The 144,179-nt window shown below is 39.6% G+C and overlaps 6 protein-coding genes and 1 long non-coding RNA gene across 10 annotated transcripts in view; 4 read left to right on the top strand and 3 right to left on the bottom strand.

The window, feature by feature from the left end:
• The window catches only part of LOC138371301 (probable flavin-containing monoamine oxidase A), a 26,489-nt gene extending 15,950 nt beyond the window's left edge, over positions 1–10,539 (top strand). Inside the window, exon 7 of the mRNA XM_069336087.1 lies at positions 10,423–10,539. Within this exon, the coding sequence (XP_069192188.1) occupies positions 10,423–10,539 (117 nt within the window). The remainder of the gene's footprint in view (positions 1–10,422) is intronic.
• A 1,087-nt stretch (positions 10,540–11,626) lies between these two features.
• On the bottom strand, positions 11,627–39,712 carry LOC138371282 (uncharacterized). The gene is made up of 3 exons (XR_011230388.1): positions 39,496–39,712; positions 23,112–23,187; positions 11,627–11,759 (listed from the first exon to the last, which is right to left on the bottom strand). It is a non-coding gene; the product is annotated as an uncharacterized lncRNA (long non-coding RNA).
• Positions 39,713–50,253: 10,541 nt separating this feature from the next.
• On the top strand, positions 50,254–59,647 carry LOC123768381 (UDP-N-acetylglucosamine transporter TMEM241). 3 transcript variants are annotated; one of them, XM_045758848.2, is made up of 7 exons: positions 50,254–50,390; positions 52,471–52,588; positions 53,417–53,629; positions 55,660–55,824; positions 55,981–56,108; positions 56,492–56,636; positions 57,739–59,647. In XM_045758848.2, the coding sequence occupies exons 2-7, from the start codon at positions 52,514–52,516 to the stop codon at positions 57,949–57,951; spliced, it is 939 nt and encodes a 312-aa protein (XP_045614804.1). In that variant the 5' UTR covers positions 50,254–50,390; positions 52,471–52,513; the 3' UTR covers positions 57,952–59,647. The 3 variants fall into 3 exon arrangements, with proteins under 3 accessions (XP_045614804.1, XP_045614802.1, XP_045614803.1); XM_045758846.2 differs by having other exon boundaries at positions 55,660–55,839; XM_045758847.2 differs by lacking the exon at positions 50,254–50,390 and adding an exon at positions 50,474–50,595 and having other exon boundaries at positions 55,660–55,839.
• Positions 59,648–60,286: 639 nt separating this feature from the next.
• Positions 60,287–72,637, bottom strand: LOC138349686 (splicing factor ESS-2 homolog). 2 transcript variants are annotated; one of them, XM_069336284.1, is made up of 7 exons: positions 72,512–72,637; positions 70,338–70,479; positions 69,310–69,732; positions 68,092–68,287; positions 65,327–65,503; positions 64,134–64,338; positions 60,287–61,901 (listed from the first exon to the last, which is right to left on the bottom strand). In XM_069336284.1, exons 1-7 carry the CDS (start codon positions 72,556–72,558, stop codon positions 61,409–61,411), a joined length of 1,683 nt encoding a protein of 560 aa, XP_069192385.1. In that variant the 5' UTR covers positions 72,559–72,637; the 3' UTR covers positions 60,287–61,408. The 2 variants fall into 2 exon arrangements, with proteins under 2 accessions (XP_069192385.1, XP_069192386.1); XM_069336285.1 differs by lacking the exon at positions 72,512–72,637 and adding an exon at positions 72,282–72,363.
• Positions 72,638–75,318: 2,681 nt separating this feature from the next.
• On the top strand, positions 75,319–80,092 carry LOC138371281 (putative leucine-rich repeat-containing protein DDB_G0290503). The gene is made up of 3 exons (XM_069336072.1): positions 75,319–77,809; positions 79,053–79,220; positions 79,673–80,092. Exons 1-3 carry the CDS (start codon positions 76,147–76,149, stop codon positions 79,897–79,899), a joined length of 2,058 nt encoding a protein of 685 aa, XP_069192173.1. The 5' UTR covers positions 75,319–76,146; the 3' UTR covers positions 79,900–80,092.
• Positions 80,093–85,267: 5,175 nt separating this feature from the next.
• On the bottom strand, positions 85,268–118,691 carry LOC123768382 (cell division cycle and apoptosis regulator protein 1). Its single transcript, XM_069336288.1, is given in 21 exon segments — positions 85,268–86,043; positions 87,080–87,195; positions 88,669–88,788; positions 90,558–90,677; positions 91,782–91,914; positions 92,279–92,548; positions 94,604–94,894; positions 96,030–96,161; positions 97,045–97,200; positions 97,587–97,745; positions 100,829–100,912; positions 101,376–101,438; positions 102,582–102,822; positions 107,652–107,713; positions 107,715–107,933; positions 109,520–109,745; positions 112,772–113,024; positions 113,278–113,501; positions 113,905–114,143; positions 116,890–117,298; positions 118,563–118,691. Coding segments are annotated over 20 exon segments (3,669 nt in total). The 5' UTR covers positions 117,289–117,298; positions 118,563–118,691; the 3' UTR covers positions 85,268–85,881.
• Positions 118,692–124,198: 5,507 nt separating this feature from the next.
• Positions 124,199–141,408, top strand: LOC123768383 (probable flavin-containing monoamine oxidase A). The gene is given in 12 exon segments (XM_069336287.1): positions 124,199–124,333; positions 126,662–126,787; positions 129,593–129,740; positions 130,471–130,588; positions 131,796–131,952; positions 132,498–132,613; positions 134,345–134,539; positions 134,541–134,624; positions 136,587–136,766; positions 136,977–137,161; positions 137,749–137,907; positions 139,844–141,408. Coding segments are annotated over 11 exon segments (1,566 nt in total). The 5' UTR covers positions 124,199–124,333; positions 126,662–126,681; the 3' UTR covers positions 139,962–141,408.
• Positions 141,409–144,179: the final 2,771 nt, after the last annotated feature.

The raw sequence follows: 144,179 nt of genomic DNA, 5'->3' as shown, positions 1-144,179 counted from the left end.
AATTCCCGTAGTCTCTCCTCGTAGCTCATACCCCACAGTTCGGGTACTAGTCTGGTGGCAAACCTTTGAACCTTCTCCAGTTTAGTCTTATCCTTGACGAGATATGGACTCCATGCTGGAGCCGCATACTCCAGGATTAGTCTGACATACGTGGTATACAAAGTTTTGAATGATTCCTTACACAAGTTTCTAAATGCCGTTCTTATGTTGGCCAACCTGGCATATGCCGCTGATATGAGCTTCAGGGGACAGGTCTGGCGTGATATCAACCCCAGGTCTTTCTCTCTCTCTCTCTGATTCTTCAAGAATTACATCTCCCAAACGATACCTTGTATCTGGCCTCTTGCTTCCTACACCTATCTTCATTACATTACATTTGCTTGGGTTAAACTCTAACAACCATTTGTTCGACCATCCCTTCAGTTTGTCCAGGTCTTCTTGAAGCCTCTGGCTATCCTCCTCAGGTGTTTGCCTGTGCCACAGGTTCCATTAGTGGAGAGGCGTGCGTACAGGCATGCGTGAGGTACCTCGATTCCGCAATGCACACGCACACCAGCCAGCTGAACAATACACCGTCACACAATGCTTGCCCCATTGTCTCCTGACCTCCAGTACCTCCGTTTTTTCACCCCTCTTGAGAAAATTCACAGCTGCAATGCTCCTGTACCCCATCAAGTTACATCAGTTCCAAACTTGTCAAGGCGCCGTCAGCTCCAAACTTGTCAAGGCGTCGTCAGTTCCAAACTTGTCAAGGCGTCGTCAGCTCCAAACTTGTCAAGGCGTCGTCAGTTCCAAACTTGTCAAGGCGCCGTCAGTTCGAAAATTGTCAAGGCGCCGTCAGTTCCAAACTTGTCAAGGCGCCGTCAGTTCGAAAATTGTCAAGGCGCCGTCAGTTCCAAACTTGTCAAGGCGTCGTCAGTTCCAAACTTGTCAAGGCGCCGTCAGTTCCAAACTTGCCAAGGCGCCGTCAACCCGCAGCTGGAGCCGAGCACTTGGCAGGCGGTATAAATGGGTCATCAACAGCTTACTGTTACAACGGTTCTAGTTGCCAACGCCAGGAATCACCGCCCGCGACTCTCTCCCTCCTTCACAAGGGGGCGAGTTAAGCCCGTTAATTCATCTTGGCACCTCCCGCAGCTTCCTCGAGAGCACCCAGGTGTATAAAACAGGAGAATATGCAATGCAGCTGGTGTTCTTAGGCAGCAGGTGAATCCAGGAGGCCAGGTACCCACCACGGTACCGTAAGACCGGACCGCCTCCCAGGTTCATAGCCTCGGGCGCGTTCCAAGCAGCAATCAGAATCTGATTTCGGCCCAAGTAAGCACGCCTGATATACGATATATATACTTGTTTGTCTTGTATTATTGGTCAATTCATGATATTTTATCTTCAACCCGCGCAATTACTTTATACTTATACTCTTAAAAGTACTCTTGAAAAGTCTAAAAAGTACAGCAAAATAAAACAAAAGAATCAAGGCGCATCGCACTGGAAGTCTCTCACATTTGCCGCACAAAGTTGGTGACTGAGTGTTCTCTCTCTCTCTCTGACAGTGTACTTGTGTACTGCATGTACTCAGTGTACTGTACTCAGGCCGCTAACGAGGCCTCTGGCAGCACTAAACATCACGGGGGCGCTCGACGCCATTCCGACACGTCCGCCGGTATATACTTGTCGGAGGCCACGTCCATCACCTCAGCGCTCCACCCTACCTATCCTGCCTCTTTCTCACCTCCTTACGCCTCCATATTGTGGCAATAAGCTACATACACGCCCGAGGAATTGTTGTAGTTTCAGATTTAGCTACTCAGAACGAAGTGTCCATGTAGCACGGGCTATGGTGAGCCCGTAACGCCCGAGGAGGTGGGAGGAGCCGGATAGGTACGTCAAGTCATGAGTGGGAAATGTTTACAGTTATCCGGCTCTCTGGAGACTGGTGGGAGGGTTGCCACACGCTCCCACGCTCCTCAACTCTTGCCTCTCCACCAATTCCATATTTGTCCATATAGATAATTTTATTTTATTCAAACATTTATATTTGTGGATATAAATTGATTGATGGTGTGAAGAAAGCTGTAGAAATGCCACTCATTTCATTGCAAGTTGGGCGAGTTACCAGCATATATAAGCCTGATCTAACTGAATCAATTTAATGCAGTTCCAGGAATATTGCATTTATTAATGCTATATATTAATGCTATCGAACGATAATTTAATATTTACAAACGAAGCAGTCACACACACACACACTGACAGACAGACACAACAGACACAGACAGAGAGTGCGAGCAAGAATAATCTTACCTTACAGTCGAATTTAATTCTATTACACAATTATTTTTTGTTACGAATTGTTTCAATGGCATATCCAGAGAGCTTAACAGTGATGACTATTTCACCAACCCGCCTGCGTTATCTTGAGGTTATCTTGAGATGATTTCGGGGCTTTAGTGTCCCCGCGGCCCGGTCCTCGACCAGGCCTACACCCCCAGGAAGCAGCCCGTGACAGCTGACTAACACCCAGGTACCTATTTTACTGCTAGGTAACAGGGGCATAGGGTGAAAGAAACTCTGCCCATTGTTTCTCGCCGGCGCCTAGGATCGAACCCAGGACCACAGGATCACAAGTCCAACGGGCTGTCCGCTCGGTTAGGAAGGTTAAACAGACACATAATGAGTTCAGCAACGGAATCCCCAGTGTTCTTTTAGCTAAGTAGTTACGATGATAAACTACTTACTGCTAATTAACTAATTACGAAACCACCTTGTTACATTAGTAATAATTAGTGTTGTACTAATTATATTCCTGACAAACTAGTTACAGTATCTTCTTGAGGTTATCTTGAGATGATTTCGGGCCTTAGCGTCCCCGCGGCCCGGTCCTCGACCAGGCCAAATTTTTGTTACCCCCCCCACCCCAGGAAGCAGCCCGTAGCAGCTGTCTAACTCCCAGGTACCTGTTTACTGCTAGATGAACAGGGCCATCAAGGTGAAAGAAACATTTTGCCCATTTGTCTCCGCCTCCATCGGGGATCGAACCCGGAACCTCAGGACTACGAATCCGAAGCGCTGTCCACCCAGCTGTCAGGCGCCTATGGTGGTTTAGTGTCTCACCTTGAGGCCACAGAGGCAGAGTTTCTTTCACCCTATGCCCCTGTTACCTAGCAGTAAAATAGGTACCTGGGTGTTAGTCAGCTGTCACGGGCTGCTTCCTGGGGGTAGAGGCCTGGTCGAGGACCGGGCCGCGGGGACACTAAAAAGCCCCGAAATCATCTCAAGATAACCTCAAGATAACACACCCTAACCCCCCTCCTCCCTCGCCTTGGACTCGCCCTCGTGTCTCAATGTTTCTCACCCTGACCCCACACACACACACACACACAAGTTCCTCACACTCGTCCCATTCACACTAAAGTTGCGTGTATAGTAACGCGTGTTGAGGGCGCCAAACTGCCAGAGACTTGGGGTTAAATTTCCAAAGCGCCTTGACAATTATGTACGTCCGTGGCCCCTGCATGACTGTACAGCGACACTCTGGCGGCAAAAGTTCACAATTCAAGTTTTTATTCGGGTAAGAGTGCATACATAGATGAAGAATTACAACCATAATGTTGGATTTATAGATAGAGCTAGTACATACAATACCTAAAGCCACTAGTACGCATAGCGTTTCGGGCAGGCGGAAGCCTAATTACAAGAAGCCTAAGTTTCGGTTAGGAGGCTTAAGTACACACACACACACACACACAAGCTTCAAAAGCAAAATGCACATATAATGTGAGCTGGGTTGGGCTTAAGGTCGTCGCAATAGCTTACTGACAAGCCAGTAAATATGCTTTAGTCCGTTGACCAGACCACACACTAGAAGGTGAAGGGACGACGACGTTTCGGTCCGTCCTGGACCATTCTCAAGTCGATTGAGAATGGTCCTATTGTTTAGTCCCTTCCTCCACTTTCAAAACCCTTCCTCTCATCTCCTCACCCTGTTCCTACCCTATCTACGATCATCTTCCCCCTTCCCTTCTACCCCTCTTCCCCACCCCACCCCCCTCCCTGTGTCCCAGAAGTCCAAGGGTTCAACAACCTGTAAGACTACATTCACCCCTCTACTAGCCTCCCTTCCCCCCCCCTCCCACTACCTTACTCAAGGCACCATCCTCTCTGCTCAAGTGGAAAATACTTTCAGGTAAGATACACGCATTGGTACAGTACGCCTTTTTGGGGCTAATGAGAATCTGCGTCAATATGGCGGTGATTTGATTGTTGCCGCCGGAGGAGGCTAGTTTATTGTGCACTCCATACTCATCCAGGGGGCGGTAGCGTAAATGGGTTGATGTTGGTCCGTATGCTTTGGTCCGGGTGTACCTGTGTATAGGTTCAGTTGGTCAGCGATGCCTCTACTTGCTGCTGCCACATATACAACAACTGCCCATTTTCTATCTCATCAACAACTACCCATTTTGTATCTCAACAACAACTACCCATTTTCTATCTCAACAACAACTAACCATTTTCTATCTCAACAACAACTAACCATTTTCTATCTCAACAACAACTACCCATTTTCTATCTCAACAACAACTAACCATTTTCTATCTCGAACAACAACTATCCATTTTCGATCTCATCAACAACTACCCATTTTCTATCTCAAAAACAGATACCCGTTTTCTGTCCCAACAACAACAACTGCCCTTCTTCTGTCTTTCAAACCCTCGCTCTTCAAATAATGTCTACCTCTACTGTCTCCTCCACCACCATGTCTCAGGAGGCAGATCTACCGAGCTACAAAAAAAAAATAAAGATTGGAGGGACTGTAACAATGCAATCCGCTATAATGAACAGTTTTGAAAAAATTGGAATATAGCCTACAGTTAAGGAACACATGTACGTAGACATTTAAGTATGATAACGCCACAATGTTACTTTTTTCTAATACAGCCATGTATAAATATATACGTTTATGTATATTTCAGTCTGGAGGTTGAGGCGGGGTGGGGGTTATTTACAAGACCATATCTTGAGAGGCCATAGAAAGGAATTCGGTCCTTTCTCTTCACGACTAGAGCTCTCTCTCTTTCCCTATCTCCCTTCTTTCCATTCAAGACCCATTCCCTTGAATTCGTAGGTATAGTTCTACCTACCTTTTAATACAAGTTCTCCCCCCCCCACCCTTCCCCCTTGCATTTCACAACCAGCTCATCATCCCCCCCGCCTCAACATCAATGCTCCTCCCTACCCATCTTCACAAGCAGAGGACAGGTTGTGGATGAGAGCCCTTCACAACATTCCATCCACACCCTTTGAGGCTCGATTGGCAGGTGGGTCTGGGATGGAGTAAGCAAAAGGAGAGGTGGTGGGGAGATATTATGGTGGTTGATACCTGGTTGATGAGGTTCTGGGAGTTTTTCTACTCCCCAAGCCCGGCCCGAGGCCAGGCTTGACTTGTGAGAGTTTGGTCCACTAGGCTGGGTGCTATTGAACTGACCAAGAGTATAGGGATGGTTCACATAGGCTTGGCCTTGCCTATGAACACTCCCTCGCCTTGTCACTTCTCCCTCCATCTACCTTACCTCTCCCCGACACGCCTTAAGCCCTTCCTTACAGCTTGCCCAAATTATAGCCATCCTTGCCCATTATCTCCCTTGCCCACCACCTCCTCCCTTGCCCACCACCAGCTCCCTCGCCCATCTCCCCTACCACCGCCTTACCTGCCTAAGGCACCGGTTCAGTAGCACCAGCCAGCGCTCCTGGGCGTCGCCCTCTAGTGATAAATCATCTTGGAATGCGAGGCTTGTTGCGACCATTATCTCAGGTCTTTCAGTAGGGGTCTAGTGCGAGGTAATTAAATCCTTAATAAGGAGACACACACACCTTGCGAGTACACAAGACGTGGAAGAATAGACGAGGATAAGTAGGAAAAATAAGAGGAGAAGAGGAGGAGGAAGAAGACAAACGGATGTTAACGACGCCGAAAGAGAAAAGGAAAAAAAAGATAGAAGAATTAAACAAAAGAACAGAGCAAGACGCACAGTGAGTACACGTGACACAAGTGTCTCCAGCACACACAAGAGACAAACTCCGGCACTCCAAGACACCGTGGCCAAGGTCGAGCTCTTCAGTAGGGGAGATCACGCCCTTGTTTCACTTCTTGCAGGAAATGCAGAGTGATAAACAACCAGCATCTGGGGCGCCCCAGCGGCTTCTTTTGTGCGCGACCTTCACGCTTCTATTTGTCTCCTTGACTGCCGGTACTGTATTGAACTCTCTCGTGTGTGTGTGTGTGTGTGTGTGTGTGTGTGTGTGTGTGTGTGTGTGTGTGTGTGTGTGTGTGTGTGTGTGTGTGTGTGTGTGTGTGTGTGTATGTGTGTGTGTGTGTGTGTGTGTGTGTGTGTGTGTGTGTGTGTGTGTGTGTGTGTGTGTATGTGTGTGTGTGTGTGTGTGTGTACTTACCTAATTGTACTTACCTAATTGTGCTTGCGGGGGTTGAGCTCTGGCTCTTTGGTCCCGCCTCTCAACCGTCAATCAACTGGTGTACAGATTCCTGAGCCTATTGGGCTCTATCATATCTACATTTGAAACTGTGAATGGAGTCAGCCTCCACCACATCACTTCCTAATGCATTCCATTTGCTAACTACTCTGACACTGAAAAAGTTCTTTCTAACGTCTCTGTGGCTCATTTGGGTACTCAGCTTCCACCTGTGTCCCCTTGTTCGCGTCCCACCAGTGTTGAAAAGTTCGTCCTTGTTTACCCGGTCGATTCCCCTGAGGATTTTGTAGGTTGTGATCATGTCCCCCCTTACTCTTCTGTCTTCCAGTGTCGTGAGGTGCATTTCCCGCAGCCTTTCCTCATAACTCATGCCTCTTAGTTCTGGGACTAGTCTAGTAGCATACCTTTGGACTTTTTCCAGCTTCGTCTTGTGCTTGACAAGGTACGGGCTCCATGCTGGGGCCGCATACTCCAGGATTGGTCTTACATATGTGGTGTACAAGATTCTGAATGATTCCTTACACAGGTTCCTGAACGCCGTTCTGATGTTAGCCAGCCTCGCATATGCCGCAGACGTTATTCTCTTTATGTGGGCTTCAGGAGACAGGTTTGGTGTGATATCAACTCCTAGATCTTTCTCTCTGTCTGTTTCATTAAGTACTTCATCTCCTATTCTGTATCCTGTGCCTGGCCTCCTGTTTCCACTGCCTAGTTTCATTACTTTGCATTTACTCGGGTTGAACTTCAACAGCCATTTGTTGGACCATTCACTCAGTCTATCCAGGTCATCTTGTAGCCTCCTACTATCATCCTCTGTTTCAATCCTCCTCATAATTTTTGCATCGTCGGCAAACATTGAGAGGAACGAATCTATACCCTCTGGGAGATCATTTACATATACCAGAAACAGTATAGGTCCAAGGACTGACCCCTGCGGGACTCCACTTGTGACGTCTCGCCAATCTGAGACCTCACCCCTCACACAGACTCGTTGTCTCCTGTTGCTTAGGTATTCCTCTATCCACCGGAGTACCTTCCCTCTCACTCCAGCCTGCATCTCCAACTTTCGCACTAGCCTCTTGTGGGGCACTGTATCAAAGGCTTTCTGACAATCAAGGCTTACCCTTCCATTTATCTTTCTTTCTTTCTTTCTTTTTCTTTCCCTTGTTTTCTCTTACGACCCCTTTCTTATTCCTATTCATTCAATCATTGCTCATTCATTCAATCATTTCTCTTACGACCCCTTTCTTATTCCTATTCATTCAATTCATTCAATCATTCAATCAAGGCTTTCTGTGTGTGTGTGTGTGTGTGTGTGTGTGTGTGTGTGTGTGTGTGTGTGTGTGTGTGTGTGTGTGTGTGTGTGTGTGTGTGTGTGTGTACTCACCTAGTTGTGTTTGCGGGGGTTGAGCTCTGGCTCTTTGGTCCCGCCTCTCAACCGTCAATCAACAGGTGTACAGGGTCCTGAGCCTATTGGGCTCTATCATATCTACATTTGAAACTGTGTATGGAGTCAGCCTCCGCCACCTCACTTCCTAATGCATTCCATTTGTCAACCACTCCAAGGTTGACACTCCAACTTGTCAACCACTCCAAGGTTGACACTCCAACTTGTCAACCACTCCAAGGTTGACACAAGACACTAAAAAAGTTCTTTCTAATATCTCTGTGGCTCATTTGGGCGCTCAGTTTCCACCTGTGTCCCTATATATGTATGTTGACCAAACCACATACTAGAAAGCGAAGGGACGACAACGTTTCGGTCCATCTTGGATCATTTGTCAAGTCGATTGTGATATGAGGGATGTTGTTGTTGTTTAAGATTCAGCTTCTGGGAACAAAAAGTTCCAAGTAGCACGGGCTATGGTGAGCCCGTAGTGAACTTACCTGGCACAATAGAGAGGGGCTGTAACTGCGTACCTTGAGGGAAGGAGCCGAAGGCAATAAATAGGCAAAAGTGAGTTGAAGAGAAGGAAATCTTAAGAGGAAGAAAAAGCAAGGCAAAAGGTACGAAAGGTGTACTAAAGGAATCCCCCTTTATTACACCTTAGCCCTTCACAACATTCTATTCACACCCTTTGAGGCTCTAATAGGAATAAGAAAGGGGTCGTAAGAGAAAACAAGGGAAAGAAAAAGAAAGAAAGAAAGAAAGATAAATGGAAGGGTAAGCTCATGTTAGAAAGTTTAGAACACCTGAGCATATACTGTGAAAGGGAAGAGTTAATAGCAACAGAGCCAGGACTCTGGCTGTCAAATCCAAACCCGAATGAAATACTCGAGAACTAAAACATTAATATGATTAAACAAAAAATATTACGAAACAACACAGAGCGTTGTTGAACAGCGATAAGGAACGAGAGCAAGAAAGACTTGATAAATCCGAAGTGAAAAATATGTCCATAACGTTAAGGAGGAAAGCAAGTGCAGAAGATCAAACTAGCGTTAAATGACACGATAGAAAAGACAATGAAAGAAAAGAGAGAAAGCGATGCCCATTGAAAGCAGAAGGAAGAAGCAGGGAGGAATGTTGGAGAACGTGACCAGGGTACAGCAGCAGTAGAGAGTATAACATACACATTTATAAAAGGGAAAGTAAAGGAAATGACGGCTAGTAAAGATCAGGGAGGCAATAGCTCGGAGGAAATGAGAGAACCTCAGCCACAAGTTCAATTCAAGTTCAACATAAAACAGACTTAGAGGAGACCCTGCTGGAGTGACACTATTTAAGCAACGGGTAGAAAGCAGTGACTGAGAGTGGGACGGGTTTGTCTACACCGTCCAAGGTCCTTCTACAACAAAACATTTTCACTTGGTGGTCACAGCCTCGCCCTAGACGACGCCCAGACTTTGAAAACTGAAGGGTGAGGCTCCTCATATGATCGTCTCAGATCAGCGTCAAACTCTTGGGAAATGTTACCAAATCGATATTTATCATACTGTATGTGCTCACATGTGTGTCCTTGTGGGAGTCGAAATTCACTTCAAGGAACCCACCTCTCAGTCACCAGTCGATTCGTATACAAGTATCCAATTCTTTGGGTTATATCATGTCAATATTTCCTCTATTTTTTTAGTCTTCTCATAATGAGTAAGAGGAAAACTCCATGCTGGCGCCGAATACGTCAGCGCCTGTCTGATGCTTGCTGTATTAATGAGTCCACTGACGATAAATAGTTAAGCGGGGTCCAAGAACTGGAGCTTGACTCACCACAAACACGTTTGGACACACACACACACACACACAAGGATAACAGCATCATGTACGGCATTTCGATTTAATTTAAACAGTTTCCGCCTTACCGGCTCGTCCAGCGCTCAGTCCTGCGCACCTCTACCCACTCTTGAGTCTCCTTACTCAACACTATACACCTACACTCACCTACAACACAATCATACATCCATAAAGAAACCCACCCGCCCACCTACCCACCCAGAAACATCACCCACGTACCTGCATGAAACGTGCCTAACCCACTAATCAAAGACTCCCACTTTCCCACCATAGAATACACACAAACACACCAACCCATCCACCCAGGAACCTACCCACCCACGTACCTTTCAACCCACCCACCTACCCACACAGGAACCCACACCCAGGTACCCGAGAAACTTTCACATAGCCTTGACCACTCCCCAGAGGTGGTGGGGGGTGGGGGGGGGGGTCGCCGAGACTGTAACCCAACTTAACATTACAGTCACGACAATCACACAAGAAATGTTAACTGTCTTCATGTTCTCTCTCAAGACACTGTTGCACACATTTTACCCTTATCACATATTTTGGCCTAATAATATGAGCATTGTAATACTAGCGGCAGTTTTAATACCACTCATAGAACCTGGATCATATATGGAGTGGGTTGTAGAGTTTTGCGTTCGAAGCCTCACCTGAGGTGAGGTATGACTTGTAATAACTTGGCCCAACAGGCTGTTGTTTTGGCCCGCTTGCCCTTTAGTTCCCACTACAATCCTCGTCAAAGTAGTGCCACAGCAGACTCCCAGGCTGTTGTGGCTCTCCCGATGACGGCTCGCAAGAGGTGGTAAGTAAGGTGGCGTGTGGGCGGAGGATGTGGCCAGAGGCGTTAGGCAGACGAATATCTCGTGTGTGATTTTCTCCTTTCACCGAGGCTTGCGTGGGTGGGTGCGTGGATGTGTGTCTTGGTGCGTGCGTGGGTGCGTGTGGCTGGGTGCGTGTGCTTGAGTGCGTGCACGCTGGTAATAGAGCCACTACATCGTCTCCCACTACCCAGTATGGCGCCGCAAGCACAATACCCTCCAGCACATAACCTTGCTCAACATTCCCCATCACACTACTCCGTCATTTAAAAATATTTACAAAATACACGTAAATATTGACTACAATTACACCGCGTAATAACTTTTGTTCCAGGGCAGTGTTATTTACTAAACGGCAATGCTTCCAAAATACAGAGAACTATTAATATAGGAATATTAATATAGGATAGGAATCGACTTGAGAATGGTCCAGGACGGACCGAAACGTCGTCGTCCCTTCACCTTCTAGTGTGTGGTCTGGTCAACATACTTTAGCCACGTTATTGTGACTCATCGCCTGCACAGAGAAATATTATTCCCCCACAAACGTTGCTTCTGTAACCACTGGAACTTGTTGGATGAAAGTGTAAGTCGTAGATCAAAGGAAGCCTCACCAAGCTATTTTTCCAGCTTCTTTACACCTCAAAATGGCCTCTGCTTCTGCTACAGTGTGACCCAGTCTGTTCCAGGCGATTGGAATCACCTGTGATTATACTTAGGGCATAAGAAAATATAAACAACACTTATCCAGAAACAAACATTGTGTTACATTGTGTTATTTACAACGTGTATTTAAAGTGCACTACTTCTGTCGATTAACAATACACTGTAAAGCTTCCTTCTCCTTGACACGACTGTGCCAGGCAAGGTAACAGCGCACAAACGCCTCTTGTATAGCTTGTTTTCTCTTTGCTAAAAGTGCACAGAGTTGGGATAGGATTGATTAGGTTATGCTAGGCTAGATTAGGTTATGCTAGGATATATTAGGTTATGCTAGGATATATTAGGTTATGCTAGGCTAGATTGGGTTATGCTAGGCTAGTTTAGGTTAAGGTTAGGTTTAGGTTAAGATTAGGTTTAGGTTATGGTTAGGTTAAGGTTAGGTAGGTTTCAGTACAAGATCAAAACACGTTGGTGAACTATTTTATGTTAGAAATGACCTGTATCCGCCTGTACTTACCGTCTGGGCAGTGGAAGAGGTCATCGTTCTGTCAAAGACAAAATCAAACAATTAATATCTTGATAATACTAGATATAAATTACTTAAAACACCACCAACGAGATATGATTACATAATAATACCAATACCAAATTATGCTTTACGATATGTAATTATTAAAATGTTTTACCCAGAATACTAATAAGTTTATTCTTCTAAATAATGACTAGTAAAAACACACTAGTCACCGGAGTAATATTTACACACACTTAAGATCTACAAGCGCCATTATCATTTTGAAAAACGGCTATAATGAATTAATCGATGTCCTCAATCATCCGAAATGAACGGACGTGTACATCCGGCACTGCTAGATAATTTACTGTTACGAAAGAGAGGTGAAAGTTTCGTGTTGTGATCTTCAACGCATTTCAATTTAAGCTCAAGCAGGAATGCACTTAATACCGTTTTATGATCAATGCCAAACTTTCTTGCTGTGATAAACGGCATGCATTTACTACAAACGCCTTATGCAGTTTTTATTTATAGGTACTCACCTATTTGTGCTTGCGGGGGTTGAGCTTTGGTTCTTTGGTTCCGCCTCTCAACTGTCAATCAACTGGTGTACAGATTCCTGAGTCTACTGGGCTCTATCATATCTACATTTGAAACTGTGTATGGAGTCAGCCTCCACCACATCACTGCCTAATGCATTCCGTCTGTTAGTGTGTGTGTGCGTATGTGTGTGTGTGTGTGTGTGTGTGTGTGTGTGTGTGTGTGTGTGTGTGTGTGTGTGTGTGTGTGTGTGTGTGTGTGTGTGTGTGTGTGTGTGTGTGTGTATTCACCTAGTAGTGCTTGAGGGGGTTGAGCTCTGCTCTTTCGGCCCGCCTCTCAACTGTCAATCAACTGTTTCTAACTACTACTACTATTTTTTCCACATCACACACACACACCAGGAAGCAGCCCGTGACAGCTGACTAACTCCCAGGTACCTATTTACTGCTAGATAACAGATAACAGGGGCATAGGGTGAAAGAAACTCTGCCCAATGTTTCTCGCCGGCGTCCGGGATCGAACCCGGGACCACAGGATCACATGTCCAGCGTGCTGTCCGCTCGGTCGGCCCCTTGTGTGTGTGTGTGTGTGTAATTACCTAAGTGTAGTTACAGGATGAGAGCTACGCTCGTGGTGTCCCGTCTTCCCAGAACTCTTTGTCATATAACGCTTTGAAACTACTGACGGTCTTGGCCTCCACCACCTTCTCACCTAACTTGTTCCAACCGTCTACCACTGTTTGCGAAAGTGAATTTCTTTCCCTTTGTGTGTGTGTGTGTGTACTCACCTAATTGTACTCATCTAATTGTGCTTGCGGGGGTTGAGCTCTGGCTCTTTGGTCCCGCCTCTCAACCGTCAATCAACTGGTGTACAGGTTCCTGAGCCTATTGGGCTCTATCATATCTACATTTGAAACTGTGTATGGAGTCAGCCTCCACCACATCACTTCCTAATGCATTCCATTTACTAACTACTCTGACACTGCTAGACACACACACTGTGTGTGTGTGTGTGTGTGTGTGTGTGTGTGTGTGTGTGTGTGTGTGTGTGTGTGTGTGTGTGTGTGTGTGTGTGTGTGTGTGTGTGTGTGACAGAGAGAGAGCGCTCATTCGTAAAATCTTGACCTTCATTAAGAAAAAAATAACCACCTGTGTATCAATCACACGAAAAATCAAAAATAAAATAAACCAGTAAATAAACTAGTGAGCCATAAACTAGTAAAGAGAAGAGGGGGAGTGGTGGGAGGGGAGGGGGGGAATAGATGACATACACGATACAGGTTATATTGTAGTGAGCCTTGAAGGGTTGGAGGGGAGTCACGTTCCGCCAGCAGCCCTGGCCTTTTATTGAACCTAGCCTCTAATGATTCTATAACATCTAGGTCACTTTACGTTCAAAGTGTTTATGAAAAGGATCAGTTTTCTCATAAAGTATAACTGCAGGTTAAAGTAACGTGGTCAAATATTTGTCTTCGCAATTAATTAAGGCTACGGCAGTAATTTACTGACCAGCCCGCCAGTATGCCTCAGTCCTGAACGTAGTTCATACCTAAACTGAACTCTTAAAAAAGAATGTACTGTATATACAAGAATACGCGGAATAATTCTCCAGATGTATATATACCAGAGATCAGTACCGCCAACCATACTTAACCAGACTACAGATAAGAGCAAGACCACCCACTCACGGCCTTTGGTGGGTAACACCTCGCTGATCTTTACAGCATTTAATATCATAAATAACCTCACGCTTAACGAGGTTCCTTTGTATATGTGGCTGTATCGACGTCACGAGGTCACGTGACTTTGTTTACATCGCCATTTATGGACTAATTTATTCATTGATTTATTAGAAAGTACAATAGTTTTTGCATAACTTTGCTGCGCAAATGCAATAAACTTATTTAGTACAGGAGTTGATTACAAATTTATTAACATGAATTAAGTGACAAATTAGGGACTAACTTCGGTGCTAATTTTTACTATTTAATAAAATAAATAGTCAAATTCTTTACTTCATTAAGAAGTGCCACATTTACACACAGAAATCACAATAACGTGATGCATCAAATGAACAAATCCACAAGGGCCGTGACGAGGATTCGAACCTGATTCGATTAAGGCAGCGTAGGGGACGCAGGTTCGAATCCTCATCACGGCCCTTGTGGATTTGTTCAAGTGTCATATTTGTTTTCATCTAAATGGCGTGTGTGCGCATCGTGTTAAACGGACTCTGGGGAATGTCAGAGATACAGCCAGTTCTTATTATTATTAACATCTTTATTGACAAAATTAATTAAAATTTTGCCTAATCTGAGGATTTTGATAGTCTTATTAAATTGAGGATAATGCTAGTATTCACTGTCACGCAGGACAGAGGGTCATACATAAGACAATAGGTCTAAGCAGCCAGTTCTTGTAGTAAGTTCATGGGGGTCTATTACATAACCGAGAAAGAAATTTAAGCAAGCGCAGACTAATGTATAGTGTGAATGTTTATCATGCTCAGGAATTTGAACAAAGGGGCTGCATGTTGCCTGAAAACATAAGTTTGTTCTGAGAATTTATTTAGTCTGGGTGATGATGGGTGTTATAGGAATACATTAGTGAGCAATATAGTGTGTAAACAGTAGAGGGGAAGCATAGTATATGAATTTTGATAGTGTATGTATATGACTGTCGATGTTAGATCTGTTGCCAATACAAAGGCATAGAAATTTTATATTTTTTATATACTCTTAACCATCATATTATGTATTTAAACTTTTATTTAATTAAATGACTTGTCTCAAACTCAAATGTAATTAGTCTTTATATGTAAAGTGTGAGCTTGACATCCTTTAGTAGAATTTTGTTAAATCATTGTTTACTATATCATGTATGGCGTGGGTTGGGTTAAAGATGAAGGCAGTGTCATCAGCAGATATTTCAAAAGATTTCAAAAGGTTAGAAGCATTGGCAGATAGATCATGGCATCAATGAGGAGATAGATGGCAGAGCTGTTCGTATGCTGCCTTGAGTTACTGTGTAGGTAGTGAAGTTTTTTGGAGGGTTTCAATAGCATACAATGTCAGTTGTGAAAGATAGGCTATCTCGGTGATTCTGGCGTTGACATTGATCTTATCTTGAGATGATTTCGTTTTTTTTTAGTGTCCCTGCGGCCCGGTCCTCGACCAGGCCTCCACCCCCAGGAAGCAGCCCGTGACAGCTGACTAACACCCAGGTACCTATTTTACTGCTAGGTAACAGGAGCATAGGGTGAAAGAAACTCTGCCCATTGCTTCTCGCCGGCGCCTGGGATCGAACCCAGGACCACAGGATCACAAGTCCCGCGTGCTGTCCACTCGGCCGATTGGCTCCCGATAAAAGGAGAAAATCGACTCCGACTCCTGATAAAAGGAGAACATTCTGGTGTTGACAACGATACAAGGAAAAGATTTTGGCGTTGACAACAATAAAAGGAGAAGAATGGCCGAATTTGCTACCCATCCCCGCTAAAAGGTGTTGACTCAAACAAGCTCCAATATTGTGATATAAGAGGCTACACCCACACCCAGGAATATATTATTTTGTTTTTACTGTGTTAAATCGTCGATTGTCGGTGTAGGCAATATCTGTCTGATTGTACACAAAACAAAACAGGTTTCCATTGGAGCAATCAACGAAAATTAGAAACTCATGAGACTGATTTAAAGTACATACTTTATATAGCAAACATTTCAAATACAAAACTAAACAAGTGCGAAATAAAGACACGCCAAGAAATTGTCGACAATTGTCAACACTTTAGCTACCATATCGTATCATCAACAGATGATCGTATCATCAACAGATGATCGTATCAACAACAGATGATCGTATCATCAACAGATGATCGTATCATCAACAGATGATCGTATCAACAACAGATGATCGTATCATCAACAGATGATCGTATCATCAACAGATGATCGTATCAACAACAGATGATCGTATCAACAACAGATGATCGTATCAACAACAGATGATCGTATCATCAACAGATGATCGTATCAACAACAGATGATCGTATCATCAACAGATGATCGTATCATCAACAGATGATCGTATCAACAACAGATGATCGTATCAACAACAGATGATCGTATCATCAACAGATGATCCTAACTTAAAAGGCCATCTTCATAAAATAGGAACGAAAATGAAAAGACCTTCAAGGTTCCATCATTTTGTAATTATGTAAATTAGGGATAAATAATTAAAATTAGCTGGCCATTGTTTACAGAAATTACTTGTTAAAGAGAGAGAGAGAGAGAGAGAGAGAGAGAGAGAGAGAGAGAGAGAGAGAGAGAGAGAGAGAGAGAGAGAGAGAGAGAGAGACCAAAGAAGTTCCATAGTTAGAAAGTTTCCACATTCTTACGAGGGACTTCCCTAGCCTAGTGATTACGAGCAAATCAAACAAGATGTCATACCATAGATTACTGAAAGATAATACAACGCTGAAAATGTACTGTTTATAAATTATTACAAGAGATAAACCATTAATGAAGGAATATCCTACCGTCGACATATGGAGTTTGTCAGATACATTTAAGGAGAGAAACTATGTCAGCAGAATTCCACAGTATGTATCAATGTTAAATGTTGAGAGAGAGAGATCTGGGCATAAGTCAGGTGGCTTCAGACACAGGAAGTATTGGCCAGGACGTGTGTGTGCTCGGGGCGGGTGTCGAGTGCCCTTCACTAGGCTGCCAGAACAAAGGTCTCCCACCCACGGCCCTCATGCATGTCCCACCTCCACACTCACAATCACCTGCCCTCTCCTTCACTCCAGTCACAGTCACCTGCCCTCTCCTTCACTCCAGTCACAGTCACCTGCCCTCTGGTTGAAGATATCACATTACCCAGCTGCCATAACCACACTGAGGACAATCGTCATACACTTGTATTTGCCAATAAAAGTGTAGCTGTCTGGTCGTGAGTTGAGGCCCAGTTCAACTCTGGGAAAAGAATACAATATCAAGTTTACTTCATGTTCGGTAGAAGGGACCGAGGCTCTGAAATGACACTTGTCGGAAGACGACCTCTTGAAGTGATGGGTGAGTCAGGGTGACCGAGTAGGGAGATGGACAGGTGGGTGACTCAGGGTGACCGAACAAGGAGAATGGACAGGTGGGTGACTCAGGGTGACCGAACAGGGGGAATGGACAGGTGGGTGAGTCAGGGTGATCGAACAGGGGGAGATGCACTCGCTCCCACTCACAAGTCGCCCACCACTCTAGAGACGAACACTGAACCTGGCCACTGTCGGTTTCACAATATACAATGTGTCCACTAAACTGGTGGTGCTAATAGTGATAAAGTAAGCTAAAAGGTGTTCACCTCGCCAGAGCAGACACCGCTAGTGGAGCCGCAGGTGGGAAGCACAGTCAGTAGTGTAGGGAACGACGGTGAGGGAGAAGCCGTGGAAGGACGGTGAGGAATGATGGAGAAGAGACGGTGGGGATTGAGGTGGTGGAGAAGGTTGCTGGGGGATGAGGGGTCTCATGTTATTGTCACAGTACTGTTATTCTTTTGTGGCTAACGGTTGATAATTGATATAATTGAACTAATGTGGGCTAATTGCTTGGGATTTTATTGTTGTGATGGGTACCACGAATGATTCAACCGTATTCTCTCTCTCTCTCTCTCTCTCTCTCTCTCTCTCTCTCTCTCTCTCTCTCTCTCTCTCTCTCTCTCTCTCTCTCTCTCTCTCTCTCTCTCTCTCTCAAGAGCTTAGCCAGACTAACACGCACGCTTGCTACCAACTAGGTAATATTTCACGATACCTTAAGTTCTTTCAAGACATATATATCATCGGGGAATGAACGCCGACCTGCAGGGAGTGACGAGGTCTCGGTCTGCCACCATACAAGTCCGAGTTCAATTCCCTGACTGGAGTATCATAAGTACTGTGTCCTCTCCCATGGCACTGGTTTTGGGAGAGAACCACAGTGACTGTTCTTAATGGCACCTCTTCACATTCTACCTTCTGTAGCTTCCCGGGGATCAACGGTCCCGCGGCCCGGTCTCTGACCAGGGTTGGTCGACTGGTCAACCAGGACAACGTAATTCAAATATAAAATGCTATTCTATACATTTATAAATGTTATGTATCCAAATACAATGTGGAAACACCTGTCATTCCTTCACCTTTCCACACTTGTCACTCCTCCACTTCCCACTCCCGCACCACCCCCACACCTGTCACTCCTCCACCTTCCCACACCTGTCACTCTCACACCTTCCCACACACCTGTCACTCCTCCACCACTCCCACACCCGTCTCTTCCCACACCCGTCAATCCTCCCAGACCCCACACTGGAGGAAATGTTGTCACAGCGCGTGTTGACTTGGCAGTGAGACTCGTTTATTGTCGGGTCGGCCGGTTGTTGATCCCTCACACTCCACAAACTGAGCCTCCAGCGGCCATGTTTGTTATGTATCAGAGAATTTAGTGCAGCGATCTTGAGTCAATACGACTTAATCCTTCCCATTTATTTATCTTTTTTTATATAATTAATTTATATGCATGTTTATTTGTATAATATATATATAATGAAACAAAATAGAATGCCTTAATAACGTATTTTTTTCCAGCAAGACGAACTCTCTTAAAAAAAATTGAGTCCAGAATAACGGAACGTTAATTAGAAATTCTTGGACTGATAATTGTTGACAGGAAAGGAATTCTACATATTTTCCCGGGCTGTGACAATGATCATTTCTTGATTATGTCAGTTACCTTTATTTGTGAGGATTTTCTTGTCAGTTAGGGGGGAGTTTTGAGAGTTGAACCGTGTCAGGTACTGTGGATTCTCTAATATGTTTTATATAAATCCACCATTGAATGACTACGGTACGTGGATACCTTCGCTTGCACACCTTGAAACATATATGATTGTATACAGACGGGGAGAGAGAGAGAGAGAGAGAGAGAGAGAGAGAGAGAGAGAGAGAGAGAGAGAGAGAGAGAGAGAGAGAGAGAGAGAGAGAGAGAGAGAGGGGAAAAAAGATGATATAATTCCAACACTAACACCAGAGACAAACATAGGAAGGGTGCCATCAGCAGCATATGCGACGCTGACAAACATTTGAACGTCGTTTAGAAACATAAATCAAGACTGGTTCAAGGCAATCCACCCAGCCTTTGTCAGACCACCACCGGTATGTACAGTATACGTATATTGTGACGCATGAAACTAAATGTGAACAAATTCAGAGCTTTGCAACAAAATTATCCCAGAGCTAATTAGGTTTAATTAGACCTTAAGAGGGTTAAATCATGAGGATAAGTTAAAACCCGCCAAACACACACCGAAACTACGAGGTTGGCACAACGTTCGAACAAGTTTTAACACCTCCTAACCAGTTATAACAACCAATATAGCAAGTTGTAACAACGTTCTAATACGTCATAAACACGTTAAGCCAAGTTGTAACAACTTTATTACAAATTGTAACAAGCGGAAAATAGAGACAGTTACGGATTGTGTTTCCAGGGGAAGGGACTTCACAACCCTGTAAGAGAGAGAAAAACAAGAGATATGATCACAACATACAAGATACTGAGGGGAACAGAAAGGGTGGACAAGGACAGCTTCATGAAACTGAGATAAAGTAGGACAAGAGGACCCAAGTTGAAGCAGGAAACACAAGTGAGTGGAAGGAATGTAGGGAAATACTCGTGTCTTGTACCGGCGGTCAACAAGAGGAATACCCTGAAAGAAGTCACCTCCCAGGGGAGCTGGTCGGCCGAGCGGACAGCACACTGGACTTGTAATCCTGTGGTCCCGGGTTCGATCCCGGGCGCCAGCGAGAAACGATGGGCATAGTTTCTTTCACCCTATGCCCCTGTTACCTAGCAGTAAATAGGTACCTGGGAGTTAGTCAGCTATCACGGGCTGCTTCCTGGGGGTGGAGGCCTGGTCGAGGACCGGGCCGCGGGGACACTAAAGCCCCGAAATCATCTCAAGATAACCTCAAGATAACCTCAAGATACTTACACAGTAACTACCCGAGACAAAACCCTAATAGCACAATCCAATTTAAAAAAAATCAATCTATTATTCTTGGGGCGAGAAAGACGCGGGCGACAGCAACCAGTTAAAGAGTCCGGTCAGTAAACCAGCCCCACTCCTGTGCCAAGTCCCTACGGGATCACCATAGCCCGTGCTACTTGGAACGTTTGGTGGTTTTGGTGGTGTTGTTGGATGGAGAGGTTGTGGTGGTGATGGAGGGTGTTGTGGTGGTGGTGATGACATCAAATGTCTCGACATCAATGAGAGGTGCAAGAAGCGGGGTGGAGATGCTAATAAAATAAAGAAAGAAGGAAAAAAAAGGCCAGAGACTGTGGAGAAGGAAGCAAGGAGAAGTGGCAGCACCTGCTTAAGGGGGGTGAAGAGAGGGGGGCGACCGCCCCCTCACCCCCCCTCCCCCCTCGTGTCAAATATCAGTGAAAACTTTCTAACAATTATCTCACGACAAGCTTGTCCAGCCCACGTCACGAAGGGAGAGGAAGAGCGAGATAGAGGAGCAATTACCTCTCAACAAAAAATATTGTCTCCATTAAAGGTGGCCATTAAAAGCCGTCCCCCCATTACTGCGTCCCTATTATCAGCCAGAGCGTGAGACACTGCACATACTAGGGGGGAGGGGAACCTGCACTGTTGCATGGGAGAAGCACCAGGCCTCACCATTATGAACTGGGAACAATACAGAGTCAATCATTACCATGGGTGACTGGCACTGTGGCATGGGAGAAGGGACAGTCTTGGCGACGATGAAGAAACATCTTGACAAAGAGAGACGGGGCAGCCCTCGTCACTGACGGCTGACACCTGGAGCCAGATTCACGAAGCAGTTACGCAAGCACTAACGAAAGTGTACATCTTTTCTCAATCTTTGACGGCTTTGTTTACAATTATTAAACAGTTAATGAGCCCCGAAGCACCAGGAGGTTATTTATAACAATAACAACAGTTGATTGGCAAGTTTTCATGCTTGTAAACTGTTTAATAAATGTAAACAAAGCCGTCAATGATTGAGGAAAGATGTACACGTTCGTAAGTACTTGCATAACTGCTTCGTGAATCTGGCTCCTGGCCTCTCTAACCATCCCTATGAATGGATTCAGGCACATAAATCATACTTAACACATCTTTTGAAATTCTGTAACAAGGTAAGATAAGATGCTCCCGGACGCAGGTTCGAATCCTCGCCACGGCCCTTGTGGATTTGTTCATTAAGGTAAAATAAGATAATTATCAGGAGAAAGCACTTAGCCATTACGACATTATAACACTTGGGAGGGATACGAGGATAAGGATTTGGGATAGGACTTAGGAAAGGAATGGTGCTTATAACCACTTGAACGATGAACCACAGGGATATGAGGAAACTTTTCGTGTGTACATTCATGTACATACATATGCCTCTATAGATACACACACACACACATATATACTATATACAGTTAATAAATGGAATGCATTAGGCAGTAATGTGGTGGAGCCTGACTCCATACACAGTTTCAAATGTAGATATGATAGAGCCCAGTAGGCTCAGGAATCTGTACACCAGTTGATTGACAGTTGAGAGGCGGGACCAAAGAGCCAAAGCTCAACCCCCGCAAGCACAATTAGGTGAGTACTTAGACATATGTTACGAATTATTGGTGTGATATGTGGGGTCAAGTATTATGGAGAAGGGTCAGCAGTTAGCATTAGGAGGTATCACCATTATGGCAGATCATAAAGGCCCGGCCCCCTATAAAACATATAAGAACATAAGAACAAAGGTAACTGCAAAAGGCATATTGGCCCATACGAGGCAGCTCCTATCTATAACCACCCAACCCCACTCATATACTTGTCCAACCCGCGCTTGAAATAATCGAGGGACCCCACCTCCACCACGTTACGCGGCAATTGGTTCCACAAATCAACAACCCTGTTACTGAACCAGTATTTACCCAAGTCTTTCCTAAATCTAACAGTGTATATAACAGTGTTAACTAATTGGCTACAAGACAATGTCAGCCTAGAGGTAGATCATTGATTACCCTAATCTATCCCCTCCCCCCCCCCCCCACCCCCCTCGTCAAGCTACTAGCAAAATCAAGAGAAAGCAATACACGTAAGATAATTATCAAGGTTATCAAAACATAACCTTGGACTGTTGACCAAACCACACACTAGAAAGTGAAGGGACGACGACGTTTCGGTCACAATCGACTTGAGAATGGACCAGGACGGACCGAAACGTCGTCGTCCCTTCACTTTCTAGTGTGTGGTTTGGCCAACATACTTCAGGCACGTTATTGTGACTCCTCGTGTGCATAACCTTGGCCTCCAGATTACATTAATCTTGAGTGTTGTCTTCCATCAAGACACGACACAAGACTAGATGTCACTCTCACGCCTGGGTCTGCAGACGTCACTGCTTGAAACTAACTAACGCGAGGTGAAGGCCAAGTGTCGGTAAGAGGCTGCGAGAGTAATGCACGTCTTGACAGATAGCGAAAGTAGCACAGGTGTTAATAAACAGCGATGTTAATGCAGTCCTTGAAAGGTTTCCTCCTAGTGAGTAGGGAGTATTGCTAGAGAACATCCAGGGAGCAGTAAATAGGTACCTGGGAGTTAGTCAGCTGCTACGGGCTGCTTCATGGGGGGGGGGGGGTGTAACGAAAAGAAGGCCTGGTCGAGGACCGGGCCGCGGGGACGCTAATCTCCGAAAGCTTAGGAGCTTAGCGTCCCCGCGGTTCTTAGTTACCTTAGAACCTCAAGGTAACCTCAAGGTAATGACTCCAAGATGGGAGGACACTTACCTTCTTGAGCTGGGCGGTGGTGAGGGCAGTCAGGAGGAGCACCAGGGCCCCAAGTCTCGTCCCTCGCATCGTTCAACTGCAAAAGTAAAACAATTATCATTAGTCCCTGGGTGATGCAGCGGGGAACAGAGGGAGGGAGTTTTAGTGGGAAAAGCATCAAGCCATTACGACTATATAGCACTGGGAAGGGGTCAGAATAAGGATTTGGGATGGGACGGGGGAAGGAATGATGCCCAACCACTTGTGGACGGTCGGGGATTGAACGCCGACCTGCATGAAGCGAGACCATCACTCTCCCGTCCAACCCAAGTGGTTGGAGCGGGGAACAAAGGCGTTGGTGATTCCTGGCTCCAGCTCCCCCTCTCCTACAGCCCCATCTTGCTACATTTTCCCTGTAACACGACCCAGTAATTTGAATTTAAATCCAGGTACTCAATTACTGCTGGGTGAACAGGGCAGACCTTATACAGGTGGGTGCCCAATCGTCTTTTCCTGCCCAGGGGGAGGCGTGCGGGTGTTCTCCCCTACACGAGAGCAACCCCCTCTAACTAACTCTTTCCCTCATTATAATTAAAAATACACAAAATTAATTTAATATGAACTAAGAAACTGAAAACTAAGCAAATTAAAGTATTTATCTGCACAAATATATTATAAACGTGTGTGTGTATATATGTGTGTGTGTGTGTGTGTGTGTGTGTGTGTGTGTGTGTGTGTGTGTGTGTGTGTGTGTGTGTGTGTGTGTTTTAACTGTATAATACACATGCATATAGACATACATATGTATGCGAACAAGCCTGAACGGTCTCCAGGCATATATGCAACTGAAAACTCACACCCCAGAAGTGACTCGAACCCACACTGCCAGAAGCAATGCCTCTGATGTACAGGATCCCTTAACCACTCGACCAACATGACCGGACAAAAAAGGATGGTAGCCGAGGCTAATTCCATATATACATACATACATATGTATATATGTAAATACACAGACGTAACGAATGTAAGAGTTCGTATGAGATCGTAACGTATCTGTTTATAAGAACAACAACAACACTTGACTGTCAAGGGTTGATGCTCGTCAACTCGTGTGACGCTCGTCACACAGTCTCCGTGGTGTAGTGGTAAGACACTCGCCTGGCGTTCCGCGAGCGCCATGTCATGGGTTCGTATCCTGGCCGGGGAGGATTTACTGGGCGCAATTCCTTAACTGTAGCCTCTGTTTAACGCAACAGTAAAATGTGTACTTGGATGAAAAAACGATTCTTCGCGGCAGGGGATCGTATTCCAGGGACCTGCCCGAAACGCTACGCGTACTAGTGGCTGTACAACTCTTGTATATATCTCAAAAAAAAAAAAAAAAAAAACTATTGAATCAATATAAACAAAGACGCCAAAGATTGCGACAAGATGTACAGGTTAGTAATGAGATACGTAAGATGCTTGCTGATTAATCCTGGGGGCCCTGGTGGCTACAGTGACCTCTTGTAACCCAACTAGTGACTTACCCGCAGTAAGGTAGGCCTTTACGCCTGCTACAGGCTGGCTCTCATGTACGCACGCACGCTCCCTTACTCTCACTCAAGTTCAAGTTCAAGTATGTTTATTGAGATAAGCAAGAAATACATCTCAAAGGGATAGAGTAGCTTAGGCTATTTCTACCCCCCCTTACTCTCACTCACCCTCTCCCTGGAACCTAAACCCCCAACAGAAACACCTCTCCTCCCTCCCACACACACACACACACACACACACACACACACACACACACACACACACACACACACACACACACACACACACACACACACACACACACACACACACACACACACACACACACACACACACACACACACACACACACACACACACACACACACACACACACACACACACACAGGACGGGCAATAAGCTAGACTGACGAAGAATATACCTAATAAAGAAACATTCTTCTAAATAATTAATCGACATCATTTATCTAAGTATTGAACCACCGTCCAAGCAGGTCGCAAGCAAGTGACGTGGAACAAGTGTACGAAACTGAGGCAGAGCATTTTTTTTTTTTTTTTTTTTTTTGAGATATATACAAGAGTTGTTACATTCTTGTACAGCCACTAGTATGCGTAGCGTTTCGAGCAGGTCCCTGGAATACGATCCCCGCCGCGAAGAATCGTTGTTACAACCCAGTACACATTTTACTGTTGCGTTAAACAGAGGCTACAGTTAAGGATTTGCGCCCAGTAAATCCTCCCCGGCCAGGATACGAACCCATGACAAAGCGCTCGCGGAACGCCAGGCGAGTGTCTTACCACTACACCACGGAGACTGAGTACTCGAGAGTGAGAATCTTTCCTACCTGCCAAGATAACTGTAGTCCATGAAGATGTGCATTTCAGTTCTCACGCGAGACCATTACCGGATAACTGTGGTCTTAAAATCAACCCAATCTAGCGACATATACCGCCTTTTAAATTATTAAACGAGTCGTGTGTGGACGGTTTAACCGGAGCAGAGCAGCGCTCTCTAGAGATTGTGTAACTAGAAGCCACTGCCAAATACCATTACAACATCACGATTTGGAATGTTCATCTTAATTTTAAAAAATAAATCATTAAAGTTATAATTAAAGGTAAGTTTGAGCATGATTTAAAAACAGTATTATTCCTGGTATATGTTTTAATTAGGGTCGCCAGTAAATAAGGCAGTGATAAAGTTGTTGAACCTCTCTAATCCATAGTCTAAATTATATTCCCATTACCTTTGATCTCAGAGTACGCAAAAATCGTCTTTGGAACTTGAGGTTTAACTCGGATACTTCTTCCTGTTCCAAGTTTATGTATTGTCGCGTGGAGAATTCTGCTTTTTCAATTATCTGGTCTGAATAGAAGAAAGCTTTAAACGGAGACTTCCATTATGCTTCTAATTTAATAGCTGCAAGTTAAATGACAGATCATCTGAAGAATTCTCCCTCCAAGCCACACCTGAAGAATTCTCCCTCCAAGCCACACCTGAAGAATTCTCCCTCCAAGCCACACCTGAAGAATTATCCCTCCAAGCCACACCTGAAGAATTCTCCCTCCAAGCCACACCTGAAGAGTTCTCCCTCCAAGCCACACCTGAAGAATTCTCCCTCCAAGCCACACCTGAAGAATTCTCCCTCCAAGCCACACCTGAAGAATTCTCCCTCCAAGCCACACCTGAAGAATTCGCCCCCCCCTACCTTCCCTTTGGAGAGGCCTGGCCTAAGAAATTCCCCTTTCCTGAGAATTCAGCTATGGAATCTCCCCCCTCCCCCACCCCAGCCCACACCACCTGAAGTAGCTCCTCCTCCAGCTCTTCCTGGTGGAGGTTGACGAATATCAGGTTATCTCAAGCAATAATGAACTATGCCTTAACAGCAGGTGGAATGTCATTTAAATTCATCTAACGCCATTAAAACATCAAGTCCGACTTCTTGAAGGAGAACAGCGAGGTTCTGCTGCGATAAAGTCCATCACATTAAAATCTCTCTCTCACAGCCAAACACCCAAAGGTAAGCTAAAGTATTCAGCAACACAAGTTATCGCTCCAAAATGCTGATCTCCGCCTCTGACAGGACACAAAGTCCTTGGTACTCGTCAAGCACTCTTTACTATTCCTTGAGAAGTCTTATTGACATCAACAGGCGATACGGATCCATTAAGGACCCTCGAGAGATGATTAATAAACAATTTAACCGATCACATTCCTTAAACGCTAAACAAAACATTAACTTAAAACATACGACGGCCAGGCTAACATTAGACTGTTGACCCGTTACATGGCGGGGAGGGGGTGAGGGAGGGGAAGATGGGGGTGAGGGAGGGGTGATGGGGAGGGATGGGATCTGTGTAGCACGTCAGAAGAGGTCATAGCACTAGCCTGCTGGACCAGTGTTAATATTCTGGCCTCGTCTCTCCCACTACCTGAACCTCTCTGCCTTGCCTGACGAGAACTGCGACGTGTCGAGAGTTTAGCGGGCATATTGGCAGACAACACATTTATAATAATTTACAAATATGGCTAAGTTTTTGAGCATTGTTTGTAACATTGTTTATATTGGTCAGGCGAGGAGGTGTGGCAGGAATACCATGTATAGTTCCTTCTGAGAGAGAGAGAGAGAGAGAGAGAGAGAGAGAGAGAGAGAGAGAGAGAGAGAGAGAGAGAGAGAGAGAGAGAGAGAGAGAGAGAGAGAGAGAGACAGAGACAGAGAGAGAGAGAGAGAGAGAAGAGGAAGAGCCTTTCATCGGAGAGCCTTGTAAAAGGAACGCTCAGAGGATAAGAACATAAGAACAAAGGTAACTGCAGAAGGCATATTGGCCCATACGAGGCAGCTCCTATCTATAACCACCCAATCCCACTCAAATACTTGTCCAACCCGCGCTTGAAACAATCGAGGGACCCCACCTCCACCACGTTACGCGGTAATTGGTTCCACAAATCAACAACCCTGTTACTGAACCAGTATTTACCCAAGTCTTTCCTAAATCTGCAAAGGGTATGCTTTGACAGAGCAATTCTGCAGGACCATGTGCAGTTTATTCTGAATGGCGACTGAATACTCCTTAAGAGAGTTAGCCCCGAAGGTGAGGTATGAAACCTCTGGTCCAGGTCCTGCCTTAATACCCGTTGAGTAAAGCGCTCCTAAAGACACCTTCCAGAGGGCTGAGACTGGAACACCCAACAGCTATGGAGCCCGGCTGTACTTTTGGTCCAGCCCGAAAAAACTGGATATCGATATAACGGTTCTAATATTTTTTTTTTAGTTTTTTTCCTGCAGGCAAATATTTCAAAGGGAGACGGCGCTGGCAGCGCCAGAGAGCACTATAATAATTACAATTCGCCGCAAATGGGCTATTTTGTATTTCTTAGGGCCATGTTCGATTCTTGAGAGTTATATGATGTCCAGAGATGATATCGTGATGATTTTGTGGACAGGAGATTAAATTGAGAGAATTTCATTTATTGCTGGACTGCTGCAAGACATAAGAATGAAGGACTCAGCAGAGGGCGTGTTGACTTAAGCGAAGCAGCTCCTCTTTATATGGAACGACTTCTACTCATATGTGTACTTAACCGACCTTCAAGCTCTCAGATGACATGGCTTATTGTGAAGTTACTTGGTAACCTGTTTAGCAGATCTGCAACTCTATTTAAGAACCAGTGTTTCGACTATTTTTCTTGTTTAAATCAAAATGTTGTCAATTTGAATGCATTGTTTCTCATTGAAACTTTAGTTTATATTTTTCAACACTTTTATTATTATTATTATTATTATTATTATTATCATTATTATTATTATTATTATTATTATTAGTAGTAGTAGTAGTAGTATTATTATTATTCCCATGTTGCACCCTTTCACAATTGGCATTAAGTGATATGCAATTATTATGACTTTCTTATAAGTGAATAACTTTTTTTTACTAAATTATAAACGTACGTTTATGAATATTTTTAAATTGTAATTAAAACTTAATATCTTCAAGACAATTGTTCATCATTGCCGGTATTAAATTCATCCTTCTCTGGATACTTTACAGATGATTTACAACCATTCTATAGTACGGTACCCGAGTTTGTACCGTATAGTCCAAGAGCTCTCACAGGCCAAGACAGGGTTGAAGGACAACATTAAGAGGCTGTAGCACCTACTGCTGGACCATCCTCCCATCTTCACCCAGGAAACAGAACCGCGAAGCTGTATCGACTGATGAACTGATTGTTCTTTCTTGCTTAAGAGACAGCAAAGGAATCAGAGATCAATGGGAATAACAGGTCAAGTAGGGCGATGGATATTTAATATAATGTCAATTAGAATGCAATAACAGTCGAACGAAATCGAGTCCAATCACAATGAAAAACTCTGTACCTCAAGGCACAGTCCTTGCACCACTGTTTTTTGTTATTCTTATGTCAGATATAGACAAAAATACAAATCCCAGCTTCGTGTCATCTTTTGCAGATGACAAAAATCAGCATGATAATTACTTCTCAGACGACATTGAAAAACTGCAGACTGATATTAATCAAAGTTTCCGAATTAACAGCGGGAAAATAACATGATGTTCAACAGTGATAAATTCCCCGGAGAGGCCCACTCCAGACCGATACCCAGAGCGCATCTCCATAGTCTCCCGAGACTAAAGAATTCCTACTATATAAAACACCTTCCGAGGTTATAACTCACCAAAGGAAAACAAATGTATTTAATGCAAATTGAGACTGGGACCGCTGGTCGACAATACTTGAGGGAGTGTAGTCAAGTGAGCGGGTAAAGCAGTGTGCGGCTCACTACCTGCGCTCTCCAGCGAGTCACTCCGTTCTCTCGGAGTCGTCTCGAAGCAGACGACTTCAATACAAAAACGAGTAATAAATAGAGGGAGTGGGACAAAACAGATGTAACATGGGACAAAATTGTCGTAAAAAGAGAGGGAGTGGGACAAAACCGTTATAACAGAAGTAATACTAAACAGACTTTCTGTTTAATATCACATAAATAGACAATTTTGTTTAAGTGATACTAACTTAAAGTATACTAACTGTAGTGTACTAAACTGGGGGTTACGGTTGAGTACATCTGAGTAACACAAACCGGTCATAAACCTATGAAATAATAAATATTATAAATCTAAAATTCGCGAGCCTCGTGAAACTATGCATTTACACCACTATTCAATTATACAAGTTTATAGTTGGTCGCTATTATAAATGATGTTGGTGAGTTTGCAGCTTGTGTCGAGCATCAATCGATTGGTTTTGACCTGGTGTAATAGTGTGCTGTTGGGTCGTCTTGGAACAACAGTGAAGAAGCAGTTAGTGAATCAGACGAAGATACTGACTGAGCGGCCGGCCAGGAGGCAGCTGTGTTCTACTACTGCACCACCACCCTCCTACCACACCAACTTTCTCAAAGCCTCTTGCCATCAATACCAGTTATTTCATTCTTTTTCTTTTTTTTTCTACGTTATAAGAACGATATATTCCCTTAACATGGTAAAAGGCCTGAGACCAGAGTAATTCGCATGATCGTCGTTGTTAATAAAAGTATAACAACAACTCCAGATGTTGTGTAATTTATCGGAGAGAAGAGTTAGGTGGTGGCGTGGTAGATGGGGGTCACGGCTCGACGTCTTGAAGCCTCCGAGGAGGTAACTGTGCGGCTCCAGCCGGACCTGCCATCTTGCCTGTCGCCTCCTTCTCCTCCTCATATTTACCTACAGTACACCTCCACCCTTCAAACTTTTACTGTGGTTAAATTGCATTTCTTAACTTTGTTTAAATCGAGAGCTTAGCGGTTCATTTACTAGATACAGGTCTTGAAGGTGTCTGTGAGGTGTCTGACACCGACTATTATCAGATGTGGAGGTGGGGGTGGGGTCCCTCGATTGTTTCAAGCGTGGGTTGGACATGTATATGAGTGGGGTTGGGTGGTTATAGATAGGAGCTGCCTCGTATGGGCCAATAGGCCTTCTGCAGTTACCTTGTTCTTATGTTCTATGTTCTTATGTACTGATGTCTGGATTTGCCTTAACATTTATATATAGCTACAGGTATATATTTATACACGTTTGAGCACACAATTGCTGAGATGCAAGTGGAGGCAGCACCACACATCACGGCACTGAAGTTACGCGACGCTTTACAAAACACTAACTTATATTAGCCTTTTGGTGCTACATGGCCTTCCCGGCTTGGTGCCGGGGAAGCATGCAGGGGAAGCAGTAGTAGTCCTACTGTAGTCCAGGACGTAGGTCACCATGGGCCTACTGTAGTCCAGGACGTAGGTCACCATGGGCCTACTGTAGTCCAGGACGTAGGTCACCATGGGCCTACTGTAGTCCAGGACGTAGGTCACCATGGGCCTACTGTAGTCCAGGACGTAGGTCACCATGGGCCTACTGTAGTCCAGGACATAGGTCACCATGGGCCTACTGTAGTCCAGAATGAACGTAATCGATCTTGAAATTATACAGAACGATTAAATGAAACAAGAGCATTACGAAATGTTCTTATGGAAATTAAGAAAACTCAGTTTACACAATAACGGGACACTTGGGTGAGGTGGATGATACACGTGGATGATAAGCATCATCCACATGGAAGGAAGGTCTACTTATCCGGGGCATTTGCAGCCGGATATCCTGCAGGTGGGAGTACAGGACACCCTTGTGGGTCCACCACAGCCCAAGGGTGTGTGTGGGTGTGGGTCCACCACAGCCCAAGGGTGTGTGTGGGTGTGGGTCCACCACAGCCCAAGGGTGTGTGGGTGTGGGTCCACCACAGCCCAAGGGTGTGTGGGTGTGGGTCCACTACAGCCCCAGGGTGTATGGGCGTGGGTCCACCACAGCCCAAGGGTGTGTGTGGGTGTGGGTCCACCACAGCCCAAGGGTGTGTGGGTGTGGGTCCACCACAGCCCAAGGGTGTGTGGGTGTGGGTCCACCACAGCCCAAGGGTGTGTGGGTGTGGGTCCACTACAGCCCCAGGGTGTATGGGCGTGGGTCCACCACAGCCCAAGGGTGTGTGGGTGTGGGTCCACCACAGCCCAAGGGTGTGTGGGTGTGGGTCCACCACAGCCCCAGGGTGTATGGATGTGGGTCCACCACAGCCCAAGGGTGTATGGACGTGGGTCCACCACAGCCCAAGGGTGTGTAGGCGTGGGTCCACCACAGCCCAAGGGTGTGTGGGTGTGGGTCCACCACAGCCCAAGGGTGTGTGGGTGTGGGTCCACTACAGCCCCAGGGTGTATGGATGTGGGTCCACCACAGCCCAAGGGTGTATGGGCGTGGGTCCACCACAGCCCAAGAGTGTGTGTGGGCGTGGGTCCACCACACCCCAAGAGTGTGTGTGGGCGTGGGCGTGGGTCGCACAAGTGCAGGTGATGAAACCTGGCCTCCCCTTGGGACGGAAGGTTACCGTGCAGGTGTGCCCATGTGGCTACGACTCTCCCTCAAGCAACACAACTTCAAACATTGCTGAACAATGTGCTGACGTCATTCTTAACACAGTCGTGACGTCATCCTTAGCACAGTCGTGACGTCATCTCTAAAACAACCAATGAGAGCCCAGCGACTACAGGCGGGAGAAACCGCCTGCTAAATGAAAAAGGAGACGCAAGCAAAATAAAACAAATTACAGTATGAAAGAAGAAAATTAGAAACCAACGTAAAAGAACAGCAAATGAATAAGTGATAAAACAACACTTAAACACACACAGGAAAATTATATCAACAACGACTATTTTACTTTTAAGATAACATTAGGCCTGTCCTACAGAGCCAATAAAATAATATCAATAATGAAGCAGGAAAAACAACACTAATGTAAGGTAATTATAGGTCAAAGGTCAAGAGGGCAGGTATGAGTGACCTGACACGACAGGAAAGGCTGTGGAAGGGCAGGTCCTGAGTGTGGCTAGGAGGGAGGGGTAGGCGATTGGTCCCAGGAGGGTGGGGTGAAGGGGGGGTGAGAAGGGGAGGTCTTAAGATGGGGGGGAGGAGGAGGAGAGGTTAGCTGCCAGGGGCAGGAAGTGGAGGGGTCGGGCCGGGGTAAGGGTAAGGAAGGAGACGAGGGCGAACGAATGAGAGGAGTGTAATAGGGAAATAATAAATGCATAGCCAGGGGAAGAAATGGTATTGGCAGCCGGGATAAGAGAGAGTGTAGGCCTGGTAGGCCTGGTGAGAGGTCAGCGATGTTGGGGTCACGGAGAGGTAGAGGAGGAGAGGGGGCAAATTTTCATGCCGGGCACGGCAGGTGTGGCAAGAGAGGTGGAGGAGAACAGCTAAAGTTAAGGACAGCAGCAGGACACAGCGGGTTGGATGGGGAGAAAGGACTCACCACACATCTCCTGTGCCAGGTGAGGACGACGGGCTCACCACAGTCAGTGCACCTTGCAACTTTTTGTTCCCAGTAGCTGAATCTAAAACAACAAACAGCGAGAAAGGACAAAGTTGAGGTAGGACAGAAGGAAAAGGAGAACAGGACAGCAGGTGCGGATGCTAAACTAGACCTAAACTTCAGGAGAACTACTAATTCCAAAGCGTATTTTGAAACGCCTTGACCGTAAACTCTATACCGCCGCCCCTCAAATATTCTCTCACACTTATATATATATATATATATATATATATATATATATATATATATATATATATATATATATATATATATATATATATATATGAATGAAAACTCACACCCCAGAAGTGACTCGAACCCATACTCCCAGAAGCAACGCAACTGGTAACTACAGGGCGCCTTAATCCGCTTGACCATCACGGCCGTCAAAAGGAAGTGATAGCCGAGGCTATTTGAGCCTATTCCCCGACGGCAACTCGGATGGTAATCTTGGGCATAGCATTTCACCAAATCACCTCATTCTTTGGGGCACACGTGAGGAACACAAATGCGAACAAGCCTGAATGTTCGCATATAGTCCTGGGGACCATTCATTCGCATATAGTCCTGGGGACCATTCAGGCTTGTTCGCATTTGTGTTCCTCACGTGTGCCCCAAAGAATGAGGTGATTTGGTGAAATGCTATGCCCAAGATTACCATCCGAGTTGCCGTCGGGGAAGTGGCTCAAATAGCCTCGGCTATCACTTCCTTTTGACGGCCGTGATGGTCAAGCGGATTAAGGCGCCCTGTAGTTACCAGTTGCGTTGCTTCTGGGAGTATGGGTTCGAGTCACTTCTGGGGTGTGAGTTTTCATTCGCATATAGTCCTGGGGACCATTCAGGCTTGTTCGCATTTGTGTTCCTCACGTGTGCCCCAAAGAATGAGGTGATTTGGTGAAATGCTATGCCCAAGATTACCATCCGAGTTGCCGTCGGGGAAGTGGCTCAAATAGCCTCGGCTATCACTTCCTTTTGACGGCCGTGATGGTCAAGCGGATTAAGGCGCCCTGTAGTTACCAGTTGCGTTGCTTCTGGGAGTATGGGTTCGAGTCACTTCTGGGGTGTGAGTTTTCATTCGCATATAGTCCTGGGGACCATTCAGGCTTGTTCGCATTTGTGTTCCTCACGTGTGCCCCAAAGAATGAGGTGATTTGGTGAAATGCTATGCCCAAGATTACCATCCGAGTTGCCGTCGGGGAAGTGGCTCAAATAGCCTCGGCTATCACTTCCTTTTGACGGCCGTGATGGTCAAGCGGATTAAGGCGCCCTGTAGTTACCAGTTGCGTTGCTTCTGGGAGTATGGGTTCGAGTCACTTCTGGGGTGTGAGTTTTCATTCGCATATAGTCCTGGGGACCATTCAGGCTTGTTCGCATATATATATATATATATATATATATATATATATATATATATATATATATATATATATATATATATATATATATATATATATATATATATATATATATATATATATATATATATATATATATATATATATATATATATATATATATATATATATATATATATATATTATATTCAGGCAACAGAGTAATAATACAGCCACAAGCCTCTCCCTTGGTCGCCAGGATGGTTCACAACGAGCTAGAAAAATACGTGACCTTGGGGAGTGAGCCGGCGACTCCTGCCGGGGGCCCAGCCGGCGGCCACACCGCACCAGTGAGGGTCTGCCACACCGCCTAGCACACTCTACTCTCTCAAATACACTCACAATTACATGCCAACCTGTTAAGTTTCCCCCTTACAGTAGTTGGATCGCGCGCGCTCTCTCCTGTCTTTAGAGGTGCGTCGTTATATCGTTTTTCTCAAAACAATGACGTAGGTAAATACACATTACGAAAAGCTAACAGACTCATATGGATATTAAATCTGCAAACAAAACAGGACAGTACCAACATCACAGAGCCCCACTCCAGTACCCACACGCAACAATGAGAATCTAAAACAAAAACAGCCTAATTGGATTTCAATAAGGCATACTGCACTCAGGGAGCAAAAAAGCTCCCATCACACATCTGCTCCCACCATACCAACACGGAACAAGATATCACACAGGCCATTCAGTACCCAAGTGAAGCCACCGAGCCTACATTTTAGTGTCATGCGAGAGAGGGCTAAAAAAATAAGTGGAAACTTAATGTTACACAGATCCTTAAAATAAAATGCTTTCTTGTAATTCATTTTGTCGGGGACAGGCAGCCTGTATTATATATGTATGTATATATATAAATTGTCATTCAAATAATGTATACGTAAAAAAATGTATAATTATCTTAGCAAATGACAGCTTTACATTATACCATCATAAGCATCCCATAAACAAACAGCTGTTTGGATTCAGTGGTTCGTTACAGTTTGACTTCCTATGTAATCTTTACACATTAACACCCCTCACAACTGAAGGTTACCCGCAAGGAACAGAATGAGAGCACAACCATCCCCAGCACCCATAAAGAACAAAAAAAAATAACACCCCCCAACACCAATATCCACATTAAACAATCCACTTCAATATCCCGGCTGAACAATCCTCACACACATCCCATAGCCGAGCCTAGCAACAGTACACAAGTTTTTTTTTTTTTTTTCTTTTTTTTTTTTTTTTTTGAGATATATACAAGAGTTGTTACATTCTTGTAGAGCCACTAGTACGCGTAGCGTTTCGGGCAAGTCCTTAATCCTATGGTCCCTGGAATACGATCCCCTGCCGCGAAGAATCGTTCTTTCATCCAAGTACACATTTTACTGTTGCGTTAAACAGAGGCTACAGTTAAGGAATTGCGCCCAGTAAATCCTCCCCGGCCAGGATACGAACCCATGACATAGCGCTCGCGGAACGCCAGGCGAGTGTCTTACCACTACACCACGGAGACTGCAAGTTCACCATTCTAGCCATGACAGACACACGGGGCAAGTGGGGCTGGATAACCAGTAACAAACTAATATCCACTTCACAATCCGGAGTTAACATGCCTTGCCCAGTGACACGAATTACAAAACAAAGAAGGGTGGGGGGAGGGAGGTGGGGAATGGCCGCATCTCTCGCCATATTAATAATATACCTGAAGAGACTCTTTAAAAGCAAACATAACCACCATTTAATAAGCTAACTACATCACCACGAGCGTTTTAAATATTCTTGTTGTTATCATTAGTATCTCATGATACCTAGTCTAACCCCGTGTTCCAAATACTTATATTCACCACACTTCAAGCGTATATATACATATGTTATAAATATATATATATTATTATAAGCTTGAAATATATATCTACTTAATATATACACGCGACTGAAATATCGTTATGTCCTACAGATAGTTTCCTGCGATCTCATTACAGGATATAACTAATAATCGTCATACAAGGGGAATAAGTACACGAATGGGCGTGGTTGAACAGGCACATGAGTGGGCGTGGTTGAACATGAACATTAGTGGATGTGGTTGAACAAGAACATGGGTGAATGTGGTTGACCACAGACCCCTCGTTAAGAACACAAGGCACTTGCTAAACAACTTCCCAGAAAACTCTTCACATCTGCTAAAATATGCCATAAATCTCCATGATTGTGCCAGAGACAACATCACGAAATTTATTTGAAAGAAAAACAAGGTAACCTTGAGTTCAGGGAAAAAAATATATATATTACTAGCTCGTGACGCGAAGTTTGTCATTATCTTAGCCTCGCCTGCCTGAGGAATATAATACCAAGCGTCTTGTGTTGTGATAAGGTGATTTACTGAAAGGCGGAAGATGTTTAGCCGTTTTCCTCAGACTCCATTTACAACTATCATTTAATATTTGGTAATTTGACTAATGGCTAAACTGTAATAATTCTGATATTGGTCAAGGAAATTATAAGCCTTTCTTAATGGCGGGCAGCAACCGCAATTCTTCCCAACTTAACATACATTCAAGAATGTCGGACTGACATTATGGGTTGGTTAATGCTTACTCCTCAACTATCCTATAAAACCAGTCGAGGAAAATATACAATTTAAAGATACATATATTACAGCGAATTCCTTCACTGGCCGGTTTAAATTCAGAAAGATTGAACAAAGTGAGAGCAAATGCCACTTGCTGTCGATTCTGTCTTACTCAACGACACTGAAGGCTGGATTCAGTTTTATCCAGAGAGAACTGGTGATCATTGTAATTTGTTGCATTCTTGCAAGACATGCTTATACTATCCCGCTGAAAAGGGTTAAAAAATATAGTGACCGGTGCTTTATGTAAATAACCTAAATAGAGAACTGACCAAAAAAAAAGTAAAACAAGTGGATAGATAAACAACCAAAGTAGCAAATAGATAAGTCTATCATGGGGTGAGTCACGGAGGGGTGCAGCGCACATCCTGAAATGCCCAGCCTACCCTCCATCCCTCCCCAACCAACGAGTTTCTCAGCTGACGTCACACCACGAGCTCGGCCTGCATGCCTCCCCCTCCCATCCTATCCCATCCCATCCCTCCCCCACTCTCTCCACACCTCCATCACCCACCTATCCCCCATCTTCCCCAAACTCTAACCATCATCTGGTACATTTTACACCAGGTGAACTCCACATTCAAGATGCGTTTCTTATGCTTTGCCAATGCAATCTATTGCCATACAATGTGCTCGCAACATTATCAACATCTGCAACACAAATAGCGCCCTAACACACACACACACACACACACACACACACACACACACACACACACACACACGCACACACACACTAACACTAATCCCACACAAACACGCCTTACAAAATTACAACACACCACAAACACTGAAGATACTGAAGCACCTACTAACGCAAAATTTACTACTCTACTACTCTGCAAAATTTTTATGCACCATACCACGCTACTAACGCACCCCACCACTCTACTAACGCACCCCACCACCCTACTAACGCACTCCACCACTCTTCTAACGCACCCCACTACTCTACTAACGCACTCCACCACTCTACTAACGCACCCCACCACTACTAACGCATCCCACCACTCTACTAACGCACCTCACCACTACTAACGCACCCCCACCACGCTACTAACGCACTCCACCACGCCACTAACGCACTCCACCACGCTACTAACGCACCCCACCACTCTACTAACGCACCCCACCACTCTACTAACGCACCCCACCACCCTACTAACGCATCCCACCACTCTACTAACGCACCCCACCACTCTACTAACGCACCCCACCACTCTACTAACGCACTTCACCACTCTTCTAACGCACCCCACCACTCTACTAACGCACCTCACCACTACTAACGCACCTCACCACTCTACTAACGCACCCCACCACTACTAACGCACCTCACCACTACTAACGCACCCCACCAATTTACTAACGCACCCCACCACTCTACTAACGCACTCCACCACTCTTCTAACGCACCCCACCACTCTACTAACGCACTCCACCACTCTTCTAACGCACCACCACTCTACTAACGCACCCCCACCACTCTACTAACGCACCCCACCACTTTACTAACGCACCCCAACACTTTACTAACGCACCCCACCACTCTACTAACGCACTCCACCACTCTTCTAACACCTCACCACTACTAACGCACCTCACCACTCTACTAACGCACCCCACCACTACTAACGCACCCCACCACTCTTCTAACGCACCTCACCACTCTACTAACGCACCCCACCACTACTAACGCACCCCACCACTAGTAACGCACCCCACCACTCTTCTAACGCACCTCACCACTCTACTAACGCACCCCACCACTACTAACGCACCCCACCACTCTTCTAACGCACCTCACCACTACTAACGCACCCCACCACTACTAACGCACCCCACCACTAATAACGCATCCCACCACTCTTCTAACGCACCTCACCACTCTACTAACGCACCCCACCACTAGTAACGCACCCCACCACTCTTCTAACGCACCTCACCACTCTACTAACGCACCCCACCACTACTAACGCACCTCACCACTACTAACGCACCTCACCACTACTAACGCACCCCACCACCCTACTAACGCACCCCTGAACACTTTCATATATCAATCAGATTTCTAACACGATTCTAATCCTGTACATTTCAATATGTTTACGTGTAAGTATTGAAAAGTCTATAAATTATGATTTTATTTGAATTTATAAGTATAAAGAGTATATATATAAGTATAAAGAGTGTATACATAAGTATAAAGAGTGTATATATAAGTATAAAGAGTGTATTTATGAGTATAAAGTGTATATATAAGTATAAAGAGTGTATAATAAGTATAGTGTATATATAAGTATAAAGTGTATATATATAAGTATAAAGTGTATATATATAACTATAATGAGTGTATTTATGAGTATAAAGTGTATATATAAGTATAAAGAGTGTATATATATTAATTAATAATGTGTGCAGATAATATACTTAGCGTAAAGTGATCACTTGAGGAATAGCGCCTCTTGGCTCCCTCCTTCCTGGTGCGTTCAGGTCACCAGCTCCTTCAAGACGCACCACACAAAAGTCGTAAGTTTCCTGGCACTGTTTCTCTCACTCTCTGGCAGGTTCTTACCTTATATATATAACTAATCTACAAAAATCACAGATAAAACAGGTTGCATGAAGAGGTTAAGGGCGCTTAACACACACCCGTCCTCCACCAGTCCTTCACCCAGACTGAGGCCGCTCCTTCTCGACAGACCCCACGACGCCGGCAAGTGGAGGCCAACTTGTACCCTCCGGTGTGTTCTTCACTGATTATTTATACAGCTACAACTCTCCTATGTTGATTACAAGTCCTTGAGCCAAACTCCAGCTGGAAATCTCTTTCCTAGTACTCCCAGAGCTATGAGATAAGAGTCGTGAATATTGAGAGCACAGGTAATATCGTACGCCAGGCACAAGACGATGAAGGCCTGTGGACCCCGCCCACCGTCGCCCCAAGAATGTGCCGCTCCTCGGGAAGACGCTAGGCTGCACGGAACACCAACGAAAAACACATTAATATGTGTTTTCTATTCGATTTCAAAGCTCGCTAATGATGAAATATTATTATTTAATCTTACCAGCAGCTATAGAATCAATATCTGCGTTAATGCAGACACAATAAGCTGGTACTCAGCACTAAACGGGATGCTTAACCATTTTTAGGCCAGGCGGAACCGAGTGACCGCTCTTAGGGGGCTGAAAAGGCAGGTACCGTCGCTGTTAGCGCCTATTTTACCGGGCTGTAGCACACACCGGTGAGCCTTACCTCTCCCAGCCTCGCTCTTACCCAACCCACTACACTTGTACACTAACACCGCCGACTCAAATGCAATCTCTATCGGCTTGGCCTCAATTCTCCATAGCTTCAACCCCATACTCATTTGACCGATGCGGTCAACCACGCGTGGTCTTACCCATAGGCTCAGGAACCTGTACATCAGTTGAGAGGCGGGACCAAAGAGCCAGAGCTCAACCCCCGCAAGCACAACTAGATAAGTACATATTTGTCCATATGAACTGCAGTGATCCTGCCGAAGGGGGCGAAGACCTCGCGGTAGCAGGAATCGCGCTCGCCTGCTAGAGGGATGACGGTAAGTCAGTGACCACGGACTAAGGAGTTACGCTCCATTTGCCAAGGCCCCAAAGTCTGGGTAGATCAATATGGAGGAGAAGCTGTTACCCATGCAGCAGGTCCTCCCCACCTTCCCTCTCTCCATGTCTCTCCCCAACACTACTACCTAACATATGCTACCTCTTCCAACAGTTTTCCAGATGTATACTTGTCGGCATTTACGAACGAGATACTAATGTTATAATGCTAGTTCCCAGACGTAAAATAGAACATTTTTTACATAGTAGATTTTCCCCTGCACAAAAAGCCTACTATGGATTTGTTTTAATAAATAGCCACTAATTTTTAGGGGATTTGTAGAAGTCACTTCCTTAGATGCTAAAAGATTACTTTAAAAACTATAGATTTCTGGAAAATAGAAATTAAAAACAGATGGTATACAGCGTAGCCTCATGCAGCCAGTGATTCAGAAAGTCTAGTGTATGTTGTATTACAAAACTCAAAATAATTTATACAATTTCTGGCAGTCAACACATTCGTGCATACTAAATTTCGAACTTTGATTTCTTTACAAACGTTTCATATTTGTTGCTTATGAACACTGCGAAGACTTACAAATTGAACTTAGGTTGTAATGGATTCATTTACTCCCACTTCTGATTGGTGTGATACGTCTATCATGCACCCAATAACATGACTGACTGCTGTGATACGTTTATCATGCACCCAATAACATGACTGGTCATTGTGATACGTTTATCATGCACCCTATAACATGACGGACTGGTGTGATACGTTTATCATGCACCCAATAACATGACGGACTGGTGTGATACGTTTATCATGCACCCAATAACATGACTGGTCGGTGTGATACGTTTATCATGCACCCAATAACATGACTGGTCGGTGTGATACGTTTATCATGCACCCAATAACATGACTGGTCGGTGTGATACGTTTATCATGCACCCTATAACATGACGGACTGGTGTGATACGTTTATCATGCACCCAATAACATGACTGGTCGGTGTGATACGTTTATCATGCACCCAATAACATGACTGGTCGGTGTGATACGTTTATCATGCACCCAATAACATGACTGGTCGGTGTGATACGTTTATCATGCACCCTATAACATGACGGACTGGTGTGATACGTTTATCATGCACCCAATAACATGACTGGTCGGTGTGATACGTTTATCATGCACCCAATAACATGACTGACTGATGGGATACGTTTATCATCCAGCCCCTAATATGCTGCGGACAGTGGGGGCTGCGAACACATAATGTGGACCAGAAACTGAGCCCCAGTACACAATGGGGACCAAAAACTGAGCCCCAATACACAATGTGGACCAGAAACTGAGCCCCAATACACAATGTGGACCAGAAACTTGAGCCCCAATACACAATGTGGACCAGAAACTGAGCCCCAATACACAATGTAGACCAGAAACTGAGCCCCAATACACAATGTAGACCAGAAACTGAGCCCCAATACACAATGGGGACCAGAAACTGATCCCCAATACACAATGTGGACCAGAAACTGAGCCCCAATACACAATGTGGACCAGAAACTAAGCCCCAATACATAATGTGGACCAGAAACTGAGCCCCAATACACAATGTGGACCAGAAACTGAGCCCCAGTACACAATGTGGACCAGAAACTGAGCCCCAGTACACAATGTGGACCAGAAACTTGAGCCCCAATACACAATAGCACGGGCCATGGTGAGCCCGTATTGGACTTAACGCAAATGTATACAACAAAGTTAGCTAGTACATACAGAGAGACATCATTAGAAGCCCATTTGCAGGCAGAAACAAACTGACTCAGCATGGTAATATTTGTAATTGACTATTCAGCCGTACATCAAAGATACAAAGGCGTGTGGGCAGGTAATTGGCCTCAAGGGGGTGAAGGAGGGTCTCTAGTGTGAATATATATTTATGTTTTATTATTATTATTATTATTATTATTATTATTATTTTCTACCACAGACGTGGCCACACATTTCCAATGCTAACCAGCATATATACATTTTCTTCTGTCCTCCATGGACAGGGTGAGAGATTTTATTGTTGATGGGAATGTTCTAGCTCCTCGTCCCCCCCCCCCTCCTTCTCATCTCCAATTCCCCCTCATCTCTCATCATCTCTCCCCTCCCCCTGCTCCATCCCCCTACTCTCCGCCTCACCCTCACTAACACTGCCAACTTGGCAAACATTATAATTTGATTCTTAAGGGTTACGACCACTCCCATATTAGCATCAATTGATTATTACATTATCAATGCATTCTTATCATTAACAATAAATTATTGTTAATTTATTCTCAAGTGTTCAACTATGTTGCTGACTCACGTATAATACAAATAAAATAATTATTATTATTCCCGAGGTCCTTATCTAATGTTTTTTTATTAGGATAGAAAATTTGTTTTCATAAGAGAAACAACTATATGTATGTTAACCTAAATTCAACACAGCATCAGATCGACCTACGTATTTAGAGGTTTAAGGTGCTTCTACCATGCTGAATTCACCATAGCAAGCCTTAATAGTTCCGGTAATACATGGAACTAGCGGATGTCAAAACTGCCCGTGACGTCACAACTTTTTTTTTGCGAGTTTGTCAAGTATTTAAGAATTTTGTGTCCGCGTGTACACAGATTAGGATATGTTACCCTGCATTCCCACAGCCTAGCGCACCATGGACCTGTATCCCCACAGCGTTGCATATAATGGGCTTATATTACCACAGTATAGCATACAATGGGTCTGTATCACCACAGCGTAGCATACAAAGAGTCAGTATACCCACAACGTCGCAATTAAAGGACCTGAAGTCCCTATGGCGTAGCACAGAATATTTAATACAGTATGTTGACCAGACCACACACTAGAAGATGAAGGGACGACGACGTTTCGGGCCATCCTGGACCATTCTCAAGTCGATCGTCCCCTTCACCTTCTAGTGTGTGGTCTGGTCAACATACTTTAGCCACGTTATTGTGACTCATCGCCTACATTTAATACAGTATATCATTACGCAAGCAACACTTAGTGGGCCAGCCAGAGGCTTAGGGTCCGCGCAGGAATATCCCTGCAAAAAAAAAAAAAATACAACTCCATTGCTCTCTTTCATTTACATTCTATTGTTTGTTTTTGTATTTTTTCTCAGGAATATAAATCTGAAATTCCATATAAAAAAAAGTTAGAAGACATGGTTCAGATTTCTCATAGAATCACTGTACAGATTTCTGAAATATGCACAAACATAATACAATTTGAAATATGCTGTACACTATCAAGCTGTATAACGTCTGCACTATACTCACCTTAAACAACAACAAATACCAGTATATACCGAGTAAGCTGGCATGGCCAGCTTACTACTTGATCAGTCCAGCAACCAGGAGACCTGGTCGACGACCGGGCCGCGGGGAAGCTGAGCCCCGGAAGCACCTCAAGGTAACCTCAAGGTATGGCTGAGATAACAGGTAGAGATCTCCTGCAGGTAGACTCCTACATCTTGTAGCCCGGTTCAGGAACTTGGGGCTATCCCATGACCTAGAGTACTTGGCCTACACTGTATACCCACAATTCCTGGGCTGATTGCTGTGGCCTTTACTCCTCTGGGGGTTGGTGGGTGAGGGGAGGGGTAGAAAACAGGTTCCTGGACCCCAACATGAAAATTACACATATCAGAGATATTTCCCATAAGCCCACGGGATGTTGATGTGACTCGTTGTGATAGATCGTATGTATATACGAATCACTTTAAGTCGCAGCCTATTGTTAACAGCGTATTGATTCCTGAGTGCTCCTCGAAAGTTACATTTTTCCCGAATGTAACATTAATATTTGAACTCACTTCAGTCTAAACAAATGTGAATCATGTGACTAGTCCAGTGATCTGGAGGACACATGTGATTAACCCAGTGGTCTGGAGGACACATGTGATTAACCCAGTGGTCTGGAGGACACATGTGATTAACCCAGTGGCCTGGAGGACACATGTGAGTAACCAAGTGGTCTGGAGGACACATGTGATTAACCCAGTGGTCTGGAGGACACATATGATTAACCCAGTGGTCTGGAGGACACATGTGAGTAACCAAGTGGTCTGGAGGACAAATGTGATTAACCCAGTGGTCTGGAGGACACATATGATTAACCCAGTGGTCTGGAAGACACATATGATTAACCCAGTGGTCTGGAGGACACATATGATTAACCCAGTAGTCTGGAGGACACATGATTAACCCAGTGGTCTGGAGGACACAAGTATCTAGCCTTAAGATCAATCAATATTGAAATATTGTGTCTACTCCCTGGTCGTGTAGATTATAAGATTGATAACATTTTACTGGTGTTAATTATAAAGGAAAATTTATTTATCTATCACGATACATAAAAATATAATATACGATATCATTTCATGGTGCATGATAAAGTTATGGATTAAATTCTCACCTGGGGACATCAGGCTTCCGGATTTCATTTGAAAATAAACAACTCTTCCAGAAGACTTTGTTAGCGCCGGTGAAGTTAGTAGTGTTAACGTACATAGAAGAAACGGGTAGATAAGAGGACGGGGAGACATTTAGAAGATGATGATGGAAGTAGAATGAAAGGAGTTGTGGCGGGGTTAACACACTGAAGCACGTCTTCAGAAAGGAATGTTGCATCTACGATCTATTTTCCTGCTTATTCTACTACTATCCTGGTACCATATGCCATACCTGTTCAACATGCAGGTACCATAGGCTACCCCTGTTCAACTTGCAGGTACCATAGGCTACCCCTGTTCAACTTGCAGGTACCAGAACCTGCCCCTGTTCAACGTACAGGTAGTCCAACATTGTACTAGTCCCCAAAAGAGCAGCGACAACAGTCACTTCCTCCTGCCATCGACTCCCGACCTGCCCATTCCCTGAACCCTTTCACTTGGGAGGCCATCACATCCGGGCTCATAAGTGACGTCACTGACAGCCGGGGCGCAGAACTGGGACGTCACTGGTAGCCGGGGCACAGAACTGTGACGTCACTGGCAGCCGGGGCGCAGAACTGTGACATCACTTGCAGCCGGGGCGCAGAACTGTGACGTCACTGGCAGCCGGGGCGCAGAACTGTGACGTCACTGGCAGCCGGGGCGCAGAACTGTGACGTCACTGGCAGCCAGGGCGCAGAACTGTGACGCCATTGTTAGTTACGATGGCGCCCAGAAATTACGATTACACCTCCTAGACTGTGTCCTGAGATTTAAGATGATCGTAAGTCTTGTTTTCCTAATGCCTCTTTGGATTGATTATCCCTCGATAGAAATCTTGGTGAATCCGACACCTTTGACTTCGTTCGCATTAATGACACTATGTAAAAGACACATCAAACACTTTATGTAGCATACATAAATCTGTATGTCTATGTATTTACGTATGTAGCTTAGCCTAGCATTTTAAACGCACTACAATCACCTTCTGTGGTTGATTGGTTAATAAATCCCTGAACTGTATGTTTGACAAATCTCTCACCCTGTCCATGGAGGACAGAAGAAAATGTATATATACTGATTAGCATTGTAAATGAATGGCCACGTCTGTGATAGAAAAAAGAATGCTACTGGACTCTGAAGTCACTAGAAACAATGACGTAATTATTAACAGTGGCACAATGACGTCAGGGCTTTCTCTGGAGTGAGCATTTACGTCATAGAAATGTTCATTCGTAGCGGAGCTGGTAAAAAGCCTTTCACTGTCGGAAGTCTTGTCTCTGCTAGTGAATGTAGGTGAGCACGTTCAATGAATGTTGACGTTCCTGAATGATCAGTAATAAATGTTGGAATCCTAGCTGCGCCTGGAGTAACTAGTGTGGAGGACGGCTGAGTGACTGGTAAAATTAAAGTAGGATTTCTGATTAACAGTACATAAACGCCTTAGTAAGTCGCATAGAATGTTGGAGAAGTTTGACATATAGTTGACAAATGCGAGAGAATGTTCGAGGCTCTAAATTGACATTCTTGAAGCTAGTATTGACTGTTTGAGAGTGATGTAGAATGCTTGAGCCTTCTATTGAATGCTTAAGGCTGGTATTGAATGTATAAGAATTGCTTTGAGCATTCGAGGCTGGTATTGAATGTTTGAGACGCTCAGAAAATAAATGATTACGACTACTAAAAACTCTAGGGGAATCTTGAGAAATATTTCACTCTTGACTCCGTGAAAATTGCATGAGGGTCTCTGTAAATTTTTTTTTTTTTTTTTTTTTTTTTTTTTTTTGAGATATATACAAGAGTTGTTACATTCTTGTACAGCCACTAGTACGCGTAGCGTTTCGGGCAAGTCCTTAATCCTATGGTCCCTGGAATACGATCCCCTGCCGCGAAGAATCGTTTTTTCATCCAAGTACACATTTTACTGTTGCGTTAAACAGAGGCTACAGTTAAGGAATTGCGCCCAGTAAATCCTCCCCGGCCAGGATACGAACCCATGACATAGCGCTCGCGGAACGCCAGGCGAGTGTCTTACCACTACACCACGGAGACTGCCTGAAATGTTAATGTTTCTTACGGCACTTAACTTAGGCCAGACTATTCCCCACCTTCCCCACGGCAAAATTGGATGTGGCTAGCCCTGAGCGTCTGGCCTCTAACCTTGAACAGACAAATATTCTTTCTTATAATATAGATTCTGTATAGTCTATAAATATAAATATATCTATAATATTTAATACCTTGTGTTATGCAACTGCTAGAAGTTATCAAAGGACTCCAAATAACCCTGATGAATCATTGGGATGAGGAATGGGTTGGTTGATGGTTGAGGAGGAGGGGTTGTGGTCTTTGGGTGAGGGTGGGGGTTGTGGTGCTAGGGTGGGGGGTTGTGGTGCTAGGGTAGGGGGTTGTGGTGCTAGGGTGGGGGTTGTGGTGCTAGGGTGGGGGTTATGGTGCTAGGGTGGGGGTTATGGTGCTAGGGTGGGGGGTTGTGGTGCTAAGGTGGGGGGTTGTGGTGCTAGGGTGGGGGTTATATTGCTAGGGTGAGGGTAGGGGTTGTAGAGGGGAGGGTTATGGTGCTAGGGTGAGGGTGGGAAGGATTTTGGAAGAGTGGCTTAGGTTATATGGTAGTCACGTAGTGTATTAGGCTAGGTGAATAGAATGTGGATGGGGAGAGTGGGTATATAGTGGAGAGAGTGGGTCAGGGAGGGGGAAAAGTGCGGGTGTAGTAATGGATCGTGTAAAAGGAAGGTGGGTAGTGGTGGTGAGCCAGGAGGAAGGAAATGGATATATATATATATATATATATATATATATATATATATATATATATATATATATATATATATATATATATATATATATATATTATATTAATTTTGCAAATTTTTTACAATTTGTGAAAGAAAACGGGAAGCGGCAATCCACTGACTAGGCTAAGTGGGTGAGTGGGCGGAGTTGGTCAGAGGTTCAGCCCGGCGCCGCACCTCCTCCTTCACTTGGTACCTTATTCCCCCCCCCCCCCTCCCACCCTCCCTTCATTCCGTTACCATTTGCTCAATAGTTTCCTTCCCCTTCCTTAGGTTTCATCGCCTTCCTTTACGGTTCAGTTCCTGTTGTGTTCAGAGCTGACGCTGCTGCACCTGCGTGTGTTTGCTGCTATATAACATGGCGCAGTCACCCAGGTGACTTATACAATGGACGACAAGCAGGTTGTCCGCCAAGCTTAGTCTACTATAAACATCTGTATGGGGCAAGCAGCAATTTTCTTACGGGCTATTCATGCCCGTGCCGCCTCTTGGGTGGCTAAATCTTTATCAATCAAGCAGCAACATCAGTAGAGTAACGGATGTTGTCACAGCTGGATTACGACTTATAACTATAAGTATCTCTGGCAGTTCTACTTGCACTGATGAAGTCAAATGTAAATTGGATAATTGTGGGTGGTAGGTGCATAATTACAGAAACGGAACAGAGGTGGTGGCTGAGTTTTAGCCTTTTATTTTTAAGGCGATGATCGGTGGACCACCGGTCCATCTGACCTACAAAAAAATCCGATGGACCAAAAAAAGCCCATCCCGGCCTACACGGTCCACCGTGTAGGCTGCGATGTCCAGGTGGTAGGTAGGTATGGGCCGGGGCCGAGGTGTTTGGCAACAAACATTACACACACACTCAAGAGATTCCAGGTCTTCACAAAAGAGCTAGGAGACGCCCCTATACTAGGATAGGAGGCAACAAACCAAATTCCTTTGAGGAATTTGAGCTCACCAGTGATGAGGTCAAAAGGAATCTGTTGGAGCTGGATGAGACAAAGGCTGTTGGGCCTGACAGAATGGTATCACCATGGATACTAAAAGAGAGTGCAGAAGCACTAAGTGTACCACTCTCTATGGTATATAACAGGTCACTGGAAACGGGACTTACCGGAAAGCTGGAAGACCGCTAATGTAGTTCCAATATACAAAAAGGGCGACAGGCAAGAGGCACTGAACTACAGGCCAGTTTTCCTAATTTGCATACCATGCAAGATGATGAAGATCGTGAGGAAAAGTACCGTAGAACATCTGGAGGGAAAGAGTTTTGCAATACCCCACCAGCATGGGTTCAGGGATGGTAACTCGTGCTTCGCAGGCTTACTGTGAAACACAACAAAACCAGGCGAATTGACAGTGTGGACAAAGACAAACTCTTTAGCACGGGTGGAACACGAACAAGGCAACCCGTTCTCGCAAATTCGTAAAGTCAATATTGACTTATTAACTACGTGCATAGGTGATATACTAAACATAATAGATACCCTTAAAAAGATTCATAGAAAACACCGACCTTACCTAACCTTGTTAGTATCTTAAGATAAGCATCTTATTGCTTCGTATTACAATTATTACTTAACCTATACCTATTATAGGTTAGGTAATAATTGTAATTACGAAGCAATAAGATGCTTATCTTAAGATACTAACAAGGTTAGGTAAGGTCAGTGTTTTCTATGAATCTTTTTAAGGGTATCTATTATGTTAAGTATGTCACCTATGCACATATTTAATAAGTCAATATTGACTTATTAAATTTGCGAGAACGGGTTGAACAAGGGGACACAGGTGGAAACTTAGTACCCAGATGAGCCACAGAGACGTTAGAAAGAATTTTCTGTGTCAGAGTAGTTTTTTTATTTATTTTTTTTATATATACGTGAAGGTACATTGGGTTTATGAGAGTACAAAGCACTGATGTTTTTACATTCTTGTAAAGTCACAATAACACGCATAGCGTTTCGGGCAGGTCCTTTATCTAACATAATTTTAATTTGTAGCAAAATTTTAAAAATGTTAACAGGTACTGTACATTGTAAGAAAATTAATAGGTACCTTATAGTAAAATTTGATGATTATAAAAAAAAAATAGGTAAATTGTAGCATAATTTGAGGATTATTTCTAGGTACATTGTAGTATAATTTGCGTTCAACATAACAACCATGATATAAAATGATAACAATGACTACAATAGTCAAGTCGAATGGCTTAGGCACATAATTAACAAATGAAATAAATGCATTAGTCAGTGATGTAGGGTAGAGGCAGACACCATGCACAACTTCAAATATAGATTTGATAGCGCCCAATAGGCTCAAAGGAACCTGTACACCAGTTGATTGACAGTTGAGAGGCGGGGCCAAAGAGCCAGAGCCCAACCTCCTCTAGCACACCTAGGCGAGTACAGAGACACAGCTGGGAGCCGACGTGGACGCCGCCGCCTCCAGCAGGTCTGGCCCCTCTATCCTCCCTCTCCCTGGCTTTCCTAAACAAAACTTTTCGTTTTTGAATGTATTTAACATTTTATTTGAAGGTAGGAGTGCCGTGGGCAGCGTCACTCAGCCTGGGAGGGAATAGTCTGCCGTGGCAGCATGTATAACACTCACCTTGTAGGAAGAAAACCCCGCTGGGTTGAGCTCTCGTCTGTGTCCCATGGTAGACTTTGCTTCTACTTCCTTCTATAATCCCTATGGTAGACTTGCTTCTGCCCTCTACTGTGCCCCATGGTAGACTTATTTCTATCCTCTACTGTGTACTATGGTAGACTTGCCTCTACTCTCTACTGTGCCCCATGGTAGACTTATTTCTATCCTCTACTGTGTACTATGGTAGACTTGCCTCTACTCTCTACTGTGTACTATGGTAGACTTGCCTCTACTCTCTACTGTGTACTATGGTAGACTTGCCTCTACTCTCTGCTGTGTCCTATGGTAGACTTGCCTCCACTCTGCTGTGTCCTATGGTAGACTTGCCTCCACTCTGCTGTGTCCCATGGTAGACTTGCCTCTACCCTCTACTGTGTCCCATGGTAGACTAGCCTCTACCCTCTTCTGTGCTCCATGGTAGACCTGCCTCTACTCTCTACTGTGTCCCATAGTAGACTTGCATTTACCTTATACTGTAACCCATGGTAAACTTGCTTCTACTGTACTCCTTAGAAGACTTGTATCTACAGCCTTCTGTGCCCCAAGGTAGACTTGCCACAACTCGCTAAGTTAGACCAGTTACGGTAATTTGACCCCAGGCTATAGGGGGCATGGTGGTCGTGGCTGCTAGTGTCGTACTTGCCCGACATGGCATTGCCCGAAACGCTGTGCGTATTGGTGGCTTTAGGCATAGTATATACTTTGCTCTATCTAGAAATCTAACATTATGTTTGTAACTCATTTTGAATGTATGTACTTTTACCTGAATAAACATTATCTTATCTAGTACAGTACATTGTTTATTTATTTATTTACAAGACAGGACAATGGGTTTGTGAGAGTATATAAGACTGTATTGGTATTTTTACGTTCTTGCAAAGCCACTAACACGCAAAGCATTTCGGGCAGGTTCCTAATCTAACAGATCAGGTAAGATGAATAGATACATGGTAGCAAAAATTAATATCAACATATAACTACAATATCAATTGACAGAGGTGATTACATTGGTGAAGATGTATGTCTCAAGTACTGTATTAAGATTTGTGAGGGAGTGAGTAGCACAAGATTCATTGTGAGTTTGACCTAGTACTTGTTAATCTAGTACAGTACTTGTATTACAGTTAGCTTCAGTCTCAATTTGCAGTCGGGGATCCTTGGTTTGCAGTTCAGGTGGGACAGAAATGATTGGGAACATTTCCTTTTTCTTAATGCCTGTTTATTTAGCAGTAAATAGGTACAGTATCTATTATTATTATTTCGGTTTAAAATTTAGCTGGAAAAATCCTCAGGAATAAGGGGAGGGGACCTTTGACAAGTCACTGACTTCTTGTTCCTATTGAGGCTAATCAAAATTGTGGCCCTTGGGTAAATTCACGTAAATTGTGAAAAATAACATTGCCTAATGAACTGTTACCTTTTTAATTTGCTTAAACTTAAAATTAAATACTGTACTGTACCGTACCTGTATATCATATAGTGTACTGTATCAAATACTGTACTGTACTTACAAGGACAGTGTAGTAATTGTGAAATCAGTGCCAGACTCTTGATAGGCTGGGAGTCAGTTGCTTTTGAAGGTTTCTCTTAATTAAATTAGTAGTAGTTACATGTATCTTTTTTTTTTAATTGTGATATTTTCCTTGGTGATTTCAGCAGATATGTTATTGTAATCATTGGTGGGTTACTGTCAACTTATCGCACTTCAAACTCTGCAAACACTAATTTATTATACTGTAATGCTTTGTCACATGTTTATTATATGTATATATACAAGATACAGTACAGTACAATTCAGCACCTACAGTATAACGCAACCTAATATTTTTAACCGTTCTTAATCATGAGTAATGTATAACTAATTATCAAATGGTGTTGGTTGCAGATTGGCTGGCTGTGGGTTGTCAAGGTTGCTCGAGCGCAGGACAATGACACCTACCAAGCAGCCAATTGACTTTCTTATATACCTGATTCTTTTTGGTTCAACCATCTTTGTCAACAAGGTATTTATAACCGATTATGATTTTCCAGACATTTTAAGAGCAGGTATGTACAACTTTTCATAGTTTAGAGACAGAAATGTATACTACTGTAATTTTTCATTCAGTTTAGAAAACAGGATTACTGAATGTAATTGTTCATTGTTTACAAGTAGTAAACAAGTAGAAGGGTATAACAGTTCATTATTTACAAGTAGGAATGTATAACAGTTCATACAGTTTACAAGTAGGAATGTGTAGCAGTTCATGCAGTTTGCAAACAAGAATATACAGTATAATTATTCCAACCCAACCTTATATTAAGTGCTTATATTAAGTATATCTGTTTACTGGGCGTACAAACATTCAAATTAAATGCTATTAACTTGGACTAAAAGAATTAGAAATGCATTTTTTTATGGCTAATGAGCATTAGCATCAATAAACTACAAGGATTGGTGTAGTTCATCCACTTGTGTATAGTAAAAAGGGCATTTTGAATTTGCTACCAGTGCCAGTATACTGTTTTGCTTGACTGCACAATTGTCCCAAGAGCACGGCAGACCTTACCTTGTGGAGCAGCCAAATGATTCTGCTCAGAAAGGAACTTTTCATATAAATTCAAAGCATTATTTTTAGTCACTTATTTAAACTGTTTCTCTACTCTGACACATTTATTTAAAGCTACAATGGGCAGCACAGATACAATACATCAAGCTAGAAAAAACTCTGCTTAATCCGTAAACTGTGGTGTCAAGTTGAATGAAAAAAACTCTTAATTTTTTAAAGTGGAAGGGTCATTTATTATATACAGTGTAATAATTTTCATTGAAACTACAACATTCTTTACAGTATGTGCTCTCGGTGCTGAACTTCACGTACCCCACAATCTATCAAGGTTGGCAGACCCTGGTTGGAGGTATCCTCCTGCGAGTTCTGCTCTCCAATAAATGTCTGTCTGTGTCTGCCACGGACTTGGATAAACCTGGGTTTATCTCACTTTTACCTTCATTTCTCTTCTTTGCTGCTGGCATTGTTGCAAGCTCCAAAGCTCTTGGCAATTTGGTAAGTTCTTGATTTTATTATGGCTAATTTTGTTTTAGTGTGCATTGACAATGATTCTGCTGGATTTTTTGTTAAATAAATTAAATTAAATGTTGATACAGTACAGCATGTTGAAATATTTCAGAACATAGTTATGTACAATTGTTTGGCCATGTCTCTCAGCATCTGTACATTTTATTATGGAGTCTTGTATCAGTGACAACCTCCAGACTGATAGATCCTAGTAATTTAAGTATGCATGAATATTTGCTGAAAGTTTCCCCCCAATAGATAAATGTTTCGTAATGCAAAATTGTACTTTTTACATGTAAATTTAAGAGCAAGTTATTTGTATATTTATTTATTATTTTGCACATAGGCTTTCCTATGGTACCAAGTAATTCTTCTGTTGTTATTCATCAACAAAATTTAAAAAAAAACATTATTTGAGTAATATTTAGTGTTTTGTACCAAAAATTTTTCCAAGTTCTATTGGTGAATCATACTTAGCAAAAATTTAATTTTCCCCTGTGATGGACATCATTTAACTAGGAAATGCAGATTTGTTTTTTCAGACAGCCAAATTTGCAGGAAAAATTCAATGGGCATATTTTCTGTTACACATTTAGAAGAATCCATTGTATGAAGATGCCGGAGATGGATTTTGGAGATGCCATAATACTTATAAATTGTTAAATAAATTTGGAATATTTGTCAATATATCTATGATCTCTGCGTCAGTCGTGTTGAGTGCTGCACCGGTGTCTTTGCCAACCTTTAAACATTTTTGTCTATGGTTTTCTCAGGATAGTCTTGGGCCAATAACATTCAATTTTTTTAATATTGTACATTCAATATAGGGAAGAAATTCCTCAAATATTTTGTGTGCATTCATGCAAAACCCTCAAATCTTAGGTTATTGTCTGAATTCCCTCAAGGCTTGGATTATTGCCTGAATTTTCTCATACTTTCATTTTGCAATTGTTGTCCTCGTATCTTTTCCAAGTGCTAATGGTCACACTGGCTTAGCACTCTCTTCTCATATTCACCATACCATCGTCTGAATTAAACAGATCATTTGATACTAAGGGACCATCTAATTCCAGACCATCTTAGATGCATATATACACGTATGTAGAATAATCACAAAAAACATGTGGTTCAGTTATGCGTAAGTATCCACTAGGAAAATGAAAAGAAAGTTCCAAAAGTTTTTACATTTCAATACATTATTAAGAAAATACAGCCTTGATGTGTTGAAATTGTATTTGCTTGATAATGTGTTAAAACAAATAAAAATTAAAAATATGGAAATGTGCTTGCATGATTGGTCTATACAGCAGTAAAAAGAAAAAACCTAATTTTAAAACTTTTCTTTTAGGTAATTTGCAAATGAAAAAAAATAATATGCATGCTCAGGAGCTAATGTGGTCTGCCCATATCGCAAAAATGTTTACAATCATTTTACGTCTCCTAAGTTATTTGATGGGTTATAACTACAAATTTTGTGTCAAAATGTTTGGAAATGCATACATACATATAATCTGCAGTATAGATACATACAGTATATGAAAGTTTGCCACACGTGAGTACTCATGGGCAATAGGGAAGTACGTGCTCTGGTCGGTCCACTCATGCTCTAGATACACTCTGTCCACACAATAATGATGATTTTTATAAGTTTTTAGACTCATTGATGCAAATAGAATAGCTCTGGAACTGAAAACCGGAAAATTTTGTAATTGGATGGCATGTTTTAACATCATCGGAATGTGCATTGTTGGAGTACAGATAACGCATTTTAGTGTTGTCTGTATGTGAAAATATTAAATACATTTTTTTTAGATTGTGGCATCATTACATTATTGTATTTATCGTTTTAAAATCAAATTTTTTTGAAATAAAACCTTGTACAGTATAAGTGACCAGATTCTGTGATTTCACCCTCTTCATCTTAGGCTTGTATTTTTGCATTGATAGTATAACAGTATGAAGTTCAAACAGCAATGTCAGCAATTTCTTAATTTAATAATACACTATTAATATTTCAGAGTGTACCTGTGTTCTTATGTTTGCAAAATACATTGGGTGCAATGCTCTATCTGATGGAAATTGCTCCCAGCTTCCGAGGAGGTTCTGGGCCATTTCCTCTTCTTGCCAGCCTCATCACCATCGGGACGGCTGTGGCTGCTGTCCTCGCTGATATTGACATGACGGTAGACGCTCTCAAAGTATAGTAATTTTATTTTGTTTAGAAGCCATAACAATATTGCTTAACATAATTTTTTTTACAAGTATTATTATATTGTTTTATTTGGTTTTATTCTTAAAAGTATGAATAATTTTTAAATATGTCAACCTTTATTATGCAGTTTTCAGATTCCCCGTACTTTTGGATGCTTGTGTACCTAGCATGTGTTGCTGTTCAAACCCTCCACTCAAAGATTGCGGATGCCCGCTACACTGACGTCGACCGACTTTACTTCTCGTATGTTTTTAGGTAAATGCATGCAATATTCATAAAAGTACATTTATGAATTTAATCCATTCCCAGAGACGGGTCATAACTCGAAAATTCGTAAGGCGAAACAAATTTTCCCATAAGAAATATGTAAATTTAATTAATCCATTCCACACACTCAAAAACCTTAACTTCAAAATACATTTCATACATAATACACACACACATTTTATTCTATATTACAGTATGTATAAGTTTTACCTTACCTCTTATTGATGACTCTTGTTGACATATAGAATACAGCATTTGCTCATCTCACTGTCATTGTATGTCCAGTGCTGACCTTTGCTCATCTCACTGTCACTGTAAGGCCAGGTTTGTCCTTAATGTTCCTTGCTGTATGTGTATTATTTTCTTTGCAGTGTTGTGGTCTTGGCTCCAGCATCATTGTACTTGGAGGAGGCCTTCGAAGTGCTCCACTTTCCTCATGCAATGCGCTATGACTTTTATGCTGGCTGCCTCCTGTCAGGAGTGTTGGGACTCTTCCTAAACCTCTCATATATGAAGGTAAGCCCAATGCATTTATTACTTTGATCTTGATCTATCAATAAATAGAGTAGCTAGTGACCATAATAATTGAGAGGATCCTACACAATGTTGTGCCATAAACAAAGTTTTGCTTAGCTCATTTTAATTACCAATATTATAAAATTAAGAAGAAATATATAAAAGTATAATGATATGCTTGGTCTTTTTATGAGAGATTTCTTCAATAATTGGTTTTGCTCATACTGTATTTCCATACAATACAACAAACTGCTACTTCTGTTACAAAATTTATTTCCCAGCAGCAGCCATCAAAATTAATAACCTAATGTGGATTTTTGATGATTATGGTATTCCTTCAAATACTGAACCATTGATGAAATATGATACAAAATTTTTTTAGTACTGTACTGTACTGAAAGGATGTTCACTTTTGAATATAAAATTTCCAACCTGTTTGGTATTAGACACTTGGTAGGAACTTTGGTGTATAATCCATCTGCTGAAAAAACACATCATCATTTTAGGGCAGTTAATTGGGGATACTTCTCTGTTGCCTTAATGCACTAAAAGAACCTTTTGTACTTAGTTCATTTTCTGATATTTAAATAATGAGCATTGATGCTGTATGTAGCCTGTCTGTGACAATATATTTGCTAACTCTTGTTTTAGAAAATGTAACATTCATTTTTTTCTTGCTAACATATCCTCTAAGAGTATTGACTTGGTAGATGTATGCATTGTATTTTCCATAGTTCAGATTCATTTTGTATTGATTTGCTAATCTTAGGGGTTCATTTTTTTTAAATTTGAAGGCTGTTATTAGAGTAACGTGTTTATATTGGCAATATTTGGGTAATAACCAGGGACTTTTAAAAGTTAAAGTTCAGCTGTTATTGGGTAGGTAGACAACCATCATTGCCAGTCATTTTTAGGTGAAAATAACTAATTAATAACTATAACTAATAACTAATTAACAACTATAATAATGTTATATAACTAATTAATGTTACCAACTCGTGTATTTTACTATGTATTGTCAGTGCACTGCTCACATAGTAAGGCTCTTTTAAGTCAATATATTTATTTAATTTTATTTTACACTTGATAACTAATTTTGCAGGTTCGAAGACATAACTACTTTTCAATAGTAGATGCATCGGGAAGATTGCTGACATCTCTCCTCGCGCTTGCAACATTTGCTGATGTAACGACAGTCACTGTTAAAATATTAGTGTGCATTAATCTTGTCTCGGCAGTATTTGTGCCTCTTCCCACTCTCAAAGATGCTGAAGGGATGGATGAGGTAAACGAACCACTTAAAGAAGGAGTGTGAAAAGTGTGTTTGACTGCATCATTTAACGCAGCATCAAGTAATGTGAATATCGTATTACATAGTATTGCATAAAAGTAATAGTTATTTATTTTAAATGCATTTTGTTAATATTTACTCTGGTACTGTATTATAATTTAAACTGTTATTTATATTGTTAGATAAAATTTATGATTTGTTATATGTTTATCTGGAGGATTTATGCTGCAGATTTGCACAGCATAGCAGCTTGAGCTTTAATAATTCATCTCATTTTGTTTATCATTCCTCTTCATCATCAAGAATGGTCTAAACTTTAGGTCTTCCTTCAGAAAGTGTAGCATATATTATATTGTACCTGTAATCATTATAGTTATAGGTAAATAATGGGAACATAGGTACTATAGGTTCAAATAATGTTGAAATAAGTTTCGTTGGGTAGAATGGGAATAATTTTCAGTAACATAAAACATTTTTAACATAAATTTTTAGTGAATAAGACTTGCTGGATATTTTACTGTACTCGTGTTAATTTGATTAAAGTAGATATACAGTACAATACATGTTATGTGAACAGAAATATTGCCCAAGAAGCTCAATTTCTTGCAAAGGCAGCCATTGTTGTAGCAGCCAAGATGTGCTTGCTGGGTAGAAAGGGTTGTTTGCATCTTCAATGAATGTATGACCATGTGTATGTATATATGTATGTACAGTATCTGTAGTTAGTCACAGACTTTTTGTACATGTATAATTTAGTCACTCTGATTTGTTTAGATTTCCAATACTGTATTTCTTAATACAGTATCTCAGAATTCATGTGATTATTATGCGATTCCTTCCTCCTTCACTAAGTCTGCAGGGATTGATTTGTTACATAACGTAGCATACCTTAGGGCGAAGTACTGTACAGGTTATCGATTGTCATTACTTCATTTAATGGTTCTTAACCTCTAAATTACCCTATCAGAGACTATTGTTTCTGTAATCCATTTTTTTCCAGTGTTGTACTTACAGCAGTGATTGAACTTAAGGTTGAAGTGTTTAGCCTGTGACCCTGAAGTTGATCCCTCCATTCATCTATCCCTGTACTTGTAACATTATGTATTTTCCAGTTTCTCTCCTCTTTTTCTTATTTGTATATACTGTACTTTGAGGATTCCTCAACTTTTCCTAATTGTTTTTCTTTGCAAACAAGTGGCAATGGGTTCACTTATGTTATAGGCAAAACCAGCATTTAGCACTCTTGATCAAATGTTTCGGCATCTCTTTCGAATTTCTATTAATATTTGGAGGAGGCTGAAATGTCCGAGACACGCTGCATTAGGCCATCCCTCTCGTGAAGGGAGCTCACACGTAACAAAGTATCAAAGAATATAGACAGATCTGAACTCTCTTCTGTATGCATTTATAACTTCTTTTTTGTTTGTTAATACTAACTACAACTTGGCTCATAGATGGCCTGAATCTCGACTAGTTCTCCTGATAAATATATAATATATAGAGAGTTTCAGTACCTGCCACTGAGAAAGGTTCTTGCATATATATAATTGTATTTTTTATGGGAATCATTCATATCTTTGTTAATATATAACTTTGTTGAATTCTGTATTATATAACAAATGTGTGCTTAGTTTATTCAAAGTAATTTTATAGATGTGTATTATTTACTTGAGATTCTATTTTGTATCAGTGTAGCTATGTTATTAAAATTTTACGAAACTTTAGCATTTTCTTAAAAACGCAATAATATAGAGAGCAATATAGGTGGGTACATGTGGCTAAACATTATATCGAGTAGGCTTTTGCTTAATCTCTTAAGTACAGTATTAAAGAATTTGTTTTATACTTAATATGCATAATAGTTGTTATAATCTATATATTGTAGTAATGTACCTTAAAAAACTTTAACATAAGGCTAATTTGAAAATATAGTAGCATTTTAATATATATATGTGTGTGTGTATGTATATATGTTGAATAAGAAGGGTAACATTACAAAATCCTGGTGTATACATTAACATCAAACCAGTCACTCATTACACATGCTCTTCTTCCTACATAGACACTTGTCATGTACCATTGGTCACTTGACAATCATGTGGTCCCATTCTGATTTTTTTTTTTCCAAGAATTATTTTTGTTTCTTTGTTAGCCAATTATTTAATCAGTTGTATGGAATTTTTCACTGTGATATGGCTTGTTTATTCCTGCCAAATGATAAAAGCACTGTAGCTTCCCAGCCTATTAATGATACATGACACATGGTGGACCTTTTGGGAACATGGAAGCCAAATTTACTTGCCAACTCATTGGTCATAGCAGTAGTCTGACTCATTGAGGAATGAGAAAAACTCCTTGCTTTACAATCACTTTTATTCCTTTGCTTATACTGTGTATGATGAATGAAAGGCAAACATTTTGATATAAAACTACTACTATGACATTGAAGATGATTAGTCATGTCAAAGTTATTCTAAACTGACAATTTTCCTTAACTACACTTACACTCCTGAAGTTTGATGATGACCAGTCTTCAATTACAGATGTTCAAGCTTCTGCTTACTGCCACATGTTAACCTTATTCTAATTGCTGGCGAGGATGTGTATAGTGTTGATAAAATCATAGATAATATAATGATTCTCACCTTTATAGGAACAAGCTAAAAATAACTTGCTTAAACACTGTTAGATGAGAAATTTCATGCAAAACACATTAATGAAATATTCCTATACAGGCTTCTCGCAGTCCTCGGTGACCCACAAACTCGCATGATTTGTACAAGGCCAGATTGTGTTTCTCTATTTGAGGGGTGGGGGTCCATGGGCTGGTGATAGATGGAGGGTGCAGTGTTTACTCCAGAGATGAATTACAAAATGAATGACTGCAAATATAGTACACACATTAATTTATTTATTCATGTAATTAACCACTTCACTATTCAAAAACAGCTAAATTTCACAAGCAGGATAAATCTATAATTCAAGGTAAATAATTTGCTGTTTTTATTACGTCTTTAAAATATTGATTTTGTGAGGATTTTTAATGCATCTCTATCATTGTACCTGTGGAATATCTCGCTTTATGTTACAAACAAATGCTTTACGAACACAATCTCAGAACATAACATGTTTATAGGACAAGGACTCCCTGTACTGATGTTCACTAATAAGTAATACACATTTGTTGTTCACAAACTTGTCAGAAAAACACTTTGTATCTTATAAGATAAAAATCTTGATTTGTAGTCAGGAAAAATTGCCAGTGCAAAACCAGTTTAAAGACACCAAGGGACTTTCCAATAAGAAATTATTTATTTATAAAATATAGATTATTATTTCCTATTTTTAGAACTCGTGAAACATGCACACTTTTCATATCTGATTAATAAGCTTATATATATATATACTTTAAGTACTGTACATGCACACACACATTTTCACAAATAAAGGGTTGTCTGCAAATGAACACAATACAGTACCATTAAAAGAAATCCGAAGCACATTTCCTAGCATTTTCTGCGTTGTTCTCTTGCACTGAGGCACTTTTGGGTCTCCTTGGAAGATTGAGCAAGTTGTCTGTGAGTCCCAACGACAGCTCGCCTTCAACAATCCCTCCAGCAGCATTTGTTGCTTTCTTCTGGATTTGGAGTTTTGGTGTGATGCTTCTACCTGTGGTAGGAAGGAAGGCAATACTGGGCGTTACAGCACCTGGGGTGGCTGATCCGTGCCGTACACTGGGAGACGGCGTGTAAGATGCTCGCAGAGCTTTATCTGTGCTTTGTCCTATTCCAAGCTTAGTTGTCAGGAGTCTTTGTGCTGCTGGTGACATTGATGTTACTCTTTCCAAGGATGACTGTTGACCAAACTTGTTTGATGGAGTACCTAAGCTGTACTTGGCTGCCAGCATTGCTTTAATTTTCTTGTTCCTGTGTTTTTGACTTGCTTGCTCAGCTAATTTATGCCCTAGACGGTCCCTGAAACAGTAAAAAAAATTTAAATAAAAAATTGTATTATTAATTTAAAGTACAAAAATGTTGCTTACCCCTCTGCTTAGTTCACAAGATGTGTACCAACTAATTTTGCTCTAGGAATGGTTAACATTCAATATTTAGTACCAGGCATTTCCCACTTTTGTTTGAATCATTTTGTGCATCACTGACAAACTTATTCCTTATCAAAGAAAGCGCATACAAGAAACAATTTTTGAAAATTCTAAATAAATGATTCCTTAACCAACTTAAAAGATTATACAATAGATAAAGGCACTACAGTACTTGGATATACTGTAGGTCCATGGAGCAACTACACTATATGAATACATACACAACAGGATAATGTAACTTGCTTGAATAACAGCACAATGATATTCCATATCCTGTATCCAAGACAGTGCTTAATAGGCTCCTTTCATAATAGCGCAATGCCTTATGGGTCTGTATCAATGTATTCACAATCCCTAGGTTAGTTAAGGGTTTATTATAGACAATTCTTATCTTTAGGTGCTATTAAAAAATGGTTGTATTTCTGATAATACAACACTTCTTTAAGAGCAACACACACCAAAAGAATTCTGTATAATGAACCCTTACTTAATCATTGTGGATAAATTTACTTGTAATAAATACTTACTATATAGATACCGGGGGTATAGATATTTGGGGTATCTGCCTGTGCCTAGATCTCTCTCTCTCTCCTCCCCCTTCATTTCTCTTCCCCAATACTTCCCTCTCCTCTATTTTATATTTTCACAAGTAAGTATAGGAACAGAATTTCTGACTCCTGTTAATAGGTTGAGAGCTTACCCTCCCCATAACTCATGGTAAGTCTTACCTCACTACATTCCCTGGAACATGACCCATGAATCTATTTACAACCAGGTACCCAATTATTGCTGGTTGAACAGAGGCAAGGTGTTACAGATTGGCACCTAGTCAATCCTCCCTGTCTAGGACTCTAACCTAAATCAAATCGCCTGCTTGAGATGAGATGTTATCTTGAGATGATGATTTCGGGGCTTTTAGTGTCCCCGCGGCCCGGTCCTCGACCAGGCCTCCACCCCTAGGAAGCAGCCCGTGACAGCTGACTAACTCCCAGGTACCTATTTACTGCTAGGTAACAGGGGCATTCAGGGTGAAAGAAACTTTGCCCATTTGTTTCTGCCTCGTGCGGGAATCGAACCCGCGCCACAGAATTACGAGTCCTGCGCGCTATCCACCAGGCTACGAGGCCACTGCAGAGACAAATGTGTTACCAATGCAGCACCTGGGACTTTTTTTTTTTTCTTCTCCTCCCTCCCAGAAAATTTAATACTGTAAAGCACTGAAACACTGCTAAAGAACTATGGAATCCAAAACCCTAATTTCTGATCATGAAAAATGCAGTGGGTTACTATAGATGCCAACATTTCTTACAGGGTGGCACTGAGGTTAACCCCCAACTGACCTTTGACATAATCCCCCCCCCCTGCCCATAATCCTATGACATAATCCATCCCCTTAGTCAAAAGAGGAATTGACGAAGTACCAACACTGGGAGGTTCAGAGAGAAATCATGCCTGAAACTCCTATTATAATTCAATGATTGGTTATTTCAGTGGAAATATTGTAACCAACATATGTAACAGCTGAACAGACAATGGCGAGGGTGGACTTTTATATAATTCTTAGCTTGTGTAACCGTTTCCATGTTCTGTTGTTAACACTACATGCTTCGTCCAATCTTGCCTTTCACTTAAAAATTTCAGCAACACAGTAATGTGGTAGCAAACACTAGTGTTAAAAAGATATTTCATATTTTTTCTGAATTAATCTGTAGAGTAAAATGAGTTACCAACAAATGAGTTACCAACAAATGATGCCGAGTTAAGTCTTCATGTGGAGCACCAGAGTGCATTAAGTTTCTAATGGCCACAAGGATGATTGCATAAACTGAACAGTTACTAGATAATTTTTTCAGATTGATAACAAAATGAAAAGTCCATTTCAAAGTGATGCAGGTGTACACATACAAGGTGTTATGATATTTCTGCAAAATATTCCAACCGGATTGAAGATAAAAAAAATAATTTTGCCTTGTTGGGGGCTATTTTATATGCAACAGGACAATTTAATTACCAGTATCTCAAGACAAGACATACAAAAAATACCAAATTAATTTCTTCCTACTGTATATACCAAAGACGCTAGAAATATAAACATATTCTATACCTGTTGGGTACTTGTGGTATTCTATATGATGGTCCTTGTGTTTGTTTCTTTAGCAGCGGTGTCTGGTTGCCATCCAGCTGGAATGGTGTCCCTTCCACCTCTCCCCAAGTCATGAGAGGAGAGGCATCCATCCCAGGAACAGGAGATGGTGCAGTTACAAAACTATAGCCATTCACCCTTGGAGTGTCCTTACCAAGTTCTTTTCCTGAAAGATTTACCAAAATCACATTATGAAACTGGTACTGTAGTAAATGTAAAATTATAAATTATTGTTGAACTTGACAGGTTCCATGGTATTTAAAACCCAGACCGACAGAAAATACACCAGCCTGGAACTAAGCATCAGAGATACAGTACAATGTATCGCAAAAGTAGTGGACAGTTTTATAACTACATTATACACAATCCTCATAAACTTGGGCCACCATCTTCCCCAAATTTCTCTAGTGAAGGCAATTTTTTTTTCATATGGGTACCTATGACTACAGTATAAGATATATGTAACCTTTCATTATATTTTTCCCTTGGGTTAATACCAACCCACCCTACAAAATTCAGAATTGCTGTAGTAATAATTACTAAGTTAATGATTACGACCTTGGCTATGTGCACAGCTGAAAGTGGCGAGATTAATCAGAACTGTTTTCTCTTTAAAAACACAATTTGTTACTAATTTTACTTTCCCAATTACCTAGTAATCAAGGTCCCCAATTATTAATGGGTGCCCAGTGGGCAAAACAGTAAAGGAATGATGCCCAATTATATTATACCTTCCTTCATTTCCATACCACTGTATTAGGCAACGCTTCCAGAATAACATAACTGGTTCCTGGTTATTCAGCCCAACTGCTAGTCAGAGACTAGCATCTGGGGTTGTTGAACGTTGGTGCCAGGTACCCCCAAATGTTTGCTAACTTATTTCTTAGGATCCAGAGATTTAAAATGAAATATTACTGGACATAATAGCAGAGTATGTCGGTACACTCTCATGGTATTTTCATACTGTTTGCCAACTTTCTTTTTTCCCTCCAAGTGCATCTGGATACTAGTTACTAGACACCCATGTTTGTTGGAAACAACTGACTTGTTAAGGCTTGATATTACTATGCAAGGCAGAATGGTCTGTTTGGCATGTGTCGGTGGCATTTTAAAATTATTTGGAAATTTTTTTGATTTACAAAATGGAAACTCACCATCAACACCAACCTTCCCCTCCTTCTTGCTGGCTTGAACTGCTGAAGCTTCTAGCATGGCAGCCCGACTCAGCGTCTCGGTAAAAGGATTCCCATCAAAGCGTGTATTTGCTAAATCCACTTGTCTTTTCTTCTGTTTCGCTAATTCAATTTGTTTATCTTGTGACAATGGCGCTCCTATAAACAGACAATAAATATTAACAAACTGATTAATCAAAAAATACATTAACTACAATAGCTTAATTCATGAAAGGACCTGATGCATGAAAACCAGTAAATTTAGTGACAATTCAATATTGAAAATGGGGAGTGAAGAGGTATAGAAAATTGTGAATGAGTTCAACACAGAGTGCAAAAGAAGAAAGTTAAATGCTGGTAAGAGTAAGCTGATGGTATCATATACTGTAGGCAAGAGTATCATACAGAACTAGATTTTCACTCCTTCACAGGACAAACATAAATGGTGGTGTGTAAGATTAGAACTGGATGGCTAAATTATTGCAGAAAAACAGCCAATAGAAAAATAAACATACTATAAAGGTTGTATAGTGTGCAATGAAAATACTATACAATCTTTGCAATGGTTGAAGTCCAAAATGAATTGGTTTATTCAAGCATAATTTCATTAATGTGGGAAAAATTACAATACATAAATAATAATGTTCATTTTTTTTTGTTAATTCTGCACTTCAAATCGTTTTCAGCCATAATTCATTACATAATGAAGTGTAGAACACTTGGGAGGCACCTATAAGAATGCAATCCCATAACTGCATACAACACAAAATTGTTGTAAAGATTTAAGAGGACAGAGCATAGTACAGTACAGTACAGTACAGTACTGTGCTTGGGCATAACACACCAAGATTTGCTGCTTCTGATATCGATCTCTCAGAGTGAAATACAAACATGATACGAGTCAAACGTACTGTACAGTGTATATACCATAATATACAGCAGATAAATATTAGGCTCTTGAAATTTTCAGCATTTAATTTGATGAACATGACCTAAATATGCAGGATACAGACAAGGCCAAAGATAAGGGAGGGGTAACAGAGTGGGCTAATTTAAGATATTTCAACTGTTTGCACATTCAACATAGTATAGAAATATTTTATCTAAATTTTGGATGGACATGTATAGTTTTCTGTCTTAACTGTGGATGGATGATAAGACCAAGGGTAATATACAGAAGGTAAATTATGATGAATTAGGATAACAGGTAGACAGCTAACATTATGAAAATGAAGTTCAAGCAAAATAAGTTCCAAACTGATAGAAGATTGTTAAGATAGGGATGCCTGCAAGCATTTCTGCACAACCCATCCTCTCGTTTAGATAGTACTTTTTGTAACTATGGGCACCATAGTACAAACATTTACGTACTAAGCAATTAGATAGTAGAACTTTGTACTATTCATTTTATAGTCTGAAAAATAAACCTAAAAACAAATTTAAATATTCCTAGGCCTAGTATAGTGCACACATGTACTATATTAGGCCTCAGATAGCATGAATTAGGCCTTGGAAGGTTAGCTTAGGTTAGGTTAGTTTGTCTTTGCAGCATAAGTAGAAAATCATTTTCCGGTTTGTCCAAAATCAAAATCAACAATTTCTACTTTCTAATTACGTTGTACATCGTTATATGTACTACGGTCCTCATCCTTCCTATAAGTACCACCAAAACAGGAGGATGGGCTGTTCTGCATGAACACTGTTTTTGGGAAGAACAAGAATTGCTCAGAAATATTATAATAGATAGTATATTCAGCAAATATTACTATTAGAAAAACTGTCAATACATGAATGCAAAACATCTACTACCAGCATACTGGGTAAAACAAGGCAGTCCAACCAGTAGGTCATATGCTGGCAGTAAGTAGTGACGTTTTGGATAATGGAGGAGTTTCTACATTATTGATGGAAAACAAATTTTCATAATGTGAACATTATTTTCATGTGTGCGAAACTGCTGCACAGTTCATATAAAGAATCTGTTTCAGTTATATGTATTGCATGTAAGAATAGTTTTGGTCAAAACAGTCCATATTTTTCATCCTTTCAAAATATTAATGTGGCTTACCCTTGAAGATTAATTGGTAGGAATCTTAGCTCCCAGCTGATCAAAAGTTAGCCAACTTTGGAGTAAATCGGTACATACACATTGGAATAAAAATAGGTACAGTACTATGAAATTACTCTTGGCATTAACTGACAAAAACAAACCTCTATGTAGGAGAGTAAAATCTATAAAACAGAATGTGTATCTATTTGCTTGTCCATTCAAGGTTGGGGAGGGTCCAGACGCTCCAAGTATCTGGGTCTAAGATTAGAAAGATGAGGAGTAAAGGTGGTGGTGAAGGGTAGGAAAGTTGATGAACAAAGGATATGGTGGTGAATGGTGGGGAAGATGGTGAAGAGTAGGAAAGATGGTGAAGGGTAGGGAAGATAGTGAAGGGTAGGGAAGATAGTGAAGGAGAGGAAATACAGTGCAGAGAGGAAGTAGTGAAGGGTATGGAAAGTGGTTAAGGAGAGGGAAAGTGTGTGTGTAGAAGATAGCTTCTACACTGTCTTCTACACTGATAGTTTCTACGCTTTTAAGTGGTGAGAGTATGGCATCCGTCACCCTAGTAATGCTGGGTACCACTTCCAGTAAAGCTATAAATGATAAACAAATACCTCCTGCAGTATAATAAAAGAAATGTTCAGTTTAAAAGCCTACTGAACTACAATGTGGTGAAAATGTTAATACAAAGCCTTACCATCAGGTACAAACATCACAGAATTAAAGGTTTGGTAGTTCCAATTTTCTAACTGTTTGGGTCTAGTATCATTCTGTACTGATGTGCCGGTAATGGAAAGAACCGCTGCTTCTGCCTGTTGCTGGGCTGTCTGAGGTATTAAATTGGGTACATGTTCTTTGTTGTGCTTCTCCTCTGCATCAAACATCCACGCATGCTGCAAATAAAAGATTAATAGTGTTCTTGTGAATATATGAACTTTTGAGTAATTACATGGCATCTGAAATACAGTATTAATAAGAAAGAAAATGATTCAATTTGTAAAATACTGGATAAATTAATATCCAACATAAAATTAACTAGACCCTTTACTACCGAATCATCCAGGTGAGCAAAATGAACTATTAACAACCACATGGGAGGCTTTGATTCACTCTCTCATGAGCTTAATTTAAAATAAATTGTCTTATTACGTTTACTTGTAAAAACTGATGTTGTACAGTATAATAATGTACTGTACATTTATCCTATACCATTTAGCTAGATCCAGAGCATGACATATAAACAGACCCAGTGTAATTTTGATGTAGACAAAATAAGAATATGTCTCTACAACATTTTAAACTTTATCAATAATATACAGAAATTTGTTTCTGTATACAATACACTATTGTTTTATGTTGTGATTGATAAATTGAAATGAATGATACAGCCTTTATCCACACCTATTTTCTTAAGATTTATCTTGGAAAAATGTGAGATTTTCAACAAAAGTATAAATGAGGATTATGGATTTGATTAAGTGAAGCAAATATACTTCTGGGAGTTTAAAAATATTGAAAGAATGCCCAAAAGGAAAATCTGATAGAGCACTTTATAATAGAGTACAGTACTGAATTATCAGAGATGAAGGAACACAAATTAGTTTTATGACAGGAGACAAAATTAAAAATCAGAGAAACCAGTATACAGTATAACCATAATTACTGGATTCACTAGGTGCCTGAGCTTTTTATAACACTATATTTACCAACAAAAATTAATTATGGAATAGAAACATAAATACAATTAAATTACCATTTCAGTGTAAAATACTGATAAAGTGCTTCATATTATTACAATTATCACTCATCCATTCATATGAAACTAAGTGGAAAAATACAAATAAAATTTGTATATACCATAATATGGTACATGAATAATGGTACTATTATCTGGTATTATGAGGATTAAATTTACCTTTATCTTAAATCGTCTTTCATTTTCCTTCATTATTTCTTCAAAGCTTTCATTGTCCTCACTTGTGTGTGACTCCAGGAATTCATCTAATGACATTTTACCACTCTGAGAGCTTTTGTCATCATCCTCAGCAGCATTTTTCATCACTTTATTCTGAGGATCGAGCGGGTCGTCTGAAGAGTAATCAATACTGGGTGTTCCACTTCCTCCTCGTTTCGAGCGTCCTGTGATTGGAGTCTCAAAAGTGGCAGGACTGTCTTCAACATTTTGTAGCATGGGTGGATCTTTTGCTACAGAATACTTTGAGTAAAATTCTCGAAGTCTCACCACATCATTGGTTTCCTTTGCCTCCAAATAGTCTAATTTTTCCTTCAGGGTTTCCAAATCAGGGAAGAAATCTCTTTCAATTATTTTCTCAACTTCCTGAAAGATAAAAAAAAGAAATGAATTTGTTCATGTTACAGTTCAGTCATATATTTTAACTGCTATAATGTACTGTATAAAAAATAAATAGAAATTAAACTTTTGCAATAATCAGGTTTTGATCAATTATTACTTGCCTCTGAGAGGACTAAACAGTACAGTAAAATATTACAATAATATATAATTACAAATAATTAATAATACACTATAAAACCAGATATTTTTTTATCACAGCTGATCAAGGAAAGTATCCCCGGTTCCTATGTCAGGCATATCCAACAGTAAAATAAATATTATGAATGGTGTTGTACTACTGGAAACCACTAAGCCAGTGTGACTACATAGCACTTGTAAGGAATACAAGGACAAGGACCTGGAATACAAGGATGGGGTGGAAGGACAGGTCTTCCTCAGCTGATTCAGTCCCTAGATAGTTACAGATGTGAAATAAATCCATTAGCACTGGGTATAGTATATCAATGTCACAAGCAATAAATATAAGTTAGTGTGTTCAAAATAATGATGTGCTGTGAATAAATTACAAAAGTAGCAAAATAAAATAAGGAATACAGTTTAAAAAAAAAAATAAAAGGGGAAACACTTACCCTAACATATGTGTCTTCATCCAAGACCTTTTTCCTTTTACGAGCTGCTGGATGAATTGGCTTCTTGAATATCTCTACATTTTGTTTAGCTGTTTCCATGGCCATTTCTCCTGGTACTGTTTCTGCATCACTCTCTGCCATACTGTTTATAAAAGACATCTATGAATTAATATTCTATTCAACTGGAAAAGATCATCACAGCAAATTTGGGACCTTTGACAAGCCGCTGACTTCCTGTCCTCATTAAGGCCACTAGTGTTAATGGCCCTCAGATAAATTTAGGTAAATTAAAAAAATTATTTCCAAGTATTTTTTATTACCAGTTATTGTGAAATGGAACATCTCTAGACCTAATCTACCCTTACTAAATTAAACAAAAACTTAACCATACCCTCCCATCTAATAGTGCATTGACTTTAAAAATAAAAATAAAAGATGTTTGGTATAAGGTGCTGAACTTAGCAGTAAATAAGTAATTAGGAGATAGTCGACTGTTTTGAGTTGCATCCTGGGAAAGGTCAACTGTCTGCTAAGGAGTATCTCATATACATAACAGATTCCCTGTCCCACAACAATAAATGGAAACCAGTGGTACGACATTTAGTTTCTCAATTACTGGGCTAGGTTTTGAACTCGACTCCACAACAAATAGTGTATACAACACTGGTCTCATATAATGTTGCCCATTTTAAAACTCGTTTCTAACATAAATTATGTATAGTAATGTTGACCAAACCACACATTAGAAAGTGAAGGGATGACGATGTTTCGGTCTGTCCTGGACCATTCTCAAGTCAATTACGTACAGTAATATTAAAGAGTACAGTTTAGCAATATCTTTACCAACTAAATATAAACAGATCTAACCTAGATTATTAAACAATCTAGAAAAATATGGCTAGTACTGTATGTAGGATTTGAAATGGAGTGTTTTTGTCCTAATGCTAGGTATACTAAATATGTGATAAAAACTTGATTGCATACTTCTCAGAAATGTGGCATTTTATTTTAAAACCATCGATTAAAAATGTCTGGAGTGCAATCTATGTTTTATCAACATCTTCTTAAACCTGAGCAAAATCAGATGTTTCATCAGGGAAAGGAAGGAAGGAAGGAACTATCAGGGGGAAAGCGCCAAGCCATTACAACTATATAGCACTGGCAAGGGGTCAGGATAAGGATTTGGGATGGGACGGGGGGAAGGAATGGTGCCCAACCACTTGGACGGTCGGGGATTGAACGCCGACCTGCAAGAAGTGAGACCGTCACTCTACCGTCCGACCCAAGTGGTTGGACTTCATCAGGGAAAGTCACCTACTTTTCCAACCTACCACTTGTAGACACTCTGAGCTTGGTTATGTTTTAGCTAGGTAAAGTCTAGGTTAGACTAGGGTTAAGATATAATAAGTATGGTTAATTTAGGTTCGGAGCAAGTTATGAGGCAACTAGGCAACAATCATAAAATCCCAAGCACCATAGGGTACAGTTATTTCAGTAAATTTTGATTTATAACTACAGATTTATAACTTGGTGTACGGTATATCGCCAGGGGTAGTAAAATCTTAAGACTAATCAAAGAGAACCCCTTACCTAGCTTAACCCAGGGATTGTGAATACAGTATATTGCATACAGGTCCTTAGGAGATCTTCCATTTCACAATAATAGTTGATGACAATCACTTATCCTATGATTAACAACACAACATCTGTCAGCTATAACCTAATCAACCTCTTATATTATTAAAAGGAATGTCACTTGGCAATTTATAATACTGAATAGGCTACAATATATGCAAACTAAAAACCCTAAAAAATTTAATGATTGTAGATACAGTTAAATTATATTAAATGTTGTACTACATGGATTCTGGTCCATATACGATGCTACGTGTGACACGATAATATATCGAATGTATTTAAAACAAACACATTTTATACATGTACCGTAACTAATGATAATTATGTCTTTCCGTTGTGAGCAAGTTTTAAGACGTTCTGAACAGATCCGAAAGTGGAAATCGAGTGGGCCTATTGCCCAATGCTAACATTCCAAAACTTCTACCTAACACACGCTCCTTAAAACTTGGGGATATGTAATTACATTGCCTACAGATCATAATAAATACATTTGTACTCTATTTATACATTAAAACGGCAAAATCTTTGGTACCTACGATTTTTTTTCTTTCAGTGGACGGTCATAAGTGACGAAGAAAAACATATCATACTATAAGGTAAAAGGTAATCACCGAGACAAAAGAACATCGCCTCTTGAGGAGGCTTGTGTAAGGGGGTTGAATTTTTGGGATCGGATTTAAAGCTTAATAATTAATTAATAAATCCTTCGGAGGCTAATAGGTGGGGGTAGAAATAACCTAAGCTACTCTATCCCTTTGAGATGTATTTTTTCTTTTTTCTTTCTCAATAAACATACTTGAACTTGAGGCTAATAGAATTTTCCCCTGATAATTCTCCCATGCAACAAAAATAATTGTAATGGGAGAAAGTCACAGCACATCATCAAATGATGGGTCGTCGGGTTATTTATTAAATATTAATGAATATTTCAAGATCGAGTTACTCCAGGATTTATTACAGAGGCACATAATGAGTTACTCCAAGATCGAGTTACTGACCCTCCTCCCAATTCAACTCCACAAAAGTTGTCAAACTCCCGGGTACCTAATAAGTAACTGCTGGATGAATAGGTGGGATTAATAGATTAGGTGAAAGGAAACATGTCCATTCATTTCTGTCCCGGGAATCGAACCCGGGATCTCCGAGTATGTGCCGAAAACGGAGCCAACGACTAAAGACATACTTCACTATTGTGAACCAAAACACTACTTTACCGTATATCTAAGCCTAGCTCCACGAAACCCACAAAATATATATACATATATATAATAAATATAAATTAATGTTTGAAATAAAACACTTTGGTTATTGCATTGTTGAAATATTCTCTCGGATGATGAGAAAATGGTGGTGGTTTAGCCCAGAGTGGAGCAGAAGGTCAAGAGAAAGCCTGGATGTGAGGCTGCAGTCTGGGAACCGGTGTGAGAGCTAGCGAGAGCCATTCTTAAATTAATTAACGAACATATGTTTAGGGGACAATCATTCGATAGTATACATCTGAGCTATGTATACAAGGCTGATGAGACACAGACGGCCTTAGTATCTCTCTTGATTGATTGATGAAGATTAAGCCACCCAAAAGGTGGCACGGGCATGTAAGTGGTGGCCCTTTTGAGCCATTACCAGTATTAAGAGCTGATACTGGAGATCTGTGGAGGTGCGACTGCACCCTGCGTGACGGGAGATGTCTCCCGTGACTATCTCTCGTCATAAATACGCGCTTGTTGTTTCATTAAACGTATTTTTGCTTTGTAAATCCTATATTGGTTGAGAAAGGTGTTAAAAAGAGAAAGGTAATACTTTTGACCTCTCCTGAAGCATTTTCTCTATTAAGTCTTAAACAGTCAAGACCTACATGCATATATAATAATAATAATTAATTGTGTCGCGGGGGCAGGAAGCCAGAATGTATGCATGATCACACTGCTTATATCGAGGTTGCCTCCCAAGGTTAAATTACTGACCCTGTCCAGGATACAACCCCACAACAAGCTGACTAACACCTGAGTACCTACTTACTGCTAGACGAACAGAAGCATTAGGTGAAAAGAAATGTGCCCAACCATTTCTGTCCCGCCCGGGATACACATACACATACACACATGTATGTGGGTGGGTGTGTACTCACATAGTTGTGCTTGCGGGGGTTGAGCTTTGGCTCTTTGGTCCGCGTCTCAACGTCAATCTCCGTCAATTGGTCCGTCAATCTCAACGTCAATCAACTGATGTACGGATTCCTGAGCCTATTGGACGCTATCAAATCTACACTTGAAACTGTGTATGGAGTCTGCCTTCACCACATCACTTCCTAATGTATTCCATTTATTAACTACTCTGACACAAAAAATCTTTCTAATGTCTCTATGGCTCATTTGGACACTCAGTTTTCACCTGTGTCCCCTATTGCGTGTGCCCCTTGTGTTAAATAAATTGTCTTTGTCTATCCTATCAATTCCTTTGAGAATCTTGTATGGGGTAATCATTGGCATCTGACAGCTTCATATACTTCACAGATGGATCAGTAGACCAGCAGGGACAAGAAACCGGAGCTGCAGTTAAGGCAGGAAACTCTGTAAATAGTTGGAGGCTCTCAAATGGGTGTTCAACATTACAAACAGAGATGCTAGCTATTCAAAAGGCTTTGGAACATACTCTTGCTGAACACCGACAACATGTTATCATACATACAGATTCAAGAACTGCCATTGAAACCTTGCAACAAGAACACATATGTGACAACATCCATCTAATCACAAATGTCATATCATTAATGCAAACACTCAAACGACAAGGCCGTCGGGTACTTTTCAACTGGGTGCCAAGTCATGTGGGAATAATAGGAAATGACATTGCAGACGAAGCTGCAAAACTTTCAACTAAACGAAGAAATATAGACATTTATATACCACAGAGTTTAACACTGCCATAGCTGACTAACTTCCAAACATTTCGCCCTGCCTGGGAATCGAACCCTGGATCAATCGGTTTTGTGTATGCATAGTCTTAAAATGCTATTATTCCTCAGTCCGCTTCTCTGCGTATTATGATACTAACCTTTCCTCCTTCCTTCCAACTTAATTTCTCTTCTTGTTTGTTTACATGGCAGGTATGTTAAACAGGCAGCAGCACCTGAGGCTCACCGCTCCTGTGCCAGGTAAGTCCACTACGGGCTCACCATAGCCCGTGCTACTTGCCCCGCTCCTGTGCCAGGTAAGTTACGGGCTCGCCATAGCCCGTGCTACTAGGAACTTGTTCCGAGTTGCTGAATCTATAATAACAACAACCCGAGGGTGGGTGGGCAGCAGGTGGGTCAGGCCGCCCAGTGGCCCACTTCCTCTCGTGGCGGACACATCGTCCCGCTGTTCTCCTCACACTCGCGTCCTCAGAGAACATAAGTGACAGAGTTGAGTTCAATGGAGTATTAAGGAAGGCAACATTCACTCATCAGAGGAGGATATTGGTGCAGTTAAGAGCAATTTTGAAGCTGAAATAGATTAGTTATTTTCGTTGATTTATTTATATACATTTTTTAGTAAAGAAGGAACATTTATTACTGCAAAGCACAAACAATAATTATTAATTTATATTTTTCATACAATCACATATCAAGTGATATATATATATATATACATTAAAATAATAAATAAATAGGCAGTCGTTCCTGGGACTAAGACATTAAATTCATTTAAATTGACGCTTTAAACTAGAAATCTGTCATTTATTAATGTGTAATGAGAAGTACATGCCAATAATTGTACAGTAATTGTAAAACATAGGTATATGCAGGTTAACCTAAATTCATTTAAGATAATTTAAAACCACCAAATTCTTCTTGGAATACACAATGTGAAACCTCATACATTCTTGGTCGAGTTGTTGTTGTTATAGATTCAGCTACTCTGAACAAGTTCCAAGTAGCACGGACTATGGTGTGCTCGTAACTTACCTGGCACAGGAGCGAGGCAAGTAGCACGGGCTACGGTGAGCCCGTAGTGGACTTACCTGGCACAGGAGCGAGGCAAGTAGCACGGGCTATGGTGAGCCCGTAGTGGACTTACCTGGCACAGGAGCGAGGCAAGTAGCACGGGCTATGGTGAGCCCGTAGTGGACTTACCTGGCATAGGAGCGGTGCTGTGTGGGGCTTGGTCGAGGAACTGGATCATATATTAAGATGCTGGCCATACGGGAAAAACGCATCTTGGTGACAGTGGTGTTCTTGGAAGTGACGTTCACAGCTCTGTGTGTTGGACTGGAGGATATACACAGTCTGCACCACCTCAACACCGGTCACCTGCCTCTGCAATTGCAAGCCGGAGATGCAGCCGATGTTAAGAGCAAAGCTGTGGAACATCTGAGGCTGCAAGATGATGATGATGACTTTTTAGATGAAGCTGAAGCGATGAACGATAAAACTGCAGAAGTTTATTCTATAGACGGAGACATTGAAATGATAAATAGCACCAAGAATGTTTGGGAAGGAGTGACACAACACAGTGAAAATTCTTCAGAACACAGTGAAAATTCTTCAGACGAAGCAGTAATATTGAAAACCAGTAGTACTAACGAAACACTGAAGTGGATAAACAAGGAAACAAATCTTGAGAGTAACAAAAACAAATCAGATATGAACAAAAGTGCAAGTAATCGCAAAAATAAAATACATAAACTCTGGGATGCAGGAACAGCAGAAATGGAAGTAGATGTTTATAACAATAGTAAAACCGAACTCTTAAAGAATGTTAAGTGGTTTAATAAACCCGAGGCGGAGGAAGGTTCAAGTAGGGTACTTGAAGACGAAGCATCAGGTGAAGGAGAACAGGAAGGACTCCTTTCACAAATTAAGCAACACAAACTAGTGAACAGTCACGAAAGCTTCTCCACGTCTCTCCTAATGGACATCCGTGACACACTTCGGCAAGATCAGCACACTAAATGCGACCAGACTTCCATAGACAGTCTTGAGCGACGACTAGATCACCTGAGAGACGAGAAAGAGGACGCCATCGGCAGGTTGTCCAGTAACGTTAACAGATTAGAAGAAACCATGAACCAGAAAATAAATCTAGTGCTAGAGACGTTTTCCATGCTGAAGCTGTTGGTAGCAAGTCAGGGTGACCAACTGACGGTGCTGCAAGAGAAGCTTCAGGGAGTGCAGGAGCAAACACATACCTTCGAAGTGCAGATGAATAGGTTCCAGCGATCACTACAAGAAGTCGAGAGCTCATTAAGATCTCACAAACCTCAGGTAGTCTTGAATTACAGCGATATCCTGACGGAGGAGAGTATTCAGGAGTCGCAACTGAACATCACTGAAATCGATGATAGGATTCAAGAAACAAAGTCTTCGCTAGACGACCTCACAGAAATAGTGAAGAATCTTACTGGAACTGTAAAATCCGTGAGAGACGAAGTGAAGGAAGTAAAAATAAACATTACAGAGCGTACTGAAGTTCTTGCTGCAACACTCTCAAAAGAACCCACTTCAGACAAACATAATACTGTAGATGCCTCTACAACCTGCCAGTGTTTTAGTAATGAGCTTCGAAATTCTTTAGCAAAACTGGAAAAAGTTCAAAATGAACAGAAGAGTGAACTTGATGGTCTTGCCAGAAACTTGACAACGTTGGAAAGCGAGCGTCGTGAGGTGGGCAATAAATCCTGGAGCTACAATCATCGCCTGGGCGAGGTGGAGAGCTTTAAGGATCTGAGCTTCGTCAAGAGGAAGGTCAACGCTGTCCAGGAGGAACTGCACAACCTCAAGCAAGAAATGGGGAGTAAAACAACTCTGACACCACAGCTTAGTAACGTTACAATTGAGGACAGCAGTGTTGAGGGTAAGATACGTTTATTTTTAGTGCATAAACAACAGCAGTGACTTGATTAATGTCTCTGACTTTCATAAACCTATACTATTTACTGACGATACTACCTTCTTATCAAACCTCAGCTCACGTACTAAATAATATTGTAAATAACGAGCTAAGAAATAGTCCACTCATGTCAGCCAACAAACTCACACTTAGAAAAGACCTACTATATTTTATTTGTAAATAAATCGTCAAATCAAGTATACCTTCAGATAGACGATGTAAACACTGATAGTAAATATGAAGAAAAGTTTCTTGGCCTATACATAGACAAGAGACTTAACTTTAGTACTCCCATTCAGCACATAGCCAAAAAAGTATCTAAAACTGTATACTCTAAAAAATCAGATATTATATCCCCTACTCTGCTCTCCCATTGTATTTATCACATAACTTATGGTATCTTTGCATAGGGTTCAACCCCTGCAAACTACCTAAAGCCCATCATCGCCCAGCAAAAAAATAGTATAATAAATTCAGGCAACACACAGGTCCTCCATTCAAATGCCTGAACATGCTAAAAATATCTACACATTCTCTTGTGCTAATTATTCTTACAAAGCCCTACTCATAAATTATAATCCTGTTTTGAAACTTCAAAGATGAATGTTATAGAACCCACCAGAAATAGATATATCTTTGATATTCTCAGTCAGATTAGTTTTATGCAAATACGCTATGCAAATAAAAGGACCCAGCATATGGAACTCACTCCCTAATGAATTAAAAAAAAATTTGTCCAACCTATACTTTATTCAAAAGTAAAACAGTGAGGTGTAGTGTAGTGAGGTACCTAATTTCATCTTCATAGTATCCCACCTTGTGCTGTTAACTCACACAGTAGTTTTGTATCTTATGCTACTAACTCATCTAGTATTTTACAGTCTAGAAATGCAACTTCATCACTATAATTTATTGCATGACCTCTTAATTATGCTGATGCAGTAAATATGTGGATTTATATTGTTACCATATACCTATCATTACGTTTACTGTATTTGTTATTCCATATTAAATATTCCTCTGTATAGCTTTAGGAACTGCTCAAGATGCTATGCGTGTTGGGGCAGGTCTGTGTACCCTCCACCTTAAGTAAACCTCAGATCACTAGGTAATCTACTATGCTCTGCTATTATGGTTTGTACCCTCCACCCTAAGTCCTCCTGAACTCACTAAGTCATCCACTATGGCCTATGTTGTCCTCCTACAGGTATTTGTGTGTGGCCGTATCGTCGTGGCGGGGGTGGGTGTTACCACGTCAACAGGGAAGAGCGCTTGACGTGGCAAAGTGCAAGAGAACACTGTCGCAGCATCCAGGGGGACCTCGCTGCCCCACAACAATACAACCAGTTCAAGGTCTTCATTCTTAAACTCAGACGTGAGTTCTCTAGTCTTTTAAGTTCTGGATGCAGCTTTCTCATTTAGGCATTTCACTAAATCACTTTAGCATCTTCTATATATGCGAACAAGCTTGAATGGTCCTCAAGCCAATATGCAACTGAAAACTCCACACCCCAGACAGCCAGGAGCACTATGCACCTTGGCGTACCTGGTACTTTAACCACTAGACGACCGTGACTGTAAAAAAGTCATTGGTAGCCGAGGCTATATCCCCAACGACCTGACAGCACTTGGTCGGGTTGTGTGTGTGTGAAAATAATAAATACAGAGAGGATTCATGCTTAAACCATTGAGCTAACCCTTTATGTAGTATTCTTTCATACTCGTATACATATACATATTGTGGTCTTGACTAAAGCATTTATAAACAGATGTAAAACTTCCATACTACATACAAACCTTGCTGTGAAGCATGTATTTTTTTTTCAGTTAGCCGAGCATACACCTACTGGATAGGAGCATCAAATGTTGGCAAGGAAGGTGCGTGGTCATGGATAGATGGTCGCGTTGTGAGCGAAGACGTGTGGGGCGGCACCCAGCCCGAGGACCTTCACTCTCACTGTATGGCACTCAAACCTGCATACAAGTTTGTGGCGTCTGCCGAGGGATGCCGAGAGAGCAGGTTTTTCATATGCCAGCAAGAGCGACTATTGTGATGCTAAAAGATTATTAATTATTAACAGATTTATCGTCTTGAAGAATTATTAAAGAAATTTTGTTTGTTGTTAATGATGTGGACTTTATATATTTTATCAACATATCTTATTATAGTGGTGTGAACTAACCTTATATGTTATTATTTATTGTACTACTTATTTATTGAAGACAGAAAATACATTTATACAGACCTAGCTTATTTTCCATTCCTATAGTCTCAGGGTAAGGATATTTTAATCTTTACTGGGGTAGAAATTTTTGAGATGTGTTCCCCAGCTCAATCCTTCCACCTCTATTATGAAAGGGGTGCGAGGCTGATTGCATTACAAAGTGGTGCGTAGTGAGGTTGCTACACCTCCTACCTACATGTACGCATGCACACGCAAACACACATACTATCTATACAGTATTTTGTAAGAAAGAATACCTATTTGTTTATCCAATGGTCTGACACGTGGGGTAGCCCCACCCAACTTGCTGGGTAAATGGTAAGGGGTATGAGCGACCAATATGGGGAGGTCGGGTCTTCCCGTTAGCTTCCATTAAATGGCTATCGGGTCTCGGGCACAACTATTTGGGGTTAACACTGCTGGGTACTGAATTTAACTGTAATATATTTTTCTAAGCATTTTTCTTATGGAATGATAAAGCTTTCCATTACATTACACAGTATAGATTTTTTTTAGTTAAAACTAGCATAGAAATTTTATTAAACCTAACATACCCAACTTAACCTGACCTATCCTAACAAAGTCAATAATTCATGTTCTTAATATACTGTAATATTAATTGGAATAAACCAATATGAAAATTTATTTTCATTATCTTCAAAGATTTCTTTCCAAGTTGGTTTATTCCAATTAATATTATTACTGTATACTGTATTAAGATAATTAATAAACAACAGTTATGTTAATTTAGGTTAGGTAGGTTATTTTAGGTTTGATCAAATTACTACCGGTATGTTAGTTTTGACTAAAATTAAAACATACATTTGCCTATATTATATATATATAATACTGTATATATTATACAAAAAGAGATGGTAAAATCTCGCAGTATTAAGACTCCATACGAAATACATAAATGTAATGTGATTAAAAAGAGTAAGCAAATGTACTGTATTAGTTTATTACAGTTACTGATTACAGTAGCTTCATTATGACTCAGACAGAGCAGTGCAAGATCTGCTTTTAATAGCAAGCCACTCCACTTATTATGTATAAAACTGAGGCTAACAACAATCATGGTATCATAAATCAAATAACAAATCTATACAAAGCCGACCCAGAGGACCGGCATATACTGTATGCACAACTTATGGTATAAAGGATAGTACAGGATTTAAGTAATCACTTAAGAGTAACAATCAAGAAACCAGTTAGGATAGATCATAGAAAACCCTGATGTAATCTGTAGTTTAAAAAAATATTTCCCATTAAAAATGGATACCTGACAAACTCTACTACTAATCCTATTAATACAATATCTACAACACTTCTTAATCCTAATCCAATTCTTTGTACATGGTTAAGTCTCACTAAGATTATGTAGCAGTGTGCAACAGCATATATTTTATATCTTCCAAGTTTGGATTTATAAACACATGAAGCACTTTAGAAAATGAAAACACACATTAAGCAAAGCATCAAATAATTTCATAACATTCTTTTATGTACACTATTTTCCTTTCTACAGATAAGAAAAAAAATCAATAAATCACAATATTTCTGAATGTGGTGATTTCTGAAAATCACAACATTCAGAAATTAATTCCCTGAATAGCTTTACATTTTCATAACGTCTTTCCCAAGAGAAAAAGTTTAAACAGCCTCAAGAGAATTTTTTTTTTAGCACCCTTCTCAGGTTTTATTAGAACTTAACCAAATATGTTAGATTTTATTAGAACTTAACGAATTATGCAAGTAAATATATTTATATAATATACACTGGTACCCAGAGCAACCTCTAAATAACAAACATTATAATAGTTTACTGAAATCTGGAACACGGAACCCGAATTCTGAAAACATCAACAAAACCCAGAGCGTGTGCGCACTGCAGTTTCTAGCCATCATGTTTTATCCGATGCTTTTACTATTCTAATGCCATTAGTAAATATAAATTGAAAAATACATATATCTTCAAGAATGATCTACTATACTTCTGTTGTACACTACAGTACTACAAATTGAATAACGAAATTTGTATTTGTAACTTTTTATCCATGGATGGTACAGTACTACTGACATTTTTGTCCTAACACCTATTTTTCTCCCATCTGTGTTAGCTTGGCATTATTTCTTCTCATACAAAATCCTTTTTCTTTGGATATTTCATTATTTGAATAGAATAGAGGTCTGCCTCCAGTACTCAGATTTAGGAAGATGAGATATTTAAGATGCATGAAACACTGAATTTATAGAATAGTGATCATGGCTGGTGTGTGAAGGACTGGTAGAAAAGTTGAGTGCCAGGACTGGCAACGACTGACAAAAAGCCAAGGAAGAGTTATGGTGGTAATGATTGCGAGAAAAATTCTCAAACTTTAAAATTTGTATGAATTTGATCAAACAGTTTTCAAGTATTGTACAATACTATACTTAGCAGGATAAGAATGAACTTCAGTATGGTAAATAAAAATGTTATACTGTATTTGTATTATATTACAGAATCATTGTTAATATATTATCTGTACTGTATCTTAACTTGCACAAAATGTTGTAGTATCATTTGATATAAGAAAATCCTCAAATGTTGTGATTAAGAACCAAATAATATTTAAATCTGGAATTCACAAAAAATCAGAATGAAATCAGCATAAATGTCTGGATATTTAAGATTGCACGATATATATGTATATATTATATATAGGTGTGTGTGTGTAATTACCTAAGTGAAGTTTTAGGATGAGGGCTACGTTCGTGATGAACCCATCTTTCCAGTACTGTCAAATAACGTTTTGAAACTACTGATGGTTTTGGCCTCCACCACCTTCTCACTTAACTTGTTCTGTCTATCACTCTGCAAAAAAAAACTTTCTAATATTATTTCGGCACCTTCATTTCCTTAGCTTGAATCAATCCTCTTGTTCTTGAAGTTGCTGATTTTAGCAATTTCTATGTCAATTTGGGTCAATTCATGTTATTATTTTGTAAGTGGTGATCATATCACCTCTTTTTTCTTCTATCTTATAGTTTTGGCATATTTAATGCCTCTAGCCTCTCCTCGTGACTCTTGTTTTTCCGTTCTGAAAGCTATTTTGTAGTATGCCTTTGTACCATTTCCAGTTTATTGATGTGCTTCTTGAAATATGGAAACCATACAACTGCTTCATGTTCCAATTTTGGTCTCTCAGAAGTCAGTTTCCTTAGTATTTCACCATCCACATATTTAAAAGCGAATCTGAAGTTGGAAAGCGACGCATATGCTACTCACACAATGTTCATTGTGTTCTCCTCTGGTGACAGTTTACTATCCAAAACCAGCCATAGATCTCATTCTTTGTTAGAGTTCTTATATTGCTTTGAATATGAATTCCTATGAATACATTTTTGAATGTTATAAATATTTCTATATACTGAACATAAATATAACTTGTTCAAAGGAAATTCTGGCAGAGCACATAATGAAATTAAATTTAAAGTTTAACAATATTTTCAGATAATGTCCCTCTAAAATTCCATACCTGTTAACTGTGTTAATGTAAAGAGCTCTGCACTTCCCTTCGTGTTACTCCGGTAACATACAGGCAGATCTGGACTCCCAACTTGCGCGCTTAAGAACCTATCACCCAGAAATTATAATAAAAGTGACATCTATAATCTTCATGTATCCATAATAAATAGAGCTATTTTTTACATTTATTCTCTTCTATGCTAATTTATTAAAGTAAAAATAAAATTAACTTATAAAAAGTACTTAAAATTCTTATAAATTACTTTAAAATTCTAAAGTATGATATCCTCAAAGGATCTTGAGTTTTCTTTTTAACTAACATTGTACTGGTAGTTTGAACATATACCTTTACAAAAGTGCAATACAATTCTGTATAGCTTTTGTTAAATACAGTAATGTATATCCACAAATTTGTTTATCAAATTTGATTTTTTATTTAAGTATTAAATATATGAACAAATGTACTTTAGTACCATCTTAACCCTTTCACTGCAGAAAGCAGCCTCGATTTTTGTAAAGAACAACTTGAGTCCAAGTACCAAGAAAATAGTTTACATATCTTATAATGGTATCCCAGATGATCTGGAAGTTAAAACAGAAGTTTGGACCCTAGTAGTTTTAGCCATTTCTCGCTCTACAAATAAACTATGTTAAATTTAATCAAATTAAATTTAATTATGGTTTATAATACAGTATTGTCTTGTACACCATGACAGTGTAAATATAACCCCTCCCCCCTCACCTGCACAAGTGTGCGCACACCCCATCCCATCTTCTTGTTTTGGTAGTACCAGTACTCATAGTAACGATAAGGACCATAGTACATATATCAACGTACAACGTACAATAATTAGAAATCGACACTATTGAATTTGGACAAACTGGAAAAGATTTTCTAGTTATGTTGCGAAGACAAACTAACCTAACCTAACCTTCCTAGGCCTAATACACAATATCTGAGGTCGAATATAGTACATGTGTGTGCAACACTAGGCCTAGGAATATTAGTTTTTTTAGCTTCATTTTTTTGGACTCTCATAAAGTGAATACTACAAAATTACATCTTCAGCAATTGCTTAGTATGTCAAATCTTTGTATTATGGTGCACTTACATAAACTACAATCTAAGCAGGACGAGGAGTTGCGTACACGCACACTACTCACACTAGTATGGCGAGTTTCCATTTTGTGTAAATGTTTTCATCATCAAGACTTACTTAACATTATGAGTGAAATAATAATAATAATGGTAAAAAATATATTGAAGATACTTTTTTATTATTAGAAATATTAAAACCAGAAAACAAATCAATGCAGTAAAAGTCATAATTAAATTTTTGTATTTTGCTCTTAAAATAAATTAAAGACCTTGTTTATTGCAATGATATACCATAGATTGGAAGCACATTTTGCCTGGCAATAATTTATGTAGACTACTACTGTATTTATATTATAAATTATTGACTCAAAATTTTTATTTTTATATATTTTTACGTTTAACACACGGTTTATTTTGAAAGATTCATTTTTTATTTGAAATTTAAAAAAAAAAAAAATCCCCTTCAAGATTGTGCTTATTGAATGTATATACATACAGCTTGATAATATGTTGTCTTGGAAACATGTATGGCTTGATAGAGAATTTCTTGGACCACGTTTTCTATTATATATTGGAGATTCAGACAAATATTTATTTTTATTTAGCTTTTATTTCCACTATGAAAATATTTTATTTTTCATTGTTTTTAATAATATATTGTAGATGCTTTTTGTTTCCTACTGCAAATGCAATAATGTAAAACAAATACATTTTGTATCTACTTTCCTACCCTCGGTGGGAATACAAGTGTCCAAGAGGCGCTGCAGCAGCGAAAGGGTTAGCAATACCTCAGTCAATCTTTCCTGTCGACTTGAAAAGCTGAAGAAGTCTCTCAAAGGCATTCAAGAAACGACATTATAGCACAGAAAGTATCACAATTATCATGTTTAAAGCCTTAGAAAGAAAGAAAGAAAGAAAGAACTTTTCAAAGTGTTTGAAGTCCGAAGTGAGAAATATGCCATCATATGAAGAGTACGAAAACATGCTTAATGCTTACACAAACAGTTACCGTAATCAACCTGAGTTATAAATGTGCAACACTTCTTGAAGGGTACAGAGGGAACTAGTAGATACTTTCCCTTAGTAAACTTCCTGTCCTGTAGTCCTTGTTTCTTGTACTCAAACTTACAATTTCAGATACCGGTATATTACATCTTGAACAGACTGTAGCAAAAAAGTTCAGTGAAATTTTTTTTATTTGTATTCATTCAAATGTGCCATTCTCTAAAGGCTCAGGCTTTACTTTAGAATTATCCTTTATTTCCCTCATGGTAAAATCCTCCTCATCGAGGTCGACACCTGCAACTAGAGGCCGGATCACCATCTTGATTTGATTTAATGCTCTCTGGTATACATTGTTGTCCTCCTAGTGGTATAAACAAAAGTAAGTAGTTACATTATTTGGTTTGACACTGCTAAAAAAAAATAAAACACAAAAAACATTAACTTTCAACAGATAATGACTGAATAACATATAAACCTTCACATTCAAAATTTTTTGTCAAATTCAAATACATTAATTTTACAAATATGTAACTTGGCTACGCTTATTAAATACTCCAGGTAAACATCACTTAATGACATTTTCATATATTGTACTGGAAGAAGAAGAGGAGGAGGGAGGGCAGGGAGGAAGGCAAGGAGGAGGGGGAGGGAAGGAGGAGGGAGAGGGAGGGAAGGAAGAGGGGGAGGAAGGGAGGGAAGGAGGGGGGGGGGGGAGGGAGGAGGGAGAAAAAAATGCTGCAACACTTGTCGGAGCTTTCAATACATGACACCATTCACTTCAATAGTTTATGACAATTGTCAAAGCAGTTTGGTCCCGCCAGACTGGATGATTGTAATCCCCATGCCGGATGGCTAGATTAGTGACCTTGCAGTTAGGAGGGTCAGACACACAATGGCAGAGAATGATAAACCATCAATAACTGTCACCCATAAGGCGGCAGAAGTAGATAGTAAGACAGAATTAACCATCGGTTTGTAGGAAAACTGATAGCCAACACTCAAACCTGCAAGGAGTGAGTGTACTCACCTAGTTGTGCTTTGCAGGGGGTTGAGCTTTGGCTCTTTGGTCCCGCCTCTCAACCGTCAATCAACTGGTGTACAGATTCTTGAGCCTACTGGGCTCTATCATATCTACATTTGAAACTGTGTATGGAGTCAGCCTCCACCATATCACTGCTTAATGCATTCCATTTGTTAATTACTCTGACATTAACAAAATTCTTTCTAATGTGTCTGTGGCTCATTTGGGTACTAAGTTTCTACCTGTGTCCCCTAAGTGTGGGCTTGGTGGGTTGCATGCATCTGTCTCATAAATCAAGGCATACCTGAAGAACACACACAAACCAAAATACTGTATGCACATAATAAAATAATGTAAAATGATATCTTTAACTTACAATGGCCTTTTGAAGCTCTTCTTCCATGGTTTTTAAGTTGGAGTTAGTAGATTTAAGCTCCTTATTTAATTTACTGCATCTCTCATATGATTTCTTGGATTCTTCTTTGCAGCTTACTGAAAGGATAATGATACAACTAGATGTGGTTTGATTACAAACAAGCCAATTTAATGGCAATTATTATGCATCTGACATGTCTGTCTGTCCCATCAGAGCTTTGTTAGCTTGTGTTATATGAACAAATCCACAAGGCCCGTGACAAGGATTCGAACCTATGTCCAGGAGCATCCCAGACGCTGCCTTAATCGATTATAAGCCTACTTTTAATCATAATTATTGTGTTATAAGCCCACACCATGTGACCCACTGCACTTCTGCTCCCTATTTCTCTAGACCAGGGGCTACATATTGGGCTTATCCTCTTAGTTCAGGTCTAATAGATCCAGCATCATCATTGTGACAAATTGCTGGACCTTCTCAATTTTGATTCATAAGAACCCCCCCATCTTGCAAAATACAAGAAAATTATAACTCTTCCAGAGATGCCACAAAGCTGATGTACCACACCAGAGTTATGAGAACAGCCTCAAAGGAGTTGAACCTACAAACATTGGAATGAACAGTCCAAAGTATATTTCTTACTCCTATATGCTTATAGACAGAGAGGATTAGCTCTTAGACCCCACCTCTTCACCTTTGGGAAGAGTATATGCTGCAACATTGCCAAATAAATTTATTGACTTCATCCCTTACCCCTTTCAATACGACACACGGCTCTGGTTTAAGGAGAAAAAAAGTTGTTCACAGCAATATGGGAATTTTCTCTACATAAAATTAATTTAAAAATCCACCAACGTTCATCCAGACATCTGGCTTTTAAAACAAGTTTTGGCATGGTAGCTCCAGCCATTTGGTAGTACAGTACTAGAGGAAAATATTATCCAACACAACAGAAGTCCACTTTAGCCTTATTCCAGGTTTCCAGGACACGGCCCATCATTGTGTAGGTGGATACAATATGACCCGGTAGGTAATGTGGTGCAGCACTGGCCATTATAGCACACGTTACCGGTATGTTGACGGAACAAACCAATAATAGTGCCCCAATACCAATTGCATAACACTTCAAAACCTGGTTTCTCTATGCTGCCACCATGTGGTAATATGTAATATTATATATATGCAGTAAAAGTGTAAGAGATGCGGTATCCACATCATATTCAATGCAAAGTGTCATGTCACCCCTTAAAGAATGATAATGGGATAATGATGGTTAGATGGAGTTAAAAGGCATCAAGCAATTGACAGCCTTTTGTTTTGAATGTGTTTATCTTTACTATGTATTATGATTATTAAAACTAATATTAGATATTATACTACTCTTGTAATTAAGATCTCAAATATTATTGGAATAACTCAACATTTTTAGATATTAAGCAAATAAAGAATAGTATGAAAATACCATGACAGCTGTACACATGACATGTGTGAGTGGAGCCCCTTTACATGAAAAATAAATAAAATATATACAATATCATGAGAACAATACACTGCAGTAGACTGTATTTACAAATGTTATTGTAACTTACATAGTTCCTTCTGTAGTTCTTTAAGCTTCTCTTCTGTGTTACTTCTTGCATTCTCAGATTTTTCTAACTGTTGTATTAATTTCCCGATGTCCACCAGAGAACCACCATACTTCACTACACCTGTCAAATGCACACAATAATTATTTTAGCTTGTATGTCCTTAATTAGTCCTCGTCTGCTTATAGAACCAACGTGAGCTCATATTATAGTGCAACAAATCTTACTCTGCCCGACATACATCAACAATTTTAAACTGCACCATACAAAAGATACTTTGTTATATCTAAGACCACATTCAACATTCACCCCAACATGGTGGTCACGTATTTTCAAACCTCTAAAACCCCATTTCTTAATTTTTTATTGTACAGGCAGTCCCTAACTTATGAAAGAGGTATGTTCTAAGAAGGCATTCTAAGACAGCTGCTTCTAACTCGGAACTAGATTTCCCACAGGATTACACTATAAATTGGGAATGCACACCTGGACCATCAAAAATCAACATATAAAACTCAAATTTGGGAAACAAATAAAATAGAATTATCCTGCTTGTCTGATTTGATGCTTTCAACAGAGCAAAGAAGTATAATTACTAGAGGACAATGCAATAAAAGGTGGCAATGCATTGGCACTGGTGCACCACCAACACACTTTCAGTTTATCAGCCATTATTGAGGAACTTTTCTTCTATAAAACGTTAAAATAATGCATTAGTAGCACTGTCATGTGTGTGGATTACAGAAATGGTTTGTGTGATATGAGGAAAAATTGGGGATTTTGAAGTGCTTCATTGGTTGTTCGTAAGTCAGGAGCCCCCCCCCCCCCTGTACAACTTTACCTTTCTCCTGCTTCAGCTCATTTTATCTTTACATACATCATTATTAACCTATTTCCTACTTTATGAGGTGACAGGCATCAACCTAGAGAAAGAGGCGAATACAGCAGTTTTAGCATTTTAGCCTTTAGTTAAGAGGGTTACATAATACATCTGCCTCTCGATATTCAAGGCAATAGATGACCTGGTCCTACCCTGGAAACAAACCGTAACTGTCCCTATTTTCAGCTTGTTACAACTTGTAATAAAATTGATACATCATGGCTTAACATGTTTATGACATATTATAATGTTGTTACAACTTGCTATATTGGTTGTTATAACTTGTTAGGAGGTGTTTCTTGTCTGAACGTTGTACCAACGTTGTATCGCTGTATCTTGTTTGAACGTTGTACCAACGTCGTAGTTTCGCTGTGTGTTTGGCGGGTATTGCTTTCCTTACATCTATTTCTTTCAGGTATTTCCTTACAGCCTCAACTATTACCCTATCAGCCATAACAGGTTCCTCCACTCTTTCATCATCACTTTAGTTTAAGTCTTCCTTGTCGCATGCTATGCAGACCTCCTTGAGGACGAGGATCCTCTCAGAGAGGTCTCAGTTTTTTGTGAAGATGATTCAATATTTTTTAGTTTAATAACTTGTTTCTTTACTGTTGATTTTCTTCTCTCTTTCTTCAGTGCGATCATGTAGTCAAAACACTAATAAAGTGATTATTGGTTCCAAACCATTCCCAGTTCATTCAGAACATATGCATAAAGTAATGCAATCAAAAATACACATTGTACTACCTTTCTGAAAATATCAATTACAAATAATATCAATATATAAAGCCTTTACAACCTTAAAAGATATGCAAACAAAAACATTTACATAATAAAACATATTTAAACCTTGACTCAATCATTAATATTTATATTACACTTATACTAATATTTGTATTATACTAATATTCATATTGTACTTATACTAATATTCATATTACACTTATACTAATATTCATATTATACTTATAATAATATTCATATTATACTTATAATAATATTCATATAATACCTGTAGACGATACCAACGGTTCTTCTTTGTTGCGAGAACTTTTTCTGGACGGTGTCCTTATATCTATACACACGGATGTAGTAAACGTATCGGCAAATAATGGCATCACAGTATTGTTACCTGAGGGAAAAAACATTCATGTTACGGAAATTCTACAGCGCAAAATGCAGAAAGATCTGGTACACGAAATACTAGTTGCTCTCTGAGGACAAAGTTAATACTTCCACAGTTTTACTTTGTCACCAGACACAAAGCAATTCCAAGAAAAAGCTTAAATGTAGTAACAAAAGTATGGCTTACCCTAAATTGACTAGGCCTATATTATTTAATATATATACTTTAACTACTTAAACATTGTTTAAATATCTTTGATTCTTTAAATATATTATGACAAACAGATTACTAAAGTACTACTCCAAGATCTCTCTCCTTAACCCCTGTGATGTGCCCTGATGTTTGGAAAAAAATATCCCCCCCTCCCAAACTGTTTCCTTCTAACGTTGTTAGAATGTGTCCCAATGTCACGATTCATTATCGTTGATGGAACAATCATCCCTGGTTATGCATGGGGCGGGAGTTGCCATGAAGATATTCTTACATATTTATTTCAATGTCACCAAATAGTTGATATGTTTATTTAGTTTTAAATGTTTAAAACAAATATTTCACACAATTATTGGACTTTTAACACTCAAAATGCATGAAAATGGCTTAACAAATATTGATGGAGGTGAGTGAATTAACCCTTATGGTCATAATTATAGAGAATCAACCTTGTACTTGTACAGTGAACTCAAGACTCATTTTCATTCAAGATATAAATGTAAGCATTAGGTAATTAAATACTATGATTTTTAACAACAGATTTTAAATAGGTGAATTTATATACAGTACTCTATAGAATATTATAGTATAAAGTGTTTAGTAAGATTGTGATAATTTTTTGTACTAAGTGCTGTATTCCTACATGAACTATTTGATCTTCACTAATTAAATTATTAAAGGAAAACAATTGAGCATCTAAATTTTCAACACAAGGCTCAACACATCATGAGAGATGATCACCACCATATTACAACACAAAATTTAGTCCCTTCAGTGATACAGATATGGAAGATGCAAGTGATCTATCTATATCGAGAGGGCTGTAAATCAATTCAAAATGTTTCTAGGAGTGTTGTACAAAAATCAAAAAAACAAATATACATATACGATTTGACATACCCTTAGCCAAACTTTCCAAGTCTATGAGTGGTGGAGGGTCTCTTGGTTTGTCCTTGTCGTCTAAGGAAACATCAGTCAATTTTCGGTAGTGTAAGACATCTCGAGACATTACCTTTGACATTAATTTCTTTTGCTGAAACATAATATAAACCAAGCTCTATAAAAAATATTATCAAATTACCTACACAAGCCAAAATTTAAAAAAAAAAAAAAAAAAAAAAAAAAAACAGCATTCTAGAAACATTGATGCAAATTTAGAAGGCATAATCCCAAATATGAATGTAGAGGAAAACATTATTGTACATCTGATCTGTTCTATAACAAATCTGTCCTTTTCTATATTAACACTGATTGGGACTGTTCTCTACTAAATATAATGAAAGATTTGCATCAAATTATTTTAACAATGCAACAATACCAGAGCAGACAAATCCGTCACAAAATGCATAAGAAAATAAACAAATATATATACCTTTACCATATACACATATGCATACCTGTGCTCTAGATAGGTTGAGACCGAGCATATTGATGATGTCCTCAAGATCTCGGTCAATTATATAACCCGTATGTGTCTGGTCGAAGTAAACAAATGACAGGAGAAGGAATGGGTCAATTGTGATCATCTTTTTCTTCTCCTTCTTTTCTCTTCTTTCTCGATCTTTCTTGTCATCCTTCTTCTTCCCGTCTTTGGTGTCCTTGCGGTCATCTTTCTCCTTGTCTCCACCTTTACTACTGATGGCTTCATCTTTGGAATCGTCATCATCCTGCAGTTACATGCACAACAACAAAAGTTTCAATTAAGCTCTGTGCTATAATTCAGTTAAAAGTTATCTGATTAATATTAACCTTTATTATAACCTATATTATAACAATTTATTCCCCCACCATCCCATCCCAAATCCTTATCCTAACCCCTTCCCAGTGCTATATAGTCATAATGGCTTGGTGCTTTCCCATGATAATTCTCCCTCTCTCCTCTAGAAACCCTTCTCGAGCAGTTTACCAAAGTTTTTATGCTTTAGGGGTAAGACATTTCAACTACCCTCCATGGTTCAAGGCTTCTGATGGAATATTTGACGTATGTAAGAACTCCACAGGAATATTTGACTTTAAGGGTCATATTATACAAAATACTCTATATGTAGTCATAGTTTTAGTGTCAGGAAAACCACTAGTTTTTTAGTAAGGATACTTTTCCAACAGGTGCGAGAATGTCCTGAGCCAAGCCATTTTTAACATCACTAGTGATATTCTTGTTAAAAATGGCAATAGATCACGCTTTTCTTTCTTGAGATAGTTTAAGCTTTTAACAGTGGTTTCCGTTCAAGTTCATGAAGCCGTAGATATTGTGACAGCCCTAAATCATGACTCACAACAAGTAGAAGTTTTGTCCACAGCTTGGATGCGCTTTGGGCAGTATCTACCCCTTAACATCGTTACACATGAATTAACCAGGGCCATAGCATTAAAAAAAAAAAAAAAAATCATTATCTGCAAACACAGCACAATATACTGAAACAGTGAATGATAAAATCTTCTTGGCAGCACACCAGTAAGCAGCTGCTTTACAAGACTCAAATTGTGTTTGTGTATACACCAAAGAAAGTTACTTATACAGTATTTAGCATTTTAGTATTTAGGAAGTAACTGTAAAAATGATAAAGGCACTTATTTTAGTGTCTTGGAATGCCATACTTTAATGCACCATGAATGCATTGGCTAGTAAATAAATGTGATTGGGAGAATACAATGTAGTCAACCTAATGGAGAATTTTGTGCATTACATTATAGTATTACTGTATGAACTTTATTTACACAATATGTAGAAAAAGAGGCAAGATTTCTACAAAATATTAAATCTTTTGAATGACATGCTACGACAATCACAGAGGTAGTAACAGAGGAGGGAGTGAAAAACTACTAAATAGATTCTAAGTACCATGGGTAGGGAAGCAGGAAGATTCTCTGCTCAGAAGAATAAGAAATGAAAACAAGAATGTGAATGTTTTATTAGTAAGTGTACTGTACTAGCAAAAGTTTTAAACATGTAAAAATTTGTGTTTTAAATATTGCAATGATATAGTATGATAGATTAGTAGAAGTCCAGCATAGGGCCAGGTGCTAGGACCAGTTAGTTATTCAGTCCTTACTTATCAGTGACTACAGGGGAGCGAGTTAGCTCCTTATGCCTTGCCGCCCAGCCATTTATACCTAGTGTGCTAATTATCTCTCTCAATGTTAACATTTTCGTATTTTTTGTTAAAGTTGGTCATCATACCTTCAGCCACATTATTGTGATTCATCGTCTGCGCAAGTTTATCTTAGTCAATGGATGATAAATACATCTGGTAGCATGATAGGCTATGCAAGTTTGCATCATCCCAAGCTCCACCTTCCTTCTAATGAGTGCTCTTCCCTACTTTCTATTTGTGCCTTTGTCTTTTCGTTCTTCCAACATGTAACTTTTCTACTTGTGTTTTCATATACATCAATCATGTACACATTTCTCTTTCCTAGTGAAAACACGTCAAACTAAACTATGTACTATGAAGAATTTGTGTGCTGTGGGGCCCTAGTAATGGTGTGTGTGGCTGTCATCAGTCATCGACACTCGCAAGGTTCAGGAGAAAGTAAGTTGACCCTCTTTAAAGGGTTCGAGACCCATACAGCCCAGGAGAATGGAATTGACAGTCTTCTTACATATTCTATACAAGAATCTACAGTAAAAATGAAGTGCGGTAAATACATTTCAATAACTGAAGAAATCACGCACCATGTGTGATTACAATTTACTTACAATTACGATTACAATTACTTACAATTTCGTCGTCGTCATCGTCCTCTATTTCCTCCTCCTCCTCCTCTTCCTCCTTCTTTTCTTCCTTCTCCTCTTTTATCTCTTCTTTCTCTTCCTTCTCTGGCAATTTCTTTTCTTTTTTTTCGCCATCTTTATCCTCTTCCATTTTCTCTTCTTTATCTTCTTCTTCATCCTTCTTTTCTTTTTCTTCTTTTTCTTCTTTCTTTTCTCTTTCTTCTTTGTCATCTTTTTTCTCCTTATCTCTTTTTTCTTTGTCTTTCTCCTTCTCTTTCTTTTCTTCTTTTTCTTTTTTCTGAAATTATACTTAATCCTTAAAGCATCATAAGTGACAAAATCTTCAAACATAACACACAGACACACACCTTCCTCCACTTACTATTCCTCTCACTTTCACCACACACACACACACATGGCAGTTCTGGAAACTGGAGCATGCTGGAGGGGTGACAGGGAGACTTCTGACATAGATGAAAAATTGTCTAATTGACAGACAGATGAGGGCAGTAATCAGAGACACTGTATCTAACTTTCAGAAGTGTTACTAGTGGAGTACCACAGGGTTCAGCTCTTGCACCAGTAATGTTCATTGTCTACATAAACGATCTACTAGAAGGAATACAGAATTATAAAAACATTTGTGGATGATGCCAAGATACTAGGGAAGGTGCATAGACAAGCTACAAAATGGCTTCCAGAACTGAAAAACAAGTTACGAGAAGAGACTAGAGGCGTTAAACATGCAAAAACTAGAAGACAAGAAAAAGAAGTGATCACCACTTACAAAATACTAACAGGAATTGACCAAACTGACAGAGGAGTTCCTGTAACCAGAAACTTCACAAACAAGAGAACACAGATTCAAGCTAATGGAACAATGGTGCCAAAAAAAAAAAAATTACCAAGTTTTCTTTTGCAAACAGTGGTAAACGGTTGGAAAAAGCTAAATGAGGTGGTGGTGGAGGCCAAAACCGTTAGGCATTTCAAAGTGTTATAACACAAAGAGTACTAGGAAGACGGGACACCACGAGCATAGCTCTCATCCTGTAACTACACTTAGGTAATTACACACAGAAGAGTCAGGAGTTAATGCATTAGACAACTGATAGCGTCGACAGATCCCAAGTGCTAGAATTCATTCCATACAAGAACAACTATGGAAAAGTATACATATGAAGACATTAAAATATACTTATAAATCCTAGTGGGCAGATGCATACATGCATGGATACAAATATATTAACATAACAGCCTATATATAAGAAAATCAATGTGAATATTTAAGATTGTCTACAATATTTTAGAAATTATAATTCAGTATAAAGAATTTTTTAAATAATTTCAGTTTCTGATTTTCCTTAACTGCCATACAGCAAAAGAATTTATTAAACATTTAGTGCCACAACTGTTTCCAACACACTTCTCCTTACTTCTTCCTTTGCTGGCTTTTCTGGGCATTCAAACAGGGCACGGTAAATGCGGAACGCAAAATCTCTCATGAGCATTTCATTGAATAATTCCGCAAAAAGACTGACTTCAAAGGAATGTTCTTTGTTATCCTCCTGAAAGAAAACAGAAAAGACAATACATTAAACGTGGCATTATCACAAGAGCCCCACATTAAACTTTTAAAGGATACATATAATATTTTACATCAAGAACATTAGGGCAATGGTACAGTGCCAAAGGAGTGGAAAATAGAGCAGTGATTGTACCACTAAATGAAAATAAAGGAGGAACATAGTGAGTGTAAGAATTATAGAGAATGAAGTAGATGGAAAGAATGATGAGAAGAGTACAAGAAAGTCCTGAGCAATTGGTCAGTGACGAACATATATAGGCGATATACAGTATTTACAATGTGACTCGAGACAGCTTGTAGAAAAGGCCTCCAAGAAAGATTGAGGCATACAAGGCATTTATGGATTTGAAAAATTATGAGAGAGAAGGACTCTTAAGAGTTACAAGTATGCATGGACTTGGTCGAGTTCTGTTAGACATATAGTAGTGAATTTTCTGCATCAAGTAGTGAATTGCAAGAGTAGGTGATGAACATAAATTAGGAACAGCAATGGGTCTAGGAATTAGCATGAATGACCCTACTGTCTAGAAAAATAAAATCTACCACAGCCATTTTCTCTTCTCATTTGTGGTAACTGTCATAGAGCCATCAAGTTAATCAATGATGGGAGAAAGGAGAGGTGCTAAACAAATAATTGAATAATTATATTAAATGAATGATTATATTTTAAAAATTGAAATTATAATAATAGCCCCAGACTAAACAACAAATTCTATATCCTTTCTAGGCAGCTTTACTCCATCCTATGAAAGTGAGACAGGATAACAGTGATGTTTGTAAAGGATTAAATTTTTGGGTCAACCTCATTTAAAAAGAATTTAAATGAATTTAATTCATCTAACTCTAAAAATTGCAACACTGACCTGTCTGTAATCCAGCAACACAGAAAGTGACATCGTAGTGCAGTCAAATTTGCCTGACTTTGCAGTGCGTGATGGATGAACAACAATCATTGGCTGATCGGGAAGGGTGTATCGCTTCTCAAGCAAGTTTCTTTCCCGCTCCTCTGCCTTCTTTTTCTATTTTGATAAACAAAGATACTGAGATTACACACTACCATTTGATCTATAGTAAACTGCTTATCAATACAACTTTATCCACCAGAACTAGAGCTAAACAAATTTAAATGGCCTTGTATCTCTTCGTAACCTTGGTTTAGAGCACACATTGGAATCACGACAAGCATCAGACTAGTATAAAAGCCAAGCCAGTTTATCCAAGATAAACTAGTTCAGCTTTTATGGTCACCTGATGCTCACCAAGATTCCAATGTGTATGCTCTAAACTGAGGTTACGAAGTGATAGCAGGCCATATACTGTACATTACTTCATTTATAGCAAAGTTATTACTTCACATGAAAATTTTAAAATATCTTAAACAAAAAGTTTGATTAAAGATGCCAACCTCCTCTTCCTCTTTCTTTCTCTCCTCCTCCTCTTTTCTTTTACGTTCTTCTTCTTTTTTCCTCTCTTCCTCCTCTTTTTTCTTCACTTCATCTGTTTCAGTACTCTCTGCACTTGCTGCCTTTTCAGATTCCTCTTTCTCTTGTTCATTTTTCAATATCTGAAAAATCCAAAACCCTCATATGATACATATATGTATACATATACATTATCATTATCCAGGTTCCCATTTTAATGGGCTGGGGAGAAACAGCTCAAGAGAAAATATGGGAACATTACAGAGATAAAAAAAAAATTGTTATAGATATTTATTTACTGTATTACATAACTATTCATTACAACACTCACACTACAGAACATAGTATCACAAACAAACAAACAAGCACCAACATACTCCAATTACATTCCACTTGCTGACCACTTACAGAATACAAAATTTAATAATATTACAGACTCAACTGCATTTCCAGTTTCCATCAACATCTTCACCCTATTTTCTGTAAATCTAAAGTAAGTTTCCTAATCCAATATCTTTTATGTAGCAATCACATCCCCTTTATTTTTCTCCTCCATGTTAGCAAGATCGCATTCCCTTAGCTTATTCTCATGGTATAGCAATCTCAATTTTGGTATCAGTCTTATTGCAAATTGTTTACTTTGCAAAATTTCTTTTAGTATTTCACGATGAGAATGTTCCATGAAGGTGCTGCACACACTAGATATGGTCTCACACAGGCTGTCTATATGGTCTTGAAAGCATCCTTGTTCAGAATTAATTATAAAATACTGTTATGTTTGCCAGCTTCCCACATGCCACTGACGTTATCCCGTTTCTGTCGTCTCTGGTGTAAAGCTATATACCAGAATTGGAATTACAGTGAAACCTCGATTTGGTGAATCTCTGGTTGGAACACACACTTTCCGTGCCGAATTTACTCACCCAATTCGGCACAAAGTGTGTGAACAAGAAGCGGGCAATGTGTGACTTTGCTAAGGATGTTGTGACTGAGTTCACAGATGGAGGCAAAATTACAAGAATAAATTAAGGCCATGGGATAGCCACAGAGCACACTTAAAATCAAATTATATGTTTTTTTTTTTTACTTCCAATTGCAGAGCTTTACATGCAGTAAAATATGTGTCCATTTTCCTTTGAAAATGAGATTTCGAGGATTGGGCATGGGAAATAAGCTGGATGTGGTCAAACCTCTTTACACACAGGTTCTCTTGGTTGTTCCCCTTCATTGGTCAGGCTGCAATTATAATTTCACTCAGTGAAATCAGCCTACAGAGCATGGAAATTAAGATATGAATGATAACTTTTTAATACTGCTCAATTTACAGTTTTAATTATTTTCACTTGACTTTTCTTTGTTCTTTGTAGGCTTTTTATTTTTTTTTTTATTTTTTTTTTTGGGGGGGGGGCATTTTGGTCTTATTAGGTGTAGGAGCTCCTCACCCTTGACACTTCCCTAGTAACCCCACGAGCCCCTTAATCCCTTGGGAATTTACACTGGCAACCCCAAGAGTCCCTTAATCCTTTGGAAATTTACACTGGTAACCCCAGGAGTCCCTTAATCCCTTGGAAATTTACACTGGTAACCCCAGGAGTCCCTTAATCCCTTGGAAATTTACACTGGTAACCCCAGGAGTCCCTTGATCCCTTGGATATTTAGTCCCTCACCAAGGAATCCTTGATGGGCTGACCCTTTTTTTTCCCGGCTATCATAGGTGGTGTCTTGGGGAATTTCTGCCAGGCCAGGTGCTCCTTGTATATGTCCAAGAGCCATGTCTATAGCTTATTCAGTTCAAGGTGCAGTGGAACCTCCAAGCCTGGGATGCACAAGGCCAATGACGAGATGATGAGAATACATTAATGTTGAGCTACTAATGCCTTCTCTGGTTGAATGCCTCAACAGGGTGGGCTTGCCAGTTCTTCTTGTACACTACTTGTTTTGCTTCCTGGTCTACTTCCATTATTTACCATACAGTGACACTTTGGCTTACAAATGCCCCTCTTTATGAACTTTTCGGGTTACGAGGCCAATTTCTTTGCAAAATCCGAATCAGGTTGCGAACTTTGCCTCGGGTAACGTAGTTTGTTGATATGCGTATAGCTGACGGGCATGGTGACCGTGCCTCAGTTTACTAATGCCTCTTGTTTAGTGACAATCACGCCTGAATTCTTTGTAAAGAATTCCAGTGTTTATTGGATTTTTGGGTATTTGAACATAAAAGTAATTATTATATATCTCGCCATGGGTCTCAAGACAGTCAGTGGTCAGGTTCAACCTAAGAAATTATTGTGAGTAGAGGATGTCAATTTCTCATTAAGAAAGTGTGTGATGTATGGGGAGCATTGCAAATTTTGTTTAAAACTCGCCCAGATAAAGCTGTAGCAGGCCATTGCATTGACCTTTTAAATGACAATGTGATGTCTCGCTACAGACAAGTGTTAAAATGTAGGGAAAAACAAGTGTCTTTAGACAGATTCTTAGTAAGACAAGCAAGCAGTGAGCCACAACCAGGTCCTAGTGGTGCTCCTGAAAAACGTACAAGAGACAGAACTCCAGAGAAGTCATCACTGCCTGATGGAAGGGGGGACTCCCCTTTCATTAAATTCATAAGCTGAGGTACCACTGTATATGCTTTTCTTCCCTGATTTTTTTAATGCTTACCTATTCCCATTAGATATGTACTGGCTTGTATATATATATATATATATTATATATATATATATATATATATATATATATATATATATATATATATATATATATATATATATATATATATATATATATATATATATATTACAGACACTGCACTTTGGTAATTTTTATGAGACTTATGTGAATGTAGCAAAATAGAGCCACAAATGGGGAACTAATCAGCATTCAGTGAAATGATTCCAAGAAAATGGTAAATTTATCTCAAGAAGACGCCTACAAATCAATATTTTGTGAAGCCCAGAATGGGACAAATGTGATTAACGTGATTTCATTTTTTAATATACAAAAAGCAAAATATGCAAATTTATTATACACATATAAAAATTTAATATACAAAAAGCATAATGATATCATACCAAAATTATTAGTAGAGAAGAATGAATCATATAAGTAGGGTTGCTTACACACAAGATTAGTGGCTCGAGTACGTACGAGTGGATTTATACAAATTCTAAGATATTTTGTGTGAAAAATGGGAGGACGTTTCTTCATTATATATTCATCCACTCACTTTTGTTAGGCGTGCAATCAGCTGTGATTTCAGACCCTTGCTATTTAACATGCGGGCATCCAACTCTGCCCGAAGTTCAACCACCTGAAATGCGACATGGATCAAAAATGGTTCCCCAAACCAATGTTGAAAAAAAGTTTATTCAAGACAGTCTTTCATTACAAAAAACAATGACCGTATAACACTGAAAATGTGCAAAATGTAAAAAATATAAAATCCCAAAAGGAGATAAATAGAGAGGGACTGAAGATTTACAAATCTAGCCATTCAGGTCAATGTAGAAAAAAGAAACTAAACTATATTTAAATAAACAATTCGTCTGTTTCACAGCTTATATTGATCGGTTATTACCTACAAGGCCTGATTAAGGGTCAACATAAACAAAGGAGAAGAACTAGATAAGAAAACCAAAATAAAGTACAAGTAAAAGAAAAAGAAGATTTATAATATAGGATATAACAACAAAATTGAAAAAAATGTATATATTACCTAGCCTCACTACTAGATTTAAGTATGTTTATACCAAGCTGATGACAAAGAAACGTACCTTCATACTCTTCGGATCTAAGGTGGCATAGTGGCTTGGATCCTTTTTCTTAGGGGTCTCATCCTAGAAAAATGAAAAAGCACACTGTCAGAAAATTTGGGGAGGTTTTCAAGGAATGCAACAGTTATCAGCAGAACCTAACCAGACTGCCACAATGAAAATGAGGGGAAAAATTGGTCTATAAGATGTGTTCCTATCCTCACTCACTGCAGCTCGAACCTTAAGAGGGCATGTTTGTGGAGAAGATAAAGATGCTACATAACAGGGAAATGACACACCTTCACTGGCTGGGTAATTGATATAGCTATAAATCCTTGCTGGCCAAATTCAGAGGTTAATGATGATAAACAGAGATTATAAAACATAGGTAAGTTTTGGACCAATTTGGAACAATAGTGGGATCCAAACAGGTGATATGAAATGGACAGAGGAACTAAAATCCAATAATAAAAAGGTCATGAAAATACAGAAACGGCTAGTAGAGTCTGCAAGAAAAGGCTGGTGGTGGTTGATTGATATGGTTATGAATGATAGAGTTGAGAATGCACAGATGGATGATTGTGTCCACCAGAGGTCACACACTCAAGACCACCAAGACCCTTGGGTTAAGTGACCTTTCACCTTCCCTGACCTCCAAGAAACCTGGCTGCAGCCAAATTTTTAACACCACTTTTTTAGTGTTCAGAGGTATTATATATTTATTGTTAAGTGTTGGAGAGAAGGCCCTTCATTGATAAAAAAAAAAAGCAAAATAATAATTAAAAATAAGAGGGATTCCCATACCACCTTACTGCAAACCACATCTAGAACAAATAAAAATGAGATCAACAATCTAGAAATGTTAAGGTATAAATAAAAGTACAAATTATATAAAGGAACAGAAACAGTAAATATATAAACTTCAACAAAATCTGCTCTCTAGGATTATGAGTAGTAAGGTATTATGGGAAGTGAACTTCATACCTAGACTGCTTGCTCTCTCTCTCTCTCTCTTCCCCACCCCCACCAGTCTCTCAACCAGCAAGTTCCAGAATGGAGTTCACAAAACAAGTAACCTTGCTATCACCATCTTCACCATACATTGAATTACTAAGGATCTGATTCCTTAAAAGTTGTGACTGCAGCACAGATAACTGGGATAAAGCACAGGGAGATGGTCTGCAAAAGGAGAGTAAACCGTAGAGAAGAAAAAGTTTGGGTGAGTGCCTTGTCTTCCTCCTCCTCCCCCTCCTGATCCTCGGGCTGCTGCTGGAATCCTGCCGAGGAGGAGAGCTTCTTGTCCAGCTGCCGCTTATAGTTGAGGTGGAGACCATCCCACTCCAGTTTGGCTGGGCAAACGTTCCAAACATCTGGGAGAAATAGTACAGTGGTTTCAACCCGGGCAGGCGAACTCCGGCCCTTGTGTGTAGATTCTCCTCGGCGATAGTAAATCTCCGCAAACCGGTACCTGAGATGGAATGGTGGTGCATCAGGAAGCAGCTCTTGGCGACTGAGGGTCAGGCAGTGTTAACATCTACGCGTACGACATAAACGCGCAAATATTGATTCAGCAGAAAATTGTAACACTCTTCCCCTCCTCCTTCACCTGTTCAAATATAAAAATTTAAAAATAGTTCTATTCTACTTCCTGCTCTCGGCAATGATGACTTGATCTGATCAAAGTGGTTCAATGATATAAGGATGGCTGGAGTTCATACCTGGAAACCCATTCACTCAGACACACAAACATGGATGCTCGTTATCCTCCACCTTCGAAGTTCTTTAGCCACAATCACTCCTAGCTAAATATCATTATAGTATTGCCAAGAAATGGATCCCAGAACCATTAACTGTGAAGATGACAAATACACACATCTGCAACTTACAAAATAATAATGGTAAGGTACAATATTCTGTTGAGGATTCTGAGGTATTCATTAAGTATCGTACCAGTAACGATGGTTCAAGCTCCTATTGGTCTTTTTGATGCCAATCAAAACTGAAGCCAAAGTACAGGAAAATCATCACTCAAGATCTGTAAACTAAAACTTCTTGCGTTAATAAAATATTGTTCTTAGCATGTTGGAGCACAAGTACAGTGCTCGCCATGTGATGAGCCTGACTTACAAGGAGTAGACTGTAAATTGTTTTTGCTTTAAATTATCGCAAATATATTGGATAAATATTTTTTTTAAATATTTCTTAACTTCACTTTTAAATTTGGTCATAAAAAAGTTGATCTTAATTAAAGCAGAGCTAAGAATATCAAAGTTTTAAGAGAAGGCTGAGGCTTGGGAAATAACGATCACACACTGAGCAAAAACACACTTGCAGAGAAAGACTAGGCTTACAAAATTTAAGAGTCGGATACTTTAAGCAGCTCTAAAAATAGGCTCTGTTAAAATGAGCAAACTTCAAGCATATAATATAAAATAAGCTTCTTCCAAATGTATTGACAACTGTCCACAATGTAGATTGGTATGACATACTAGAAATTCACAAGAAATTCTGGCAGCTATATTTTGGTTACCAATAAAAATTGTAAATTATCTTTAAGGACATATACTGCACTCATATGGTAGGGAAGAGCTGGTGTGGGTTGTCACGTTTGCTAACTCGGAAGACTATACGTTCAGTGCCAGTGATCTTGTTCATAAGTTGTTCATTCTTGTTCATACTTTATCTTGAAACAGATTTGATTGGTTTTTGGTAATTCAGTGCACATACTGTACAATTTTGTTCATTAGAAAATTGTCTAAATTGATAACACATACATTTTAATATTAAAGCAGTCAAGGTTGTAAATCTCTATAATGAACTGAAAAGTGAGTCATACTGGACAAAATACAAGTTATGAAGACTGATGAATTCTAGAAGCAGTTTCCAGCTACTTTGTTCACAGACAATCCCAATGTAGATTATGTATTATGTTGATTAAATCAGCATTAACACCAGTGAAAAAAACCTTTGAACTCTATTTCTTTGGAAAAAAAAAAAGTTATTGAACATCTACTTTTCTTATATTTTATACTAGTCTGGTATATTCAAGAAGACTACATATTATACCACCCTGTGACTACTGCAAGAAAATGAGGAACCAACGTTCCATTTCCTGCCAGTTTAATACAGATTTTTTCAACCTTTTTAAATTCACGGCACACTGTGCAAAGCATTAAAGTTGTCTAAGCAGGCCATCCATTTTTCAGCATATACTAATACATCTTTTTAAGATGTATTATTTAAGGTAATTCCCGTTTCATTTTTCCTCCGTGGTGTGACACTGTCACATTTTTAATCACGTGTTTATTTTTCATGATTTACACACACTAATACATCTTATTTTCCTGTACAGTGCTTTTTATTATTTACCCAAACAATTTTTTTTTATTCATTCGCTTCTTTTCAACCTTTCCCCAAATTCCCACGGAACACTTGTGGGCCCTTGGCGACACACCAGTTAAAAAATGCTGGTAAAGTAGGATTGTAACAAAAATTTGAATTTAATCATATTTCATCCCTATTAAAATTCTCCTTTATACGGCATAAGCATAGTTTATCAAGTTCATGTAATTTTGAGCCATTCTCTAATTGATATAAGATTCTCATCTTAAAGGAGCAAAAGTTTTTTATGAAACCTGTACATGTACAATACTTTTAATATTTCTTTTTACTGCATAATGTATATTTAATTTATTAAATATACATATTGTTATACTCTCTCAATCCTAATGGTTTGATATATAAAATCTTTATTGACATAACTACGAAGTGATGAACTCGTGTATATAATACACAGGTTAGCAAACCTAAGCACTGGTGTTCACATATATGCCACACAAGGGCAAATCCATTTTTGGATGCTATTCAAAATCTTTGATATAAAGCAACCTAATATATGTTTTGAGTTCCAAAAGATACCAGCTCTCCCCTAATTCTAGATAAAAATTCTGGTTAATTCAAAATGTGGATCAATATAGTGACAATCAAGATCAATTTATATACCCAGTAACTAAACTACAAAATGTAAAATTACCAACTGACTAAATATTTTAAGACTTCTACCACAGTCCAATATCAACAATAAGCTCAAGTGATTTTGCTCTACAACTCTTCCATACATCTACATATATATTTCCCAAGCAAGTCTTAAAATGTTTCTGATGATGATGCAAGGAGAAAACATGGAAAGGAAAATGTATACAGGTTACAATTTGGGTAAATGTACACAAAAGCATTATCACCCGTTTTCGATATTTCAATATTATGATTTAAACAACAGACCTGTCGCTATCTAGTATTCCTTACAAAGTAATCAGAAAGACGAGTTGAATACCCACAGAGGAACAACTTTGTATCTGCCTCACACCATGATTTTAGAAAGGAAAATGCATGACTTGTAAACCTGATCAATTTCTACAACAAGTCTGCCAAGATTTTGTAGAAAAAAAAAGTAAGGAAGGAAGATTATATCTTTTTAACAGTCAAAACAAATTTGACACCTTCCCTCACAAAAAGGCTGATCCCAAAGTTGGGGAACTAGCCATGAGTTAATTGGGAAAACATTAGACTGGATTTGTTATACCAATCTGACTGGTTTTGAGTATCTGACAAATAGGAAATATTGTTGTTGAGAACAGAGAAGCAAAGATGGAGGGAAGTGGCAGTTTCACAAAGCTTGTTGCTTGAACCTATACTGTTCCTGATTACGTAAGTGATCTTCCAGGGAAAGTAGAATCACACATGTAAATGTCTGAAGATGATGCTATACTGATGAGAAGAGTTAAGAGCATTACAGGACAAAAAATGCTTAAGGAATGGGTAGTCAAATGGCTATTGGAATTTAATCCTCCCAAAATGTAAACAAGACTCGGTAGAGGGAGCAAGAGACCAGAGAGAGTTGCAGGTTATGAGGAAGACAGCTGGAAGAGCCAAAATAGGAAAATAACACAGTAGTGTATATAACACCAGCCTTAACACCAAAGGCATACATTAACATAATATCAGATATAACAAAAGTAAACACAATGATGGTTACAAAAATTCCAGACCAAGGAATCCTTCATAATAAACACAAACTACAGTATGTCAGACTAGTCCTAGAGTAATGCAGCTACAGTATTAAACCCACACTTGATAAAGCACAAGAAGAAACATAAGAGGATTCAAAGAAAAGGCAAACAGGCACCACAAATAACAGAAACGAGCTAAGAGGACAGGCAAAGTGAACTGGAACCAACAACATTACATTAGAAGAGGACAGAGAGGAACTCTGATTAAAATATAGTAATTTCTAGTTGGACAGAATGAGGAAGAGGAAGGGGTGGGGGCACAGTTGGAAGGTGAAAACACATAAGCCAGAAAATTTTAAGGAATTGCTTTTATGGTGCGAGTAACAAACAATTGAAATAAGCTTGAAGAAGGGTGGTGCAAGCAACAGCTCAATTGCAATTATGACAGTATATTGGAATGTTGGGAGATAAATGTACCAGGCAGTGCTCTCGAATTGGACATCACTTTCCATACACACAACGAGATAAGAACCATACATGCCCACCTTTTTCACGGCCTTCCTCTCCTCCATCCCTCAAATTGAAATACATTGTACACTGTTCACCATTCTACTATCATCCATACAACATAAGCAAACCATCTCATTATATTCTCAATCTCACGATGCATTAACTTATGCACTCCACATTTCTTCGTGACATTCAAATTCTTACTTTAGAAGTGAAAGTATAAAATACCTGTACAAAATTTGATGTACTGTACAATACATAACTTACATATGGAACATGGACCGCTGGACATACTGTAGATGACACTTAAATTACATGTTCTGTATGAGTGTCAAGTGAATGAGTAATGGATAGTTAAAGAGAAAAAATGGGAAGATGAGTTTATGTAGCAGTTTGTTGATTTGTGCTATATTTAGAAACTTCTAATCCAAATTTCTTATTTGTAATAAATACATTTTAGGAGGTATTACAAGTTAAAGCTTCAAAATATGTTGTCCAACTTACAGCCTACCCCATTATAAAGGAAAAAATAAAAACATTGATTATTCATTCAGTTACAGAGGAGCACCTTCATTAGCCCAAACTAGTCCTCTGCTGCTAAATACTTCATTTCATCTCACAGCCCTAGGAACTGAAGTCTCCTGTTCAGTCACACCATCCCTCTTACCCCCGACACTTCACTGGCCCAGAAGTCAGTCGTTCCAACCTCCTCACACCCACACCTCATACAGGAGAATAGGACCAAACAGATGGCCTGAAAACTAGTCCGGAGCATTACCAGGTGGTGCACCCTGCCAGGTCAATGCCTGTCAGGGATTTGCAGGTGCGGATTGCGGTATGTAATGAGAACGTTTGGATCCTTTTCTGGGTTGACACCATCAAGGGAAGGACTCCAGTAGCCACCAATAGCCATAGTTTCATTTTTTCCCTTGAGCCCCACTAGGAAGTTGATGAGACGTGTTGGGTGGACAAAACACTCACGAATATCACTAGGGTCTTCGCTTAATGCACAAGAACGACGGTAGATATCTTCTAAGGCTGGTACTGCCATCAACATGACCTGGATTATGAAAATATTTATAATTTAATGGAGCCAAGTTAAAGGAAAAAATAAAAATATATATATAGTATAGTAATGTTACTTCAAGGAATAGCAAAAGAAAATTATACTATTTCCCTAGCAACATATTTCCTAACATTTCCCCAAATATGAATAGAAGCCATTTCACAATCTCCAGAAGAACAATATAAAGGAAACTGAGAAAATGAGTTGATTGGAAGAGAGATGGAAGCCATTAATGAGTTCAATAATCTGTAGGACATGACTGATAAAAGAAATTTGTTTAAATAAAGTGGAGAATAGAGTGGGTCTGGAAAAGAAAATGACTGTTGGAGTAAAAGCCTTAATTATAAAAGACCATGTTACACAGGATGATCATATTAAAAAACATTTTGTCTTATTATGTCATTACCATCCAGATGTTGTATCCATTTGGTTTTAACTATTTTCTATTGTTTTGACAACCACACTTGTTAATACATGGGTCTATAATTAAGAGGGTCTTCTCTACTACCATATTTTCAGGTTGGAACTATATTTGCCTTTTTCCACATATTTGCTAAGTTTCATATGCACAAAGATGTTTGAAATATCAATTGAAATGGAACGTTCAGCTGAGTTGCACATTCTTTCAGCACCTCAGGTGCTGAGAGAAACTCCACCTGGTCCAACTGATTTATTTTGCCCCAACCCCTTGAATAATTTTTCAACTTTGTCTCGAGACATCTCTATATCCTATGGTGTTCTCTGGAATTGGCATTGTCTGGTTCTCTGAAAATCTCATATTGCATTAACACACTTTGAAACTGTTCATTTACGATTTTGCACATTTATTATTTCATTTTCTGTGAATCTGTACCCATTCTCAATCTTTGGATTTTATCCTTTACATGTAGCTTGCTTTTAATGTATTTATAGAAAAGGCCTGGTTCTGTTTTACGTTTGTTTGCTATTTTTTTTTTTTCAAAGTTCCTTTCTGCCTCTACCCTCACTGCTGAGTATTCGTTTCTTGCTTGTTTGTAATGCTAGTAAGTTTGAGGCTTAGGCCTTTTCCTATATTGTACCTGCATGCCATTATGCCAACTTGTCATGGGTTGTCGATTATTAACACTCTTACCTTCAGGTGTTCCTTCACCAACACAGCCACTTCTCCCCCCCTTCCTAGTTTTTCTGTCATGTCTCCAAACTGAGACATGGTATTCTGAGATGAGGTATTCACTTAGGAATACAACCTCCTTTAAAATATTTTCTTCAAGTTAAGTTTCATATCTGTTAGTGCGACGATATCTGGAATCTTAAGCCGAATTATATCTTTAGCTTCAGTTATTTTTTTTATCTCACTCGATCTTTGTTGGTATATACAATTTTCAGGAACATATTCCCTCTCCATTAGTGTTTTACTCCCCATTCCTCTAATGATTTTGTTTTTAAGTACCATTTCACAAGATTTCCAGTCCCTCTTACCGTGTGTGTGTGTGTGTGTTAGTGTGGGTGGATGTGTGTCTATACACACACAGGTTTCTGCCCACTACAATGGGAATTATATGAAGAAAAATATGCAAGACATACATAACTAATCAATTTACCTTAGCAGCATAGCTATGGTTAGCATCAGGAGCATCATACACAGCATCATTCTCAAGCACAGGCTCTACTTCTTTATTCATGATGTGAAAAGAAACTGGCCGAGGGAACAGGAACGGTCGGTGAGCAGGGAATGTGTCTGACCACAGAGGGCGTGCTAAAAAGACATCGGATGGGACATAAAGATTGCTGTACCGCTTCTTCAGCTCCAACACATTAGCTTCTTTCCTGAAAAAATCACAGTAAGCTACAGTATTTCATATACAATGAAAGCAGTTACACCAAACAGCTGCAGTCATAAAGCATGAGCAATAAAATACTTCTACTGGTGCTGAAAAATGTAAACTTCATTTATAAATTCAGTAATGTAAAACAAGCAACACCCTATTCATGCAAAAAAAAAGAAAAAGAGTATACTGCCTAATGTAAAAATAAAATTTAACCTATATAAATGTTTAGACAAGACTGAATTCTCAAAACAGATACAGTATCAACAATAACCACAACTCAAAAGCAATACTTGATAGCACAACACAATGAAAACATGTGTGTGTTTAAGGTTAAAAAGTCCCCAAAAAATATAAGAAAATTAAATGTTTCAAGCTACTGAATCCAACCCCCAACCGCCACCAAAATTTAAAAAATTACGTCTCAGTATTTATCACTTTTTTCTAATAGCTATTATTTGTTGATGATATACACAAGTCAAAAGATGGGGCGAAGTAGGTATGTGGTAATTAGGGATAACATATGGTTGGTGGTGATATAGTAGTTGGATGTACAAATCTGGATTGGAAGGAAGATTGGTTTTCCAATACACTGCCCAACTCAGTTCAATCTTCAAATGTCTGATTATTTTGACTATGCATTTGTATGCAGGATCAGGCATCTTGCCATCCTCCACTTTCTCACAAGGCGAGAAGCCTACCACTTAGTTGAGCGGCCAGTCATGGAGGTTCAGTGAATCCTCTGCACCTGTTGCAACAATTCAGTCTCTTGATTTTGTTTGTCCCTTTGGCCATCAAAGTGTTTCATTGTTTTATATCAGTGAATATATATTCACTGGCAGTCATCTTGCCACCATGGCTTAAAAAGATCCAGCACTAAATGAATTGAAATGCCAATTTTTGGGCGAACTCCAGTGGCTCCCTAAAGCTATACAATGAGATGGTTCCCATATACTGGGATGAACCAGCCATGGCATTCTTAGGCCTACTAGGGACCAGTCAGAACCTGGTCCCCTCACAGAAGTTCAGGGAGTAGTGACATTTCTCCACCCCGCCGTGTTAGTTAAAGATTCCATCAAGATATAAAAGATATGGAAGAGTGATACCAAGGAAGGCAGGATACTCACATGATGGCCAACTACTGCTGAAGTATTAAGAGATTGTCTAGAGATAAAGCACTCCAGAAATGCCAACAAAATTAAAATTTAATCCATGAAGGAAGAAAGTGTTGTGGTATTAGTTAACCTAAATAAACTAACGTCTGTCATCGCTTTGTGCATGAGAAAATCGGTAGAAGCCATGATGAGGATTAAACCGGCACACTGGGTACTCCCAAGTATATGCCCAAACTAACTCGGCCATGACATGCTAAAGCAATGCAACCTTGGATTCAACTGAATATCCTCTAGGGGACCCTGAGGCTTCCAATGAAGCCCAATAAGGGTTTCACGCATTGCTCACATGCACTCTGGCTGTGGTATAGGAGTTCTACCTGCAATGCTTCTCTTCACATGCACAAAAATATCACACTAATGTAAAGTATTAGCGAGAAAATCAGTAAAAACCATAATGAGGATTCGAACCTAGATTTGAATCTAGGGGATTCAAATTTAGAGAATTTAGTTGAATTCCAGGTTGCATTGCATTTAACATGTCATGGGCAAGTTGGTTAGGGCATATACTTGGAGGTACCCATTATGCATGTTCGAATCTTCAGCATGGCTTCTACCGATTTTCTCATTGATACATATGCTAATGTGTTTTCTTTAAGCATATCCTAGTATACTGACATTCAACACATTATATCACAGTTTTCAAAATAAATAGCACTATTTACAGCCCAATACATAATGGCACTGAAGACAAATATAAAAATATCCTCTCTCCGAGAGTGACTTGGCCTGGAATCTGTTTTGTCAGCGATAAAGATATGCTGACAGCATCAGGACTTCGTTGTTCCATTACACCGAAGTAATTGACACAGGTTTTTTTTAAAGTAATTTTCTAACAATCAGGGCAAACATTTTTATCAATAAACGATATAAAAAATTAGAATTTTTTCTGTTGCATACAGTAATGCTTTTTTCACCCCAGGGGGTTAACTGGTATTCAATAAAATAGCAATGAACAAAAAATATTTTTTGGAACTATCGAACACTTGTTTGAAATTGCCAATCTACACACATTGGGTCCCCACAACAGTCTCTTATAATTACCTTTACAAAATTATGTTTCTGGCAGTTCTCTCTTACCCGGCATAATAATAATAAAAAAAATACTGTAGACAGCGGTTATTGTCAATTGTTGTTTCACAGGGTAATGCAGTTATCATAAAAAGATTTAACAAATTATTGTCTAGATTTTACATGTATGATGCAAATATGGACGCAACTGGTAAATTTTCCATTTTTTCAGTTACTTAATAAATATAAACTAGGTTTACACCTTTCTGAATCATTTGGCTACCCGAGGGTGACAAGGCTACAGTATTAGTATTCACAGCAAAATAAACAAATGGTGTTTTTGTATAAACTGCACTGGTATTTATTTTACTTAAAAATCATCATGGTATTGTGTGTCAAAATATGCAAAAATAAATGTTTTACCGTTTGTTAAAAAAATTACACTATTGTAATAGAACAAAAAAATGGTACCTAACAAAGACTAGATACATTTAAAGTTACAGTATTTTGTGGCAGAAGGGCCCAGCACGTCTGTCCATTTGAGCAAGAGTACAGCTTATTATATAACTTTACGTACTGCACTGCCAAGGTGACATCACACAACCCTGGCAAACACCTACATATCAAATGAGTAGCTTACTAAAACTGCTGACTCTTGCACAATTCCAGAGAACAAGACTCCCCCAATTGCACAATAGGAAGGTTTTATAGTCATAGACAAGTGCTTTATATTTAACATTAATACAACAGAGCATTTAAGAGAAATCTGATCTTCCATGAATAACAAAATGACAAAATCATGTAAGAATGCCTAACAAAACTAAGTAACTTGCAAAAGACTTACATGTGTAATAAAATTTTAGGAACTTGGACATTATAGCGTGGGACAACTCGCATCCTCCGGCGAGGTGGTGATCGAGAACGTCCTCTACTCCTACTTCGCTTTCGACTTTCCCGTTTTTCTTCCTTATCTTTTTCATTACGTTCCCGGTCTCTATCTCTCGACGTCCTAGTGCGCTCTTCCCTTCTGTCTCTTCTAGGAGATCGAGGACGAGGTCCAATGCAGCCACGAGGACCAAAACCTCCAGGTGGAGTTTCTGTGAGAGGAAGGTGAAGTCATTTATATTAAGAATTATTTTCATTTATTTAAGCCAAGAAAGAATTAATAATAAGTTTGCATTAGAAAATGACAAATTATATTAGTAAAGACATGGAAATGCAAGCACTATACAATCTGTAGTTCCTTCATCTACCTGGAGGTCTCCAGCTGTACTATCTACATGAAGGCAAAAATAATAAATTAAGAATGAGTGTTAAATATCAAACATTAAAGATCCTCTCCTAACCTACCACTACTGAAATTAGGTGGAGGCACAGCATTATAGGAACCTCCTCTGCTATTCATCTCCCTCACAGGTAGATTGCTGCGGCTTTGATTTGGGGTTGGAGCTCCTGTGGGTCCAGGAATGACTTGTACACGGTTGGCATTCCATTTAAAAGGCATATTAGGATTATATGTTGCTTCCACCAGCACACGATCTCCGACTTTTGGTGCTTGTCCTTTAACACAACTGCTGAAGAGTAACATGCACATTAACCAAAACCCTTCCTTGGATACTATTAACTCCTTACATTTACTTTAAATGTTAAATGTGGTAGACTGAGGCCTAAATGGGAAATCTAGAATTATAAATATTTTTCTATAGCACATGAAACCTTTTTTCTCGTGTATGTTTGGACACCTATGCAACCTAGCCTATATTAATGTTTTAATGCACTCCTACAAATAATCATCCTTATTCACCATTATTCTCACCTCTTTTAAAGCTAAACCCTCTCTGTTTATAATATGAATTTATAACAAAATTAAGAAAGCTTTTTGAGAATCATATAATTTCAATCTTAAATACGATTTCAAAATAATTTCCATTCAGAATTACTGTTTGTATTTTCGTCACCAAACATCAATATACTTGCCTTGTCTGGAAAAAGACATCTTCATCAACAAAGCCAAAATCAGCACACAGTTTGGTAATGGTCCCGGTAAACACACGCTGTTTCTGAGGCTGTTGCCCAGCATTGTTGTTGGCAATATTATTTTGTAAATTAGTCTGTAGGTTGGTGGCAAGAGTGGCCATATTACTAGGGGTAGCTGCAGGATTAAATGCACCGGGAGGAGCCAAGGCCCTTGGGGTTGGGTAGCTTACTGCTGTCACCTGCACACCAAGAGCAAAGATTTTTTTTTAATGGAGAACAAGCTCAACATTTAACGAAATGCAATTAAATATAGGTTACTGGCATACTCTGGTATCTGTGTACATGCTGGACACTCATAATCAGGCCTTAAGCTATTCCTTTTTGCCTCAGGACTGTTATCCTACAAAAGATTATGAGATAATATACAGAAACGTACAAATAAAAATATAGGTATCTAGGCGAAATCATTAGAGCATGACAGTCACAAAAATTTAAAAATAAAATACAGTACACATTATTCTATAGATAAATAATACCAATTTACAAAACATTTACCTCAAAATACCTAGACTTGTTTACATCTTAGTAAAAATTATATAATATGATGCAAGCATTCACATATTGTGGGGGAAGTAAGTATTACATTTAAAAATAACCCCAGATTAACCCTTTGGCTTCAAAATTTAACAGCAGCCAAATTAAAAGAATAGGGCCTTGACTGTAATATGTACAATGTCCATGTACCTCAAAAAACATTTATCATTATGTAATGTTTACCCAGGTGCTCTGACCCGATGACAATTGTATGTCACCCTGTACAGTAGCATAAAAATGGCAATTACATATATCTCCTTTGGCCCTTCCACAGTGCATATCATATATTTATATATGATTTTGCCCTAACTGATTTACAATGCATATCACACATACATGATTTAGAGTACTGCATTAAGATTGAAAAGTCCTACAGGTTCATGGGACACGGATTAGCTTTTCCCAGGCCTCCAGTAAACATACACTATTTTGAAAAAAAACTGTGTGAAAGGCTCAGTACCGAGTGAGCATCCAAGGGTAGCACATGCAGCACGAGTTAACGGCACTGCTATTCAACTTGAGTCTACACCATTACTTAAAAATGAATATATAAGCAACTACTGTATTATTTTTTGATGATGGTATCATAGAAGATCCCGACTGTAGTAAAGACTATGTACAGTGTTCAGATATCTGTAAAAACAATACCGTTTATGATGTTCACAGCATGATGATCTTATCTTGAAGTTATCTTGAGATGATTTCTGGGCTTAATGTCCCCGCAACCCAGTCCTCAACCAGGCCTCCTGTTTGGTACACATCCCCCAGAAAGCAGCCCGTAGCAGCTGTCTAACCCCCAGGTACCTATTTACTGCTAGGTGAACTGGGGGAATCAGGGTGAAAGAAAATCTGCCCATTTGTTTCCGCCTGCACTGGGCATCGAACCTGGAACCTTAGGACTATGAATCCAGAGAGCTGTCCACTCAGTCATCAGGTCCATGATGCTGGCAGCCACTGCACTCTGCCTGTGTTTAGTGCATTTATGCATCATGAAACAACTTCATGCTTCTTTAGAAAATAAACGTGTGCAAAAATTATTCATATTCAGGATTTAGTGACCAGGATGCTGCTGACAATAACACTGTGACTGGAGTTACGGATAGGCGTGTTATGTTGGATATGGTGGTTATAAAATTTCAATGTAATTACATATGTATACTGATTATGTTCATGCAGTTTAGACAACTCTTTTAAAGTTATAAAGTTGTAATGAAGTGTACCAGCTAAACCATTCACCATTTTAACAAAATAATAAAAGAACTACAGAAGGCCTATTGGCTTGTATGTGACACCCCTATTTATATTATGGATATATATATAGCTGCTGCTTTGAATGGGCCAATAGTCTTTGTGCACTTTCTTTAGTCCAGAGCTAAGTCAACTCTCGTATCAGGAACAGTTGAGGACCACAGGGCTAACAACACTGCAAACCAGGCATGACAGGGCTGATCTCATTGAAACTTTTAACATACTGAACAATTTGGAGGATGTTGATCCGGACAATTTCTTTAAAAGATCATATGTAACATGAACAATGAGTAACAGATCCAACAAGCCACAATGTAGGACTGAGAACAGGAAATGATTGGACTGAAATGAAATGAAGCCATGAATAAATGGGAAAAGGTGTAAAAGTCATGCAATTAAATGGCTTTTGGAACTGAAAAGCAAGAGCTATGGGGAGAGGTTAGAAGCAAATATGGCGAAGTCAGAACACAGAAGAAAAATAGATATGATCAGAATGTGCAAAATAGTAACAGGAATTGACCAAAGAATTTCCGAAACTTGGAACCTCACAAATAAGAGGTTATAGATTTAAGCTTACTTGACAACCTGTCAAAAGAACATTAGAAAGTTCACTTTTACAAGCAAGAGTGGTAGTCTGTTGGAACAAGTGAGAAGGTGGTGGAGGTCAAAACTGTCAGTACTGTAGTTTCAAAGCATCATATGACAGAAAACTGGGAAGACAGGACCCCATAAGTGTAGCTCTCATCCTGTAACTACACTTAGGTAAACACACACACACAATGAAATATTAATAAACGATAGGCCTCTGTACATTAGAAACAAGTTGCAATTATCTTTTTAGTCCCAACCTAATACTGTCATGTACACAGAGTGAAGAACAGAGGTCAAAGGACCAATAGACCTTACGTTGTGGAGACAGTGCAGCCAACCGAAAATGAACTGACCATTTAGTTGGAGACCTCAAATGGGACTTGTGATCACAAGGAAGAACACTTATACAACTTTAAGTGTACATGGAATAGAATGCACTTATACTGATCATTCTGAGCTGAATTGAGCTCTGGGAAATCATGGATTTCTATCTATGCCCCCGAGATATAATACATTAAACAATATCAAGCATAAATTGTAAGCAAGGTGTACCTGAGGCTGTGGTTGTGGCTGTCCCTGTGGCTGGGGTTGTGGTTGAATCTGGGGCTGCATTTGTGAGTTGGTCATCTGGGCAGGATTGACAAGGCTGGGGGGCTGCAAGGCCTGGGTTATAGGAGGCTGGCCCATAAGGCTGCCCCCTGTATTGGGTTGACCTATTGTCTGTTGGGTGATGGTAGGTTGACCAAGAGTCTGCAGACCTCCCAAACCTGGTGGCTGGATCATGCTCTGTTGAACGGGTGCATACTGTGGCTGTTGAGGAGCACCACCCAGCACCAGCTGCTGGCTAGGGGCCGATGGGTGTTGACCGAGGAGAGATGGCTGCAGCTGCGGAGTCGCCTGTGGCCTTTGCTGCCATGGTGGAGGCGCTTTCCCACCACCAAACTGTGCCATCCTCCCTCACCTGAAAAAATGCAAAAGCTTGCATGATGATAAAATCTGTTTTAGGATTTTCAACCATCAATGAAAAATATATTTAAAGATATGAGCACAGCAAGAGAGGATAATTCAACTAACATAGTAATAATTAAGACAACAGGTGGAGACAACATGGGAAAGTGCCAAGATACAAGCAATACGCTAGAGAGCAGACACAGCAATGGCAGAGGAAACCTGTATTTATAATCACATTAAGAGCCCCTCCCCCCCACAAAGGTCAAACTACTGACCTTCCCAGAGATGCAACCCACAACAGCTTATTAACTGCTGGATACCTATTTACTACAAGGTGAGTGAATCTGGGATCCAAGACGGTCCGTCTAATTACCACAAGCTACACAAGCTTCACAAAGCTTCCTGGCAATACGTTAGTAATGAATAAATATGATACATTTACTCATTATAATGTTGGTGCTGAATGTACAACACGAAAAAACATAATTTTAATCTGAAAAAGTATCTTTTTATAAAGAAATTAGACGAAAATAAAAAGCTGGTGACGCCAAATCAAGTCGACGATCCAAGCTTCGGTTAAGTTAAGTTAGGTTAGGTTAAGTTAGGTTAAGTTAGGTTAAGTTAGGTTAAGTTAGGTTAAGTTAGGTTAGGATAGGTTAGGATAGGATAGGTTAGGTCAGCCTAACCTAACACATCATATTTATTCATTACTAACGTATTGCCAGGAAGCTTTGTGAAGCTTGTGTAGTTTGTGGTAATTAGAGGGACCCATCCAAGATAGTGAGTCAAGAGTGAAGCCCACTGTATCACAAGACTGTATCTACTATGCCACTACCTTCATTACTCACTCCAAAGTCTTGTATAATAACTGCTGCTAATGTCAACCTCCACTGAATAACACTTCATCAAGAACAAACAAGAAACAAGGTAGTCAGAATAAATATATTTAACGACACAAACATCAATAAGGCTCCCAAAGAGGTAGTTGGTAGTTCAACCCCTACTGTCTTCCGTGTCATACTGTGTACATGTGGTGCCCCTTGTCCCCACACCTTAGGAGACCTCGTGCCTGTCTCAAGGTGATCATTCCCACCTTAGTTCATGCCACACACTGACCTCCTCTCTCGGCTGACCAGTTTGTTTACACAGAATTTCGTCAGAATTTGTCGAACTTTCCCCCATCAAGTGTTTATTAGACATCGGCTTTTATTTTCCAGTGTACAGTAAGGAAGGGCGGCGAGTGTTGCGCTATGTAGGAGCCAAGGATGACTTACCCTGGTAAGAGTGGTGTAAAAACCCTCCAAATAACGTCAAATGACGGCGGAGTTGACAACAATATGGCGGTAGATAGTATTGACGGCAGCGGAAACGTTGGTACGCATGCGCCCTCTCCTAGCAACTGCTCTCGCCTTCTTTTAACACATTTTAAATTAATAAATAAATAAATGTTTATTCAGGTAAAGTACATACATACAAGAGGTTTTACAAAAATTGATAGATTTATAGATAGAGCTAGTACATACAATGCCTAAAGCCACTATTGCGCAAAGCGTTTCGGGCAGAGCTAGTGTCTTATAGCTAGTTTTTAATCTATTATGTATTTATTTCAAATCATATAACTACTCTTCTTTGCATATATATATATACCGCATATTTTAAAATATTTATTAGAAGTAACATTTGCAATTTTTAAGGACGCCTAACACGCTCGGGAGAGGTGGTAATCTCTTATTTTAATGTTTTTTTTGGTCCTAATCGTTTTTTTATTGTTATTAACAAGCTTAGGTATACACAACAATGTGCTGCTACCCTATTCTATATGAGAGATTACACATATGAGCTCTGGAGCTCATTAACCAAAGTCTCAGGCTCATTGTCGTTATTCATCCATTATTTCCTTCTTGCTGTTGTGCAAGAAGAAAGATTTTGTTTCTTTTGATATGAAGGTTATTCAACAGGTGTTGTGAAGCTATATAAGCCTATACCATTACATGCTACTTGAACGAGAATGCTTATGCTATTAATACAAATGAACGAAAATCACTGAAAAATCAGAAATTTGTCATTTATTATTTTTTCCCTTTCGATCAATACTGTAGCTTATGATCAACCGGAATTGCTTCCATAATGTTATCTATTATAATAATTAATAATGTAAATAATAATTAATGCTACATCTACTGACCCCATATTGTAATAAGTCTATGCGTGTCATCCTCAAGGATCAACTTTTTTGTATTCATGTGTTATTTTCCATGAACGTTCTAATTTTTTTTAACTTACTTCTTCTTAGTATTAAGTGCTTTAACCCCCCCTCACACTTTTAGTTAACTTTTTTGTCTTTTTTATGTTCATGTTTTGCCGGGAATACTTTGCGTAATAGTGGCTTCATTCGGTCCGTAGAATTACCCAAAGCCACCACATGGAACCCAAAGCCTGCTAGTATTGCGTAAGTAATGAAGATATATGGTATATTTACTCACTATAATGTTGGTGCCGAATGCATAACATGATGAAACCTATTTTTACTTTGAAATAATCTCATTTCATAACGAAATTAGAAATAGATATGTGGCAGGTGGCGCCCTAGAAAGTCGAAGGTCCAAGGGACAATGTTGTGGAGCGACTTTCTAGGATGTATTGTCCCCGGGATGTAAATTTTAAATTAAATTAATTAATTTTTTATTCGGGAAAAGTACATACATAATTGATTTACACTGTGTTGGAATTATAGATAGAGCTAGTACATACAATACCTAAAGCCACTAATACGCATAGTGTTTCGGGCAAATCGAAAGGCTATGTAGAAAATTTTCGTGCATGTCGAAAATCGTGAAGTTGCTGTTAAGTCAGGGTTGATTTGTTTTTGTATTGAGGCAGGTATTTTCTCCCCTGATACCATGCATGACTAACCATTTAGTGAGATGGGAGTATTAGATGAACTTATAGCTAGTTTTTGATCTACACTGTGTAATCTTTCACATAGAATAGGATAGCAGCACACTGCTGTGTATACCTAAGCTTGTTAATGAAAATAAAAATCGTGTTAGTGGCTTTACAAGAATGTATAAATACCAATGTTATGTACCCTCATAACCCCAATGTACCTTCTTGTATATACGTAAATAAATAAAACAAACAAATAAATAAATAAGCGAAAAAGACTAGTTTAAGTAGCGACCGCATACTAACAAATAACGATAGAACTATGTAACAAACTATTGTCCTATAGAGTTTATTTAACTTCCAGACACGTTTTTTAAATTAAATATTAAATGTTTCCTGACCGTTTATGCTAGATATTATTATAAATACGCATTCTACTTGTTAATATAACCAATTAAATTTAGGATGCACTATATGCAGTGCTGTGCTGGATGCAGATTCTATACATAGTTTTAAATGTAGATATGATCGAGCCCAATATGCTCAGGAACCTATACATGTTTTCGACTTTTATTAGACCAAAGCTGGAATATGTAGCGGTTGTGTGGTGCCCGTATCTAAAGAAGCACATCAACAAACTGGAAAGAGTGCAAAGACATGTCACTAAGTGGCTCCCAGAACTGAAGGACAAGAGCTACGAGGCATTAAATATGCCAAAACTAGAAGATAGAAGAAAAAGATGCGACATGATCACTACGTACAAAATAGTAACAGGAATTAATAGGGAAGATTTCCTGAGACCTGGAACTTCAAGAACAAGCGCTCATAGATATAATCTAACTAAACAAAGATGCTGAAGAAATACAAGAAAATTCACTTTCGCAAACAGAGTGGTAGACGGTTGAAACAAGTTAGCTGAGAAGGTGGTGGAGGCCAAGACTCAGTAGTTTCAAAGCGTTTTATGTCAAAGAGTGTTGGGAAGACGGGACACCACGAGCGTAACACTCATCCTGTAACTACACTTAGGTAAATTGCCAGTTGTTTGACAGTTGAGAGGTGGAAGCAAAGAGCCGAAGCTCAAGCCTCCCGTAGTTGTGCTTACGGAGGGACAACTAGGTGAATATTATTTGGTCTACAATAATTTATAATTTGTTATTCACCAATACAGAGTTGAAGAGTATATATCTTAATTAGCTACCGTTACTTGTCATAAGTAACGATATCCCAGCCTAATTCCGGCAATTACAATGTCACACCGTCTGCTAAATGTTTATGCTCTGACTTTTCAGATATCATAATTCTTTATACTCGTGCTTTCTGCCATTTGTGTCGTTGATCGGTTGGAACAAGCTCTATATTAAGATTCTTTTGCCACCTCTATATTAAGCCTGTCCTCTCGCATAACACTTCACATTTTGACGTAAAATTCCTCAACCTGAAATAAGATGCACACACTTTCACGCGCCAGTGTCGCATCTAAACGACGCGTATTTTTACCTGGAACTACCGGTGCGTCGTAAATTTACGCGCGATTAAAAAATATTTGTATAAAATCCAATTCTTATTCGATCGACTTGGGGATAGTATGAAAATGTTTGCCATTAAATTTCCGTTTTCTCTAATAGGCACATGGCATATTTGGGAGAACGGCATTGTATTGTAACTTAGTGGAAAGACTATTGTATTGTTGACACGGCGAGTGTAATCGCGCACTTCACACACTCTTGGTGTGGGCCGCGATCATGATTCTACATTTATATGCATATGTACGTGTAGAGAATTTAATTGCGATCACAGTGATACCAAATTTGACGCTGTAGGACAAGTGTGAAGTTGACAACCCTGAAAAGAATAGAAACATTTCGTCGCTGTTTGGAGCATAATAAATGAACTAAACTAAACTAACTGTTTGGAGCTCACGGCTAGTGATCGATGTAGTTCTTTAGCTTTTTGTGGGATTTAACTCATGCTTTGGTGACATATACATATATTCTTATAGATCATTGTATTGCGAACACACTGGTACAAAAATGAAATCTGAACATCGAAAATTAAGGTCAGGACAGCGAAAAGAGTATGCATTTTTCAGTGTTGCCGCTTGGTCGCCCGAAAACGTCGATTTCACTTCGAAGTTCCAGTCCATTTCGCCGAGGGCGTGAAAGTGATTATTAAAATCATAGTGGCTCGTAAAATCGACGTGATGTCCCGTTTTCTATTCATGGGCTGTTAGGCTCGGATACTTTAATATAGTTTAAGTTTGTTTACGCGTGTTTACGTAAACTTTAAGATAGTTTTAGTGTGGCTTTGTCAATAGTGGACTACATAGCTCTTAATTCAATTTCAGGTTTGTTATGTGCAGCTTTAGCTGCTTGTCTAAAATTCAAAATTCAAATTCAAATGTTTATTTAGGTAAAGTACATACATGCAAGGGGCGATACAAATATTGATGGAATTTATAGATTAGAGCTAGTACATACAATGCCTAAAGCCACTATTACGCAAAGTGTTTCGGGCAGGAAAAACACTAAAGACTAAAACTTAATACTAATTGAGATTAAAGTATAAAATGTGTTGAGAAAATATAACAATAAAAAAGAGGGGAATATGGCAGAAAAACAGCAAAAATACAATTTGGTCGACAAGCAGCATTGTTTAAAAATAACAGACATGGGTCTACTGTTGTACATTACAGTACGTCTGTGTACCTAAGCTTATTAATAAAAAGAAGTTCTGAAATTCGTACTTTGTATGTACGTGAGGGTCCACTATGTTCTAGGTGGACACGACGGGGGACAGGTAGCCGGCGCTTGCTAAAGACCCCCCCCCCCATTTTTCCTTAATTTTTTCTAAATAAATGTTGAATTGCAGTAATGTTACGGCTTCGGAGGGTATAGGCGGTCCAATAGGGTTCATAACCCTATGGGTACTCACCTAATTGTGCTTGCGGGGGTTGAGCTCTGGCTCTTTGGTCTCGCCTCTCAACCGTTGAGGCGAGGTGTAGCATCTGTTTTCTGTCCTACATTGTGGCTTGTTGTGTGCACATACCCTGTTTTTTATCTCTATTAAATAATATACAATATAAAACATATATACATCAACTTTACAAGGAAATACAACATAACATATACAGTAGCAAGTGTTTCATATCATCAACAGAGCATGAACTTTAAACCCCTAAATGTTATACTTTTTTCCTTAAATTTGATTTACAATTTAGAGATTATAGCGGTAGCGCAAAAGGATTAATGAGGGCATGAAACGAAAGACCTCAGTGGGTATTTCACATTTGATTTGCCAATTGCCAATCAGCTTTACCAGTTGATTGACAGTCGAGAGGCGGACCAAAGAGCCAAAGCTCAACCCCCGCAAGCACACAGCTAGGTAAATACATTAGCTTTTATAATTGATCTGCCCATCTCGCAAATTGTAATTAATGATAATAATAGCTAGTAACAAACTTCTTGCAATGCAACTACTATAAATGGCTAAAATAGTATTATGCACATTGGAGGCAAGTCATTTTGTTAGTACATTATTTAACATAATTTTCAAATAAACAAATCCACAACGGCAGTGACGAGGATTCGAACCTGCGTCCGAAAGCATCCCAGACGCTGTCTTAATCGACTGAGCTACCAATTTTCAAAAGTGGAGATTACAGGGTACAAGAGGAGCTCGTAATCACTGCCTGGCCCCCTGGCACTTGTGTTGGTGCGCGGATGTCGGGTGTACGATGCTTGCTTGCTTGCACCTCATCAGACTCAATACATCACCCATAGTTATTATCTCAGGCATGCTAATTATAATTCGATTGCCAAGCATATTACTATCGCAAACTAAGAATATATATCTCAGTTACTGCTATTAAAATCGCATAATTTTATATATGGTAGTTCGCCTGCATTCCAATGCATCCGAGCGCTTGATAAGTAAGAAGTCGGTTTTCACTGGCTGTCGAGAATTACTGCACCCAATCAAATTACTCGTTAGTGATGGGTTGAGTTAAGAATCATATCAACAGCATGTCCTTGAAGACAGCCAAACCCCCTCTTCCACCTTGTTGTAATGTTCTGTGGCTGTTTGTAGTGGTTATATATAGTGGCAGTGTTTCTCCAGGTTCAAGGAGCTCCAGTTTTCTTAAGTTCAAGCAGTTATTAAAGTGAGTGAATGATGTAATACTTTGTAGTGTTAAAATACTTTAACGCTCAAAATAATGGAAATTACCGCGGAAGGACCTATTATTAAAGTGTCTTTGCTTAAAATGTGATTTTATAATTATTGAAGCTGTCGCCTAAGTCGTCGACCATGTTCAAGCCTATGGAGGCACGATATGTAATATGGCTTTAATTAATTTATTAATGGGTTTAATTTGCTTCTATAGTCACACGAATGTAACTGTGATCCATTTTTTGAGCCCAATATTTGTGTACCTATAACTCTTTTTTTTTTTTTTTTTTTTTTAATACGACGTCGCGCCAAAACGTTAATTTGAATTGACTCTCCATAGTGTCAATTGACTCTTGGATGTGCTTCCCACTGGGAAGTTAGGCCGGTGAGCAGGATGCCGTAATAATTAGTATTAATTAGATGATATAGGTCTATTATAATGAGATGTTAGCTTTACTTTATTGAATAAAGACGATTCATACTATCATGCAAGAGGAGCCATATACATTTATGGTTCATCCAATAAAATCAACAGACACCTAGATGTTACTACTGCTCGGCTTAGACTCGGTTACAAGTATCTCTGGGAATTCTCATTATCTGCTGATGTAGACCTGACCAAATGTAAACTGTGTCAACTAAAATTATTCGCACACCCTCCGTCACTATGTGATGGAGTGCGAAAAGATACGTGAATTTAGAGACAATTCTATAACCAATGTTCCAACGATGTATAAATATTTCATTCAAAATGATCTGCTACCAGAAATTTTAGCCAAATATCCCCAGTTTGCAAACTGTAGGTAGTAACTAAGTGATTGTAACCTATCTACCGCTGCCCACTGGACGGGGGGGGGGGGGGGTGGAGCGGTGTGCAGGACAAACATATCAATTGTGACACTATCGACAATTGGTTTACCAGACGTCAATGCATGCTTGTTTGGCATTGTAAATGAATGACAACGTAGTGTGAACGTACATCAAAAAAATGTACGTTCACAATTGTCACAGTAACTGACACATATGTCAGTTACTTAATTTAAAAACTGTACTTGTGGTCGATCTCGAACCCATTGATGATGTGACGATGTGTATTGAATTTTGTAACTAGCTCATCAAGATTGTAACTTGCTTAGCTAAATGAATTGTGGGTCCAGTCCCTGAGCCCATTATGTGCCTCTGTAACCCTTTCCACTACCGCCTACAAGATGGGTATGGGGTGGATAATAAAATAAATGAACTAAACTAACCTGTCATTGACAGGGTTAGATGACCCATCAGTGCAGATTTGATCTAATTCATTTCCGGCTTCTTTATAGATTTCCTTCAGATAATTGTACCTCATTTCTTGAGTTATCATGTTGGACTTTTCGTTGCCATCTCATTGATTATAATCCTGCATGGGTCATCCAGGCACGGAGGTAACCTCTCTACAGGCATGAGCTCACGGGCTTGCTCAAGCAGGTGAAGTTCTTCCAGATAGCAGACCCACCGGCATTACCATTTGTTTTCCTGTTTCCTCCTGTAAATAGCACAGAACTCAGTTTTTCTTATCAATATCGTTGTAATAGGGATCTCTGGCTATATTAATTAATTACAAGCTTAGCATTCAGTTCCTTAATTCTGCTTTTAACACTGGGGAGGGACAACTTCTCTCGTAGATTAGATGTTTTGGCAATTCTTGGGACTCCAAGAATGATTGTCATGGCTTCATTTTTAATGCTTTCAAGTTTTTTCATATCGCTTTGGGAATAAGTGCACAACAACTGGTGCGGACATAGTCTATGACGGAGCGCACATAGGCTGTGTACATCATTTTAAACACGGCAATAGAGGCCCCATACGCATTCCAGGTCGTAGCTTTCAGTGCCCTGAGTCGACTATTACATGTTCCTATGAGCTGGTTGAGCTCCTCTTTCTTCCCCTTGTTAGAGCCGACAGTGACGCCAGGGTACCCATAGTGGTCAACCCACTCAAATGTTACACCCATTAATTTAATTTGTAGTTCATTTTCTCCCCGCTTGTGATGAGAGTATGCTTTTGTCTTGTTTGTGGAGTGAAACAGTGCAACACATTTCCTTTCAAGGAGTTCATTGGACTGTTGAATTATTCCTAAGATGGGAGCTTGTATTAGGACGTGTTCCTTCCGGAAATTCAATATTTGCAATGGCGTTATACTCTATTTGCTGATAAGCGGAGTACACTGGCCTTCTCTTTTTATTATAGATATTATATTTAATTATATTATTCAATTATCATTATATTGTATGTGGTTGTATAATAATTTCTTAATAATCCATGTTAATATTCCTTTGTACAGGTGTTGGTGTAAGGATTATTATGTATGACGTAGTGGTGGTTGGTGGCGGGGCGGCTGGCCTCACAGCCGCCTACAGGCTTCTCCAGGCTGATCCCTCCCTCTCCCTCGTCCTCTTAGAGGCCAGAGGTTAGTGTTCCTCTTAATCTCTTAATTGTCAGGGAAAAGCGCCAAGCTATCACAACTTTATAGCACTTGTAAGGGATCAGAACAAGGATTTGGGATGGGATAGGGAGGGGAAGGAATGGTGCCCACTTGGACGGTCAGGGATTGAACGCCGACCTGCATGAAGCGAGAGCGTCGCTCTATAAGAAATAAGTAATAGTCGAGTGTTCTGCCGTGCAACGTAATTATGCACCTTAGATACCTGCTGTGATAAAGGTCTCTCTGAAGAACTATGAAAGTTGGTGATATTGACTCTTTATTACTGATGATACGTTACTCCTAAGGTTTATATATATATATATATATATATATATATATATATATATATATATATATATATATATATATATATATATATATATATATATATGCAAACAAGCCAGAATGGTCCCCTGGACAATATGCAACTGAAAACTCACACCCCAGAAGTGACTCGAACCCATACTCCCAGAAGCAACGCAACTGGTATGTACAAGACGCCTTAATCCACTTGACCATCACGACCGGACATAATGAGGTGATAGCCGAGGCTATTTGAACCACCCCACCGCCGGCACTCGGATAGTTATCTTGGGCATAGCATTTTTACCAAATCACCTCATTCTTAGGGGCACACGTGAGGAACACAAATGCGAACAAGCCAGAATGGTCAAAGACCATTCTGGCTTGTTCGCATTTGTGTTCCTCACGTGTGCCCCTAAGAATGAGGTGATTTGGTAAAAATGCTATGCCCAAGATAACTATCCGAGTGCCGGCGGTGGGGTGGTTCAAATAGCCTCGGCTATCACCTCATTATGTCCGGTCGTGATGGTCAAGTGGATTAAGGCGTCTTGTACATACCAGTTGCGTTGCTTCTGGGAGTATGGGTTCGAGTCACTTCTGGGGTGTGAGTTTTCAGTTATATATATATATATATATATATATATATATATATATATATATATATATATATATATTGATATAACTGGCATATCATTAATTTGCATAAATCATTGTTCTCATGTGATTTTATAATGTGCAGTACGGGAGTTCACACCAAAAACACCAACTCAAGTCACCAATAAATATACAATCCTCACCCCCCAAAATTATATACAACTGAGAGAAATATTTAATAAATATTTACTTTTTCACTCGCATGGTTATAAACATATGGAACCGCCTACCCGCCGAAGCCGTAAATGCCAAAACTCTGCTAATTTTAAAATCCATCTGGAAAAATCATCAGGGCAAATGAGGCTTGGTGGGGGGAGGGGGGGGGGGTGGACGTTTGACAAGCCGACGGGTTCCTGTCCTCGTCGAGGTCACTAGTGTTAGTGGCCCTCGGGTAAATTCAAGTAAATTTATTGTTGTATACAGATTAGACTTCATATTTTTGTACTGTTGAAAAGTGGAAACACCTTGTAGGCTCTTTGGTTTAGTGTAACCCTTCGCTTTGTCCCCGCTGTCCTCATTGGACACAGACGCATCTATAGAAATGCATTGACAAGCCAATACGGCCGCCACGGTCTGATATGTCGTAAGTCACAGGTCAGGCTTGTCAAACATGCAAAAGTCAACACCATGACGAGGAGCCTCACAAAGCAAACGACACATATAGGCTTTACAACATTTGGAAGCGTCCGACCCCCATGCTTCACTAGAAGGATGGCAAGCCAGTGATGTGTGACTACACGTGCCTCCATATTGATCAGTACCTTCAATACACGTGCAACTGAAGGGGTGGCATTGCTTATTTCGGGGAAATGCTGAAACCCAAATACAGAGGACTAGCACAATGCTAAAGTTTTGTTCCTAATGGCTCGTGGGAGAAAATGTGCACTGAAATTCTTGAAAGAGCTTACTAGGGTTACAAAGGGCACAATTTTCTTGTTCTAGCGGCTTAGTGTTGCAGATCAGTGGGAAAATGTCTTGGGCATGCATCTATAGTCCCTTCCCCAAACGCCTCAGTTAGTAAAGCTCCTCCAGAGCGCTGTACCCCGACATCTATTTATGCGAACTAAGCTCTTAGTTCAAGTGTCATTATACAGCAACTTGGATGCAGTTGCTAAAACTCTCTGGACTTACATGTTAATTTAATATTTCAGCAATTGCAACTATATTAATTACAATTTTATATTAATTATACTGTTGTATTATTAAATAATTATATCCCCTATAGTGTTTGAATCATCCAGCCGAAAATGGAGGAGCTTGTATGTTGATTCAAGTATGTTTATTGAGATAAGCAATAAATACATCTCAAAGGGATAGAGTAGCTTAGGCTATTTCTACCCCCCCTGTATGTTGATTCAGAGGCGACGATGATTTTGGGATCGGATGCGCCCCGGCGTGCCCATAAAGAGTTAATCACGAAGCCCGGAAAGGGTAAAGCACCAAGCTTAATCGCGAAACGAGTGACGCCAATCACCGAAACCAATATATGCCTCGCGGCAAAGAAACGCAGACAGGCAGAAGATAATTGGGGAACCCCAGAAGTCCCTCAGGGTGACGAGCACCGGCCCCGCCCCACACAAAGAACACTAGATAGCAAACCAATATCTCGGCCCCCAACTAAAACGCAAAAGTCATCCAGTAACCTCTGGCAGATCAGAAGCCAGCCGCCCACCACGGCTGAGGGTGGTGGGCGGCTGGCCCCGGTAGGCAAGAACTCCGTGCATTGACTGATGCCAGAAAGTTAAACATATCCCAACATTCGATGTGCCTTCAGATCTTTTCTCAAAATAACAGACTAAACTAGGTCACACGAGGTCATCCCATCTCTCACAGACAGGGTCGGAGGTCGGACGTTGACGCTGGATGTGGACGTTGGAGGGGGTAAGACGGACAAGTTTGACTTGGGAGGCCAATGGGTCGCCTCCAGCCAGCATCACGTCATTAACATGCTGGAGGAACTGGGACTCAAGGTCTATCCTCAGTGAGTAAATATGCGTTCTGGAGAGGTTGAGACTTGGGATCATCGTCAGTTAGGAGACATGCTGCAGCTGTCTCTGTCTTGATCTTTTGCTTTGTTTGCCTCTGTCTGTATGAAGTTGTTTGTCTTTTTTTTTTTTTGCATTCGGTCGACCCATTCTTTCTGCAGGCCTATCTCTGTCTTTGTTTATCATATATTTTTTTTACCTGTCAGTATGTCTTTCTCATTCTGTCTTTTCACTATTTTTTCTTTTACTTTTCACTGTTTTTTTTCCTCATTTAAAAAAAATCAAATTAATTAAAAAAAAAAATTATATACTGTACTTGTATTATATATACCAAAAACTACCATTGGCATGTGAGTGGTCCACCAGTGGGAGGAGCATATTAAAAAAATATTTAGTTAGGTGTAGCCGACGAGCAGTGCCAAAAATGGATGTGAGGATCAGAAGGTGAACCTGGCACACTGTTCCCCTCTTGAATTCTGGTGACTACAACCACCATATGTCTGTCTTGTACCCCAGACCATTTCCCCTCCAAAGTTGGGGAGGCTAGTCACAAGTACAGTATCTGCCTCCAACCTTGGATAAACAGACTTATAGATATAGTAAAAAAAAAATTAAAAAAAAAATGGGGACAAAGATTTAAAAAATAAACTAAGCTTCAGCAAACTCTAGAATTATACTGTTTCAGTTAAACCTCTCACATGACAAGACAACTGGTTTTCTCCCCAGGTACACCCAGGGCACCAAGGTGATGCAGCTGGGAGACAATAAAATGAGAACTTATACCAGCGACATACCTTCACTTGGCCTGAGGGGTCTTATAGAACTGCAGCTCTTCTTATGGAAGGTTAGAATCTGATGTATACATTACACACATCCACAAGGCTGCAATTCTTTTTCCATGTTGTGGCACAGTCAATTAAGGCGCGTCTGGATTCCTCTTGTACGTAGATTCGAACCCTCATCACCGTACTAGTGGCTTTACAAAAATGTAAAGACATCTATGCTATGTAGTCCACCAGTCTCCGTGGTGTAGTGGTAAGACGCTCACCTGGCGTTCCGAGGAAAAAAAAAGTACTCTCATAAACCCAATGTACATTCTTGTATATACAGTATATAAATAAATAAATAACTGAGAAGGTGGTGGAAGCCAAAACCATCAGTAGTTTCAAATTGTTATATGACAAAGAGTACTGGGAAGACGGGACACCACAAGCATAGCTCTCATCCTGTAACTCTATTTAAGTAATTACTAACGTAACTACAACATTGCATCACAGTAACAATAGTATAAAATAACGTTGTGGTTTCGTTATGTATGTGCTTAGCACATACTGTATGTTCTATGTTTTGAGAGAGAGCAGATGAGGGGGAGACATTGGGAGAGTGTAGAAGAAAGAGGGGAGGGGGGGGAAGAAGAAAGAGGGGAGGGAGGGGGGGAAAGAAGAAAGAGGTGAGGGGGGATAGGAGAGAAAGAGAAGGGAGAGGATGGAAGTAGTAGAGGGGAGGGGGGGAAGAAGAAAGAGGGGAGGGGGGGGGAAGAAGAAAGAGGGGAGGGGGGGGAAGAAGAAAGAGGTGAGGTGGGATAGGAGAGAAAGAGAAGGGAGAGGATGGAGGTAGTAGAGGAGAGGAGGAAAGAGGGGGGTAAAAAAAGGGAGAAGAGGGAGGGAAGAAAGATAGGATGGGGGTAGATTTGGTGAGAAGAGAGAGGGAGAAACCTGGGCACTGCCAGGTACCCCTATCTAATATCATGAAGAGAATATCTGTTAGCAGCTAAAGACTAGACACTTGGTGAAAGCCTCAAAAAACTTTACAGGGTGACTGGTGGTTGTTTGGAGATGATCATAGTTATGTCAAAGTCGACCCACATATGCATGAAATGGCATGATATATTAATTTCCAGACTTGTTAAATACCAGATTCCATTCTCACTAATATTCATACAGCATATTACTTTCTGCATTATAATTAAATGTTAGTTTGTCTTGTGTGATAACAAAATGTACTGTACTCTACATTTTTTAACCAAAATAATTTCATCTGTATTGACTCAGGTAGAGCGTATGGCAGCCAAGGTGCCCATCACTGACCCTTACAGTAGTCAGTACGCAGCCCAGTTGGATGGAGAAACGGTCGACACTTTCATGAGGAAATCTATTTCCAGCAAGGCTGTAATGGAGGTCATAGATATCTCATGCAAAGCCGCTTTTGGTAAGTTTAAAAGACGTGTTTTTAAGATTTGCTATTGTATGTTAGTAGCAACAGGCACCACTTGTTTTCCTTTTATGATGATATGCAGCTGGGGAAAACTCATTGATCAACTTAAGACAGTCTCTAAACCATTTAGAAAATGTTTGAGAAATAGGTCATCAATCAAGTTATCCATAATTAAACTCATCAATTAGTTATCCACATTTCCTTTCACCTTTCAACCACCAATAAATGGGTATCATGGAATTAGGCAACTGTTGTGTTGCATCTTGGGTTAGGTGTCATATTGGTCTAGGGAGACTTTAATAATCCTAACAGACTTCCTGTCCTGACAGTGGAGAAATATATTGTATACTGTGTTGCAATCTAGCAAAAAAAAAAAAAAGTCTTCATCTTCATATTTTTGGCAAATCAGGGTCTGTTATTACTTGTGTGACAGTTGTATGCATTTCATCTGAGAAAAAGACTTGGGCAAATAAGCACTCAGCTTAACAGGAAAGAGGGGCACATACATTTTTACATACACCATGAAAATTTATCTTCAGGGACGGATGCGACTCGGATGAGTGTCATGTTCTTCCTGGCCTATGCCAATGCAGCTGGAGGTATTATGAAGGTTCTGGAAGCCAAGAAAGATGCTGCTCAGGAGGCCCGAGTTAAGGTAAGTGAAGAAAATTTATCGTGCATCAGGCTAAAATACTAGTACTGTATATATGATGTGTCGAGACATTTTTAGACACATTTGAAAGAAAAAATTTTCTAGTGGCCTTTATGTTTCTGGTGTTCTCACTAATTAATTATTTAGGATATCATGAGAACATCCGTGATGATTATGAAGATGTGACTGTAATTACAGTACCTAAGTCATGTTATGTTCTCGGTGACAAATTTAAATAATGTTAAAGTGGGGGGGTGGGGGAGGGTTTTAACATCGAGAAAGTAAATTGTCCAACCCAACCTCCTGTTTAGATACTGTAGTACCTCTTGTAACTATGGGGACCATCGTACATACATAGACATAATGGACAGTTAGTAGAATTTGGGACTATTCACTTTACAAAAGTTCAAAAAACATAAAGCTAAAAACCAAACTTAAATATTTCTAGGCCTAGTATGGCACAAATATGTACTATATTAGGACCTCAGATAGCATGTATTAGGTCTAGGAAGGTTAGATTAGTTTAAGTTTTCCTTGCAACATAAATACAAAACTTTTCCTGTGTGTTCAAATTCAATAGTACCGATTTCTTTCTAATTGCCTTTTACGTCAATATATGTACGATGGTCCTCATTGTTACTATAAATACAGTACTGTACAACCTAAACAGGAGGATGGGCTGAACTGTCATACCACAACAATGATTGAACTTTGTACAGAATCTTGGGTATTCTCAGTGTTGGAACCACTGATACAGCTCATTACTGTATTCATTTCTAATGCTGTACACATAATTAAAATGCAGTCATTTGACCCTCAGTCTGATATCCATGCAAGGTGCTTATACCTGGTTATGTTGTAATATTGATCATATTTATTTCTAAAATTAACATTATCAAACTTGAATGTGTGTTGGCTACAACCAGATATAATAACATTTCAAAACAGCAAAGATAAGATCATATTTAGAAGCAAGCTAATTATATATTGTCTTAACTATAGAAACATTGGGGGCCACAGGGCTAATAATACTGTACTGAAATCCAGACGTGACAGAGCTGATCTCATTGAAACTTAAAATACTGAACAGTTTGGAGAATATTGATCCAGACAATTTCTTCAAAAGTTATATGTAACACAAACAAGAAACAACAGTTTCAAGCTCAAGAAGCCACAATGTATGACAGAAAACAGATGTTTTTTAACTCACAGAGTTATAAACCCACAGAACTGCCTGCCCGTCAAAACTGTAAATGCTAAAACTCGGTTGAACTTTAAAATCCAGCTTAAAAAAATCATTAGGCCAAATGGAGGGGGGGGAAACTTTGACAATCTGCCAGCTTCCTGTCCTCATCAAGGCTACTAGTGTTAGTGGCCCTCAGGTAAATAAATAACTATACAACACACAAATGACTAGAGCAAAGTCACTTGTACATAGAGCATAGATATAGCATAGTCACTTGTAATAGTAATACAGTACTGTAAAAAATTTTGTCAACAAACTAATCAGTACAGTATATTACTTTTATAATTAAGGCAATAATGAGATTAACATACAGTACTGGTAATTATAATCTCTTTGCTGCTAATCATCAGAATCATTTGGTATACCAAGATAATTTTAATTAGAAATAAGATTTTCTCTTGTACAAATACAGAAAAATCATTGATTTTGATGAAGAAAATGACAAGTCTCTTATATATTTACAACAAATACTGTTTGTACATCTACAGGGAGGAACCCAGCAAATATCAGAACTTCTGGTTGAAAAGATTGGAAAGTCCAATGTTGTGTTGAGTCACCCAGTATGTGAAGTGAAACAGACGAAGGAGTGTGTGGAGTTGATCACAGATAATGGGAGCAGTTTTACAGCTAAGAGAGCCATCCTCTCAGTCCCTCCAAATCTGCTTGCAAAGATGAAATTTGATCCCGCCTCTGCCTCCCTACAAACGCTTGATTTATGAAAACCTACCAATTGGCCATCTCACTAAATTTATAGTGACTTACAAAAAGGTTTGACCTTATTACTATACAAGTAATGTCCTTCTGTTAGTATCATTCACAATCGAGAATTCCAGGTTCCAATCCCGGGTGGGACTGAAATAGTTGGGCACATTTCCTTTTACCTAATGGGACTGTTCCACCTAGCAGTGAGTAGTTACTCAGGAGTTAGTCAGCTTGTGGGGTAGCATCCTGGGTGGGGTCCGTAATTCAGCCTTGGGGGAGGGGGACCTTAGGTAAAAGTCAAACAATGTATGAATACACTCTGGCTTCCTGTCCCCTGACACAATGAATTACTGTATATTAGTTATTTGTTTAAATTTCAGCTTTTGGTACCAATATTTAACTTTCCAATAAATAGGTTAGTAAACATGATATCATAAATATTAACAGTTTTTTGACTAAGAGTATTTCTGAAAATTAATTTACTAAAGGGAAAAATTAACTGAAAAAATGTTGATTTTTCTCAATTTAACATTTCTGGGACCAAATTGTGGGACCAAGAGTCGACAAACCAGACAAGCACTTCCCCTTCCCAAACCCCTTGCCCTCATCAAGGGGGCTAACTACAAAAGCACTGGCATGAATCACAAACAGCTGTGTCCATGTGCAAGATGTGAGAGCAGTACTGATGAGCAGAAGAGGAACCGAATGTGGGAGGTCCCTACAACCTAGAATCTGGATCCAACAAGGGCTTACTCCGACCAGCAGACTACTTCCAGAAGTGAAAAAGAGAACTCTGAGTACACAACAAGTGCGAAATAGGCCAGCTTCAAGTCATTGCCGAGATCAAAAGCTGAGCCACAACTTCCTCAGGAAAGAGGAGAGAGAAAATGGCAGTGGCAAACAGAAGGGCCAAGGACCACCTACCTCAGCATGCAGTGTAAAACAAGTGTGCATGTCCCCAGTCTGCTCCAACAAGCCTAATATTAACCCCCCCAACTAATGGTAGGTTAACCTCCCCCTTATTTAGGGAGTTAACCCCCCAAAATATGGGGGGGGGGGGTTAACCCACCCCAACTAAGGGGCAAAAGACCCCCCTGAGACACCTTAATGGTCCAGCCTCTGAAGAAATCAAGAACTGAACACACCACAGAAGAGCACTCTTGTCAGTGCAGGGGGCAGTGCTAGGGAGCACACAGGGGAAGGTATCCCTGACCACATGCAGCTCCAAGTATCCTTTGAGCCAGGTCCACACAACACAAACCGAACAGAAAACATGCTCATGAAGCTAACTCAAACATAAAACCATACCAAGTAAAGGGCCCCCTGTAAGACAGAGTCCAAGGATGGCTGGCATTTAGTTTAGAAGTAGTGGGACCCATGCTGCTGGTAGAAGACCTGGGAACCCTTCAGTGGTCATGCAAATGTGTCCACATCAGCAACATAACTGGATTATAGGACTGTTAGAGACAAACAGCTCTGCTCCCCACACTAAATGGTGGGGAGGAGGGGGTAGTGTTAAAGAGCTCACTCTAGATTATTATTTATTTTATTAATTTATTTAAATATATTCAAGAAGGTACATTGGGTTTATGAGAGTATACAGCATTGATGTTTTTACATTCTTGTAAAGCCACTAACATGCATAGCATTTTGGGCAGGTCCTTAATCTAACAGATAATTTTAAGCAGGTAATTTGTAGCAAAATTTGAAGAATGTTAACAGGTACATTGTAAGAAAATTTTAAGAAAATTAATAGGTACCTTATAGTAAAATTTGAGGATTATTTCTAGGTACATTGTAGTAAAATTTGCATTCAACATAACAACCATAATATACAGTAAAATGATAGCATTACTGCAACAATCGCAGTAACCATCCCACTAGATTGTAACATTTACTGTATTCCATTCCAATTTAAACTAAATAAAATCCACAAGAATGCATTAAATTTATAAACTAAAGTAACTGTACTACAAAATTTTATTTTAAATTCTTCATGATGATTTGAAGGAAGCTTTGATTACCTAGGCATTTTGGAGAGAAAATGGATACTCTGGTGAAATTGTGAGCAATGGCGGTGAGACAGAGGTTGCCGGCATGAGCAGAGGTCCACTGAGTGCATGCTTTGATGCCACCACCAACACTGGAACCCCTGCAATTGTTGGATTCATCGCTGGCCGGCAAGGTGTGGAATGGAACTCTAAGACAGTAAGGCCTGCTTATTTATTAATTATTGTCTGCACACACACATATATATACTGTACATGCATTCAAATACTACTTATTATATATTCATAACATGAAAAATAAGAAATTACTTAAAGCAATGTATAAAATCATACAAAATTGAGGAATGTTGATAGATAATGTATCTGAATAATGCTGGATCTAAATAATATACTGTATTCTTACATTTAGGAGAAAGAGAGGAAGACGGCAGTGGTTGAGGGCCTGGTCTCAGCCCTGGGCAGCCAAGCTCTGGATTTTGTTAGTTACACAGAGAAAGTCTGGTCAGATGAGCCGTACACAGGTGGGTGCCCCATCGTGTTTGGGGTTCCTGGGACTATGTACGCCTTTCCTCACCTACGTCTTCCATTTGATAAGTGAGTTTAACAGCGGTACTATACTGTATGGTGATGTAAAACCCCAGGAGGTGGAGGCGGCTCATTGTTTTTTATTTACACTAACTATAAAATCAAACACTTACTTAAAATACAGCAATCATTTAAGGTCTCCTAATAAATGAATACATACTGTACATTGATTCTAAGTGATTGAAACACCACTATTCAATTTTGTATTTTGTTTTATTTACATATCTCAACCTGTGCCCATTTTGTATCCTTGTAATATTTTACTCTACAACACACAGGATTGGTATGGAATGTATTATAAAATTTAAAAAGAAAAACCCAGTGTTGAATGTAATGAAATGGCCCTTTCTAGAGGAGCCTCAATCATTGCTCCTATCTCTAGGCTTGAATATAATGAATATTGAAGAGCTGACATAGAATAGTATACATGATGTAAATCCTGTAGCAACTACCATACTGTAAGTGTGATTGCTGGGTTTTCACACTTACATGTATGTTTAATTTGATTTTATACATTGACCAATTTAGCAATTAAATTTTTATTCTTAACTGTAAATGGTATTCCATAATAAATTAATAGTAGTTTTCTCCTTTAGGCTTCACTTTGCTGGAACGGAAACAGCAACAGTGTGGACAGGCTTCATCAGCGGGGCCATCCAGTCAGGCGAGCGAGCTTCTAAAGAGGTTCTGCACAATCTTCGACCCAACCTACTTTCTGAGGAAGACCTGCTGGGCACCTGCTATGACCCTAAAAGGTGCCTAACCAGTTGTCATACCAATAAATGTTATAAAACTACATGCTTTTATAAAATAGATATTAATGCTTCAATAAAAAAAAAGTGCAAACAACTTTGCATTTGACCACACCATAGTGCCCCGAGACTGGAAATGTATACAGTACGCAAACAGCATTCAAATCTTCAAGAAATACGGAATATATACACAACAGAAAACTACTGCCAATCAGCTTGATGGTCTAAGCCTGTTATAACTGCGAGCTTCTGAAAAGAATTTTGAGAAGCAATAGTAAATAATCTCAATGCACAACTTGTCAAAAAAGTATGAATTTGTGATGAATAAATCTTATACATGTATAACAAACCTGCTTCTTTACTTGAAATGGCAACTAACTTTTCAGATCAAAGAGTTCCTGCCCATATGACTCACCTGTACATGACTTCTCCATACAAGGTACTGTGTTGCTGAATAATGTCATGATTCCAAGACTTGGTCATGGCCCTAACTTTTTATCCATCAATAAATGAAAGACATTCAACAATGTCACACTAAAGACTGGCCCTGATAATCTTAGTACTGTACTTGGAATCAATGGCAAAGTACTGGATAAGCCAATGGCTGAAAAAATGCAGAAAGTCAAGAGTTGTCCTATAGAGTAAAATCTGACTAGAATAATCTTTATCAATGACATCATCATATCAAACCACAAGATAGAATTTGCACAATTTGCAGATATGTGAAAGCAAAGAGACTATTGCATCTATGCAAAATGAGATGCACCTTGATGATTTAGGGGCACTGACAAACCATTGGTTTGATGGTCCTAAAGAGAACATCCATAAGCCTTACAAATGGTTTAGAATTAAAAAAAAAAAAAAAAGATTAATACAGTGCTCTGAAACATAGATTTGGTGAAGTACAATTATGAGTATGATTGATTTTGTTAATTTAAGAGAAGTGCAAGATGGCATACTACATGATATACCCACAGAAGAGGAAAATACATCAGCTCGGAAGCTGAAATGTGGAAACCTGCACCTGTGAATGAGGCACTGTATACAGTATGTATAAACTATCAATTACAGCCAAGCAGTGAAACTATTATTGAGATTTTGCCAGAATGCACAAGACAGTGGGACTACCAAATGATTGGAAAGATCTGTATTATAACTTCACATAAAAGTAATATTGAATGTGGCATATAAAAATTATAGATGCAGTTGCTTATGAAGTGTATTGGGTAAACATACATAACATAACAGTGACATTGGTATATTATGAATAAGGTAGGTTCTGTGGTGGAAATGTGTTGATCAGATATTTGCACCTGAAGAACTTATGGAAATGGCATTTGAGGACAACTGCAAGGTGGGTATGACCTTTATGGACTTGGAGAAAGTGTTTGGCGAATTTAAAAAGAGGAAATTTGGAGAATGATGAGCATATATGAAGTTATTGTAGTAGAATATTGTTAAATGATATGAAGAGCATTTATTTTAATCATTTATTGTGTAAGGATTAATTTGATATCAATACATAGTATGACAGAGTTGGGGCATGTGTCCTTATCTTTGTTCAGTGTATACATGGATGAGGTCATGAGGGATAGTAAGTTAAGAATACAGTACAGTACTTGAAAAGGATGTCAACTTTAGTGTTTAATAAAATTACTGCCTAGTGTGATTTGTAGAAGGTAATACTGTAGTTTTAGTTCTCCATATTCAGTTTAATAGTAAAGAAATGGGTGCTGTTTGAATATCTTAAACCCTGTTTTCCTGTACTCTATTTTCTATATTCTCCAGGAAAATACCTTGCCACTTGATGAAAGCTGGAAACATTGTATTTGATTATGATTTTACAAATTATTTAGATTTATCACTTAAATAAATTATACTGTAAATACATGCAATGCATAATTGTATTTCTAAAGAAAATATTTTCTTTTATTTACAGCCTCCCAAAAGACTTCAAGAGTATCAAGCACAAGGGAACACTTTTCTCCATTAGCAATCTCTTTTATTTGGCTGCTGCTGCTGCAGTTGTTGCTTTTGTGTACTCTACATATTTTTAAGAAAGAAAATAAGTATTTTTAGCTTTTAGGTTTGGGTGTAGTCAGTAACCAAAATGCTCATAGAGGTTAATTACTAGCAGTTACAATGGCAACTGAACATTTAGAGAGAATTAGCACTGTTGGTTTGCATGCACACTTCAAAATTGAAGGTGGAGGGTGAAAAGATCCCGTGTTTGAATCCTTTTGAATAATTAAGGCAGTTTCTTCACGACATTTGCTCTTGTGCTCCCAGTAGTAATTTGAAAGCCGTGTATAAATTTATTGGGCAAATATGTTCTGGTTACCTTGAGGTGCTTCCGGGGCTTAGCGTCCCCGCGGCCCGGTCGTCGACCAGGCCTCCTGGTTGCCAGACTGATCAACCAGGCTGGTGAAAACATGAACTACCTGTTGATTTCAGGAATCAGTGTCCCTGCAGCACGGTCTCTGACCAGGCCTCTGGTTATCTTGAGATGCTTTCGGGGCTTTTTAGTGTCCCCGCGGCCCAGTCCTTGACCAGGCCTCCACCCCAGGAAGCAGCCCGTGACAGCTGACTAACACCCAGGTACCTATTTTTACTGCTAGATAACAGGGGCATAGGGTGAAAGAAACTCTGCCCATTGTTTCTCACCCGCCGGCGCCTGGGATCGAACCCGGGACCACAGGATCACAAGTCCAGTGTGCTGTCCGCTTGGCCGACCGGCTTCGGCTCTGAAGGCCAAGGCTTTGAAATTATCTGTGAAAGGAGAGCTCTTTTGTTTGAAACTGGTTAGAATGTTCAGATCCTGCTTCACTGCAATTTAGTATAAAAAGTAATTAGTTACTGTACCAGAAAGTAAGGTTAGGTAAAGGAAGGCAACTATCAGGAGAAAGCACTAAGCCATTACGACTAATATACATAGCACTTAAAAAGAGACACGAGAACAAAGATGTAGGATAGGATGAATGAAAGGGATAGCGCCCAATCACTTGGACGGTTGAAAATTGAACACCAACCAGCAAGAGGCGAGACTAGTCACCCTACAATCCAGTCCAAGTGATTAGGCTGTACCAAAAAAACAAACACAGCACTGCCGTTTTAATTCTTCTTTCTCCCACTTATCACTGATATTCACTCTTAATAAATGTTTTGTGACAAGTTTTTCTGCTGTCTTGAGAAATGTGTACTTATTTTTATTAATTACATTAAATTTTGTATGTAAAGTATAGTATACCTTACATATAAGCATAATGAAAATGCATTTAGTGTGAGGATGGGTTTTCAAGGTGTAGTGCCTTGAGGCTTAATTAAAAAAAAAAATTATAATTACATCAAAATATGCAGATAATATACAATACTGGTACAGTATACATTCTCTAGTAAAGTAATTGATGCATGGATTTTGTAATGATATAATTAATATAACTAAAAGGCCAATAACAGTTGCAAATAGTATGCCAATGTCTTTACTAAATAAAGTGTTAAGAATTATTTGTTATTAAACCCAGACATACAGTACTGTATTATGAACTTTTGTAGTAAAATACTACATTTATTTGAAAACGTACACAGCTCATAGCAGAGCTGTGATACGTATAGCAAGATACGTGAATTTAGAGACAATTCTATAACCAATGTTCCAACGATGTGTAAATATTTCATTCAAAATGATCTGCTACCAGAAATTTTAGCCAAATATCCCCAGTTTGCTAACTGTAGGTAGTAACTGAGTGATTGTAACCTATCCACCGCTGCCCACTGGATGGGGGGGGGGCGGTGTGCAGGACAAACATATAAATTTTGACACTAGCTCCTCCTGCTCCTGATTACCTGATCAACCAGGCTGTGACTCATACGTCAGGCTGCGAGCAGCCGCGTCCAACAGCCTGGTTGATCAGTCCGGCAACCAGGAGGCCTGGTCGACGACCGCTTAGCTAAATGAATTGTGGGGTTCAGTCCCTGAGCCCATTATGTGCCTCTGTAACCCTTTCCACTACCACCCACAAGATGGGTATGGGGTGCATAATAAATGAACTAAACTAAACTAACTCATAGCAGAAATGCACCGATGCCATGACAAAAATGCAAGCTAGGTGAAGTACATGAGAAATGGGCTACTACTTTGGGTGTTCTTGCTTTCTACAGCACAAGGATTGAAAACACTTACTTGAAAGCAGCCTCTTTCTTCAGTATTTAAGATTTAGGCATTCATTGCTTATGAGCAATGAGCTCTTTATATCCAACAGTCATATTGAAGGGGTTCTCCTTTGTATGCTACTTACATCATCCCCAACTGCATCTTTCCCAAAGCTACATTTGCTGTTCGTCTACAAGTTGCTGTTGATTTGCAAGAACAGTCTTCCCACTGGCATTGCTTACAGTGCTGTGCCAGCATAGATTCCCTGAAGACTGATCCTAATGTTCTTCGAAGCGAAGCTGGCTCACGACCATTCATTTTAAGTTTGCTTCTCCATCTCTCTCTCGTCCTATGGCCCAACTGGCGTCATCGTCGGTCTTCATGCTAACTCCCTTGGTTTGTGCTTCTGGTGACAGAAAATGGGACCGGAAACAGCGAGTAACGGTGAGGGGGAGACATCAGAGTGGCGAGATGTCACCAGCGGAGTCCCATAGGGCTCTGTACTTGGACCCATTCTGTTTCTAATATATGTAAACGAATCTTCCGGAGGGTATAGACTCGTTCCTCTCAATGTTTGCTAATGATGCAAAAATTATGAGAAGAATCAAGACGGATGAAGATAGACAGAAACTTGTTCATTTGTTCATTTGATACATACGCTATTGTGATTTCTGTGTGTAGTTCTCTTTAGTTCGAAGCATATCATAATTCTTTATACTCGTGCTTTCTGTCATTTATGTGTCATTGATTGCTATTTTGCCACCTCTATATTAAGCCTGTCCTCTCGCATAACACATCGCATTTTGACGTAAAATTCCTCAACCTGAAATAAGATGCACTTAAAATCATAGTGGCTCATAAAATCGACGTGATGTCCCGTTTTCTATTCATGGGCGGTTAGGCTCGGATACCTCAATTTACAGTACGTCTGTGTACTTAATCTTATTAATTAAAAGGCGTTCTGAAATTCGTACCTTGTATATACCTGAATTTACCTGACGGCCACTATGTTCTAGGTGGACACGACGGGGGACAGTAAGGCGGTGGCTTGTCAAAGATCCCCCCCCCCATTTTTCCTGATTTTTTTTATAAATAAATGTTGAATTGCAGTAATTGCCATGGCTTTTACGGTTTCGGCGGGTAGGCGGTCCAGTGGGTTCATGACCCTATGTGTGAAGCATCTGTTTTCTGTCCTACATTGTGGCTTGTTGTGCTTGAAACTGTTTCCCTTTGTATATGTTACATATGCGATCTTTTAAAGAAGTGGTCTGCGATTAATAGCCTCCATTTTGTTCAGTATTTTAAGGGTTTCTATATGGATGCGGATAGAGAGAAAATGAGAGGAAGGGAAAGAGAGAGAGAGAGAGAGAGAGGAAAAGAGAGAGGCAGAGAGAATGAGAGGAAGGGAAAAGAGAGAGAGAGAGAGAGAGAGAGAGAGAGAGAGAGAGAGAGAGAGAGAGAGAGAGAGAGAGAGAGAGAGAGAGAGAGAGAGAGAGAGAGAGAGAGAGAGAGAGAGAGAGAGAGAGAGAGAGAGAGAGAGAGAGAGAGAGAGAGAGAGAGAGAGAGAGAGAGAGAGAGAGAGAGAGAGAGAGAGAGAGCAGAATATATAATTTCGTACGATTCATTACCACCTCCAAAATGTGCTCTATTCATCCAACATATGTAAGAAACATGTAAATGTCAATGGATACAGATTCAGTCGTATCAAAATCAAGTGAAGTGTATTCCCGTTCTCTTATAATTCCATTGTTACCATGAACTTTCAGATATTCTATAACCAAACTCTTTTTTTTTATTATTTGATGCTTGGCACTGTCTTCATAATATTTTATTTGATTGTTGCAACCGGCGGCGGCTAGTTTATTGTGTGCCCCATATCTTGTGCGCAAAAGGATTAATGAGGACATGAAATAAAAGACCTCAGTGGGCATTTCACATTTGTTTTGCCAGTTGCCAATCAAGTTAACCAGTTGATTGACACTTGAGAGGCGGCACCAAGGAGCCAAAGCTCAACCCCCGCAAGCACACAGCTAGGTAAATACATTAGCTTTTATAATTGATCTACCCATCTCGCAAATTGTAATTAATGATAATGATAGCTAGTAACAAACTTCTTGCAATGCAA

The sequence above is a fragment of the Procambarus clarkii genome, chromosome 35 (genome assembly GCF_040958095.1).
Source record: "Procambarus clarkii isolate CNS0578487 chromosome 35, FALCON_Pclarkii_2.0, whole genome shotgun sequence".
NCBI lineage: Eukaryota > Metazoa > Arthropoda > Malacostraca > Decapoda > Cambaridae > Procambarus > Procambarus clarkii.
Note: the sequence above shows the minus strand (reverse complement) of the source record. Positions and strands in the feature narration are given on the sequence as shown.

Coding starts and splice junctions, on each gene's coding strand:
- LOC123768381 (XM_045758846.2), top strand. CDS start 52,514: ATGACACCTACCAAGCAGCCAATTGACTTTCTTATATACCTGATTCTT. Junction 53,630..55,659: donor CCAAAGCTCTTGGCAATTTG/GTAAGTTCTTGA, acceptor TTAATATTTCAG/AGTGTACCTGTGTTCTTATG. Junction 56,109..56,491: donor TACTTCTCGTATGTTTTTAG/GTAAATGCATGC, acceptor TTTTCTTTGCAG/TGTTGTGGTCTTGGCTCCAG.
- LOC138349686 (XM_069336284.1), bottom strand. CDS start 72,558: ATGTTTTTCTTCGTCACTTATGACCGTCCACTGAAAGAAAAAAAATC. Junction 70,480..72,511: donor CCACTGAAAGAAAAAAAATC/GTAGGTACCAAA, acceptor TTTTATAAACAG/TATGGCAGAGAGTGATGCAG. Junction 61,902..64,133: donor ATACCACAAGTACCCAACAG/GTATAGAATATG, acceptor TTACTGTTTCAG/GGACCGTCTAGGGCATAAAT.
- LOC138371281 (XM_069336072.1), top strand. CDS start 76,147: ATGCTGGCCATACGGGAAAAACGCATCTTGGTGACAGTGGTGTTCTTG. Junction 77,810..79,052: donor TGAGGACAGCAGTGTTGAGG/GTAAGATACGTT, acceptor GTCCTCCTACAG/GTATTTGTGTGTGGCCGTAT. Junction 79,221..79,672: donor CTTCATTCTTAAACTCAGAC/GTGAGTTCTCTA, acceptor TTTTTTTTTCAG/TTAGCCGAGCATACACCTAC.